General features: G+C 40.4%; 4 protein-coding genes across 4 annotated transcripts; 2 read left to right on the top strand and 2 right to left on the bottom strand.

The window, feature by feature from the left end:
- Positions 1–2,223: 2,223 nt before the first annotated feature.
- LOC124544923 (UMP-CMP kinase 2, mitochondrial-like) lies at positions 2,224–15,820 on the bottom strand. Its single transcript, XM_047123667.1, has 5 exons — positions 15,591–15,820; positions 15,396–15,519; positions 15,108–15,309; positions 14,022–14,264; positions 2,224–2,997 (listed from the first exon to the last, which is right to left on the bottom strand). The coding sequence occupies exons 1-5, from the start codon at positions 15,675–15,677 to the stop codon at positions 2,877–2,879; spliced, it is 777 nt and encodes a 258-aa protein (XP_046979623.1). The 5' UTR covers positions 15,678–15,820; the 3' UTR covers positions 2,224–2,876.
- A 1,518-nt stretch (positions 15,821–17,338) lies between these two features.
- Positions 17,339–20,971, top strand: LOC124545683. The gene is made up of 3 exons (XM_047124630.1): positions 17,339–17,363; positions 17,655–17,716; positions 19,226–20,971. Exons 1-3 carry the CDS (start codon positions 17,339–17,341, stop codon positions 19,814–19,816), a joined length of 678 nt encoding a protein of 225 aa, XP_046980586.1. The 3' UTR covers positions 19,817–20,971.
- Positions 20,972–69,814: 48,843 nt separating this feature from the next.
- On the bottom strand, positions 69,815–100,704 carry LOC124545991. Its single transcript, XM_047124960.1, has 6 exons — positions 100,421–100,704; positions 87,321–87,526; positions 87,012–87,141; positions 85,700–85,794; positions 83,467–83,703; positions 69,815–72,411 (listed from the first exon to the last, which is right to left on the bottom strand). Exons 2-6 carry the CDS (start codon positions 87,516–87,518, stop codon positions 72,304–72,306), a joined length of 768 nt encoding a protein of 255 aa, XP_046980916.1. The 5' UTR covers positions 87,519–87,526; positions 100,421–100,704; the 3' UTR covers positions 69,815–72,303.
- A 1,458-nt stretch (positions 100,705–102,162) lies between these two features.
- On the top strand, positions 102,163–138,543 carry LOC124545990. The gene is made up of 3 exons (XM_047124958.1): positions 102,163–103,002; positions 103,838–104,161; positions 137,475–138,543. The coding sequence occupies exons 1-3, from the start codon at positions 102,765–102,767 to the stop codon at positions 138,152–138,154; spliced, it is 1,242 nt and encodes a 413-aa protein (XP_046980914.1). The 5' UTR covers positions 102,163–102,764; the 3' UTR covers positions 138,155–138,543.
- Positions 138,544–144,179: the final 5,636 nt, after the last annotated feature.

Raw genomic sequence — 144,179 nt, 5'->3', positions numbered from 1 at the left:
ATCAAATCATGGCAGGCTTAATATAAGGGTAGTGACTGTATACACAGAAAGTGGGATGACATTTGATGCCTTATGCCTAAATAAGAACTGTCTTGAAAAGCTCTTTGAATGCTGTTCTTCAACAGAAAATGTCTATAGCTTCATTGGGCAATACAGAGAATACTAATAAGAATTAATAGAAATAATTGGGAAGTCACTTTGGTGACTCACATAACAACTTGGTTTGGACAGTACTGACACAAGGCATGTAGAGTAAACATACAGCTTTGTGACAGTGACATTCCCTACAAGAATAGGTCATAGTACAATAGTGATTAATGCATTTCTAGATGTTAGCTCCACAATAAGTGGTTATCTAACCACGGTGGTCGAACAGTAGCGTTTTTTAGAAGGGCAATTTCACAGCATCATAAATACTGCCTTGGTCCCATTATGAACCCAGTCTTCTTTTGCAAGGAAGCAGGAGCAACGACAGTGGAAACCAAGTGAAAATTTGCTGACAAGTATCTAGTGCTGGAAAGAGGAAGCATTATTTAATACAGAGGGCTGGCTCTAGTCAAGACTTAAAGACGCACTACAAGCAAAACGTCAAAATTCTTATGTCATCAAAAAGGTAAAAATCATGCACCATGCACAAACCTTCTGTCTATGTTGGTATTCCTACCAAGATACTGAAATCTGGTGCTAACTTGATAGCATCTGCCTTGAGTTACAACTTACCTCATCAAATGCCTAAAAAGTATTTCCCGAAATGTGTAGTAATAAGACTCATTTATAAAAGTGGTTTTCGCCACTAATCATTAACCCATCTGTCACCTTTCTGTGTTCCCAAAAAATTTGAGAAGGGAGCTTATACAAGAATACTGAAGCATTTTTCTGACTTACTTCTTTACAACCACTCATTTTGACACATGAAAGATTCTCTACCCAGAGAATGTATAACTCATTTCTGACAAAATAAACAGTAACAATTACTATTTTCTTTAAATTATATATTTCAGCCTTTAATCACACAAATGATATCATTACTGCCTTCGATTTACTACCAAATCATCATTGGTTACATAGTAATTCATCAACTGAAGAGGCCTGGAGAAATTCTCAACAATTACTTTGCTGGCATTTTTTGTGACCTTGCCATGGCCTTTGATTATGTAGATCATGACAGAAAATCTGGGATGGAACAACAATTTTAAATACAACAGGTTGCTATTCATTACATATTGTAGGCACTGGGTAGCAGACAGGCAAAGCTATTGGGCAGAGTCCTCCTTCAGATTTTGTTTCTGCATCTGGAAGTGGTCCCAACCAACAGCTTACAATATATTATGGTCTTCTTTCAGTGTGCCTGACTGCCACTAAATACCTCCCACATAGCGAGTAACAATCTATCTCCTTTCTTATTGTTACTAGGAGAGTAAGATGTTATAGTGTTGAAGGAGATCTTGCTTACATGAACGCCATCTCCAGAAGTAATTCTCATAATTATAAATGTGAGTAGATTAGCACTAGTCATAATTTGTTTTTAATAAACTTTCTAAAAGTAGTGTGCAGTGGCTGCTAATGCTTGTTAATACATAAACTGTGGTGTCACCGCCAGACACCACACTTGCTAGGTGGTAGCCTTTAAATCGGCCGCAGTCCATTAGTATACGTCAGACCCGCATGTCGCCAATATCAGTGATTGCAGACCGAGCGCCACCACACGGGAGGTCTAGTCTAGAGAGACTCCCTAGCACTCGCCCCAGTTGTACAGCCGACTTTGCTAGCGATGGTTCACTGTCTACATATGCTCTCATTTGCTGAGACGACAGTTTAGCATAGCCTTTAGCTACGTCATTTGCTACGACCTAGCAAGGCGCCATATTCAGTTACTGTTCTGAACAGATAATATTGTGAATCATGTACCGTCAAGAGTGACGTTCATCATTAATGGATTAAAGTTAATTATCAAACTAATTTCGTCTGCTTTCTGAATTCTAATTCCTTGTCATGTTCCAGACCTCACGTCAGTATAGTCCTTCCCTCCTCACGCCGGCCTGCGTGAGCTAAAACGTGTGCATTTCGGCCTCCTCTAGTAACACGGTGTTGGCTCTTCTGCCAACACAACATAAACTGACTCATTCTGTGCCGTTACAGTGTTTCCTCCATGATACAATTTATGAAAGATGAAGTGGAAAGGAATTAATAAAAAAGAAATGAGCCAGTTTTTAATGCATTTATTGCGAGTTAAAAATTGTAAATGTCTTATTTACAGCATTACACACTTTCTATGTGTAATCAGTTTTTGCCTGAGACACTTAAAAAGAGGACATGTAACATCTTTCATAAAACATTTTTATAGCTGAAATGAATATCTGACCCACCTGAAAGCAAATACTACATGTTGAATGACACAATTGAGCAGAGCAGAGAGAGAGAGAGAGAGAGAGAGAGAGAGAGAGGAAGAAAATAATGTGCTGCTGAGTGGGTTATGTTCAAATGTTGTCCATAATTGTTCTTTTTTTTTAACAACTGGATAACAGGTATCAAGTTAATTACAATTCAGAATTAATAAATAATTTACGGGTAAAAGTAACAATTCAATGAATACTACACACAAATTATTATGTTTTTCTGTGTACTGGGTTTACACTTCAGAAGTCTGAAAGCAATTTATTCTCACGAGCACACTATGTATACCTCTTCATCCAATATTTCTAAATTTTCCTTCCCTTTTTTACCACCTTTGTCACACTGTATTACCTTGTGAAATTCAACAATATTTTTTTTTTTAAACTAGAATCCTGTTGGATATCTTATTCTGCTCCTTTCGTGACTGAATTTTACCTCTGTTTTATACTGGATATTCAAATAAATGTCATCAGAAATATGTGCTATATCATCATTTTGGCCTTCATGAAATCTAGAATGTCACTTACAACCAGTTTTACAGGTTGATTAGAATTAATAACGGTCACAGCGGGTTCTGCCATTCTTAAATATGTCTCCTTCAACCTGGAAAATTGAAACATTTTTTTTTTAATTGGGAATTATGTCAATAAGTAATTAATATTTAATGGAAAAGGTATGGATATGAGCAAAACCAAGTTAAGAACAAATACTTAAATAATGAAAAAAAGACTAATCAGTCCAAACTCCAATTACATGCTGATCATCTACAACGAGCACACTGAAAAATATTTCATTTTTATTTATTTTGGTCCCAAGAATTTTATATTATACAATGAACAAAAGATTTAGGATGAGTCGTGTACACAGAAATATAAAAATGTGACTGAGAAAGTTTGCAAGGAACAATAATATACAACAAAAATTAAATTATGTAGCACAGTTCAAGAAACAACTACTACTACAATTAAGTAACACTGTAACATGAAAGTAATAAAGTCATAATATTAACAATAATTACAATTATGGCTGAGGTAGAATTAATACAAACTGAGGATATTCATCAATTGAATAAAAAGAGTATGTACATTAAATGTTCTTAGCTTATTCCTAAATACATGTTTTCACAAACTGATTGGGGTAATTTATTGTAGAGTACACTGCCTATATTCCTTACACCGACTAGATTCCTAGTCAGTCTTTGTCTCGTTAGGTCTCAAGCTAATGCAGGTTTTGTTAACAAAGATGACTGTATCTAATATATAAATGCAGGGAATAGGCAATATTTTTAATTTCTTGAATACTGGCTTGATGGAAGTTTATGGGGATATCTATGTCGTTATCCCCAAGAGCTGTTTCTACATCAAAAAACTTTCCCTTTTGTATCAGCCACTAGTGTTACACAATAACACAAATGAGACAATGCATTCACTCAACCACAGCTGAAAGCCACAGCGTGTGCGCTGTGTGTGTGTGTGTGTGTGTGTGTGCGCGCGCGCGCGTGTGTGTGTGGCGTGAGAAGAGAGCAGACATCCAAGAATACTTTAATCGATATGGTGAAAGAACTTACTTGACAGAGCTAGTCTGAACTAGGCAAAAGGTTTACTTGTTTGTCAAATTGAAAGTAGAAGTGTTGGAACATAGCTTTAGAGGATGGGGTTGAATTCTGTGTACAATAACCTTCAACTAAGGGTATGATGAGAGTTAGTCTCTACAACGTATGTGATGCCAAAGTTGTAGAGGAGCAATTTTTTTAGCACGGAACATGTAATGGCTGTCAAAAATGATGAGGGATGGACATCAATATCTAGAGAAGTAGCTTATTGAACTAAGCACTAGGGAAACATATTTTTGAAATATGTGTTAAAGTTATTAGGAAAGAAAAAAGGCTTTTCCCGGCACCTGCCCAGATCTCGAGAATATAATCATTGAATCTGAATTATGCAAAAGATGAACATACAAGGAGGAGGACAGAAAAGGTATTCACAAAAAAGCATACTACAACGTAAAACAGAAAAGCATTCTCTGTGCTACATGGATTACTTTTGTAAGTAATGAATGGTAACCACCTCAGAAAACACAGACAGTGTATGCTGAATGTAGTGTAGATAAACCTATGAAACCTAGATGCAGATGGTTCTTAATCACAGAGGGGAGTGAGGGGGGGGGGGGGGGGGGGGTGGTCGACTGGGTGGGGTAGTGCAGTAGTTAGCACACTGGACTCACATTCAGGACGACGATAGTTCAAACTCACGTACAACCATCCTGATTTGGGTTTTCTGTGATTTCCCTAAATCGCTTAAGGCAAATACTGAGATGGTTCCTTCAAAAGGGCACGGCCAATTTCTTTCTCCATCCTTCCCTTATTTAGTATGTAATGCCTGTTGGTCGGGCTTCATCCACAGTTCATTGAATATTCAATGAACTGAGAATGAAGCCCGACCAACAGGCATTGATCGAGAATGATAGTGCATTGAGAGTGGCTAGTTTCTAGCGGAAATCTAGATCTGTCAATTAAAAAAAATTAAAAAGGATGACTGGTAGCTGAAATCTATTATTTACAATTCAATATAACAGTCGCTGCATGCAACAGCCTTCTGAATGGAAGGTAAACAACGGTGACATTACCACCGTTGAAGCAAGAAATCAATTCCGCCAAGTTTAAGGAATGTTTAAGGGATGTATGTTAGAGAGAAAACCATCCACAGAAGATTGGAAAAATCCAATCTTCAATCAAGAAGACCTGCTACAGGCCCAGAACTCACCAGAAGCATCACACAGATCAACTATGTTTCACAAAGAAATATTGCGGCTGGAGAATACATCAGTGTCATTCACCGATATGCCACAATTTGACCTTCAATCACCTGACGGTAGAAGAGAGTTTGTGGAGCAGTCCTGGGGAAAAATATTGCCTTCACATACTCATTCAGGCTGCCTTTTCTGGTTTTCTCTCATGGTGAGGGAAGGAATCAGTGTGGCTGAAAAGATTTGGTCTTTGTGGAGCATGGGAGCCTTGCAGCACATCAGTATGTAGAGGAAATCTTTTTGGAACATGTTGTCCTTCGGCTATATTTACTGGTCATGATTTTCATCTAATGCAAGAAAATCCATGCTCACATGTTATGAGAACTGTGCGAGAGTTCTTGGATGAAGTGAGATGGTGTGGCTTGGTCTGCTTGAAACTCTAATCTGAATCCTACTGAGTACGTATAGGATCAGCTAGGGAAAAGAACATGTCAGCATTATTCAAAGATTCTATGGAACTTACAGCAAGCCCTCTTGAAAACAAGGTAGATGATTTCCCAAGAAGACACTGCCACATGAAACAGGAACATGCATGCATGGTTGGATGCTGTGATTGGTGCAAGAAGAGGTAGTACATGCTTTTGAAGATGCAAAGGAAGGTCTGTGAAGTTCAGAAAGCAGAGGTGCATGGCCTTAATGAACTTCCTCAAAAGTTGCTTGAAGTGTGAATCCATTCATCTTACTTCCACATGTCTGGCACAATTTGTTTTCCACTGCCAGTCAGCTAAATAAGGCTGTACCACAGAATAAAATTGTAGATTAGTGTCAGAAAAGTGACATGTTTAAAATAAAATTTTGTAAAGAAACATTCACACATTTTTTGTGGTCATTGTTTAAGTTGAACATTACCCAGTCAACATCAATCATAAATCATTTTGAATGATGGGCTTCAATTTCAAAAATATGTGAAATGAAAGAAGGGATGTAGTACTGTACATCTTAATGTGGAATACCATTTATTAACAAGCTCTTGACATGGTTAGTGAGAGGAACGTGCAGTTATAAAATGACAAGAACACTATCAACTATAACAAATGAATACATTATGGATATCAAGGACAGTGGAGCTGAGTAACTGTTCAAGGAATTGAAGGCCAGGTGGTAACTATTTAACAAAACCCAAAGAGTTCAAGCAGTAGAAGTGGATATAACTACAGTTACAGCATGCCAATGTGATCACAGCTACACATAACAAATGGCAACATGATGAGAGTAAAAGGATAGAATCACAAACGACAACAACTTTACTGTGGAAAAATTACTTTAGAACTTAGACAATATGAAATGCATCGGGTGAAATTTATATATTCATTAATATTCATTTGATTGTGACAAATAAGGTTTCATTGACTAACGCATATTAACGCTGACCTCTTTAGCTTCACAGAATGTACTTGTGATATGTGATGGCTGTAGTTGGACAAAGCCATTGAACAGAAGACTTAAATTAGAGACAGAAGTACAATATAGACTGTCACATAGTGGCATGCCATTCTTGGATCCCAGTATGAATAATTTGAAGATGCAACTGACTCATATTTACTTAGATAAGTTGATAATTAACTATGATACAATTGCATATCATCAGGTTACAATCAAAACCTCCCAAGGCTGAGTTTGGAGACTCTGGTGTTTTTGATGATTGAAGTTCATAATTTATTGACAAACAACCCTGTAAAATCTTCAAAGTCAGTGTATGAATGTAAGGACATCTATCAGACTTAATTGAAACCTTTATATCTCTGTACTATAGTACTGTGAAACCTTCAACATCCATGAACCTTAAAACCCGACATTGTGCTCCAATGTTGTGTTCTTTGTGAATTGTAGTGGGTATTTATGTTACAAAGGGAAATGGACAAATTCATGGTAAATATGGAAGGGATAGGTGTGTTTTCTGTAGGGTATAAAAGCTTTACAATAGCTATAACATTTTTATAATGTTTTTAATTGAACTAGTGACAAAAATAGTTATAGGTAAGGTTTGTTTGCAGTGAAATTACTATTACTTAATATTATAGCTTTATTTTAATTTGATATAGACTTTCTTTTACATAGGTTTGTCACTTTTTTTTCAGGCAAACTTTATGTCTACTTTCATAGCCAAAAACAAGGGCACAAGGAAATTAAATGACTGGATCATGATTTAAACCAGAACAAGTCTGAAGATGTTATGGCTGATTTAGAAATGAAATTAATGAAGCTCTTTGTGTAGTGTTAGTTGATAATGAAAACTGCAGTTCAGTTAATGGTACTAACTTATTGTCTCATATCATACCCACTGGTGTTATAAAACTGCATTCTGATGAAATTTTGCAAGAAAAATAATGTTGCAGGGTGATTAATGAAGCTCAAATTTCATATGCTATGGATGTAAGTTACACAGACGCATCATAAATTGATAAAGTAGGTAACAAAAGTGGTGATATTAATGTACCATGTGTTGGCCAAATAATTCCCGTGAAGAAGATGAAAACATGAACAATGAGACATATAAATCAAATAATGATCCAAGTTATCAAAATTCAGAAGAAAATGATATTTTGGGTGAAAAAGCAAGAAACCTTCAATAAAAAACAGAAAATGCAAACCTGACAAAAGCAAATGGAATACAGATGAGAAAAAAATGAAGAGAGAAAAGGGGTGTGTTTGCAAAGGAATGTGTCCAGAGGAAAATGGAAAATGTCTAGCAAGCCACAACAGGAAAGCTCATAAAATGGACAGTTACTTGTAATTGCAAACAAAGTGCAAGAGATACTAAATTAAATGTACAATATTTACAGAAGACAGATGAATCATAATTTCTGGTAAAATGTGGCTTGGTCACAGAGGACAACGTATGTTGCAAGGTTTGTAGACACTGTTCCCGCATTTTTAAATAAATAAAAAAAAGTTGAATTAGGTAGTATCATGCAGGTCAAATACTTTCGTTCATTACTGGGAGGATGGGGCTGTGCGCAATTATGTGGATGTACGGTTCTACATTAATATGTGAGATTTGTAATGCTTTCAGTATGGTAAGTTGCAATTTAGTGAACTGGTGGTTTACTGCAATTACAATTACATAGTATGTTGTATATATACTATTATATGTAGCATTTTAACCCATTGATCTTTTCTCTCTCTCTCTCTCTCTCTCTCTCTCTCTCTCTCTCTCTCTCTCTCTTTCTCTGCCATTAGGCCTCAAGAAGACCACAAAATGTTACAGAAACTCATTGCTTTACATAAAGAGAGTGCAACAATCCAAACAATGTAATAAAAATTTTTATATCTTCCAGTATCACAACAGTGCCACCAACACCACAACCACTACTACTGAAAAGACAACAAAAACAAAGTTTCAGGAATTTAATATAATAAGCCATTGATCTCTAGTGGCTCACAACAGAATAATTTGTTACTCCACTTATCTTTTTTGTCTGTATTAACAAAAAAAAAAAATGTTCAAATGTGTGTGAAATCTTATGGGACTTAACTGCTAAGGTCATCAGTCCCTAAGCTTACACACTACTTAACCTAAATTATCCAAAGGACAAACACACACACACCCATGCCCAAGGGAGGACTCAAACCTCCGCCGGGACCAGCCGCACAGTCCATGACTGCAGCGCCTTAGACCGCTCGGCTAATCCCACACGGCTCTGTATTAACACACAACTGCAAATTCATACAAAATGTCATACATAAGGTGTCACAGAAAATATTGCCATTGACTCATGCTGCATAATGTTAACAACACACTTAAATATCTCTCTCTCTCTTTTTGCCCACAGGCTTCATTGGTCGACAGCTAAGTCCCACCTCAGGTTTGTTCATTACAAACTTGAAGTGATACAGTAAAGATGGGTTCATGTACGTGCAATTGGTTGATACCCAGCATGTAGGGTCACAGTGTGCTATACAAGAGCGATACGATGTCATTATAAAGAGCCTCATCACTTTACATATGTGTGTTTGCACGTATGAACTAGAAGCCAGCACCTCTTGTGTTATGGTCGAGGTTATGAACAATGTGAGGTATGTCAAAATTCCTGATCAAGAGGAGAATCTGTTAAATCCAATTTCTGACACTGCAGTCTCTAACAGTTAGCATGTTGCACAACACCAAAAAATAAGTCAAATAACTGGTTTGTGAATCTTAATATACACAACAGGTCAAACCATATCATACATAAGAGATGCAGGTGCTGCAAAAAGTAGAATCTGGAAATTCCTACTTATGAATTTGCTACAGATGAGATAATATTGAGAACTGAGCTGAGGAAGAGGATGACTGAACAGAAAGAAGAGCATGAGTGGGGGGCATATTTCTGATAGTGGTGAAGAATGAATCCAAGAGGGCTTTGGGGAGGGGGGAATCAAAGGCCGTGCTCTGAGGACAACTGCTACATATGCAATTCAGTGAAGCAGATGTTGAGCGGGGCTAGGGGGAGGGGTGTGATCCAAATGACACAGGTTGTGAAGCAGGCATTGATGTTGACTACAATGTGCCCGTAGTGTGTTCCACCATTGAATAATCAACTCTACTATTGGCCACAATTTGGCACTGAACATTCACTCAGCTGGACAGCTGATTGGTACTCAAGCCCACGTAAAAGGACTGTGCAAAAGTTACTACAAAGCTGGTATATGACATGAATGACTTCATAGTTGGAATACCTATGACAAGATAGGATATGCTGTGATAGAACTGGAATTGGATAACTTGGGGGGGGGGGGGGGGGGGAGGGCAGGGGGGATGCACACAACTGATCTGCAACTGTGCGCTCCACGGGTGTGGAAATGTTTTTGGAGTAGTGTGGCACAAAGATGGACAAGGGCACTTTGTAGATTGGGCGAGTGACAAAGTACGACTTTACGGGAGAAGGGAAGGATTGTGGATTGGATGTTTTTCATTTCTGGACATTATAATAGGTAGATGAAGCCTTGACAAATGACGTGCTTATACTGTTCCAGACTGGACTGACACTGGGTAATGGGAGCGGGTGAGATTTGGGGAGATTTTGAGCTCCTCTGTCACCTTGCCTTCCCCCTTTGGAAGCGAGCGGAGGAGGTTCAGGCAATGTCCTTCTCTTCACAGAATCCCCAATGTTCACGTAAGATTCAAAATTTAATGAGTATTGGCATATGTGGCATAATGCACATATCATTTACTGTATACAATAAACATTTACATCATTTTGTTATTAGGGTAAACATTTATGGATCCCTGTGTAGCTTCCAGTGATATAGAATTAATACTCTCTCTGTGTATGCCAGTTAAACAAATAGCAAGAAAAGTGATCACTACACAAAAAAAAAGAAGCTGCTGCCTTCTACAGCTGTATTAATACCTGTTCTTTGTCTCCCATGGGTAACTTGCTTTGATATTTTTTCAAAGAAATAGCCCACAACATCTGTAAAACCACAGGGATTTTCACAGTAGGATACTACAGCATGTCCGCAAAGTCTCTCTGCACTAGTGAGCTCCACATCTCACCTTATGGGGCATGTAAGGTTAGCTGCATAAGCTACGGCCCAGGACTCACTGCTAATGGATGCAGTATGTTGAGAGATGGGAGTCAACATTATTACAATTAAAACAATGAAATTAGTTAATTATACTACTTACAATTAAATATTCTGTACTCACCAATATCACAGTAGGTGCTGGAAATGTTTTCCTCTTTCCTGAAGGTATAGTTCAACAGTTTAACATTTATTTGCAAACACTTTTATCAATGTTTCACATGTAATTGAATGCAGATAATCAATCATCACTGTCTTCAGTTCATCTTTGTCTTTGTTTATTTTGATACACCGATGTTTAGCAACATCCAAAAGAAAATAGTCACGTGGAGGCAGATCTGGTGGGGGGGGGGGGGGGGGGTTTACCTTTCATAATTATTCTGTCTCCAAAGATTACATCTAAAAGTCGTAGGGACTGGTGTGCCATATGGAAAGTAGCCTTGTCATCTTGGAAAAATTTATGATTGCTCTCAGTTTCATACAGTAGGGCAATTAATGGATAAATTATCTGGGAACATTAGGCATCAGAAGTGATAGTAGCATCAAAAAAGATCAGCCATATAATTCGCACTTGTGTGATGGCAACTCACACTCTGATTTTCTCCATTTGCAATGGTGTTGCTCTTACAGCACATGGATTTGAAGACAAAATTTGTGAATTTTGGGAATTAATGTATCCAGATAGGTGAACCAGGCCTCAACAGTGAAAAAGGCTTGATCTAAAACACCAGCTCTTTAGTGGTTAACAAATTGCTGAAACTATTCACAATACACTATTCGTTTCACATTGTCCCTACAACATTTGTTGCACAGCTGTAATTTTATACAGATACAACCCCAATTTTTTGATTATGGCCTTATGTGCCATCATATGAGAAACTTTAGCCTCTTGCGATAATCTCCTCACTGATTTTGTTTGACTCTGCAACATGATGTCCAAAATGTTGTCAAGATTCTGTTCTGTTAAAATTGTGGTGCATAATGAACTAAACCCTTTGTCTGGAATTTGCGAATTAAATCATGTACAGTGTAAAGAGGTGGGCATCCTGAAGCAGGAAAATGCAATCTAAATTGCCATCTCATGTGCTGAGTAAAGTTTCCTCCAGCACGGAAAACCTCTTCCACTAAAAATGCTCCCCCTGCAATAGTAAGCATTCTTATTGCGTTCAGTTGACACAAGAACAAGACAATGACACAACTAACTACATCTACATCTATACTCTGCGAGCCACCTTACGGTGTGTGGCGGAGGGTACTTATTGTACCACTATCTGATCCCCCCTTCCCTGTTCCATTCACGAATTGTGCGTGGGAAGAACGACTGCTTGTAAGTCTCCGTATTTGCTCTAATTTCTCGGATCTTTTCGTTGTGATCATTACGCGAGATATATGTGGGCGGTAGTAATATGTTGCCCATCTCTTCCCGGAATGTGCTCTCTCGTAACAGCTGCAAAACACATGCAACGCTACTATTCCTACTCCACCACCGCAGGTCCATGGAACATGTACAAGGAACTTGGCAACCTTATGCGCCCCGCAGGGTGAGACACACAAGACTTGCTGCTGCGGAGAGACATTGTAGATTCTTGGTATTTGCCCTGAAGCTCTACAATGAATACTTGACCTTACCATGTAGCTAACAGAAATGTTCTCTCCTTGAATCAAGATAATCAGATCAGTTGCAGGATGAGTGGCCCATGAAATATGTTTTTATTTATTTATTTTTTTTTTTAAGAGATTCTCATTTTCTTGCTTTATATTAGATGGAAATTTGTTGAGTACCTTTGCATCACCCTAGATAAGGAGGCATAGTAGACATGAACACTGTTTTTGTATTCAGCTGAAGCTGATTTTTACTGTGTGTTGTTTTGTAGGTCACATTTCAACTGAAATTATTTTTAATCCTGGTCATACTTTATCAGGAGTAAAGCTATAGGGAAGTGAGAGCAAGAATTCCAAGCCCTCTGAAGGGATCCATGCAGAAATATGCAGTTATCTACTTTGAACAATATTCTTGCCACCCTCCCCCCCTCTCCCTTAGTGAATAAATAATTCATTTGCTGCATTGCTCCAGAAGATAATTCCATAATACTACAAGGAGCAAAAGTATCTACGATAGGATACATCCCTGGTCTCACATGTCAACAAAGCTAAATACAAAACATGCTGACCTTCACTTCAAAATGTAAAATTCTTTGTGACACTAAAATTTATAATTCTGATTTTTTAAATACTTTGTATGACACTATGAATATCTGAAGGAGTTACATTTTGAAAATAATATTTACACATACAGGGAGAATGTATTTTATTCATAAGACAATAAATTATGGGCTACCTGTATATGCTGTGATGGCAAAATATTTTGAGTGAATCACCTTTTAAGTAAATTAGGATATTTAGCTACTATAGGAAATTCTGGGAAACTGTTCATATAATATCTGTGCAATATAAGCAGGAAAAGCATTCTCGATTAAGCTATTAGTCTTCGTTCAACTAGCAACAACTTACAGTGGTGTCCCACTAGGGTTCATCTCAAGACCCTTACTTCTTCCTGTGAATGCAAATAACCTTCCATCAGTGACATTACCAGATGCTCAGCTTGTTTCATTTATAGATTGTGTGAACATTGGTGAAAATCTCAAAGCACTTATAGTTTTCGAAGGAGCTATTAACGTAATATTTGTAGACACTACTAAGCTGTTTCTAAGCAATACATTGTCTTCAACCTTTGAAAAAACTGACATTACACAGATTAAAACATGCATAAAACCTGACAACACGTTGATTCAAGAAGTTGACAGCGCTAACTTTTGCAATTACAACTTTAGAATAAAATCAGTTGAGAGGAGCACACCACAGAACTAGACAGATTATGTAATAATTGAGAAGTTTATATACATATTGTTTATTTTCACTCCATAAAGTTGTACTTGGGATAACTCATCAAGCAAACTCTAAAGCTGCAAGGCAAGTAATGTGAATTATTTGTGTGATGAACTCACTAAAATACTACTGAGACCTATTCATTGAAAAGGGTATAGCTACTAACTATTTCTTACTGAAACTAATCATAAAGAACAGATAACTTTTTCAGACCAACAGCACAGTTCAACATTAAGAATAAGAAAAAATCTACATTAAGACTTGTAATCACTTACTTTGATCCTGCCCAATATTCAGGAACAGCTGTTTTCAATAACTTGCAGTGTGCAGTTTACGAGAAACACAAAGAATTTGTCAGTGGTCAAAGATTAGTGTAAGTTAGTAAGAGGAGCGGAGCAGTGCATAATTTATAAACTGAAACCACTTACAAAGCTCTGAACTCTGTACTTGATGCCATTTGCTCTTCCTCAGCCGTAATTTGTATCCTCTTAGAAAGTCTTTGTGATCGTACATGTTCCTTCACATCCAAATAGAAAATAACATCAGGGATGGGTTTGAGATCTTGTGGCCATTGATATACTGGATCTCCATGTGGAGGTAGCCCATCCTTACCTAATCCAGCTTCGTACATGTCTGTTGCAATTGTAAAAACTGCTGTACTATGATAGAACCTGACAACAAGAATAAAATAGTTTTTTTAAGTCTTAAGATGATTTATTTATTGCAACATTCCAGTATTTTTTTTTTTTTAATCAACATAAGTTAGCCTTCATAAACTGTTTCAAATCTCTGCCTCAAATGCTGTTTTCTCAGAGTTATATCATATCCTGTTACAATTTTGCTGGAAACAATTTATATTAAACCCCAGTTTCCAAGCAGTATAAACCAAAATACTTATTTAGTAACTTGATTAGTGTATCTGCCAATTTCTCTCATTGAAACATATTTTTATCCAGCTGCTACTGTCTGAAAGCATTCTCGAACTATTTTCAAAGTACCCGTAATTTCAATCCACAGTTCTTAAATGTGATATTACTACAGCCACATCAGTAACGTTCTCATCAACTCGAAGGTTAATTTGAACACCAGTGTGCTTCATTAGGCATTGTCATATTGGAGGTGGTTTTTGAACACCAGTATTTTATTAGGCACAGTCCTACGGGAGGTGGTGTGCTGTTGTCTGCCTCTGGCTTTTGAACTCATTTACTCATCCAGTACAGTCTAATGTGGGCCACGAACCAAGGTGGAACTTGGCATTTTGCACATTTACAAACACTGACATATGTGAAAGCAGTTGAACATAAAATCCTAGGTCTAATCAGATATCAAACATCTGCACTAAGTCTGGCATTCTACAAATGAGCCACAGTGAACTATCTCACGCATAAGTATATTGCAGTAAAAATGCTGTTAATGCATGGACTGATCTACAGGTACACAATGTGAAACAACCAATAATAAATAGTCCACCTACAACAGTTTACTAAGCAAATGTGCAGATAAATGGAACATACCTGTCTAGAATCACTGAACTGTATTTTAGTGTCTCTTCAATCTCTTTTGCTGCTACATAGTTTCCTAGGGAATAATACGCTCTGCGGAGAATGGGTGGATGTGTATCAAATTTAGCCCTCAGTGTCTGCAACACTGTAGGTGGTGTTTTACGCCTCACTCCATTAAGGGCTGTCGCAAGTTTCTTCGCTATCGTCGTTTTACCTACAAAAATTAACTTCATTATATATCAGTTTCGACCTGTTAGTGTATTAAAATCTACAATTTCAGTTCGGCAATGTCGTACGTACCTGATCCATCCAGACCTTCGAGTACGATAAAAGTCTTGTTTTGATACGAATCTGTCTTTTTGCTTCTCTGATAACAGGTATCGAACGTTGACAACAAATCTTTCACTTCTTGGAGAGTAGCAAACTGTAATAATATCTTTCACCTGTTAGATGTGAAACACCAATAAAAATAAGTGGAAAAAAGTTAGAACTAACCTCCTCTTTTCGTAGAACAGATAGAGTCGAATCAAGAGAACGATAAAGATGCTTGATTTTCTTCGCATCAATTTCAGCGTTTGCCATTCTGGACTGATTAAGCCACACAACTACAAATTAATGCCGCCGATAAGGCTAAAAGGAAGTATCAAGCACACCGTCTAATTCAATCACCTCAGGGCGAATTCACGTCAGTGACTTCGCAACTAAGCTCTGCGTGACGAAGTAACCTAGTACTTACCCGATCAAGCCTGACAACTGACAGTCAGCTAATCGTCACAGGCTATTCAACTTCTGCCACACTAAACACGCTGTCATTGTTCTTTCGTTCCACAGCCTGCCAAATCCCTCACGTTACTTCATACTTGATTCACTAAATCGTGCTATTACTAACCTGCTTCTAGTTACAGTTTCTGTAGAGCTGTGTTTCACAATAGGGGATTTGTCGGTCCGCCAGTGAAATTGAGTCAGTTTTAAATGTACATAATTTTCATGGTTCCGTTCAATACATTCTCTCTTCTTTTTATATTCTGTAAATGTTACAAAATTAATAAACATGTATTGTTCCCTCTCGCAGCGTGTCATCTATAATATGAGAGCCTGTTGATACTGAAATTTAATCTTGACCTTAAATAAAACGTACACTGAAGTTTTCATAATCTCATGTACGTTGTCACAGTCTTCACTCCACTACGAGTCCAAGTGTCTAGGTTGTTCACAGGACCTACAGTTTACGGTAATGGAGGACTGCACAAAAAATATTCTCAACAATATACCTCGCAACTAATTCATAGGAACGTTCTCTACAACCTACGAGAAGTTTTCATGAGTCGAGTGTTCGATTTCTTATTATGTTAACTGATCAACACTATAAGTTTCAGACTACAGAGGACTACGCAGATAGATTGATCCCAATCCCGTGTTTATTGCCGATGGCTGCATAAACGTCATGGACACGTATTTCCTTCATTAACCTTGAGCTGTCTTTGACCTTTAAGTAACTTCTCTCGAGATGTTCGTATCAAGATACACCAGTTTACGAACAGCTTTGTATATTTATGTAGCATTCGTTTCAGCAGATTGAATGTGCCACTAACACAAAGGCTTGTGATTATATTTCACAAACCTGGTGGTGTACAAGTATTTGTTAATGTATTACACTGGAGTGGAGAATCAGAAACAGCTGTTGGGCATTGTGATGTAAGCTAGTTAGCTGGACTCTGTTACTAGAGGACGATCTATGCAATAACATTGTTTATGTAGCTTTTGTCAGACCATGAAACATTTTGAAAATCGAGTGAACTGTTTCATGATGCCCTCAATAGTATTGAACTTGGAAATTTTCTTGCTACAGACGTTTCGGATGAAGAAATTGCTAGTGAAGTGGTAATTGTGTTGCAGGAATTCATGATTATTGATTATGAAGACTAATTTGGTACTGTACAGCAGTGTGTGTTTCGAATAGAAACTGCCTGTGCTGTCTGATTGCCACTAATGTTTTTATTGATAAATATTAAGCAAAGGAAACGGTCCCTGCTAATGACAGTGAGTTAAAAAAGTAAAGCAAACTGTGAAGGCACATTTTTATGGTGAGAACCATGGAGGTAAGAATAGAGGGAGACGCCGTGACGTCACAGCTGCGAAGCAATGTGAAGCCGAGGGTAGCCATCTCAGTCCGACCAAAACATTGCTGCTGTAGCTTGTGTGCATAGACTTGTCGCTCGCGTTTGGAAGGATTTTGCGCTATTATGGTGACTTGTGTGGTGTTCGGGTGTACGAATCGTTCTGATTGTGATGCGAAATCGAAGGGAATAACATTTCATGTGTAAGTTGTCTCGTTAAGTGTGATTTTACAACTTCATTGTGAATGAACGTGTGCTACATCGGTACTTGTACTATAACGTGTTTTTCTCCTGTATGATTTTAGATTTCCTAAAAATGAAAGTCGGAAAGCTCTGTGGGAGAATGCCGTGAGGAGGAAGAATTGGCATGCGTCTAAATGGAGCACTATATGTTCTCAGCATTTCTGAGAAGAGGACATATACCGAACTTCCCTTTCAACAGTAAGGGTCCGAGAAAATGCTGTACCATCAGTTTTCCCTACACACCCAAAACATTTGCAAAAGGTATGTTAATTCAAAGAATTAAAGTCTTAGTTTTCAAGTTCACGTATCAGTATAATACGTACATATCGTCGATAATCGAAGTGTTGAGTAACTCACTTTGTCTTCGTCATGTACCAAATTAAAAGCTAACACTACATTAACTGGCGTAAAGTATGGGCCTAAAGAGGACACTGTGTAGATTTGCCATTCTGTGTACCGTATTTCAGTAAATATTGGTGGTAATGAACAGTGTTTCCCAGTAGTGTAACGTTACTGAAATGTCCCAGAACGTATTACAAACAAGATGTATTTATGGGGCTTTGGAGGAAGGATATAGCTAACTTAGTTTTCAGTTTCTATTATCTAGCTCTAACTCCGAAAGTAATGGAATACACGTGTGAAGTAAATTATATCAGTTATGTGAATATTTAAGGCAGTAGTTTGTGAATATCTCACTTTGCTGGTCTACTGTGTTGTACAACATATTTATTGCACTGTCTTTGCTAGTCAATGGCAGTTATGTTTTAGGAGTAATTGATACAGTTCTAGTTTTACTTATATATGTTTATTTTGGGAGGATTCCTTCAGGTCATTTGAATACATTAATTTCACTTTCCACCTGATTAGGTCCTTACACATAGCTTTTGCCTAGGAATGATTCCATGCTGTATATAGAATTTAAGAGGGGAGGTGCTGGAACACTGAAGTGTTTCTGCAGCTACACAGTATGTTATAAAGAGATAATCTGTTTCTCCACATTGTCATGTAGAAACAAATTTATGAAACTCCTTTTTGATGAGCATCAGCCTCTGCACACAAGAGAATATTTGAGAAGAAAATTCAGGTTCGCTGTTTAGATTATGAGACTACTGAAGCTAACAAGTTTGTCTGGTATAATTATTTAGTGAAGTAACAGAAATTAACACTTGGGCTGTGTTAAATATAACTCTGTATTTGGGTTAAGCACAGCAAATGAACATTTCTTTTGTTTGATGCACTATTCATTGACATTCTCCATTGAAAGATATCATTGATTAAAAAGCTTTGGCAGTACCTTCTTGTTAACATTATCCACTACTGTGGAACATTGAATATGCACAAACCAATAATGCAAAATTAAATATAACACACAATTTTATATCATTAACTGTTGGACCAGTTGTATTGAGAACTTGTTAACTGACAGCACCCATAGCGATACAGTGTGATAGTTAAACAAGACACCCCAGCAGAAATATTTTACGTGTTCAAAGTTTATATTTTTTCAATAAGTGTGTATTAATTGTAGCTTCGCACATGGGAGGCATTTCAAGTTGTCTGCTGAACACAACAACGGTTTTTGTTAGAGTAATGAGTATTTTATGAACAAGATAAATAGCTGCTGGAAAAATAGAATTTATATTTCTGGAAAGGACTAAGAATAGGAGTAATTAGTAGGCTGTAACATGCTGTTCATGACAAAGACTGTAACACCTTCAACCATCTGTTAAAAACAGTTCTTAATGTTTTCCATCCGTTTATTTCATTTAGGGAGACAAGAAGAGAAAGCCACCATTGCGGAAGGAGAGCTCTTCCTTTCCATCTTCAGTTTTGGCTACCGTCAGCAGAGTGCAGGATGAAGAAGTTCCTGCTCTTGTTCCTGAGTACACTGCAGGACCACCAGAACGTAGTCAGACATCCTCTGAAAGTGAGGAACTGAAGACGAAGTGTGAACACCTCATAAGAAAAACTGATCAGTACAAAAAACAAATTAAAACTCTTCAGCAGTCTAAGCGACGACTTAAGAAGAAAGTGGCTAACGCTTCAGAACGGTGGCAGTTACTATGCATGGAAAATAGTGCAGCGACAACTGACGACGACCACGATTACTTTGCTACTGGAATTTATCTCTCTGAAGTGGCAGTCCATATTGTAGTATATACAGCTGGATTTGTGGTGCGTCACTTAGAGAAAACCTTAAAATGTGAACCATGTTTATCAGTGTTGAGAGGGGATGGTAGCCATGTTGCTTATTCTCTCATTCATAGAAAGAGTAGGGGATGGTTGGTTTTACCATCGAATGATGTTGTGACATCTATGTGTGTGTGCAGAAAAAGTGTTCAGGTGCTATACTACAGGTAATTCTAAAGTTCCTTTGAAAAATCAGTTTTCCAAATGTGTGTCTGAGGTGCTTAGTGAAATCATATTCAAGCCAGTGTTGTAAGGAATTAGCAGACCACATGAAAAATCAGCATCCCTTGGACAATCATATGATACTGCTGATTAAAGCAATTGCCACACGATACCTCCTGACACGGCAAAAACATGCAGCCAAGAGAATAAGTGATGCATTGCATGAAAATAAAATCAGGACAACCTATACAAAACTGGTACTCTTTAAAGGTCAGTAACTGATATTTGTACACAGAGGTCTAGTGTGTGAGGGATCTTGTATAAAGCACTCATTATATTGAGGCAAACTGGGAATGTGACCTTATTGTAATTAATAAATGATGCACATTCTTCCTTTTCTGTTATGTCTATGTTGTTATAACCAGCTACAAAATGTTTGTGATGTGTGTATCTTAAAACTATTAGTACTAGCATATTCACGATATCTATGAAAATTTGTTCCTGGTGTGTGATGGAGTCAGACAATTATAATTTTATGTGTGTGTGTAATACCTTCCAAATATATCTTCCTCAAACCAAAATTTGGAACTACATTATATGTAGAGTGTTTCCAAGTGATTAATACTCCACCATACCAGTATGCAGTACTAGTTCTGCAATAGCTTGTGATCTGTGTGCTTCCAAATGGGACATACATTTCTTTTTGAAATATTTAGCCATTGTTTGGCAGAGTATGCTGTAGTATGTTCTAGCCAGTGTTGTTAATTAAGTTTCCACGAGTGACAACTTGTTAATAAGAAATAGAATTGCCTCATTTTTGGCACATTGAAATACACTCCCATCATTGTGGTTTTTGCTTGTGTGTCATTACAAATTATATTTTTTTGTGATCTAGTCCAACAGTGGTTTACCCTCAAAAAATGAGAGATAGTGTTCGCAGGTGAGCGTTATTGGTTTTTCACTACTTCATTGGGCACTAAATTTTCTAGCAGTCTCTCCCCTAATCCATTGAAATGTAACCCATGTGTTGTACAGAAACTACAGCCCACAACATTTATATCTGTAGTAAGACATATTTTATAAATGATTGCATATTTTCTTATGTTTGTTTGCTTGACTACTTTCCTGGTTTATGCAAGACCACTGTGATAAATCATATGTGGAATGGTAAATAGTATTACATTTGTATCAGTCAAGAGACTGAGACATTTCTTTCATTCTCAACAAGTAATGATGTGGACTTTGTTACAATTTCATATAATATTTTTTTTACATAGAACTGTGTTATTTTTATATTCCACAATCTTGTGAAAAAGGCAGTTAACTGAAAAGTCACATTGTAATAATTTTTCTGTATACCTGTAACAAGCAGTTCAACAAAGTGGATAACAACAGATCAAGAAAAGTTTTTTTGCTGGAATAAAATTCTGAATATAGTACCTAATATTTATGCTTTATTTCATTACCAGTTCCCATACTTTTTATGAATGAATAAGGAATATATAGCCTATATTTTTATTAGGACAATGATTTCAAAAGCAAATCCTAGTTCAGTGTTAGTAAAACTTTGTCATTGGCAAGCAATGAAGCTTCGGCTTATTGATTGAGACATTCCACACTTCTCAAACTATGATGTAAAGTTTTGCTCCACGATCTGTCTCAATCCCTTCATCATTTCATTTTGTACCACTGTAAGTACCTGTCAGCTTGACAAGAAAGGCCTGCATTTAAAAGAATGAAAATTATAAAATATGGAATGACATAAACAAAGCTCAATGTAGAATGGTTTATGCCTAAGCTACCTAAAAACACTGGGACATTGTTGCACTGTTAATAAATCTCTTCCATACCAAAATAACAAATTGGAACCTAAGGTAAGTAAGCAATAAGTAGAACTCCTTACTAATATTAAAATGAGTCCCATAGCAGATGAAAATTGGAACACTGTTATACTGCCTTGGCTAACAGGCATGTCATTTAAGGCTGCTGCTGCAGTTGATTTGTTAGTTACTAAAAAAAGTGCTGTAGTCTCGTATTAGAGCTGCTGCATATCACTTAAGAGAAGAAATGTGGGTATGTATTGAAGTGTGTATGAACTGTATGGCAAAGTGTTTTGTTTTCTTCCTCAGGGTCAATGTTATCCAAACTGAAAGTACCTGTTTTGTGTATAACAAACACCTAATCTATATTTCTTGGGATTCTCTGCAGTTATATTCCACTTGACAACAGAATGAAGTTGTGCACAATGTGACAGGTTGTTGGCTAAACATTAACTCACATTGAGTTATTTTATCAGACTTATTTATCTGCTGCTTCATTGTTTAAATAATTAACAACAAAGACAGATCACTTGGTTACCTCTTCAGATATAGGTGGTGGTCAGAACCGCAATCAGTCTGTTACACATTAGTAAATGGCTGCTACAATACATCATTCTGAACTCAAACAACTGAAAAGTTTTGGTTTGTATGTCACGAAAATCGGAAAAGACGTCGTCACTTTTCGTAAATCCGGCATTGCTTCGTCCAATCAGATGATCGTAAGAATAAGTAAAGAAAGAACCCTAGTTTGTGATACACGTTGATTACTGAATTAACAAAATTGTATCGTTTACATTGAAGACTAGCCATCCGTAATATTACATTAAAAACTATTTTTAATCAGAAGAAACGCGGAATTTCGCCTTTACGAGATTTTATTTTAAATAAAAACTTTGAAACAACCAATCTGATGATGTTACATGCGTATATGGTGCAATTAGCGACTTTACTACACGCAGCGCTATAGCACACTGGCAATGTTTTGGTCAGAGTGTCATGGCAGCGAGCCACGCCCCCATGGCTTCAAAACGTAGTACGGCTGGGATACGTAGCGCCATCTCCCCTTATTCTTACCTCCATGGTGAGAACCATGACAAATTAAGTAACAGTATGTTTCTTTGATACAATTTGTAAACTTATAAATGTCTCAGAAGTGAGATTTTAAACTGTACATACAGCAACTGGACATTCTATATCACACTGTTCGAATAAATATACAGTATTTTTATTTATCCAGTTCGAATTTGATGAAATTTGGTGTACTTTACACAAATGAGAAGTTTAATATTTAGTATGAGAGTAGAAGATCGTTGCCGCAACATCGTTCTTTCCATAATTTTCTGGGTTGGCAAGATTAATATTCATTACGAAAATTTTGATTCTCATCCCTGTATCTTGGACAATTTACCGATATTAGCTTTCATTACTGCCTTATGCCATATTCTGCAGTGTACAGACTGCAACTACATTTTTCCATTTTTAAAATGAGAGCTGAAATGCAGATTAAAAAAAATCAGTAACACTACACGTAACACTACTATGTAAGCTTTTGCTGTGTACCACCAGAAGGTGGTATGGGCTGCAGACCCGTAAGACCTGTAAAACACGCACTCAGCCGAGCGCAACGGCTCACCTGACCGTTTTAAAGATTTAAGCCTAGTTTACACGACGACAGTGGGTTGTGCCACTTGTTGCGTGGAATGAGTTGTGCGCAAATGGTTTCACATTTGACTGTCGACACGGCAAAACCAGTATACACTTCAGTTTCGTTGTTTTGTGGGTTCCTGAGACGCGTCTGAAATGAAAGTTTCGGCAGGTGCACGTCGCACGAGTTGTGATGGAGTTAAAACTGCATAAAAAAATAAGAAAAGTGTTTCGATTCGTGACTGGATGAATTATATATGGTTCAAATGGCTCCAATGACTATGGGACTTAACATCTGAGGTCATTAGTCCCCTAGGCTTAGAACTAGTTAAACCTAATCAACCTAAGGACATCACACACATCCATGCCCGAGGCAGGATTCGAACCTGCGACCGTAGCAGCAGCGCGGTTCCAGACTGAAGCGCCTAGAACCACTCGGCCACAGCTGCTGGCTGAAGAAAAGACGTCAGCTCGGTTGCCCAGCATTCTTGCTGAAATAATTTGTAATGGAAGACCCAAGAAGTTCTTTTAATTATCTTAGAATGTCACCAGAACTGTTCATGTTTCTTCTAAATAGAGTTAATTTTGCGATAAGGAATAAAGATACTATAATGCATGAAGCACTTCGCCAGAACTGAAATAACATATCACATTGCGTGTATTACAATCGAGAATACTCGACATGCCATAAGACGCGGATTTACTTGGCGATGACACTTTCTCATTAACACTGATAATTATTAACATTAACAGCAATAATTATTAACGTTAACAGCAGTAATTATTCGAACAGGTTGCATTAAGAAGAGAATGGTTTGCAAACTACTGTCTTGAAGATTGATCTGTACAGTGGCAATACTTCAAACTTCAAACATGTGTGAATGGGGAGCATTGCTGCGACGTTTTAAATAGGTGAACATTGAATAAACACGCAGTTTCTCGATTGTGTAGCCTTTCCTCCCATCAACAATATTTCTTAAAAGAAAAAAAAAAAGTCGGCCAACTCGAATGATGGGCTTTTAGTCTTGTAGACGAGAACATTGCCACAGCTAGAATTACATTTGGTTGTATTTTTCTTAACTCATCAGTATATTTACTTCTAAGTCAATAAATTTTGCCCTGCAGTTAAGATATGTTCAAACTTTGTGTGTTCTGATTGCACGTGAAAGTCTCATGAGCAGCAATATATTACTTATTTTTGTAATCAACATCACTGAAATCCCACAAACACCTATGCAAAGCATAGATAGCTAAATAGCGAGCATTATTCTCCGTTCCTCACTGCATATTTCAATTTGTCTACACTCTACGAACACACATAACCTCAAAACTCATGCAACTAGTGGCGCCAAAGTTGGAACACGCCGAAAGTGTTTAGTTCCACCGACGATTTGCGCAAACGCGCGGCGTGCATGCGCAGTAGCCGGTAGCGCCGCTGCCTGCAGTCTAGTGTCGTGTTAACTATGCTTTACTGTCCATAGAGGCAACTGCCAAACACTACAGAGAACCTATGTCGAGTAATGCCCTATGAGCAGGAAGATGTGACGTCATCTGTTCCAACTCTGTAACATTTGTCGATGCGGCCGTTCTCGGCGGCCGTGGTTTCTTGAGTTCTGACGTCACGTCTTTCACTCAATCATCTCGTAGAAAATGTTCCTGTCCGAGTCTCAAAAAATAGGTTCGTTCAACTAACGACGAGAACCAGTCGTGATCATGCGAATGCGTTCGGGCAAGAGACATCAGTTCCCGTCGTTCCTGACTGGACGGAAGCTATTCGAGCAATGGCCAAATATAAAGGCCCACGTAAATGAGCAAACATTTTGTCAGACTTTACAGTGCTTACCAAATATTTGACTATGTACACTGCAGTTTGGCGTGATTTTCACGCATAGAGCGCGTTTGTGAGAAATTTTGATTGATGAAAAGTTTGACTGGATTGCGGACGTTGTTTGTGTCGATGATTCGTCGCATATGTTTGGTGAAAAATTGTTTTATTACAATTTATCTCACTGCATAGCGAGTTTCCACAACCATGAAAACTACGACCAGGGATAAAAATAAAATAGCACTGATGATTACCAAAAGGTTAGAGGTTTCATATCATTCCCGTCACGCAAGAATAGGTTACGAACAAATAAAATTCTCTCATTCTTCCAAGGTCGATGTGGTGCTACACCATGCCATCAAAAGTGTCCGGACACACCCAAAAACATACGTTTCTCGTATTAGGTGCATTGTGCTGCCACTTACTGCCAGGTACGCCATATCAGCGACCTCAGTAGTCACTAGACATCGTGAGAGAGCAGAATGGGACGCTCCACGGAACTCACTCACTTCGAACGTGGTCAGGTGATTGGGTCTCACTTGTGTCATAGGTTCGTATGCGAGAGTTCCACACTCCTAAACATCCCTAGGTTAACTGCTTCCGATGTGATAGTGAAGTGGAAACGTGATGGGAAACACAGCACATAAACATACAGGCTGACTTTGTCTGTTGACTGACAGAGGCAACCGGCAGTTGAAGAGGGTCATAATGCGTAGTACGCAGACGTCTATCCAGACCATCACAAAGAATTCCAAACTGCATCAGGATCCACTGCAAGTACTATCACAGTTAGGCGGGAGTTGAGAAAACATGGATTTCATGATCGAGCAGCTGCTCATAAGCCACACATCAAGCTGGTAAATGGCAAACGACGCCTCGCTTGGTGTAAGGAATGTAAATATTGGACGATTAAACAGTGGAAAAACATTGTGTGGAATGACCAATCACAGTAAACAACGTGGCGATCCGATGGCAGGGTAAGGGTATGGTGTGGCCGTGTTTTTCATGGAGCGGCTTGCACACCTTGTTGCACTATCATAACACAGGCCTACATTGATGTTTTAAGCACCTTCTAGCTTCCCACTGTTGAAGACCAATTCGTGGATGGTGATTGCATCTTTCAACACGATCGAGCACCTCTTCATAGTGCACGGCCTGTGGCGGAGTGGTTATACGACAATAACATCCCTGTAATGGACTGTCTTGCACAAAGTCGTCACCTGAATCCTATTTTTGGAACACCGATTTCGTGCCAGGCCTCACCGACCGACATCGATGCCTCTCCTCAGTGCAGCAGTCCGTGAAGAATGGGCTGCCATTCCCCAAGAAACCGTCGTGCACCTGACTGAATGTATGCCTGCGAAAGTGGAAGCTGTCATCAAGACTGAGAGTGGGCCAGCACCACATTGAATTCCGGCATTATACGAGGGTCGTTCAGAAAGTAACCTCCGGTTGATTTAAAAAAATACACCAAGTTAAATAAAAATATTTTAGTATATACATCTTACAACTACATCTTTGCACTATTTTTCTACATAGTCTCCATAGCGATTGAGGCACTTATAGTATCTCTTCACAAGCTTTGAAATTCCTTTTGCATAAAAATCACCCGCTTGTGCCTGGAGCCAGCCTGTGACCGGATCTTTGAGCTCTTCGTCATCATCAAACCGCTGTGACCCGAGCCATTTCTTCAAATGCATGAAGAGGTGATAATCACTTGGCGCCAGGTCTGGGCTGTAAGGTGGATGGTTGATAACGTCCCACTTGAAGGACTCAAGAAGGGCCGTTGTTCTGCGAGCAGAGTGAGGACGGGCGTTATCGTGCAAAGAAAACGATACCGGAAGTCAGCATACCACGGCGTTTGTTCTGTATAGCCCGTCGTAACTTTTTTATTGTTTCACAGTACACGTCTTGATTAATGGTCGTACCACTTTCCATGAATTCAACCAACACCCCTTTGGCATCCCAAAACACCGTTGCCATCAGTTTTCTGGCAGAAAAATCTTGCGAGGCTTTTCTTGGTTTGGTAGGCGAATTTGAATGTGCCCACATCTTTGATTGTTCTTTTGTCTCAGGGTTCACGTACTTAATCCAGGTTTCGTCACCGGTCACGATTCTGTTTAACAATGGTTCTCCATCGTCCTCATAACGTGACAGAAAGTCTAATGCAGAGGCCATTCCTTGAGTTTTGTGGTGGTCGGTAAGAATTTTGGGCACCCATCGTGCACAGAACTTACGGTAACCCAGTCTTGCTGTCACTATCTCGTACAAGAGAGTCTTAGAAATATGTGGAAAACCAGTAGACAACTCAGACATTGAGAAACGTCGATTTTCACGAACTTTTGCATCAACTGTCTGAACGAGTTCGTCAGTCACCAATGATGGTCTACCACTCCTCTCTTCATCATGAACGTTTTCTCGTCCACTTTCAAATAAACGTACCCATTCACGGACAACTCCTTCACTCATAACTCTTGGTCCGTACACGGCACAAAGCTCACGATGAATAGCTGCTGCAGAATATCCTTTGGCTGTAAAAAACCTTATGACAGCTCGCACTTCACATTTGGCGGGGTTTTCTATTGCAGCACACATTTCAAACTGCCACAAAAACTAAACTAGCGCAGGTACGACGTTCACTCGACCACAGCTTGATGCCGACTGACCTGTTGAGTGCGTGAACGCACAGATGGCGTCGCTACTCCCCCCACAACCCGCACTGTGACCAATCGGAGGTTACTTTCTGAACCGCCCTCGTAGATGGAGGGCGCCACGAACTTGTGAGTCATTTGCAGCCAGGTGTCCGGATACTTTTGATCACATAGTGTATATGTGCCTGCGTTGTGGTATTAAATGAAATGTCGTTACAGGACCAAGTAGAAGAGAATAAATTTTCCCATATTGTGTCTTCTTTTTCAATGTGAGGCGAAGTATCGTTTCCATGTCCATCTGCAGACAGTTGATTTTATCAATAGGTTCTGAGTGTTGTTGTTGTTGTGGTCTTCAGTCCTGAGACTGGTTTAATGCAGCTCTCCATGCTACCCTATCCTGTGCAAGCTTCATTTCCCAGTACTTACTGCAACCCACATCCTTCTGAATCTGCTTAGTGTATTCATCTCTTGGTCTCCCTCTACGATTTTTACCCTCCACGCTGCCCTCCAGTGCTAAATTTTTGATCCCTTGATGCCTCAGAACATGTCCCATCAACCGGTCCCTTCTTCTATTCAAGTTGTGCCACAAACTCCTCCCCTATTCTATTCAATACTTCATCATTAGTTGTGTGATCTACCCATCTAATCTTCAGCATTCTTCTGTAGCACCACATTTCGAAAGCTTCTATTCTCTTCTTGTCTAAACTATTTATTGTCCATGTTCCACTTCCATACATGGCTACACTCCATACAAGTACTTTCAGAAACGACTTCCTGACACTTAAATCTATACTCGATGTTAACAAATTTCTCTTCTTCAGAAACGCTTTCCTAGCCATTGCATGTCTACATTTTATATCTTCTCTACTTCGACCATCATCAGTTATTTTGCTCCCCAAATAGCAAAACTCCTTTACTACTTTAAGTGCCTCATTTCCTAATCTAATTCCCTCAGCATTACTCATTCTGAGTGCAATATTTCCATTAAAAGGTTTCCATGTCAATATTTCCCTCTCATTTTAAACAATTTCCTGGGCCAGCGTCTTGTTTTCTTCTTCTTTAAACACAGTTGTTAGAAATGATTAATCTGCATCTGTAGCCATTCCCACTAGTGACAATAAAACATAATTGTGTTATAGTAATGCTCGTTCCATACCTCATGAATACCATCTTTCGTAATGATGGAGGACGAGTCAGTGGTGTTATGCCATTTGCTGTACAGTACTGTATGTACATCAAAAACGTTTGCTTTAGATCTTAGATTAAATTGACACTATTTTCTTGATACGTGTAGGGGCTTGTTTGACACATCCGTGGCTAGATAAGAGCAAATTTGACAGACAGGTTTCCATTTTTACGAGGGTCTTAATAACTTTTAAAATTTTTATTGTTCATTCGAATGAAGTTGATGTGTGTTCTGAAGCTGCATCCAAACTGAGCTTGAAACAAGTTTTCGAAACACGTCTCCGGCTACTTCATGCGGACACCGTCTGAAAATCTTTTTCGAAACACGTTCCTTACAAGGGAACCTCCCCATCGCACCCCCCTCAGATTTAGTTATAAGTTGGTACAGTGGATAGGCCTTGAAAAATTTAACACAGATAAATCGAGAAAACAGGAAGAAGTTGTGAGGAACTATGAAAAAATAAGCAAAATACACAAACTGAGTAGTCCATGCGCAACATAGGCAACATCTAGGATAATATGAGTTCGGGAGCGCCGCGGTCCCGTGGTTAGCGTGAGCAGCTGCGGAATGCGAGGTCCTTGGTTCAAGTCTTCCCTCGAGTGAAAAGTTTAATTTTTTATTTTCAGACAATTATTATCTGTCCGTCCGTCCGTCCGATGCGAGGTAACTGCGCCGTAGTATGGGGACGTTACACCTAGACAAACATCGAAATTGTTGCATTCATTTGTTGCAGTTTATGTGACAAACTCTTACGTTTTCATCACTTTTTTGGGAGTGATTATCACATCCACAAGAAAACCTAAATCGGGCAAGGTAGAAGAATCTTTTTACCCATTCGCCAAGTGTACAAGTTACGTTGGTCGACAACATATTCCTGTCATGTGACGCACATGCCGTCACCAGTGTCGTAAAGAATATATCAGACGTGTTTTCCTGTGGAGAAATCGGTTGACCTATGACCTTGCGATCAAATGTTTTCGGTTCCCATTGGAGAGGCACGTCCTTTCGTCTACTAATCGCACGGTTTTGCGGTGCGGTCGCAAAACACAGACACTAAACATATTACAGTGAACAGAGGCGTCAATGAACGAACGGACGGATCATAACTTTGCGAAAATAAAGAAAGTAAACTTTTCACTCGTGGGAAGACTTGAACCAAATACCTCTCGTTCCGCAGCTGCTCACGCTAACCACGGGATCACGGCGCTACTGAGCCCACACACTCCTTGATGTTGCATATCTTGCGCATGGACTACTCAGTTCGTATATTTTGCTGATTTTTTTCATAGTTCCACACAACTTCTTCCTGTTTTCTCGATTGATCTGTGTTCAGTTTTTCAAGGCCTATCCACTGTGCCAACTTATAACTAAATCTGAGGGGGGGTGCGATGGGGAGGTTCCCTTGTTAGTAGTATCGATACACATCAAAGGACACATTGTTTCAGGCCAGCTGCCTCATGTCGCCGCTGCTGGTACGCACTGTGTCGTATGCTGTATAGTGTAGTTAGGATTTTTGTTTTGCTTTGGTGTATGTAGTTTTTCTGAAAAAAGAAATGCAGTGGAAGTGGAAGTAGACTGTCGGGTTGTTATTTTTGTAACAGGCTGAGGGCCACTTGTGGAATGTATGAAGCAAGCAATAAAAGAATAGCAATAAAACAAAAGATCTTCTACATTTGGTAGAATACTGACCAAGACAGCGTAGAAAATAAAATAAAGTCTGTTGGATACCTGAGTAAAATTACGAAAACTAGAGCTGTCTTCCATATTCAGTTTCCCTATAAACCAAGATTTTCCCACCAGTTCTTTTATAGTATGTTTTCGCTCACAAATGACGACGACTGAATACAAACAAGCAAATCTATTTCATACAGCTAATCCAATATTATCAAAAACCACGATAAATAAATAAATAAAGAACTAACGGCGACAACGCCTTCCATCTTGTTTGCGTGAACCTTCCAGCAGCACATATTACAGTTTTCCGTCTAGACATGAAGACAGATCAGAGGCGCAGACTTGAAAATATTTTTTTTTTTTTGGGGGGGGGGGGGCGGCAAGAATCATTTTATTAGGTACTACATTTGACAGATAACTTTGCGTTTCCATCTACATGTTCGACACTCTAAACTAGTCCTATTTGCAGATGACACGAATGTATTGATTGAAGGTGGAAATAGAAAGGCTCTTAGGCTGTATGCTGAAGTCACAAATGAAAAGATTTCAGAGTGGCTTGTGAAGAATAAGCTACTGATTAACCATTAAAAAAAAAAAAAAAGAAAAAACCGCCACTATACAATTCTACACATAGCAAAATTAAAAATCCATTAAAACCAAATATTTCTTTGGAAAACCAAAAAATTAAGTGTCACTGAAACAAAATTGCTCTGTTTACTTACAAGACAATCTGAAATGGAATTCCCACATCACATTCTTAAATTCTAAGCTATCTAAAATGACCTATGCAATGAGAATTATATGGAACAACACAAGTGCTGAAGGAGAGAGGTGTATTATGCACACATACTATCCCTTTTGAGTTATGACATCATATTCTTGCGAAATACCCCTCACAGCATAACAAATTTCAAGAAACAAAAAAGATTGTGAGGATAATGAAAAATGCAGTCTGCTGAAAATCATGCAAACTACGATTGGCTGGCGACTAGCCTCTACCCCTCGACTCGCAGCAACGTCAATCTCAATGTCATTTCAGTCGGAATATAGGTCAGTAGTGGTACAAAACAAATACATAAATAAAGTTGAAGAAACATATCTTAATTTTTGATGGCAAATGTACTCCTCCTCAGATCATTCCTGCATATGAACTCGTCACATATGGCATCAAGGTCGATTTTCATCGATTCATCTCGATGTGCGTTGAGAAGGGCAATGGCATTAAGACGATCCTGCCTCATTATAGAAAGAAGATACGATTTCACCCTCCGCAGACAAGAAAACGATCGCTCAGCGGTGCAGGACGTTACCGGAATCGTCAGCACTACACCTATGAATTTCACTAGTTCAGGCAGCAGGACAAACAGGTGGTTTTCCTGTTTTAGGTATTTCACTATATCACCCAACGGACTAATATTCGCAGAATCACTACTTTGGATAATCTCATGAAACATGCTTCGGTGGAAAAGCAAGCGTTCTTTGTCTATATCTGATTCGTAGAAAGATAAAATATGGAATGAATGTTTGTTATCACCAAGAAGAAGTTGTTCAATTTGATTTACAAACATGAATGATTGAGTTTTGAACCGTGATTTCAAGAAGCTGATGGATGTATCCATTGTTTAATAATACAATCTTCTATATTTGTCACATACTTCAGTGAATGTTTCTACAGATTAATTGATGGAGTCATCGTATTTCTTAGGGACTTTTCTTCTACGGGGTAATTTCAGGAGAATCAACATGGATATCTTGACATTTTGAAGTTACTTCACCCCAGAATGATTCAAAATTGTTTCTCATAAATTTAATAGAAGTTTATAAGAGTAGAAATCATCTTGTTGGCCTCCTCTATGTGTAGGGATTTCCTCCGTAGTGTTTTGTTTATGGTATCAATGTGACCAAACAGTTTTACCAAAAGTGATAATATGAAAAAGAAATCATATGTCTGCATATCAATCAAAAAGCCGTTTGCTTTGGCCCCAGTGTCTGAATTGTCATTTATTGAAACATTTAGAAAAAGTTCCTGAAGTCCTGTATAGTTGGACAAAACTAAAGACATTGCCAAGTATCTTACGGCCCACCTTGTAGGATAGAGTGGTTTCGAATTTGTAGAGGCATCTGCCTTCAGGTGAGCAAAAAGATCTAATCTTTTACGTGAATCTCTCACAATATGTATTAAGTCCTTCATAACATTCAATGCATTTCGACATTCTGGAACTGATTTCACAGTGTCTTGTAGTGTTAGATTTAAACAGTGTGCAAGGCAGTGCACAAACGTAGCTGAACCGTCGAAGCATTGGCCCCTACTATTAGATGTAGGCAAATCAAATCGTCTTAAAATGTCGATAATAATATCAAACAGAGCCTTAGCTGTGGTACTTTGTATTGAGTGTAGCCCTAAAAAATATTCTTCTATCTCTAGCGAAGCATCAACAAATCTTATACAGATACTAAATTGCTCTTTCGTGGCTATGTCTGTTGTTTCGCCTGCTATTATTGCAAAATACTCTGCATTCTTGATATCCTCCAATAATTTTCTAAGAAGTGTATGAGCTGGCCAAAATTTCGTTTTGCACATCATGGGATGTCCATTTGTAAATTTCGCGCTGTAGCCATATTAAAAGTAGCTGGTCATCTTCACATCGAAGGCGAAAAAAATTGTCAAAGTTAGTTGTTTCATCAGTATGCCCACGTATTGCAAGCCCCTGCACTGCTAAATACGGAGGGAAGATATGATTTTTAGTAAACAAGCTCGGTTTTCTTTCATTTGTGTCAGATTTTCTTTTTAAATCTGGCTAAATACATTGATATTCGATGTTAAGGATTTCATGTTCAGTACAGCTTCTCTGTGGCAGCCCGATGCTTCATGCGCTTTCAACTTTTCTACCCCTTTCTTCCAGTTCGAAAAACCAGTTTCCACGAAAGTTTTTTCCATTTTGTGAGAAAACTGAAAACGATTTTCTTCAAACCTTTGTCTGCAAATTTTGCAAAAAATAACATCTTTTACCTTATTGTAAACTGACAACTGCGTTGTTTTTTTTTTGGTAACAGTTTTTTGTCACTGCCACAGTTCCGTCACTATCTGTGTCTTTGTTGTCACACACAGCACCACTAACACTGGGTCTAGCTTCACCATCGCTAACACTTGCCACATTGTCACATTTATTCCTAATTATAAACTTGTCCATTTTAAACTGGACAGTAACGGACGAAAGATCAACAACTGAACCGAGTCACAGTAAGTCTATCTGAACACTGGCGATGCCCAGCTCCGGAATATTTACGTCCGCTGCCAACATTATCTGCGGCCTGCGTAACAGAACTGTGCGCCTAACAAAAAGTAGCCATGTAAAAATAGTGTTGATTATTGTCAGGGCCGGCTCTATGGAGGGGGAGGGGCGAACCGTGCCATCGCCCAGGATGGCAGATTTTTGGGGGCGGCAAATCCATCTTGCGTAAATGAAGGAATGTGAGAAAAAATTGGAAATACAAATTATTCATAAAATCAAGGGTCTTATTGAAAATTATCTATGGTACAGAAACAGTGTACTCCGATTTACAAAGAAACGTTTCCTCCAACAAAAATGGCTTAAAATGTATTGCACTGTAAACGTATCACTGACTGCTGCTTTGATCTTAAAGACATATTCACAACAAAGAGACGAATGAGTGTGATATGTGAAAATAAGGCGTCATTTATGAAATATATTGTGGCAAAAGTTGACTATGTCGAAAAAGGGGGGGGGGGGGGGCGGGGTTGACATATTCGCGCGGGACGGCAAAATCCCTGGAGCTGGTACTGTTTTGTGTGGTGTTGTACCTAGTGATTGTCAATAGAATTTACAAAAATGAATGAAGAGACTTTAACGTTACCTAGTCCTTCTAGCGATCATCATCAAATTCGGTGTCACTATTGCTCATTAGTTTCTTTTACAAGCTGCCAGCAGGCTGCTGTGGGAGGATGTGGAGCTCGTCCTAGCAGCCAAAGCGCTGCGAGCTCAGGGTGAGCTTTCGTTCCCCGCATATCGCCGTACCGTAAAAGCACAGTCTAGTGTGCGAATAGTACAGATGCAGGGGAAAAACCCTGTCACGACAGTTCGCCATATGCAGAGGTTGGTGGAGCAGCAGAAAGGAATATGCAATAGCTCGTAAAATCGGTAATTTTTTTCTTACATAATCATTACAAACTATTATGCAAAAATGAATGTGCAAGTTTTAACAAATTTCCCAGTAAAGGGTGAGGAAGGGGGAGAGAGCGATGACAAATGCATGTTTGAAAATTGGGGGGGGGGGGCACAAAGTACCTTGCCCCCCCTAAGTCGGCGCCACTGAGACAGACAATACTAAAACAATACAACAAATAGCGTTGCAGACGGCGTGAATACTTTGAGAAATGTTTGCTGGCAGAGTGGAGAAACTGAGAAAAGAAACTAAGTTGGAAAAAGATGCGAAACATTGCAGGGAACTATATTCCGACGAAACGCGGCTTGAGATTACTGTAATATTTTCTTTAGTGTGTTTTCAAGGGCACCATTCCGTGGACCAGTGTCTCGTTTTCTTCTTCTTCTTCTTCTTTAAACACAATACCGAAGTCACTGCCAGGGCTACCTCCTCTGCGTTTGTGGTCATTCTCACTACGGTCAAAGCAGTCACGAAGACGAATAGCGTCTGCCTCAAAATGAGATTAAACTGACAAACTTTGCACGTGTACGGCTTGTTAGACAAATCCGCGGCTATAAATTTGTCAAACGGGTTTGCTCGTTTACGGGCTCCTTAAATTGGCCTTGCACTTCTGATATTTTGGAGTTCTGTGGTTACGAATTGCTTCGTTATAAATTTATGTAGCACGAGAACAGAGAACGACTAGGGTCTAGAGCGAGACAACAAAAATGTTTGCAAGAATATAAGAGAAATTCCGTATCGAAATGAAAATTACAAAAGTAACGAAAGATGTCTCATATGACTCATAAACATGCTCGGAATTATAATACACTAGGCAAGTCAGAGGAAAGCTCGCATCTAAAGGAATACAAAAAAAGCCAAAAAAGTTCAGCGCTGAGCGAATGCGAGAGCTACGACAGCCTTTAAAAGGAAGTTAAAAATGGCTCAAAGTGATTCCGTAGCCCAAATGGACACAGTGGACATTTTTTATGTTTCGTGCTTTATCCTAAAAACATTTGAGGCAAATTTTTTAAATTCGGTATCTTTGGATTCATCAGTTTTCACACTACCAGAATCATTAAAGCAATTCTTTGTATCTTCAACATTTTGACCACCAGAAAAACAAGATGTCTGCGATCTGTCCACATTTTCCCATGGTGGGGCAAAAGTGGTCATTGACTGAAACGGCATGGGGTAAAAGTATGTTTCTGATATAAACAAAGCCAAGTTTCCGAAAAGTTTTATTTATCCCTTGATAAATGTGAAACATCAATATTAACCTAAAGAACTTTTTTTGCTTTTTTTTAAACAAATATTGTACTTTTCTAAATTAACATTAAACTGCAGCATCCTCCAGCACCTTTGTGACCCGGTTGCTTTCGCAGAAGGCAGGAGACAAATAACATCAGACTTCTCCACTATTGACTCAGCTGGAGCAAAAGGGAATACAAATCCAGATCCTCTTTTCCGCAGATAGGAAACATACATTTCGTCTTTTCCTACAGTATTCACAACTTGCCTAACGTAATATATAAAAGACTTCTTGCTGCGAAAACAAACCAAAACAAAATCACCAGGCCTCATTTCTTTATCATCTGTCAGCACTTGTAAGGTTTGGGCTCATCGTCGTCTCTTTTACAATATCCCCCACCCTCAGATTCCAGCATAGTGAATGAAAGGGTTTCTAAGGGACTTAACATCTCAAGTCATCAGTCCCCTAGAACTTAGAACTACTTAAACCTAACTAACCTGAGGACATCAAACACATCCATGCCTGAGGCAGGATTCGAACCTGCGACCATAGCTGTCGCGGTTCCAGACTGAAGCGCCTAGAACCGCTAGGCCACTGCGGCTGGTGGAGTACTAGTGTAAATTGCGGATTTCTTTTGCCTCGATTTTCATTCTCGCCTTGCGGCTTTTGGGAAAGGTCGACAATCTTCAAGAGCTGGAATTTCAGTTAGGACTGCACTCGAATTGGGAGGTGACGCATCACACAAACTTGCAGGTTCCACAGGAGAACGTGTGTCACAACTTGACATAGAGGCTGCTGGCTAGTCAGTTATTTACAATGGCCTAACATCATCTTCAGTGAATGCCAACCTATTAAGTGGCCACAATCCAGGCGCCTTGAAGCCAGATGCGATTTTTCTTTTTGGTAAATGAAAGTGGGAATGCTATCCCACAAAACATAGCGATCTCTGAAATAGTGACTGAGCGATCAGGATGCATTCTCATCCAGTCAGCCATTGCTATTCTTAGACATCCCTTAAATGGCCCAAACACAGTGATATCTAGTGGGTGCATCCTGTGGGAACAATGTGGAGGGAATGTCAGCTGAGTAATTCCACCATCGCTTTTCAAGTTTCATATCAGAGCACACTCCGCTGCAGAGCAAAAATCTCATTCTGGGAACATCCCCCAGGCTGTGGCTAAGCCATATCACATCATTTCATTTCTTTTTATTGTCTTCCTGTAAATCATTTACATGATGTAGCAATTGCCACAACAAAGTTATCATACAAGTACTACAAACATAATAATGGAATGTCACTTTCAAGGCATTTTTAAAAGTACAAGTTTAGTTATATAAATTAAAATATTTGGCAATAAATTTACACACTATCAAAGTACTCATCTACATCATAGAAAATTTTGCTTAAAAGGTAATTTTTAAGTTCAGTCTTAAATTTTACTTCATGTTTTATTTCCTCCATGTACAATGGCAGAGCATTGTAAAGTTTTATTCCAAAATAGCTTACATGCTTTTGGGTTTGTGTTGTTTTTACCCTTTCTACATACAAATTCTTATGACTTCTAGTATTCTAATTGTGGCAGTTCGCATTTGTACATAGATTGTTCATATGTGCTCTTGTAAACAGAATGCTTTTAAATATATACAGTGATGGTATTGTGAATATTTGTAGTTAATGATTAGTTAGTTAGTTAATTTAGTTAATGATGAAGCCTACATTCTTATGTCAAATATTTGTAGTTGTTTGATAAGAGGCCTACAGTGAGTTCTTGGAGAATTCTGTTAATGCTTCGTATAGCTCTTTTCTGCAATTTGAAGACACATTGGACTGAAAGTAAGCAAAATATGCTAATCTAGTACAGTCTGTGTTGCATACACTAGATAATCTCCTCAATGGAGAACATGCCGAATTGAGCCTGTGGGATAAATATTCCAGATTGTCTTTCCAGTTTAAGTTTTGATCAATGTGCATACCTAAAAACTTTGTGGATTGCACACTCTTTATCTCCTTATCAATTAATTTTAACTTGAGGTTTGTATCTCCTTATCAATTAATTTTAATTGGAGGTTCGTATATTGAGTTGCTTTGCCATACTGTATATAATTTGTTTTACTTAGATTGAGTGTTAACTCATTAGCATTAAACCATTGTTGTATACATTTCATGACTATGTCAGTTGTGGTGTTTAATGATTTTTTATCATAACTTATGATTATGTTCATGCCATCTGTGAACAACATTATTTTGGTAGAAATATTTGGATTTTTTTATGTCATTTATATCAATCAAGACTAATAAGGGACCAAGAACACTGCCCTGTGGGACGCTTAATTCCAATTTCTTTGGGGGTTGGGGTTGTTTTGGGGGAAGAGACCAAACAGCGAGGTCATCGGTCTCATTGGATTAGGGAAGGATGGGGAAGGAAGTCGGCCGTGCCCTTTGAAAGGAACCATCCCAGCATTTGCCTGGAGCGATTTAGGGAAATCACAGAAAACCTAAATCAGGATGGCCGGATGCGGGATTGAACCGTCGTCCTCCCGAATGAATTTCTTTGTATCTGAAACCCACTTGATTTTCTGATTTATATGTTCTGTGACGATTTCTACCACCTGAGTTCTATCTGAAGGGAAGATTCAAAAAATTGCCTCACATCTTCCCTTACGCCTATTGCCTCCATCTTGTTTAACAGAATTTGGTAATTTACTGCATCGAAAGCTTTAGAAAGACCTAAGTTAATTCCCACTACACATTTTTAATGTCGAGACTCCTGACAGTCTCTTCAGTATATGCATGGATATCTGATTCTGTGCTGTGGCCTGTGTGAAAGCCATGTTGATTTCAGTTCGGAAATTTGCAAGCATCTAAGTAATTTTATGAGTCTGGTTTTCATTAATTTCTCTAGGATTTTGGAAAATGATTGGAGAAGGGATATTGGTCTATAATTTTCTATCTTGTGTGGGTCACCATTTTTAAACAGAGGACTAACCTTAGAGATTTTCAACCTCTGAGGAAACACACCTTTGCTGAAAAACAAGCTGGCAATACGTACCAGGTGCTTTATAATTTGTTGGGTAACTTTTTTTTATTATTGACACAGGCACTTCATCCACACCTGCAGACATTTTTTATTTTAGACTCTTTATCACTTTTAATATTTCAGTATAATTTGTGGGAGTTAACAACACACTACTGTCTACTTTTGAAGCTGTTAATTTCTCATGTTTAGTAAAGTTTTTACTTAATGGCACATGTGCACTTAAAATGTAATTATTTATTTTATTTTCCAGAGTTTCATCTTTTTTAATTCAATATTTTTGAGTACTATTTCCTGATCCTTGAGGCCCTTACCTATTTCCCTTTTCACAATTTCCCAAGTAGTTCTTGATTTATTACCCAATTCTCTTATTACTTTATCATTACTTAATGATTTTGCTTTTGTAATTACTTTTCTATATATATTTTTTGTCGTTTGTTACATGTTCTTTAAACTTGGGGTCAGTACAACTTTTCAGTTTATAGTTAAGCATTTTCATGGTCCTGGAGGAATTTCTAATACCTTTTGTGATCCAGGAGTTAGCATGTAAATGCCCATATGAGTTTGTTTTGACAAGATTTTTTATGAAAACACATTTCAAAATTCAACATAAACAGGGAAGAAAAAACATTATGTGCAGCATTTGTGCTAGTTTGCAATAGTACTTCTGCCCATGATTGCTTAATCAGTGTATTTATAAAGTGACTGCAACTATTTGTGGAGAAGGTTCTTTTGTACATTTGAAATGAACTATTTTTCGCCACAGCGGCTATGGGAAATTTAAGGATGAGCGCATTGTGATCAGATATTCCTGGGTCAACATTTATTACATCTCTATCTATGGCACCTATATTTGTGAAAATATTGTCTATGAGACTTTTTGAAGAGTTTGTTACTCTTGTAGGGTTAGTTATATGCGGATGCAAGTGGAAGATCTGTAAAACATTCAGGAACTGACCTATGGATGCACCTTCAGTCAATAAGATGACATCTCCACTTATAATTATTGTTGATTTTTTATCATGTGATATATTGAGCAGTGCCTCTAACTTATTTCTGAAAATTTCAGGATCACCACATTGTGATCTGTACACTGACATTATTATTAATTTACTCTTTTGCATAATCAATTGTATTGCTGCAGCATCAAAATGTTTTTCTTCGCTCAAGGATTCAGTTAAAGTCATATTTTTAACCTTTACTCCAGGTTTTGCATAAATGCAAGCACCACCGTTTCTTGTTTCCTTCCTGCAATAATGACTTACTAATTTGTATAGCGAAATGCAAATATTTTCTAGTTCATAACTCCTGCACCAATGTTCTTGAATACAAATACAATCTACACTGGCTGCAATCTCAAGCTCAGGCTCATTATTTTTGTGGTGTCACCGCCAGACACCACACTTGCTAGGTGGTAGCCTTCAAACCGGCCGTGGTCCGTTAGTATATGTCGGACCCATGTGTCGCCACTATCAGTGATTGCAGACCGAGCACCGCCACACGGCAGGTCTAGTCTAGAGAGACTCCCTAGCACTCGCCCCAGTTGTACAGCCGTCTTTGCTAGCGATGGTTCACTGATTACAGACGTTCTCATTTGCAGAGACGACAGTTCAGCATAGCCTTCAGCTACGTCATTTGCTACGACCTAGCAAGGTGCCATATTCAGTTACTATTCTGAACAGATAATATTGTGAATCATGTATTGTCAAGAGCGACGTTCATCATTAATGGATTAAAGTTAAGTATCCAACTAATTACGTCCGCTTTCTGAATTCTGATCCCTTGTCATGTTCCAGACCTCTCGTCAGTATAATCCTTCCCTTCTCACGCCAGCCTGCGTGAGCTAAAACGCGTGCATTCCGGCCTCCTCTAGTAACACGGTGTTGGCTCTTCAGCCAACATAACAATTTTTAAATTATTAAAATTAGCTTGAGAGGAGTTCGTATTTATGCTTCCCAAAGTTACTGACTGTTTCTTGTTGAGGTTGGATACCAAATATCCTTAAGAATTGCCCGTTTCCTGCTCCTTGTATTTCTTACCCCCGGAGGTGCCATCATAATTGTTGTATCTGTTGTTGTAGCTGCTGTTTCAGTGGATGCTAGAGGTGTTTCTGAAGCTGATGTTTCTGTGGATGTTGAAGATGCTGCCAGTTTTGATGCTGAATCTGTTTTTGTTACTGATGTTCCAAATGATACTGGAACTTTGGCTGAGACTGTAGTTTCATTTAAAACTGGAACTACGGTTGGCACTGACATTACTGTGGATGTTGAAACTGCTTATGAAGTTGATAAACGATGCTTTGATGGTGTTGATTTTTCTTCTGTTGACTATGTCTGAGTTGCATTTTGTACCACTGGTCTTGCTTCTGTTCTTCTGATTGCTGGACTAGTCACAGGTGCTGTGCTTGATTTTGAACCTGGTGGAGAAGGTGGTACATCTGCTGCTGATGATAATGGTTCATATGCTTTTGATGATTTTGACACCACTGATGAGTTGGCTGCTGTACTGGACGACAATTCAGATTGTTTTACTTCTTCTAACGTTGAAGAATCTTCTGTTGTTACCAATGATTGTGGGACATCAGCTCTACCTATTTCCACTAATGTTGACACTGTAATAAGGTCGTTTTCAGACAGTGTGATAGTGTTACGTACTCCTTTTGACTCTTTACTAGTGTTCGATATTTCTGCTCTCATGGCTACTTTCCCTTTCATGTTTCTGTGAAGTCCATGTTCTGTAAAATGCTCTCTGCAATCACTATTTATCCTAGCATACGCAGCATTAGCGTAACCTTGACATATCTTGGCGAAAAGTATGTTGGCAGTAATAATCTCAGTATTCACGCAAGAGCTTTACATCAGATCATACCTATAAGGTTTACTGACAACAAAAAATTTCACTTCAGGCATTTTACAAATTACTTGATTTAAAACTGTAGCATCATGTTTAGTTTCATTGTGGTATATATCATTGGCCCCTCCAATTATTACACATGTGCTGCCATTTGTCATAGATACTTTACAGCTACTTAAAACTTCACACAGTGGCGCTCCTGGTTTGATTATCCCTGTTACCTTGAATTTTTGTTTTTGTTTTATTAGAACTCATAATTATGACTACATCTTTTCCATGGCTCTCTGCTAGAATAAGGATTTCATGTCTATTTTCAAACATGTGTTTTTTTTGTTCTGTTTACAAATAGTAGGGCTATTTGTTTTGCTTTGTAGGGGCAATTTGGCAATGATCATTGAACTGTCTGTGTGGATCACAGCACAATTCGATTGTTCTTTCTCCTCTGTGTTATTTTCAACCACACTAAACCTATTACTTAGTTTTAAAGTAAGCTCTGCTGTTTTTGGACATTTATTTATTTATTTTATTTATTTATTCGTGTTCCGTAGATCTGGTATACAACAGAATTGCATGGATATGGAACGAGTCACAATATAAATAACACAGTAGCCTACTTGTATATGCTAAGAAATGTAAATTGCAATTTGTGTAAAAGAAACAAAGTATGTTAATAGTTACGGGTTAAGCATTTTCTATGGTAAAACAGAGGTAATAAAAACAATAATGTAATAAATTACAATCTTCCATATTACAAACTATACATTAGCAGGAATTTGATAGTACCAATTGCCTGAACACGAATTCCCATACTGGTGTAACATGTATTAAGTTACAAAGTGGCAATAGCAAATATAACAAGTAAAGTATTACATCTAAGTTACAATGTTACATTAAAGAATTGATTAAGAGAGTAAAATGCTTTTTCCAGAAGATATTCCTTCAATTTACTCTTAAATTTTGGCATTTCACTGGTAAGATTTTTTATGTCGGATGGGAGTGTATTAAACACCTTTATACTTGAGTAGTATACTTCCTTTTGTATCAGACTCGTGCTGCTTATTTGACTCCTATTTGAGAACTGTTGAAGGCTAGATTTTGAGGAATTTCTCACACGTCTTACCAAGTTTTCAAGCGTTTTATCGTATTTTATAATATAATCGAGTTCTTTCCTAAGTTCATTCTGTACATTCACTTGCAAACCCGCACTGTGCATTTCATTGGCGTTGTTCCGCCCATTGCATTCCATACCACAGTCGCACTCATTTAGAACTTCCGATCATGAGAAAAAATGTGCATGACACCACATATGAGTGAACACGCAAATTCGTAATCCAATTTTATGGCATATAGTACACTTCACTGATGAAATATGATCACAAATTACAGAGTGATTTGAGACTATGTGTATACTCGACGCCATCTTTACTTACTACTTTACTTAATTTATATCTCCACAACTGCTAGTTCTGCAAGATTCACAGAAGAGATTCTGTGAAGTTTGGAAGGTAGGAGACAAGGTACTGGCCGAATTGAATCCGTGAGGACGGGTCGTGACTCGTACTTCGGTAGCTCAGATGGTAGAGCACTTGCCCGCAAAAGGCAAAGGTCCCGAGATTGAGTCTCACATGATACACAGTTTTAATCTCCCAGGAAGATTCATATCAGCACACACTCTGCTGCAGAGTGAAAACTCATTCTGGAAACATCCCCCAGGCTGAGGCTAAGCCATATCTCCACAATATCCTTTCTTCCAGGAGTTCTAGTTCTGCAAGGTTCGTAGAAGAGCTTCTGTAAAGTTTGGAAGGTAGGAGACAAGTTACTGGTAGAATTGAATTTGGGAGGACGGATCATGAGTCATCCTTGGGTAGCTCAGATGGGAGAGCACTTGCCCGTGTAAGGCAAAGGTCCCGAGTTTAAAAAAATGGCTCTGAGCACTATGCGACTTAACTTCTGAGGTCATCAGTCGCCTAGAAGTTAGAACTAATTAAACTAAACTGACCTAAGGACATCACACACATCCATGCCCGAGGCAGGATTCGAACCTGCGACCGTAGCGGTCGCTCGGTTCCAGACTGTAGTACCTAGAACCGCACGGCCACTCTGGCCGATGGTCCCGAGCTCAAGTCTCAGTCCGGCACACAGTTTTAATCTGCCAGGAAGTTTCATCTCTGGCCATATTGATAACATCAGTGCTGATGTGTCTTGCATGATTATCCAGAAGTATGAGTAGGTAATTGTCTTTTGAACAGCTATATACTTCAAAACTTCGAGGAACAATTCAGTTGTCATGTATCCTGATTTGTTGTCGAATCCAGTATTACTATTTGGTGCACCATCCAGAAATTTGTCTCTCATATGGACTTTTGGAAAAACAAACACTGGTGGTATGGCCATACCTGAGACTGAACAGGAAGCACACATGGGGACGTTTTCCCCTCTGTCTTGTGATGCTGCCGACTTGCTTCTTACCACATTCTGCAATAACTTTAGAAAGCTGCATTATGGCAGGAATGCCACATTCATCAAAGTTGGTTCAAGAATCATAAAAGAAGGTTGTATACATGGAAGAAGCCTGGAGATACTGATAGGTTTCAGATAGATTACATAATGGTAAGACAGAGATTTAGGAATCAGGTTTTAAATTGTAAGACATTTCCAGGGGCAGATGTGGACTCTGACCACAATCTATTGGTTATGAACTGTGGATTAAAACTGAAGAAACTGCAAAACGGTGGGAATTTAAGGAGATGGGACCTGGATAAACTGAAAGAACCAGAGGTTGTACAGAGTTTCAGGGAGAGCATAAGGGAACAATTGATAGGAATGGGGGAAAGAAATACAGTAGAAGAAGAATGGGTAGCTTTGAGAGATGAAGTAGTGAAGGCAGCAGAGGATCGAGTAGGTAAAAAGACGAGGGCTAATACAAATCCTTGGGTAACAGAAGAAATACTGAATTTAATTGATGAAAGGAGAAAATATAAAAATGCAGTAAGTGAAGCAGGCCAAAAGGAATACAAACGTCTCAAAAACAAGATCGACAGGAAGTGCAAAATGGCTAAGCAGGGATGGCTAGAGGACAAATGTAAGGATGTAGAGGGTTGTCTCACTAGGGGTAAGATAGATACTGCCTATAGGAAAATTAAAGAGACCTTTGGAGATAAGAGAACCACTTGTATGAATATCAAGAGCTCAGATGGAAACCCAGTTCTAAGCAAAGAAGGGAAAGCAGAGGGAGTATACAGAGGGCCTACACAAGGGTAATGTACTTGAGGATAATATCGTGGAAATGGAAGAGGATGTACATGAAGATGAAATGGGAGATACGATACTGCGTGAAGTTTGACAGAGCACTGAGTCGAAACAAGGCCCCGGGAGTAGACAACATTCCATTAGAACTACTGACGGCCTTGGGAGAGCCAGTCCTGACAAAACTCTACCATCTGGTGAGCAAGATGTATGAGACAGGCGAAATACCCTCAGACTTCAAGAAGAATGTAATAATTCCAATCCCAAAGAAAGATGGTGCTGGCAGATGTGAAAATTACCGAACAATCAGTTTAATAAGTCACGGATGCAAAATACTAACGCGTATTCTCTACAGACGAATGGAAAAACAGGTAGAAGCTGACCTCGGGGAAGAGCAGTTTGGATTCCGTAGAAATGTTGGAACACGTGAGGCAATACTGTCCCTACGACTTATCTTAGAAGCTAGATTAAGGAAAGGCAAACCTACGTTTCTAGCATTCGTAGACTTAGAGAAAGCTTTTGACAAAGTTGACTGGAATACTCTCTTTCAAATTCCGAAGGTGGCAGGAGTAAAATACAGGGAGCGAAAGGCTATTTACAATTTGTACAGAAACCAGATGGCAGTTATAAGAGTTGAGGGGCACGAAAGGGAAGCAGTGGTTGGGAAGGGAGTGAGACAGGGTTGTAGCCTATCGCTGATGTTATTCAATCTGTATATTGAGCAAGCAGTGAAGGAAACAAAAGAAAAAATTCGGAGAAGGTATTAAAATCCATGGAGATGACAATGTAATTCTGTCAGAGACAGCAAAGGACTTGGAAGAGCAGTAGAACGGAATGGACAGTGTCTTGAAAGGAGGATATAAGATGAACACCAACAAAAGCAAAATGAGGATGATGGAATGTAGTCGAATTACGTCGGGTGATGCTGAGGGAATTAGATTAGGAAATGAGACACTTAAAGTAGTAAAGGAGTTTTGCTATTTGGGGAGCAAAATAACTGGTGATGGTCGAAGTAGAGAGGATATAAAATGTAGACTGGCAATGGCAAGGAAAGCGTTTCTGAAGAAGAGAAATTTGTTAACATCGAGTATTGATTTAAGTGTCAGGAAGTCGTTTCTGAAAGTATTTGTATGGAGCATAGCCATGTATGGAAGTGAGATATGGACGATAACTAGTTTGGACAAGAAGAGAATAGAAGCTTTCGAAATGTGGTGCTACAGAAGAATGCTGAAGATTAGATGGGTAAATCATATAACTAATGAGGAGGTATTGAATAGGATTGGGGAGAAGAAAAGTTTGTGGCACAAATTAACTAGAAGAAGGGATCGGTTGGTAGGACATGTTCTGAGGCATCAAGGGATCACCAGTTTAGTATTGGAGGGCAGCGTGAAGGGTAAAAATCGTAGAGAGAGACCAAGAGATGAATACACTAAACAGATTCAGAAGGATGTAGGTTGCAGTAGGTACTGGGAGATGAAGAAGCTTGCGCAGGATAGAGTAGCATGGAGAGCTGCATCAAACCAGTCTCAGGACTGAAGACCACAACAACAACTACAACATTATCCTATCTAGAGTGAACTTAAATTTGTCCATAAATTGTCAAAGAAATGTTAACATTTACTTTGTTAAATGCTGCATTCGTTGCGAAGCTCATATTTTGAAGTGTACGAAGTGATAGCTTCTGTTGCCTATGTAAAAATCCATACAATCAGTGCTTTTCTGCCACACACCTTACATCACAGCTCATAGGGTAATTTCTTTTTTGCAGTTTTTTAGCATACATATAACCCAGTTCATGTGCTTGGTTGTACGTCAGTCCCTAATGTAAATTCGATGACTTCATGAAGTAATGAGCTAGTAATTTATCTTCAGGATCTGTAAAGACATTGCAAACTCTGTATTTGGATTCTGTCATATTAAGTGTTTGGATTACTTCATTTGAATTTCCAGTCACTTCACATGGATATGAAAAAAGCAGTAGTCAGCCACAATGTGGGAATAGAAAAGGATTTTTGCAGTTACACAACTGTATCTGTTATTTGTCTAAGACAGTTGATTTAGAAAGAACAATAGACTTATTATATGGTGGCATAGTTGTTTGGAAACTCACCTGGATGGATCTGAATGCTTTCTTATTTCTTATCAGTGGTGATGCGTTTCTGTAGCATAGACTCGTTTAATGCAAATTTCTCTGCAGTTCATCGAATATTCCCTGTTTTGAACAAAACTTCTATTACTGCTTTCTAAACTTTTCTTCATCAACGTTAGCACTGTCGGCTTTACAGATATGTTCCCTCACAATCTACAATATAGATAATTTACTAAAATCATTTATAAACATAAAATTATTAAACTAAAAGTTGGCATCTGTTCTAAATCAGGACTGGGGTAACAGTGGACGCTGTCCACACATGCCCCTCTTCAAGTGTCCACACTTGCCCCAATGGGTCATTTTTGGATATGAAATCAAAGTGTAGCAAATGTGTCGTATTTAGATGAAACATTATGCAAGAAAAATTTTGGGAAATCTTTATAAATTTATAAAGGAGAACTGATAATATGTTCAGTACTAACCTTTTGGAGTAATCTTGAAATTTGTTTATGACAAAAACCGAATAGAAAGGACAAAAATCGAATTTTCACTTCTCTAGCTTGCAACAATAACCAGACTGGCACCAAATTTTGTTTGATTGTTAACTACATGCTACAGAACTACCAACATGGCATACAAAAGTTCCAAAGATTATTTCACTGAAATAATTCTGTGTCCACTCTGGCCCCCGTCCACACTAGCCCCACTCTCTCTTACTTACAGGGGACACCAACAGTCCAAATTTGTGATTTATCTATTCTGTATCCATTATACTACTCTGTGTAACCATTTTATTAAAGACACTGATAATTAAATTACTCAATACTATGTAACATTTTTTATGATTTTATCTGGGCGTTTTCATGAAAAATCTATGGGATTGACCCAAACTGTGCACACAGTTTATTTTTTTTAATAATTTGAGACAGTGATCACGCCACGTGTGTTTTCAGTTTCTTAATGCGTTTATTTTACTATTTTTTTCAGGTATGGACTTCTCACTTGAGACATGGTAGCAGCTGTTCATAAGTATAAAATTGTGAACTTCACAAAACGAGAAAATATATTCTATGACTATAATATACAAACAGATACATGTGTGTAGCACCTCATTGGGACATGAAATAAAACGACCACATAGGCTCGGTCGTTGGTACAGTAGGTGGCAGATTTGGTTTATTGGTAGAATACTGGAGAAATGCAACCAATCTACAATGCAGTTTGCTTACAACTCACTTGTGCAATCCATTCTAGAAGATTGCTCAATTGTGTGGAATCCGTATCAAATAGGATTAACACGGGATGTTGTACCAGGTGATCAAAATTTGAAAACTTAATAAACCATGGAATAATGTAGATAGAGAGGTAAAAATTGACACACATGCTTGGAATGACATGGGGTTTTATTACAACCAAACAAAAAACAAAGTTCACAAAATGTCCGGCAGATGGCGCATGGCGCATGACAATCGTGTATAAAAGGAGCTGTAATGAGAGAGAGAAAACAGATGCGTCAGCAGTCGCAGCATGTTGATGTTACCTGAAAAGGTGCTTTTAGTGAAGCTGTATTATCAGAATGGGGAATGTGCTAGTTCAGCGTTACGATCCTATCGCCATAGGAAGGGGATTCGAACGGGTAAAGGTCCATTGACAAATGCAACTGTGGCTAGAATGATATCGAAGTTCGAAGCTACAGGTTGTTTAGACGATAGATCCCATAGTGCCCGTCGAGCACAAGGCATAATGCTGCTGAGACAGTTCAGGAAGAAATGCAAACTGTAGCGGGTTCGTCTATGCACAGGGAAGTCAGCGCTCCTGCAGTCGCACGTCACACCAGCATTCCATACACTACTGTTTGGTGGGCACTTAGGCGCACCCTCCGATGCTATCCGTGCAAAATCCATCGGCATCATGAACTGTTACCTGGCGATTTAGCGAAGCGGAGGGCATTTGCGGTGTGGGCGTTTCAAAAGACGGCGGAAGATGACAATTGTTTGAGTAATGTGTTGTGGACCGACGAAGCTCATCTCACGCTCCAAGGGTCTGTCAACGCCCACAACTGCAGAATTTGGGCTACCGAAAATCCTAGAACTGTCGTGGAAACTCCATTACACAACGAGAAAGTCACGGTACGGGTTGGATTTATCACATCTACCGTTATCGGGTCTTTTTTCTTCGAGTAAATACGTGATTCTGGTTTTGTAACTGCTACCGTGACGGGTGAGAGGTACGCCGATATGTTACAGAATCGCATCATCTCCAGCCTGGCTGATAAACACCTGCTGGAACATACGATGTTTATGCAGGATGGCGCTCCGCCCAATATTGCTAGACGCGTGAAAGATCTCTTGCGCGCGTCGTTTAGTGATGATCGTATGCTCAGCCGCCACTTTCGTCGTGCTTGGTCTCCCACGTCCCCAGACTTCAGTCCGTGCGATTATTGACTTTGGGGTTAACCGAAGTCGCAAGTGTCTCGTGATCGACCGACATCTCTAGGGATGCTGAAAGACAACATCTGACACTAATGCCTCACCATAACTTCGGACATGCTTTACAGTGCTGTTCACAACATTATTCCTCGACTACAGCTATTGTTGGGGAATGATGATGGACATATTGAGCATTCCCTGTAAAGAACATCATCTTTGCTTTGTCTTACTTTGTTATGCTAATTATTGCTATTCTGATCAGATGAAGCGCCATCTGTCGGACATTTTGTGAACTTTGTTTTTTGTTTGGTTCTAATAAAACCTTATGTCATTCCAAGCATATGCGTCAATTTGTACCTCTCTATCTATATTATTCCATGATTTATACAGTTTTCAAATTTATACTGACTTTTTGATCACCCAGTATACTGAGAAGGGCAGCATGAGTGGGCACAGGTTTGTTTGATCCGTGAGAGAATGTCACAGAGATACTAAAGGGACTGAACTGGAACATTCTTGAAGATGGATGTTAACTACCCCATGAAAGTCTATTAACAAGGTATCAAGAACCAGCTGTAAATGATGACTCCAGGAATGTACTGCAACCCAGAATGTATTACACATATAGGGACTGTGAGGACAAGATTAGAATAACTACAGCATGCACAAAGGCATTCAAACACTCATTCTTTTCGCACTCCATATGTAAACAGAACGGGAAGAAATCTTAATAACTGGTACAATGGGATGTACCCTCTGCTATGTGCTTCACGGTGATTTTCAGGGTAAAGACATAAATGTAGATGTAGACCCATACTAACAAGTCTGTTGAAATTATCAATTGCCCTTAACAATGCCCTTCTGTTCCTGTTCAGAATGTTACTGTGAGGGTCATACCATAGCTGGCTGTCAGTTACCCTTGATCACAACTATCCAACACAACATTAACTAGTTATTGCAATCAAATCTTATTACTACCCTCTTTGATTGAGAAACGAAGTTTAAAAGATTTGCTGTGAGGGTCATATACTCTGTCAGAACTGCTGGCTTGTATGTTCAGCAAGGTTAGTCATTACACACAGTCCTCAGAGTTTTTCAATGCAGAATTCACGAAAGAGTAAGATCTGGAACTTTACTCCACTTTTTTTGTATATAGCCACTGCTCTTTTCCTCATATCACACCTACTGTAATGCGATACTACCTCATATCCATCTAGGTGCGTCTGTTAAATTTCTATGACTTTCAAGTGATACTTTGTTATATACAGTACATCTGTAGGAGTGCTTTTAAATTTTTCAGTTTCCTGTAGTGATACAGAAGGCCTATTTTTCTTAGTAACATGCTTAATATGTTTTGACAGAAACATCAAACTGTAATATGATTGTAGCCTTTGTGCTGCTCAAGAATTCATTTTCATTTCTGCAATAGTTGTTGCAACTGTGTCTATAGCTACTTGACAGAACATTTGCCTCCAAAAAGTATTAGTGTAAATCAAAGGAATTGGACTGAGAGTGCCCAGGAAGACACTGTATGCTTCTGGCAATTTGATGCGCAAGTAGCCTCTGAATGGCAACATTCTGATTTAGAAGGCTTCAATGTTAACCAATTTTGTGGTCGAGCCCATATATTATTGCTGTATACTGCAATTTGAAATTGTGCTAACTATTATTGTGTTACTGTCAAACCATCTTCAGATTTCTATAATATTTCCTCTTTTTCCAATACTATGTAGTGGTAACAAAAATCACTGCATCTTCATAAATGCCCAACACCTTCCCACAGGAATTTCCATTCCTGATGATTCCGAGAGGTGTGGCTTCATGCATAAAAGTTCGAGACAAGTACCACATACTTTAGGTCAGGGGTCTTCAAACTTTTTAGTCCGCGGGCTACATTGAGTCCTCCACGAAGTCACACGGGGCCAAGATCTACTAGTGGGATTAAAGCACCCTAGCACTCCATGATCACCGTAATTTAAGGCTAAAGTAGGGTGTCCATTCGTCCCGTTTTTCTCGGGACAGTCCCGTTTTGTACCAAAATGTCCCGCTGTCCCCAAAGTTTTTTGGGGACGCTCAAATGTCCCGTTTTTTATGATTCCGCTTGCGTAAAGTACTGCTTGTTAGACTTGCTATTAACTGCGTAATTATTTACGCTAGGAAGCGTGTGATGGTTTTCAGCATACCCCAAACATGTACTGAACTGTCAAAAATCGCAAGTAATTTTAAACGCACTATAGGTTACGAATAACAACGAAGATTCTTCTAAATCGATCCACTGAATCCGTCCTTTCGGTCCAGAGATACTCTACACCACTGATACTTGCGCTCTGGCTTTCGTCACCACATTGTTAATGATTTACACTGAGCAATCACCGTTTCATTACGCCTAAACGAAAGTGTAATTTTAACAGCAATATAAAAAGCGAGTTTCCTTATATCACTGGTAGTGGAGAAACTGTAGAATGTACGTTGTGCAGATCAAAATTTGCTATTGGTCATGGTGGAAGGTCTGACATTGTGAATCACATTAAGACGAAGAAACATCGCATGAGTGATCAAACGAAAAGAGCAAATAAATGCGTGAGTGACTACTATGTAAACTTAAAATCAGTAACAGAAATGGATAGGCAGTTGGCAGCACAAGAAGCTACGTTTGCATACCACAGTGCGATGCATAACCATACCTTTAAGTCAATGGACTGTATTACAGCAGTTGGTAAAAAACCTTTCAATGCTAAATTCACGTGTGGACACACAAAATGTAATGCAATCATTTCAAATGTTATTGCACCACATGCAGCTCAACAGGTTTTAAATTAACTGAAAAGTGCTCGATTCATTTCTGTAATGATTGATACATTGAATCATCTGGATTTGAAGTTGGTTCCTCTCCTTATCAGGTATTTTCACCCTGAAAATGTCATCATGGTGAAAGTGCTCGAAATGGTTAATTTAGCTGGAGAAATTTCAGATTTACTTCAGAATTGTGCTGGAGGTTTTAAAGAAATATGATATTGAGGGAAAGGTGATTGCAGTTTCTGCATATAACACTAACACCAATTTTGGTGGTAAGCAGAGGAAAGGAAAAACAATTTGTTCTATAAACTGCAACAAAACACAGTGAATAACATAGTAGGTGTTGGCTGTCCAGCACATGTGGTGCACAATTCCTTACAAACTGGCTCACATTGCCTACCCATTGACTGCCAGTTAATTGTAAACAAAATCTATCAGCATTTCCACATATATACAGTAAGTGTTAAATCTCTGAAGTCATTCTGTAAGTTTACTGAAACTGAATACAAAACTGTATTTGGGCACAGCAAGACAAGGTGGGTATCTCTGCTACCAGCATTGGAAAGAATTGTAGTGATATTTCCTGCTTTGAAATCATATTTCATTTCCCTTGATAAGTGTACTGTTATCCTTAAACAATTCTTTGATAACCCTGTGTCTATTGTTCTTCTACATTTTCTTGTTAGCCAGCTAAATCCTTTCTCCACAACAATTAAATGTGTTTGAGGAACAAGAAATCACAATAGTGGAAGTTTATCAAGAAATAAACAAATTATTGGGCAAATTACAATGTAGAAAACCTAAAAGATTTCTCACATCCTTTGTGCATGAGACTCTAAGAAAGCTGGAAGAAGAGGGTGAAATTACTGTAGAACAATGTCATATTTATGTTGACATCTTCTATGACTCTTGCATTGAGTATATTAAAGAATGGTGTTTACCATTTCTCACACCTTTTAAAGCATTTGAGTGGGTTAATACAGAAAAGGAGCAGCTACAGTGGAAGGATATTCAGGACTTGTGTTTTTGTTCAAAGTATTGTACCGAATTTTCCTGTTAATGAAGACAAACTGTTCGATGAATTTTCACATGCACAGAACATCATAAAACGTGAAGGAGACAAAGAACGTGTTAGTGCAACGTGGTGTAAAATATTTGCTTCTTTCAATAGTAAAAACATTAACATGAAAAACATGATTCATTTGGTGGAGTTCTGTCTGGCATTTCCTGGGTCAAATGCTGCTGTGGAACGTGTGTTTTCCTTAGTGAACTCTTTGTGGTCAGATGAAAAAAAAAAAAAAAAAACAGAATGAAAGTTGAAACAGTGAGGGCCTTGCTCACTGTCAAAACACACTTTGATGGTGTATCATGTACCGACTTTTATGATACAATTTCAAACGAAAATGCACTTCTTGATAAAGTACATAAAAGTGGAGAGTACGGCGATAGTGTGGCAGAATAATTGTAAAAAGTGATTTGGGACCATCTGAGTGCACGTTGTAAAGGTAAACTTGTATGTGTATCAAATTTAGTCAATACAATATTTATGTCCCGTTTTTTTCTTCATTGTCCCAGGTTTTTCTGTAATTTATTTTAAATGTCCCCTTTTTCAATGAAAAAGAAATGGACACCCTAGGCTAAAGGAAAGATGAAGTCGCAAAAATCTAAGGTTGTGGGAATAGCTAGCACTGAAAAGAACTACGATTTTTATTTAATTACATAATTTTGATTGGTGGACGTACCTCACCGAAATTCTGGCGTATTTTATCACTGAACATTCTTCACGAAAGCGTCCTGCAAACTCAACACTATTGCTGCAAGACGTAACAGAGGTAGAGTATGTCAACGCATTGTTATTTCAAACGGTGCAACAATAAGTTTAGGTATGTAGTCTTGTAGCGAGAAGCAGAGCCAGAGCATATATTTGACAGTTCTGTTGCGTGATTGTGTCTATGTTGCGAGTGTCTCACGAGTTTTTTAGTGTTTTATGCGCTGTACTAGTAGGTGACACGACGAAGTGTGGGACAATTCAAAGTTTGAATTTGAAGAGACAAGGAAAATCTAAAAACCGAAATACGTATAGCACGACTTGAGTATTTTTTCACTGTACTTCTTAGTGCAACTACAGTGTAATTGTGAGTACTTAATTTAATAATTAAAGTACCTTAAAAATAAATTCATTGCATTTTGTTTAGGCAGACTACTCCCTAGTTTTATTAGTATTAAATTGCAATTAGTATTAAATAGCACAATTTTTTTTCAGGTTACAGTCTTTGTGAAGTTCTGTACAAATATGGAAAAGAAACGAAAGGTTGACAGTGAATGTAGAATTTTTAAAGAGCAGTGGGGATGTCAATATTTCGTGGTGGAGTCAAGCAACAAACCAATGTGTATTATTTGCAATGAAGCAATATCAGTCTTCAAAGAATACAATATAAAACGTCATTATGAGACTAAGCAGTTTCAGGATTACTCCAAGTTTAGAGGATGCGAACGATTAGAAATGTATGAGTCTCTGAAACGGCAGCTAAATCCCAGCAGTCGCTGTTTAAGAAAGTAAATACTGAGCAACATGCAGCAACTCGTGCTAGTTTTCGTGCGGCTCATTTAGTAGCGAAACAGTGTAAGCCATATACTGACGGTGAAGTAATTAAGAACTGCATTATTGCAACACCAGAAGAAATGTGTCCAGATAAAGTTAATGTACTTAAAAACATCAGTTTGTCGGCAAACACTGTGGCTCGAAGAATAGATGACATTGCACAAAATATATCAGCACAACTGCGTGACAAAAATCAAGACTTAGACTTGTTCTCTTTGGCTGTGGATGAGTCAACAGATATATCAGATACTGCTCAAGTACTACTTTTTATTCGAAGGATTGACAAATATTATGAAGTATGTGAAGAGCTCCTTAATGTTCACAGTATTCATTGGACGACCACTGGCGAAGATATTTTTAAAGGAGTTGAAAGGGCAGTTCAGAAAAACAATCTTCAGTGGAAGAAATTAAAATGTATTACAACTGATGGAGGCAAAAACATGTGTGGGAAAAATAAAGGTGTTGTTGCTCTCCTTTCTAAGGCCATAGAAAATGACGGTGGCTCAAAACCGTTAGTAGTGCATTGTATTATTCACCTTTGTGTGGAAAACATTTAGATATGTCAGAAGTTTTAAAGCCAGTTATTTCAGTTGTTAATTATATCAGATCCCATGCACTCAGTCATCGCCAGTTCCCCGAGTTTCTTGACGATATTGAGGAAAGCGACTTGCCATATTATACTGCAGAGCCCGGTAAAGTTCTGACCCATTTTTTTGAACTCCGAACAGTAACAATTTTTTTTGAACGAAAGGAATCGCCCTCTGGCTGAGTTACGGAACGGTGAGTAGTTATGGAAGCTAGCATTTTATAGACTTAAGTAAACATATGAATTACCTTAATTTAAAATTGCAAGGTGAAAACCAGCTTCTGTCTGATTTATACACGCATGTTAAGTCCTTTCGACAAAAGACTGCTTTGTTTCAATCTCAGTTGAACAAAATATGCTTCACGCATTTTAATACATGCCAAACATTGTCAGCAAACTGAGATTCCGTTTATTTATTTATTTATTTTAGTCCTTCAAATCCTATATGTATAGAATATATACAAAGATATTGGACATGGTTAGGTATTTACAAGATAAAATACAGTTTGTATTGCAATCCTAAGGACTAGATATTGAAGTAATTTAGCAAAGATTCATACATACAACAAACATTACAGGCAATATACAAAGTAGAATATTAATAATGCATCTTTATTTTTGTTGTTTGGCTTTTATATATTCTGTCAGACTGTAAAAGCTATGATCAATTAAATATGCCTTTACTTCAGCCTTAAAACTACAGAGTTTACCTATTGATTTAATATGGTTGGGTAGATTATTGAAAATCTTTATCCCAGTATGTTTCCTGTAACTTTCGCAATTGAAGCTTTGGGCGCTTTAAAAATTAATTTTGAATCACGTTTTTCAGATATCGATGCAAATTCAAACGATATCAAGATATTTCAAAATCCCTTTGACGTTGATATAGAAGCGTTACCAGCAGAACTTCAGTTTGAAATTATTGATTTTCAATGTAGCGACTTTTTTTAAAGAAATTGTGTGAAAAAACTTTCTCCAAAATTAAACATGCGAAAAGTATTTACAGATCAAAATTAAGTGATGAGCATTTGAAGTCGCTGATGATTATCTCTACCAGTAAACTTGATCCACAACTGGAGGTAATTATGAAAGGAAAGTTACAGCTACATGAAAGTCACTAATTATCACTAAGATGTTAAATTTCTTTACATGAATACTTTAACACTGTGAGTTTGCAAGATATAAATTAATTACAGTTATTTTTATACATCAGTTACAACTAAAATATCCAATATCGTTATGTGCACCAGGTATTGTATTTTCTTTAAATTGCCTTTAAATAAAAATATTTTATACGATTTACTTGCTATGTGTATTTTACAACCTAATCACAAGAAAGTGAAACCTCGCTTAAGAAGCATCTTCCATAATGATTGATTACTAAGGCTAGTCGCCGAAGTGGCGTCCATTTGAAAGACTTGCACCAGACTCGTAAGTAGAATAAAAATGCAAAGAAATTTTTTCGCCAAACTAGTCTGTCAACCGTTCTTTCTTTTTTTTCACTATCGCACGGTGAATGATCTGTCTTTTAATTGCGGATAGCCACAAGTTTAATCATGACCTTCCGCTTTGTGAAGATAGAGCTCCGACAATGTCGCGGTTTATTGGTTGCGATAGGCCTCGAAATTCAATTGTTGGCAGTATAGGTACCACCTCAAATATTTGGCGGGCCGGATACGGGGGATGTCCGGCCAGCTAACGCGGATCGGTTTGCCGGCCCTCGCGGGCCGGTTTCGGCCCGCGGGCCGTAGTTTGAAGACACCTCTTATAGACAGAGAAGAGAAAGTAGGTGAAGATGTGATGGGAGATATGATACTGGAGAAGAATTTGACAGAACATTGAAATATGTAAGGGAAAACAAGGCTCCTAGAGCAGACAAAATTCCTTCCGAATTATTGAGATCCTTGGAAGATGCATCAGTGTAATAAGTCTTGGCTGAAAAATATTGACACAAATTATCTACAGAAGACTGGAAAAACTGGTAGAGGCTGAACACTGGAAGATCACTTTGGACCTGAAGATGTTTAGGAACACACAAGGTAATACTGACTCTACAACCTGTCTGAGAAGATACATCAAATAAAGTTAAACCTATGTTTATAACATTTGTAGATGTATAAAAAAAAGCTTTTGACAATGTTGTCAAATTTTGAAGGGCTATATCGACATACTCTGCAAATCACACTTAAGTGCCTGGTAGAGGGTTCATCAAGCTACCTTCGCAATAATTCTCTATTATTTCAATCTCGAAAAGTGCGCGGAAAAAACCAATACCTACATTTTTCTGTGCAAGCTGTGATTTCCTTATTTTATTATGATGATCATTTCTCCCTATGTAGATTGGCATCAACAAAATATTTTTGCATTCGGAGGACAAAGTTGGCAATTGAAATTTAGCAAGAAGATTCTGCTGCAACAAAAAACACCTTTGTCTTAATGATGTTCACCCCAAATCCTTTATTATGTCAGTGACACTGACTTCGCGATAATAAAACATGCTGCTCTCCTTTGAACTTTCTCAATGAACTCCATTAATTCTTGCTGGTAAGGATCCCACGCCATGTAGCAGTACTCCAAATGAGGACGGACAAGCGTAATGTAAGCAGTCTGTTACATTTTCTAAATGTTCTGCCAATAAAATGCAATCTTTGTTTTGCCTTACCCACAGCATTTTCTGTGTGTTCTTTCCAATTTAAGTTGTTTGTAATTGTAATTTGTAGGTATTTAGTTTAATTTATGGCCTTTAGATTTGATTGATCTATCTTGTAACCAAAGTTTAACCGAATCCTTTAAGCACTCGTGGATGATGTCGCACTTCTCATTATTTAGGATCACTTGCCAATTTTCACATCATACAGATCTCGTTTCTAAACCATTTCGCAATTTGGTTTGATCTTCTGATGACTTTACTAGATGATAAATGACAGCATTATCTGCAAACAACTTAAAACAACTGCTCAGAATGTCTTCGAAGTCGTTTATATAGGCAAGGAACGGGTGAGAGCCTATAACACTACCTTGGGTAACACCAGAAATCATTTCTGTTTTAATCGATAATTTACCATCAATTACTACAAACTGTCACACCTCTAACAGGAACTCACAAAAATCCAGTCACATAACTGAGACAATATTCCATATGCACGCAATTTCACTGTAAGCCGCGTGTGTGGTACAATGTTGAAAGCCTTCTGGAAATCTAGAAATACAGAGTCAATTTGAAATCGCTTGTCAATAGCAGTAAACACTTTGCGTGTGTAGAGATAGACGTGTTTCACAAGAACAATGTTTTCCAAATCCGTGTTGATTTTGTGTCAACAGACCGTTCTCTTCAAGGTTTTTCATAATGTTTGAACTCGATATATGTTCCCAGATCCTGCTACGTATCAACATTAATGATATGGACCTGTAATTTAGTGGATTATTCCTATTACCTTTCTTGAATATTGGTGTTAACTGAGTAAGTTTCCAGTCGTTGGGTACAGATCTTTTGTTGGGTGTTTGGTTGTCTATGACTAGTAAGTATGGAGCTATTGCATCAGCATACTCTGAAATAAACCTAACTGGTATACAGCCCAGGCCAGAAGAGTTGCTTTTATTAAGTGATTTAGGTTTCTTCATTATTCTGAGAATATCTACTTGTAAGTTACAGGTTGGTTGGTTTGGGGTTTAAAGGGACCAAACTACCGTGTCATCAGTCCCTTTATCCACACTGAAACAAGACTCAAGTTAAAACAATTCCCAAAAGGAGTAGGGGAAAGGAAAAGGGCGAAAAACTAACAGGGAGCCACATGGAAAGAAAAACCAAAAGAAGCTAACCAAAAGGGGAAAATTAACACTAAAAGGAAAAGTAGTGAAATGTATTAAAATAATATAGCAGGTGGCCGAGGCTGGCTGTTCACAAGTATAAAAAAAGGATGACCCAGTCACTCTGTGATACACTAAAATCTCCAGCTCAAAAGAGAAGGCGAGATGAACACACATAGGGACAAGAAGAATAACAAGGCAAACAAACAGCAAGTAATGATAAAACAAAAATGGCTGACTATAAAAAGAGCTACAGACATTTCAGCTGAGGAAACACTAGGTATGGAGAGAAAATCAATAAGACCCACATGGTTTGATGAAGAGTGTAAGAGAGTGACTGAAGAAAAGAACACTGCATACCAAAAGACATTACAGGAGAACTGCACAAGAAGCTTGTTGGAGGATTATTGAGAGAAGAGGAGGATCGAAAAGATGACACATCGCCGAAAGAAAAGGGAATGACTAAGGCTGAAATAGAATGTATGGAATTGTCCAACAAGAAGAATGAAACAAGGAAGTTCTTTATAAAAGTAAATAATGCTAGAAGACAGTTTGCTCCAAAAACCAGCTTGATTAGGGATGAAGAAGGAAACATAGTAAGTGAGAGTAAACAGGCTCTGGAAAGATGGCAAAGATACTTTTAATGACCTGCTGAATCGAGAGATAGAGCAAGCAGAGGATATCTATAATGACTGTGAGCAAGGATTGGATGATGAACAGCCACTGGATGGTCCAGGGTTAGAGGACGTTAAAAAAACTTTAAGGAAACAGAAGAATAACACGGCTCCCGGCATTGATAGCATTCCTGCAGAGTTGCTAAAAATGTGGAGGAGCAACATTAGAGAAGTCTCTGTTTGAACTTATCACTCTCATATGGGAACAGGAAAGGATACCAGATGAACGGAATGAAGGAATATTATGTCCCATACATAAAAAGGGTAACCAAATGGAGTGTAGAAACCACCGTGGAATCACCCTCCTGACCCTGGGGTACGAGATGTTACCTAATATTATTTTTGATCGGCTGCTCACACAGGTAGATAAAGAAATTGGAATATACCAAAGTGGATTTCAACGAGGAAGGTCAACAATAGACCAGATTTTCAACATGTGCCATATTTTGGAGAAAACTGTTGAATATAGAACTGGAACACATCACCTCTTTATTGACTTTAAGGCTGCATATGACAGAATCAACAGAAACTAGTTGTTTCATGCCTTGCAGGAGATGGGAATACATGGAAAACTCCTGAGAATGGTTAAAATGATAATGTCTTATATAAGAAGTTGCATTCGAGTTCGAGAAAATTACTCAGACCCCTGGAAAATAAAAAATGGGCTACATAAAGGATATGCATTAGCATGTTTATTATTTAATGTAGCACTCGAGAAGGTGATTAGGGAAGCAGGCCTACAGACCAGGGACACTATCTTTTACAAGTCAGATTTTAGCATATGGAGATGACGTAGACATCATAGCACGGATAGTACCAGCACTGAAAGAAGCTTTTACAGCTTTAAGCCAAGCAAGTAAGAATATGGGACTTATGATAAACGAAGATAAAACTAAATCCTTCTTGTGGGAAGGAATATCAACCCAATATACTGTCAACTTTGAGAGTGAATGGATACACATTTGAAAGAGTTGATAGCTTCAAGTATATTGGTTCCACAGTCACTTTCTTTAATGACATCTTAACTGAAATTAAGAGTAGGCTAATATCAGCAAATAAGGCATATTTCACCTTAAGCAATTTATTCCGGTCAAGACTCCTCAGCTACCCAACAAAATTCAGTATTTATAAAACCCTTGTTAGACCAGTTCTCACTTATGCTTCGGAAACATGGCCCTTGATGGATTTGAAAGGAAAGTTTTTGGGAGAATAATTGGCCCTGTGTATGAGAGAAAACAATGGAGAAAAAGGTACAATGCAGAATTTTACACTATATATGCCAATGCTCCTGTAACAGAAATCATACAATCAGGAAGGATAAGATGAGGAGGTCATGTGGCAAGAATTGAGGAGTCTGGTGATAAAGAAGGTTCTCTTTGGTAATCTGGAAAGACAAAGATGACTGGATGGAGTGGAAGAAGACCTACGGAAGCTCAGATGCAGAAACTGTAGGAGGGAATTGTGATCGTGATGGATGGCGGAAGCTCGTTGGGAAGGCCAAGGTTCATCCTGGACTGTAGTGCCACAGAAGAAGAAGAAGAAGGTTTTCCAAACCTGTGTTGACTATGTGTCAACAGTCTGTTCTCTTTGAGGTTTCTCATAATATTTGAACACGATATATATGTTCCCAGATCCTGCTAAGTATCGATGTTAATGATACGGGCCTGTAATTTAGTGGATTATTCCTACTACCTTTCTTGAATATTGATGTTAACTGAGCAAATTTCCAGTCTTTGGGTACAGCTCTTTGGTTGAGTGATTGGTTGTCTATAATTGTTAAGTATGGACCTATTGCATCAGCATACTCTGAAATGAACCTAACTGGTATACAGCCCGGTGCTTTTATTAAGTGATTTAGGTTGCTTCACTATTCTGAGAATATCTACTTGTAAGTTACAGGTTGGATGGTTTGGGTTATAAAGGGACCAAACTACAATGTCATCAGTCCATTTTTACTCATACAAAGAAGACTCAAGTTAAAACAATTCCCAAAAGGAGTAGGGGAAAGGAAAAGGGCGAAAAACTAACAGGGAACCACATGGAAAGATGAAGCGAAAGAAGCTAACTAAAAGGGGAAAACATACACTAAAAGGAAAAGTAGTGGAAGGTATCAAAATAATATAGCAGGTGGCTGAGGCTGGCTCATCACAAGAATAAAGAAGGATGAGCCAGCCACTCTGCAATGACCTAAAATATCCAGCCTAAAAGGGAACGCGAGATGAACACGAATAGGGACAAGAAGAATAACAAGGCAAAGAAACAGCAAAGAAAGAGTAAGGAAGTGATAAAATCAAGGGAGAGTGGAGTCCTGGGAGAGAAGGCCAGGTTCCCATCCTTAGATTGAGTGATAAAAGCTCCCCATACAAATAAAACAACACTAGACAATGAGGCATTGTTGTCAAACACCAGAGGCAGGATGATGGGAAGGTTAAAAGTCCACTGCGGAGCGGTTAAAATAGGGCAATTCAACAAGATGTGGACAAAAATCATATGTGAGCTACAGCGACACCGAGGTGGGTCCTTGTGATGGAGGTGACCATGTGTTAGCCAAATATGGCTGATGCGGAGCCGCAAAGGATGAGTCCCAGCGAGTGGCTTGCTTGGATGACCGCCATTCATTCGTTGCCTCCTTGATAACACATAGTTTATTTGGTGCACTGAGGGTGTGCTATTCAGTATCCCAGATCGCGAAAACTTTGCAGTGGAAGACTGATCTTTGATCAGTCTCCAGCATGCCAATCTCCAGATTGGTTTACTTGTAGCCTATTTGGCCAGGCGGTCAGCAAGTTCATTGCCCAGGATCCCGACATGTCCTGGGGTCCAAATGAAGGTCACTGGTCCACTGTTGCCGAGGACTTAGAGAGACTCCTGGATAGCCAGTACCAAAGGACGGCGAGGGAAGCCTGGTTGAGGGATGACGAAGGACTCGCCAGCGCAGGAGCAGATATGCTCAAGAGCATGATAGATGGCTACCAACTGTGCACTGAAAACACTGCAGCCAGCCAGCAAGGAGCACTGTTTAGTATGTCCAACATGAGCTGAAGCAAAACCAACAAGATTGTTGACCATTGATCCATCGGTCTAGACTATTTCTGAGCCCTGGAACTTACCGAGAATAGAGAAAAATTGCTGGCAGAGGGCCTCAGGTGGAACTGAGCCTTTTGGGTGTTGCGATAGATCCAAACGAAGTTGTGACCAAAGCATGGACCATCGAGGTGTATGTAAGTGGACCCGCAGGTGAGGTGGTAGTGGGAAAGTGTCAAGTTCAGTGAGAAGTGGGCGGACACAAACTGCAAGGGTATGTCCTGTTCTGGGCCACCACTGCGGGGGATGGATTGCCATTTTAGGAAAAAGGAGATGAATTGGGGTGGTGAGCCGAACTATGAATGTGGGTGGTGTAATTTGCAAGCAGTAGTTTCTGCCAGAGCGCTGCAATGGAGGAACACCAGCTTCCACGAGGAGGCTATTCACTGGGCTCATTCGAAAAGCTCCCAAAGCAAGCCAAACTCCACAGTGGTGGATAGGGTCTAGCAGCTGCAGCACGGAGGACGATGCTGAACCATACAGTAGGCTCCCATAGTCAATATGGGACTGCACGAGAGCCTTGTACAGCTGCAGCAGTGTTGGGAAATCAGCACCCCTGTTGGTGTGGCTCAGACATCAAATACTATTAAGATGCCGCCAGCACTTTTCCTTAAGCTGACAAAGATGAGGAAAACCAAGTTAACTGGGCATCGAAGACCAGTCCCAAAATGTGGTAAGTCTCCACTACAAGTAGTTGGTCATCAAGATAAAGTTCTGGATGGGGGTTGACATTACGACGACGATAAGTGCGTGATGCAAGTCTTGGCAGCTGAAAACTAAAAGCCATGAGTGAAGGCTACGTCTGTGCCTTTCCTATGGCTCCCTGCAACAGGCCTTCAGCTGCACCAATAGAAGAGGAGCAGAAGGAAATATAAAAATAATCAGCCTATAGGAGGGAAGATACTGAGGACCCTACTGCTAGTGCAAGACTGTTAACAGCAATTAAAAAGAGTGGGTCACTCAGGACAGAGTCCTGTGGGACCCCATTCTCTTGGATAAGGAGCAAACTGTAGGAAGCACTGAAGGAAACTCGGAAAGTGTGGAGCAACAAGAAGTTCCATATAAAAATTGAGAGCAGACTCCAGAGCCCCACTCATGCCGATTAGTGAGGATGTGGTGTCACGAAGTGGTATCATAGGCATTTGCTGGATCAGAAAGGATGACAATATGGTGTAGTCACTGGGAAAAGACTGATTGAATGGCAGACTCCAGGAGGGCCAAGTTGTCAGTGGTGGAACGTCCTAGGCAAAAACTCGGACGGAGCCAGAAGGCACCAAGACTCTAGGAGCCAACACAACCAATGGCTCACCATACATTCAAGCAGCTTGCACAGAATGTTGGTGAGGCTGATAGGACGATAGCTATCCACATCTAGCGGGTTAGCACTGCAACGATGATACTTTCCCACCATTGCAACGGGAATTTTTCATTACTCCAGATGAGATTGAAGACAGCAAGGCGATGGCACTGCTAATCCGCTGACAGATGCTTAATCATTTGGAATGGATATGGTCTGGGCCAGGGGATGTGTCAGGACAGTCAGCAAGAGCACTGAGAAATTCTCACTCACTGAAGGGAACATTACATGGCTCAGGCTGACGTGGAGCAAATGATAAGTGTTGTCGTTCTACCTGTTGTTTGAGGAGATGAAAGGGATGCCCTTTCTCAGACGCAGAGGTGCGAGCATATTGCTTGGCAAGCTCTGCGATTACGTCTGGATCAGAGGACACAGTTCCATGCGTGGAAATTCCAGGTACACATGCAGAGGTCTGATAGCAGTAAAGTCATTGGAGCTTAATCCGAACCTGGGCTGGAGTGGTTCACGTTCCAATGGTGGAGACGTATCGTTCCCAACACTCCTGCTACCGTTGTGTGACAAGTAGGTGGACCTAGGCATGGAGCTGTTTGAAGGCAATGAAGTTCTCCAGGGATGGGTGGTGCTTATGAAGTTGGAGGGCCCACCTATGGTCTCGAATGGCCGCAGCGATTTCCCGTGACCACCAAGGCACTGACTTCTGCCGCAGGCAACGTGAGGAACAAGGGATTGCTGATTCAGCTGTGGCAACAATGATAGTAGTGACGCTGTGGATCACTTTGTCAATGTTGCCATGCAACGGAGATTCAACGGTGGTAGCAGTGGTGAAAGCAGGCCATCAGCCTTCGTAAGAGCCCATCTGCCATCTGTGCAAGCATCCAGATGAGTGACACTGGGGGAAGGGCAGGAACAGCAGAAAGTGGTCACTACCACACAAATCATCGTGAGCTCTTCAGTGGATATATGGGAGAAGGCCGGGACTGCAGATCAAGAGATCAATGGCCGAGTATGTGTCATGTGCCACACTGAAATGTGTGGGGGCTCTTGTATTGAGAAGGCAAAGGTCAAGCTGAGATAGTAGGTCCTGGACATCTTTACCACGGCCAGTAATGTTCGTTCCGCCCCATAGCGTTACGGGCAAAAATCACCCAGAAGTATAAAAGGTAGGCAGAGTTGGGAAAATATTGCAGCCAATGCATGGTGCGGCGCTTCACCATCTGGATGGAGGCAGATGCTATAGATGGTAGTTTGCTATGTTGTCCTCACCTCGACACCCATAGCTTCTAAAAGTGTTTGGAGGGTCACAGGTTCGCTAGACAGATAAAGGACATAGATAAAAACGCCACATGAAAGTCTGTCACAGTCCATACGGTTTTTGCAGTACCCCCGATAGCCACGAAACGCAGGGGTCCGCATAGCGGGAAACCAGGTTTCCTGAAGGGCAATGCTGAAAGCAGATGTAACACATAAAGAGTTGTGGTAACTCAGTCAGGTGGGAGAAAAAACTGCCGCAATTCCATTAGAGAAGGATGCTTCCTATCGTCTGGGAAGACACGAAGTAACGAAGAGGGAATATTATGCCTCAGGGTCACCTACCGCCACCGGTTGAGTGTTCGCAGCCAGTACCATTGCATCCATGGTGTCGGCTAGATCTAGAACCTCATGGGATGCCAGAATCTCTACTTTGTCCTCAGATGCAGAACTATTAGGGAGTGGTGGTGTGGGCGCCACCAGTCTCCCATTTCCTAACGGACTTCTTCTTTGCTTGTTTGCCCTCTCGCCGTTCCTTAGGGGCTTGCTGGGATGGCTTCTTGTAAAGTAGCTTCAGGGACAGAGGAAGACCGTGAAGCCCTTCGACCAGCATCTAGTGGCTCTTTCAGCCATTGGCTGGTGTCCACTTGACCACAGGAGGGGGACTGTGGAAGGTAGACTCCTTCCACATGAGAGGAGCCGGAGGAGGCTCAATTCTTAATTTGAATTCTGGAATATTTACTTCAGTTTCTTTGGTAAAGGAATTTTGGAGGGCTGTGTTTAGTAACTGCTTTGGCAGCACTGTCGTCAATATTATTTCCATTGCTATCACACAGAGAAGGCATCGATTGTGTCTTGCTGCTAACATACTTCACATATGACCAGACTCTCTCTGGATTTTTTGCCAGGTTTCAACACAAAGTTTTGCCTTTGAAACTATTATACTCACACTGAAATCTGTGCTAAATTTCAAGCTTCTGTGAAAGATAGCACATCTTGGAGATTTTGGTTCGTTTAAATTTGGCATACTTTTTTAGTTGTTTCTGCAACTGTGTTCTGACCTACTTTGCGTACCAAAGGAGATTAGCTCCATCATCTGTTAATTTATTTGTTATAAATCTCTCAATTGCTGTTGATACTATTTCTTTGAATTCAAGCCACATCTGGTCTACACTTACATTACTAATTTGATGGGAGTGAAGATTGTCTCTCAGGAACGTGTCAAGTGAATTTTTATCTGCTTTTTTGTATAATTATTTTTCGTTTATCTTTGGAAGATGTGGGAGTTACAGTATTCAGTCTCACAATGACAACTGTGTGTTCACTAATCCCAGTATCTGTTTTGATGCTCATTGTTAGCTCAGGATTATTTGTTGCTAAGACATAGTGTGCTTTCACAACCGTTAACTATTCACATGGGCTCATGAATTAGATGCTTGAAATAATTTTCAGATAATGCATTTAGCACAATTTGGTATGACATTTTAGGAATAGCTCCGGATTTAAACCTGTAGCAGGTATAAAATAAAGGGAGTGAAAGGATATTTACAACTTGTACAGAAACCAGACCGCAGTTATGAGTATCGACAGATATACAATGGAAGCAGTAGCTGAGGAGGCAATGAGATAGTGCTGCCACTTATCCCCTATGTAATTCAATGTGTACTTTGAGCAAGCTGTGAAGGAAATGAAAGAGAAATTTGAAAAAGAGAGAAATAAAAGCTTTAAGGTCATCTGATGATACTGTAATTCTGTCAAAGATGGCAACATGGAAGGGTAGTGGAATGGAATGGGCAGTGCCTTGAAAAGAGATTTTAAGATGAATAGCATAAAAAGTAAAATATGGGTATTGGAATACGATCATATTAAATCAGGTGACACTGAGGGAATTAGTTTAGGGAGTGAGACACTAAAAGTAAACAATGAGTTTTGCTATTTGGGCTGAAAACTAACTGACAATGGTACATAAGAGTCGATATAAAACACAGCCTGACAATAATAAGTCAGTCATTATTTAAAAAAAGAGGAATTTGTTAAATCTAATATCAATTTAAGTGTTAGGAAGTCTTTTCTGGAGGTATTTGCTGGAGTGTAACCTTATATGGTAGAGAAACATACACAGAAAGCAGTTCAGACAAGAGGAGAATAGTAGCTTTTGAAATGTGGTACTACAGACAAATGCAGAAGATTATATTGTTAGGTTGAGATGGTGCTGTATCAAATTGGGGCAAATTGAAAATTATAGCACAACTTGACTAAAAGAAGGCATCAGTTGATAGGACATATCTTTAAACAATTACTGTTATCGATTATATTCTCACCAACACAACACTGTGTCAGGCAATTACAATGTCACAGCTTCGTGATCTCTGAAGTTGGCAGCAATCTGAAACAGAACAGCCAACAAAAACTTTTCAGGATGAGGCCAACATCCAACTTATCGCACCTTAACTATTGCTAGTCTATTGTGGGCTCATAACATGCTAATCTTTGACTCATAACATGCTGATCTGTGAAGGTTACCAAGTAATAAGTTCAGTAGACAAATGGTCTGAGGTGTTGCCCCACAATGTCAGTATTGGTTTCTGAACAAAAAAGTTTTGATGATCACTGGCATACGTACACCATGATTTCTTTTGGTTCTACAAACCTGCAGATAGTTTTCTTAACAAATTTTGGCATTTTTTAAACATTTCTCACATAGTAGTCTACGAGTGCACATAGGTGTTGACAGTCTGATAAAGAATGAAACTGTATGTTAAAATTCCAGCCCGCTTCCAAGTTCCAAGCATAAGTGAATGTTCCAAAATATCTTCTGACCCTAATTTCTCAAAAAATTTGAACTCATTGTATTCAGTACCTCAAACTGTTCTACTAATCAGCAAGTGGTGGGAAAACCAGATTAACTGGTCAACAGCACACTGATGAAATTACTGCATTGATCAGAGGTAGATAACAGTTTTGCATGACATATGGAGTGTGGGTAGATAATCTTTGAGACTAGATATATCTGGAAGTCCCAAGTGGACAACTTGTCTTTCCAATGTGCAATGTGAAAGTGTGACCACCCATCATACTATGAATCTGAAAGAGTACAAACAGGCGATCAAACTAAACTTTCATCTATTACTGAAGGCATACAGAAATAGTTGAGTGTGTCATCCTGCCATGATGGCACAGAGCAATGAGTGGCCAGAATACAATATTCCATCTCACTTGTTCAGGAAAAATGACTGAGAAACCATTTTCAGTTGTCAAGCATCCAAATTCAAGTTTCCCATGACTGCTGACTGTAAATATTCTTACAGTTTGATTATATAAGAACATTACTAGTAGAATTTGTACACTAATGCCAGTAATCTTAAGTTTTGTCTGGAAAATGAATGTTTAAAATTTTAAACTGGTCGTTTCGTAAATTCTACTGTGCAAGTACGATGGTTTACTGCATACTGCATGGCTTATGTGTCAGCTGGAAGAGAGAATGTCGCATCACCACATATTCCCCTGTTTGAATGCAACAGTTAATTTTCATCCTCAAGTTTACACTGCAGCTGATTTATTGCTACAGTGCACATTGTTCAGAAAACACACCACAGTAAAAAAGAAAACTTGAAATCTACTGAAACTACTTCTCTTGAAATCTCATGCTGTGTTGCATCATTCAGCTGCCATGACTACAGTTGTCTCTTGGTTATCTTAAATGCCAGTACACTCAAAACCCCAGTGAGAATCAAGTCAGCTGTATTAGGGGTCCACAAACAATGAGACAGAAACTTCCTGGCTGATTAAAACTGTGTGCCGACTGAAACTCGAACTCGGGACCTTTGCCTTTTGTGGGTAAGTGCTCTATCATCTGTGCTACCAAAGCACGACCCACGTTCCATCCTCACAGCTTTACTTCCGCCAGTACCTTACCTCATTCACTTTTCATTGATTCCTAAGATTCTTTGATTAGTTCTTTAGCTTCAGATATTTCAAGTATTGAAAGGAAAACAGTTGGCATAATCACGTTATACAAAACTCAAATTCATTAAAATATTTATTGTAACCTGTATAATCAAAAAATATTTAAGAAATATAATAAAAAGTTGGACGGATTTGCAAGCTCATGATATACACAAATGTGATATAACACATCAATATTTTACTGGACATGTAAACTTGTCACTTAGATATACTCTGACCAGTCATAATAATGAACTAGTTAAAAAATAGGGACATAGTAGCACATAAAACACAATAAAAAGTGCAGATTCTCCAGTTCAAGAAAAACATACAGATTCAAACAATGCTATACAGTTATTGTGCCAGCTACATGACTGACATGACAATTACTTTAAATGCTGCACAGCAAATAACTCCACATGACCTTTTACACACAACAATATTATTTGTTACATGTTCCATCCCCAATTATTATGAAATAACCAAGAATACTGATGATAACTAAATAGACTGTACTAAAAAACTCTGTTTTAATACTGAAATGAATCTTTTGGTACCTCACAATATAATATTTATTAAAATAGAAGGAGCTCCTCATAGCAGGAAGTAAAGATTAATACTCTTCCACAACAACAACAAATTTTTTTTTCTTTCTTTAATACTGCCAAAGTTCACACAGCTACCTTTCCAAGTTTCTGGGTTCTGCTGCCAGATTAGTTGTCACTTTTCTTCTATGATACTTCCTGACAGATGAACATTGCGTGCCAGATTCAAATTCTAACACAGAACAGTGCCTTTAGCAAGCAATGCTCTTACTGACAGCCATCCAGGCACAACTCACAACATTACTTCTGCCAGTAAGTTGTGAGGGTGAATCACAAGTTGTGCCTGGACAGCTGTTCTGGGTTCGGGACCCAGGCTGGCACACAGTTTTCATTCAGTGGGATGTGTCAAAACAAACTGAAATGTTCGTCCTTCCATGATATTCTGACAACCTCTCTAGTTGTCTTCATGAGGTGTCATGTGCAGAGTTCAATGCTTGCCATCTGGACTCTAACAAAACTGTGGACAGCACACATTGCACACCACTCTAGTGATATTTACAAGCACTGTCAAAGAATAAAAATCTTACAGAATTTAAGGCCAACTCAAAGGCTGCAATCGACACCTGACAAAGACATTTAGGGAGGTTGTCAAAATCTTGCTGAAGGAGAATGATAACATTAACTCTGTTGCAAAGCCAGGAACTTGGAAATCATTAATTATAGTGCAAAAGTTTAAATTCTGTAATATACCACATTTTTACTGATTGGACTGAAATTAGTATAAATGCACGAAGTCTCTGTATCGACAAATCAGTATACAAGTAGATGGCATTGCTGACCAGTATTTGACACCGTGAGGCACTATTATATGTGCACCAAAAATGCAAATTTAAAAATAGAAACAATAATGTCTAGTTTTCAGAACTGCTAGTACTTCCTCAAGAAGAAAAGAGGAATACCTTGGACGCTGACGAGAAAGAGGTGCAGGTTACACAGCCCCCAAACTGGGACATCTGTCAAAGCTACATGCTCCTCCTTCCAACCTTCCCCAAGCTACCAGTCTTTTCTCCCATAGAAAAGGACAACAGTTCTGGTGGCTAAATGTTATTTTTACTTCCTACATTCAAATTTATGTATCAGCAGTATTTGAACTTTCCCATCTTAAGCGTAAGTATTGGTCAGTCGTTCTGTCTGCCTGCAATTTAACAGTTTTTTCAAGCGAACTTTCCTTTTGATCCAATTAATCTCACTTTTATAGTATCTATCAAAAATATACACTGTCCAGCTACAGTGAAGCTATAAGTGACTTATAGACAAGTCAACTCTCACTTTTAAAATCACTGTTTGTATGTGAAATATATGAATAATCTGTGAACACAGTTTTTCTTATGACAATGAACTGTTCGACGGCAATAGAGAAGACAATAACATTTCTAGTATCATACTGTAAAGTGAAGACTCGCAATCACGATACATTCTTCCAAAACACGAATGAGATTCAAGAACAGGGTCTTTTTCTTTGCGAGTATACATACATTACAATGCTGTCAAATTAAGTACTTCTCACAGAGGAAAAGAATCTCATGACAACGGGTGAAATACAAATAATATTCTTATGATTCTTTAACACTTAATCAGTTGAGATTTGAATTAATCCACTTGAATAAACAGAAACATTAAAGCCTGCCTTTTTTTAACTGAATTCATAGACAAAATCTTTCAAGTGCATTTGTGGTTTACAGCTGCACATATTTTATGACAAGTAGCGCAAAATACTGGCATGACACCAAAAACTGCACTTATTCTTCAAAACTGATGGGTAAATATGACCAAGTTAAGTTCTAAATGCAAAAATCTTAAACTACTGACAAATGGCATCACGCAAAAAATAATATTTGTAAAAATAATGTTTGTTTATTAACAGCACTCATCAGGTGTAAATTATTTCTAGAAAAGTGGGACCATCCACACTGCTAATTTCAATTCTTTGTCATTTTATGTCAAGTCCTGTCTACACATTTCAAAATCCTGTTGCAGGAGCTGTTGAGACTGTGCTATGGGGTGTTGTTGGTCGAGATCCTGCTATGGAGTGGGTAGTAGACGCATTCAAAGATGTCATTGTGCCCATCTAGAAAAAGAAAACGAAACATTTTTCAGCCATAGTACAATTACATTTGCATTTACAACAAATATCACAATAAAATTAAGGTATTATTTTTCACACTTGCACACAAAACAGTGCATAAAAACATCCATGCGGAATAGTGCAAAATTGAAGACGAGATTAAATGCAGCTGGCTATTGTTACATGCACCAACCCTTGAATTTTCTGCATACACAAAAAGCATCATTACAGGCTATAAATGTGTACAGAATATTAAAAACCAATTTATTTTTTAGTATGACACCAGTAGGAAGTGAAACATCTGTCACAAAAATATGCCTCAGTCCTCGGCTTAAATACCAAATACTAGATGTCACCATCAAAGCAAAATGAAGGTGTGAAAGGCCAGATAATATAATAATTTCTTAAACATTTGGAATATCCTACACTTCTGACTATACGCTATAACATCTCTGGAAATGCATCATAGCTACTAGTATTTGCTTGATTGTTGTGCTGATCAACAATTATACCAAACCTTACACATTTCAAACAGACAGACTTTAAATGCATACCAAGTTAATTACACCAGTGGAGAACATACTGACCTAACTTGGTGAACTATTTCTGATCAAATATCACGAAACTTGTGGCATACTTTAGCTACCAGCTACTTACTGCACAATAGGAAAATTTCTATATCTAAAAAAACTAATTACACAGCTACAGAAATGTGTTTAGCTAACAGACTTACTTTTCAAGTGCCCTAAAAGATAGTACCCAAAACTGTTCGAAAGCATAATGATTCCATCCATTTGTGTTCTTTCAGCTGAAAAAGCTGTAGGTAGTAGCTGTACAAAATGCATTGATAGATCATAAGGAAATACTGCAGTATAAATGGACAATGAAAATTGTAGCAGAACCACATTGAAATAATCTCTGTGCAACCCATTGAGAGCATTGCAAGTTTCATATTACTGCCTGAATAGTATTTGCACAAGATAATGTCTGTAGAAACCTGCTGCAATTTTTGTTTTAGCAGCATATATTTACAGATATTGTGAACACATGGTCACATCACACTGTGATATTGCGTGAGACATTGACATATGCAAGTGCATTTGAAATTGAAATTTTGATATTTTGAAAATGGTTCTCCTTCTTCTTCGCTTTCCTTGGCTGTTCCTGTTTCTATGGAGTCAGCATTGTTATATGAGGTTTGACAAATTTTAATGACAGTTTGAAACCAGATGCCAATTCTGATGCCACCACTCCTTCGGGATGGAATTTGTGTACCGTACCTCATCTGTCTGCATTTAGGATAGATCTCTTGCTGAAGTGTCAGAACATTTTCTAAATGTTTGTGTAGTGTGTATCTGAGGTGGGACATGAGTACCAGCCCGATATTTACCTAGCTGGATGCGGGAAACTACCTAAAAATCATATACAGGCTGGTCAGCTCATCAACCCTCATTATTAATACATGAGGTTGATTCAATTGGATGCAGGTTTGCCTACCTGAATCCCAGAATGGTGCAATAATATGTTCGTCTATCCAGGTGAGAATATGTGTATTTCGAGAATGTTTGTATTACAAAAGAAAAAAGAAAGTTGTACATGAAGTATCTATTATATCACATGTAAGGTCTCTATTTTCCTGATTTTGCAGCTGCGGACCCAAAAAAAAAAGGAGCAAACTGAGCGTTAACTTGGCAATTGTGATGGTATGTTTAGGAGCATAACTTCTGCTTAACCATGCAATCAAACTTGAAATTATTAGTCACTGAGCCCATAATAAAGAGCTATCGGTAACGGTACACTTTTTTATGTTGTGGAAATAGGCTGTCTTATTGGAGATTAATTTGCCATGTGTTACCTAAAGTCAGTTTAGCAGTGATCTTTTATTTCTTTGTGTATGGTCACCCCTTGACGGTGAGAGAGTGACCAAACACTGTTCAACTGACCTGTCAAAATGCCAGGAAACTGATTTTATTGCATGCTGTAATAATTTATACCACAGGTTGGCACATCACAATAGTACAAACAGTAATTCAATTCTCAAACTTCTCTCATAATAATCGTAAAATAATGAACTGGAATTTTATTAAGCTCTGTTCATAAAACACACATATTAATATGGAAAAGAGAACAGACAACTGAAAATTTCTCTGTTGGTTTCTCTGGATAAACAGAACATGCATTGCAGATTTCATGTAGTCACTTAAGAATAACAAGTGCTCCCACAGTTTATGCAGTTCATTGATGAACTCTACGACACATGCCAAGCTGTATGCCTTGGTGCTGTAACTATGAAGCAGCCATGAAAAGCAGATGTGCAAAGATGGTGGCATTTTTTGATGTGAAATCAAGATATGTAGGACTTATAAGTGACTGTCAAACAACCATAACAATATAAATAAAAAAGTTTCATCCCAAGTAGAGCACATCTCCTCACTCCAAAATACACTAATCACACTTTTCTCACCAAAGGATGTAGCACTGCAAGGCCATTGGTAGACTGGTGATGAGATGTATCAGCGACATCACTCAATGGTTCAAATTATTTTGCTACAATGTGAATGCTTTCATTAATTCAACAAATACATCTTCCGTCCCGTCTTTCACAGAATTCCATTTTGTAAGTATAATGTTGACTTTGAATTTTGAAATGGCAACAGAGAGAATACAAGAAGAATAACAAATGATTAACATTTAATATCCATTGTAGCAAGCAGAAGAAATTTTGCTTGAAATGGACCACAGCTGAAATCCCAAAATATTCATTTTGAAATAAACAATCAGATGCAACTAACTAGAATGTTAGTCAAGGAGCTAAATTGTGTGGCTGTCACTAGAAGCATTCATTAACGTAAATCTTTTTTAAGTGTGGAAAGAGACAACTAGTAATATCTTTCACTACATTATCTGACACCACACCAACCTCATTATACTGCTGCAGTGTAATCTGGAGGCTAACACAGTGCATTGACTTTACACAAGAACAACCATTTCAGTAACTCCTGGGAACTCTAATTTGAGCAACATTCTATCTGTTACCATCTAAGAGCTGCTTTGTTAATCAGTATTTCATTTGTTGTCATTTTTTGGTCTACCGATCTGTACTTATTTCCCCCCTTCCCAATTCTGAGCTAGCTGACCACATTTTCAGAGCTGATTATAGGTTTTCAGGTTTCTTTGATATACATGTTGCATCTCAGTGTCAAAATCAGCAAGTCGTCACCTCATTCTGTTACTCTTAGCATCCGCTTCAACCCATCAGATATCAACATTTATTGAGATTATAGGTGAATTATGCTATTTTATTGATTTGTTATTTTCCTTCCTACTCAAGTGCCATCCAATATAGATTGACTTGCAAATTGGTATTCTTTTACACATACGAAGCATCTAGTGATCTGTACCCTGTATTGTAGGGATTCTATTAACGCAAAACTGTCATCACTTTAGCTGTGAATTTGGGGATTCCAAATACATGTGGTGGCGTAAAATTTTACTGAAAAGTTAATTTTTGTGGGGATAATCATGCGCACTGTTGAACAAATAGAGGTCATTACTGAAATGTGGTTAATGCCATTCCAATTTCACAGGTGACATTGTACTCAGTTCCTCTACAGAAAGCGACAAATTGATACAGCATGTACCTCCAATCTCCAGGAACTTGAACTTTTCAGCACTTACACATACTACAAATAAATCAACTTTCCGGACCTTTCCATCCAAGTTTGCAGCCATTTTCTGGAGATATGCTTCAATTTCTCATGTTATGATATTTTCACCTGTAAAATCTGTGTCTGTTAAGTGATATGTTTCATCTGGAATGCTAAAGTTAAATTTGGTCACTGTTCTTGGCATAATAATCTCCGTAGCAACGAAAACCAAGAAGCACGATAAAGAACTATAACTTTTCCCTAATAGTAAAGAAGTTACAGTTGACATATGCAGTCTTTATACAAGTACTGGAGTTGAAGTATACACATCTAATGACATCAATAATGATAAAGTGCCGCATGCCATGGAATTTTAATCCCCACCATGGATGTCAAAGACTCCTAGAGGTCTCTGCACCATCGCACCATTAGCTGTGGTGGCGCGCGCCTCCTGGCCCGCATGTAGTGTGTGGGCACCACAGTGGAACACGTGGTTCCAGCAGCCAATAGCGGCGCTCCTGATAGAGTACTTAAGTGCCTGCCTCTCGTTCAGCCAGCCAGTCTAACCTTGCGTACGTCTCTGGACACATCGCCTCACCTTAGACAGCTTATTTACTTTCTTGTTCTGTGTTACGGGTGGACGTGGTTGTTAGGTTTTCTAGTAACTCCATTGTTTTGATCTTGTTGTTGTTCGTTCTGTCCTTCGTTGGTCGTGTCAGTCCTCTTCCATTGTGTTGTTGTTTGTGGGCCGCTCCGCGGGTCCTGCCGCATTTTCCGTCACTTCAACCCCCCCGACCATTCCAGTCGGCATTACAACATTTTGGCGACGAGGTAAACGGCGGTCATTGTTGGTATGGAGGCGAAGTTGGCCTACCTGCTGGAGCAACAGCAGCAGCTCATGCAGAAGCAGCAGCTCCAGTTAGACATCTTACAAAAGTCGCTGCAGTTGCTAACGGACAAAGTCGATGCTCGCGACACGTTACCACAACAGCTTCAGAGTCCTCGGGTGTCCAATGCTTTCCCGCGTCCGCCGTCATTTCCACCCTTTAATGACGCTAAAGAGGACTGGGAAACCTACTTACATTGGCTGAAACAACATTCCATGGCTTTTCAGGTCTTGGACGACTCCTTGCAGCGGTCGCTGTTTTGTCTTGGGCCTCCCCGGACACGTTCTTTGTTCTCCACAAGTTGGCACCATTGTCCAATCCTGTGGCTCTCTCTTTCCAGGAGATCTGCCTTTTGTTGACAAACTATTATTCCCAATGCTACCATGTTGTCGCCTCTCGGCTGGAGTTCCAATAGTACCATAAACAGCCTGGTCAATCGTATCGTTCCTGGGTCACGGACTTGCAGGGTCTCAGCCGTCGATGCAATTTTACGTGCACCAATCAGCAGTGTAAGGCTTTATATGCGGACTCCCTGATCCGGGATGTAGTGGTTCAGCTGGCTCCTGATCCTGAGGTCTGTACTGTGGCACTGAAACTTGAAAACCCCTCCTTGGAAGAGATTCTCCGCATTGCCCACTCCTTTGAAATTGCTCAAGCAGCTAACGAGCTGCTTATGACGTGAGCACAGGTGGCGGCGATCGCGGCGGGTTCCACCCTCGCAGCAGCGACATGGCCCGGCCGACAGAGGCCAACGCCATCGGGACTCCTCGTTGTTCTACATCTCTATGGCATCGGCGGCTTTGGTCGCCCCTTGTCGCCGGTCCACTTCCATCTTGCCCACAGTGCTTTACTGCCCATTCGCGGGCTGACTGTCCCCACCGCTGGAAAACGTGGATGCTGTGTAACAAGGAGGGCCACATCCGATCGGTTTGTCGTAGTTGTTCGACTCGCTCTTTCCAGCCCCTCCTGGGTCTCAAGATACAGTCCATGCTCTGCAATCGGTCGTCCCACAGGATGACAGTGCGGAAGCTTTTCCTCACACTCTGCATTTTCACTGAGGATGTCAGTTTTCAGGACAACACAGGGGCCACCGTCTCCCTTATTAATATGGCGACATATACCCGGCTGGGCTCTCCTGCATTTCGCCTTCCTCTTGCCATCTGGTCACCTACGGAGACGGTTCCATTCTCCTACGTGGACAGTTCATCATCTAGGCGACATACAAGCGTGTTCCCCGGCTCCTTACCCTCTTTGTCATCGACCATCGATCGGCTTCGAATATTTTTGGCCTGGATGCGTTTCAGCTGTTTGGCTTTTCAATTTCCGACGAAGTTAAGGTCGTTTCCATGGCTGTTCCCTTTCAGGACTTGGAAGATCTGTGCTCCGCTTTTGCGTCGTTGTTTGCATCAGATCTCGGATGTGCTTCCAGCGTTCAGGCGCACATCACCCTGCAGTCGGATGCACAGCCTCGCTTTTTCCGGGCCCAGCCCCTTCCAGTGGCCTTACGGCCAGTGGTCAAGCAGGAACCTGATCGGATCCAGGCCGCTGGCATGCTGGAGCCTGTAACTTACAGTGCATGGGCAACATCACTGGTGGTCATACGGAAACCCAATGGGTCTCTTCGGCTGTGTGGGGACTTCGGCACTACAGTCAATGCTCAGTCCCTCGTTGACACTTACCCGAAGACCTTCTTGTGAAGCTTGCCAGGGGAGAGTATTTTTCCAAGATCAACCTGACTGAGGCATACCACGTTGCCCTTGGATGCCGAATCTCAGAACATCTTGGTTCTCAACACGTCTTTCGGATTGTATAAGTACAAGCGCCTTCCCTTTGGTGTCTCTTCGGCGCTGGCCATTTTCCAGTGATTCCTGGAGCAGCTTACACAGCCTATCCCTGCCTGTGTGAATTATCTGGATGACATCTTGGTCACCGGGCGTTCCCGCCAGGAACATTTCCAAACCCTAAGCGCCTTATTTCACGCTCTACAGTCTGCTGGTTCATGCTGTTGGCTGGGCAAGTGCTGTTTTTTTCAACTGGAAGTGGAATAGTTAGGCCACTGGCTTAGCAAAGATGGCATTCGCCCTTCGGGTAATAATGTCGTGGCCATTGAGGCCCTTCCTCGTCCCAAGGACTTATCTGAACTCCAGGTGTTTTTGGGCAAAGTGACTTATTACTTAAAGTTCTTGCCCCAAGCTGCCTCCGTTGCTCAATCCCTCAATCACTTGCATCTCAAAGGGGTACCTATTGATTGGACTCCTGCCTGTGACCACTCTTTTCTCTGTTTAAAGGCAATGCTGAAGTCCGCCCCTTGCCTTACTCCCTTTTCCCCTGACCGCCCCTTGGTTATGGCAGCTGATGTGTCGGCATACGACATTGGGGCTGTCCTTGCCACCAGGATGCTGATGGCTCTGAACAGCCTATCGCTTATGCCTCTAAGAAACTGACCCCAGCACAACGGAACTACTCCCAGATTGAAAAGGAGGCTCTGGCGATCATGTTCGCTATCCAAAAATTTCACACCTATCTGTTTGGGGCAAAGTTCAGCCTCCTGACAGACCATAAACCCTTGGTCACACTTTTCGGAGCCTACTGTCACCTTCCAGCGTGGACGGCTTAACGTCTCCAGCGCAGGGCATTGTTTTTACGTAATTACGCTTACACCATCCAGTATAAGCCCACCGCCCACCATGCTAACGCGAACACTTTGTCATGTCTCCCAACAGGCCCCAATCCTGCCTTTGACCAAGAGGAGGTCCTCTTCTTTCACACTGATTCCGCCCGCCGGGATGGTCTGCCTCTTATGGCTGCTCACATTGCTGCGGCTACCCGCCGCGACCCTATCTTTCAGCAGGTTCTCAACTACGTGGTCCACGGGTGGCCATCCTATGTTACTCATTGGATGCAGTCCGATTTCAGCCCATGGGGGCACCTGTCCCACAGGCTCTCTGTGGTCAATGATGTCCTTCTGTTGGCCACAGAGTCGGATGCCCATTGGGTGGTTGGTTTGTTACACCGCAGTCACTGGGGTACGTCCCGTATTAAAGTTTTGGCTCGCCGGCATATGTATTGGCCTGGCATCGATAGTAATATTGAGTGCCTGGTCCGTGGGTGCACTGTTTGTGCGTGTCACCAGGCAAGCCCCCCCCCCCCCCCCCCCAGTCATTTGCACCCTGGCCTGTGCCTCGCCGGCCCTGGGATCACATCCATATCGATTTTGCGGGCCCGTTTTTGGGGTCCGTGTGGTTACTCATTGTTGATGCCTACTCTAAATACCCATACGTTGTCCGCATGGCATCCACCACCAAGGAGGCTACACTAACATCCCTGGCCCAGGTTCTCGCCATTGAGGGCCTGCCACATAAGTTGGTCTCCGATAATGGTCCCCAATTCACGGTCTCCTCCTTCCATGACTTCTGTCAGGCCAACAGTATCAAACATATCCGTAGCCCCCCTTTCAACCATTTGTCCAATGGCGCGGTGGACAGCACTTTTAAACACCAGTTGACTAAGGTGGTCAACACATCTCCAACCACGTCGGCCCTCACCCTGTTTTTGAGCACCTATCGCACTACACTAATTCACGGACGCAGTCCGGCAGAGCTCTTTCATGGGCAACAGCCGCGGACCCTGCTCCATTTGCTGATGCCATCCTCCTCCTCCCCCCTCGCAGCAGTATGCCCCTGGCACGGCCATGTGGGCCCACGAGTACGGGCGCAAGGTGGGTTGGACACCCGTCACGGTCGTCGTGGCCCATGTGCGGCGTGTGATGTCGGTGCAGATGTCAAAAGGGTTAGAGTGCCGCCATCATAATCAGTTCCGCCCGCATTTCCCCACGGGACTCGCGCTGCCGCCTCTTTCCCTACCTCCATCAGGTACGGACGTGGTCCTCGAGTCATTGTCCCTGCCCCCGATTGCCGTCTCCCCGCGAGCCTGCCGCTGGCCCTCTCCGCCTCCGGGTGGATCGACTGCTCCTCCCCCCCCCCCCCCCCCCAGACTCTGGACCGGTTGTCATATATACCTCAGGCGTCCCTTCCTCCCCGCCAATAGCGGTTGATGAGCCTGGCTCCTCTTCCCACTGCCGCCCATATTGGCACAGTCCGGGGCGCTTCCGCCCCTATGCGCAAGTTTTAGGGGGGAGGGATCTGGTACCGCGCGCCGCGGAATTTGAATCCCCACCAGATGTCATGGATGTCAAAGACCCCTAGAGGTCTCTGCACCATCGCGCCTTAAGCTGTGGTGGTGTGCGCCTCCTGGCCCGCATTTAGTGTGAGGGCGCCACAGTGGAACACGTGGTTCTGGCGGCCAATAGTGGCACCCCCCGACAGAGTACTTAAGCGCCTGCCTCTCGCTCAGCCAGCCAGTCTAACCTTGCGTAAGTCTCTGAACACATCGCCTCGCCTTAGACACCTTATTTACTTTCTTATTCTGTGTTAGGAGTGGACGTGGTTGTTAGGTTTTCTTGTGACTCCGTTGTTTCGATCTTGTTGTTCGTTCTGTCCTTTGTTGGTCGTGTGCGTCCTCTTCCATCGTGTTATTGTTCGCGGGCTGCTCCGCGGATCCCGCCGCGTTTTCCGTCACTTCAACCCCGCAACCATTCTGGTCGCTGTTACAACGTATGCCATAACATGTAACGATTGGATGCAACCCATAAACACATATTCTGCCTGTGATTCCAAGTCAAGAAAACATTAAGCCAATAACGTAAAACAATGAGTGTCATTTTCAGATGAAATATATGATTTTAGAAAAGGCTTCCAGTAATGGAAAAAAGAAACACAACAAATAAGGAAAAGTGCGAAAGGTTGGCTGGACTTCAGTCTGCATAATAATGACAGTAAACATCAAGTATAACAAATTGAGGTTTTCATTTTCATAAATGGTGTTGTCAAATATATTGTAAATGTTCAACAACATTATGAAATAGCCATTATGTGCAACCCATTACCAATACCCTCATTTTGTAAGCAAAATGAATGCGAAGGACAAATACTAGCAACGTATATTAAGCAAGGGGAGTGTCAACTTGCCAATTACCGAAACAGAAATGACAGTGAGCAAAGTTGACAAATGTACATCTTTAAAAATATTCAGGGTGAACCAGAACTTCATTGGCAAAATTTCAGAGTTCATTCAGGGATACCTTCAAGGTATTTTGGCATAAGGGACCCACTCTCTCCAGCGTCTCGTTACAGAGAAATAATGTAATTATGATTTATTTGTTTTTTTACTGTAGTCAACTTTGTTCCCATGAAAAGATATCACAAAAGTGATAAAAGCTGGAATACACTACATTTAGAAGGTACCACACAAAACATAGAGTAGTGCAACATCCCCAGCAAAAATTTAATCCTATGATACATTGGCAGCAGGAATGGCTTAGTGTTGTGTCATTGTTTCATTGCATTCAGTGAAGTCACATATGAAGTGCAAATCACCGAACTCAGTAAACTTATCCATACTGCTGTGTATCACTGTCAGTGCATAACTAACTGCCAGAAACAACACAAGACGCAACTGAGCAGTACTGAATGCAAGATTAAGGACGAAATCTAAAGTGGGCATTACTACTGTCAACAGCAAGTACAAGGAATGAAACAAGTTCGCTTCCAAACCAAACATACAGTGCTTAACATTCTCATATGCACAGTTCTGCACTATTTGCAGTACAATACAGATACAAAGCTAACTGGGGCAAGAAACCAAACAAAACGCAATAACTCTGTAACAGGCCCCTCATACCACACTACTCAGAAGATGTGCCTCAACGTGTTTGTCGGTTCTGTTCCGATTCATCCTGCTCACGAATTTTCTAAATATTTTTTCATCGATTTGAAGACTGGGAATAAGAAAAAAAAAAAGACATGCACACATTCTTACAGAGAAGTAATTGCTGAAAGATATCTTGTGCTGTGTGTGTTCTCCTGCACAGTTTATACTGACTTCCCTTCCCTCAAGCATTTGAGCACATGCCCTTTCCAGCTCCTGTTTTAATCTTGAAGAAAGAATTTAAGTAAAATTTGAAAGTTTAAGATTTAACAACACTTTTGAAATTGTGTTTCTCTCCTGCTCCATTAGTACCTATTTGGGCAAATATTTTCTCACAAATATTTATTCTTATTTGAAAGAAAAGGTACTACATCAAATAACTTTTGTACCTTAAGTAATTTCAATGGTCACTGAAAGAAAAGTAAGCCAAAATCTTGAAACACTTTCATATATCGTACTACATAAAAAGCAATTACCAAAAAATATGATCTAAATAATTTATAAACGATAAACCACAAAAACAACTGCCACTGCTAACTGCATTAACTGAGTGCAGCCAAAAGAAGTAATCAACGATATGCAATACTTGTTTATAAACTAAATGCCAAAAAATAATATATATACATACACTCACTCTGCAAAAATGAATAGCACAATTGCAGAAAGCGCTGTTTTACTATTTACATCATGCAAACAAGTGTAACTAGACTATGCTAACTATGGGTATAAAAGTAGCCACACATGATTTTCACACTTACTCTTAAATGTGCCAGATCTTCTAGCTTCGTCAAATCACAAAGTTCCAGGTACAGAGAATATACCAAGAGAAAGCCATACACATTAGCAGCCGAAAACATAATCCACAAAAAGCACATGGCAATATTGTACGAAAATATCATGTCATTCACAATAGATGCAAATACGAAGGCAAATAATCGGAACAGTGTAAATGCTGCAAAGCAATAAATCCATGGTACCATCTTCTTCTCATATTCCTGCAACAAACAACAGAATGACTTGTGAAACAACAGAATGATAGCCCACAATGAATGGTGTCATATCACAGATAACACTCTTCAACATGGATGTTAAAATGTGCAAACAGTTCAAAAACTGCATGTTATGTAACAAGCAATAGAAAGGTACATGTTGGATAGAAAAATAAACAGATGGATAAAGGGCAGGAGTTGAGGATGTGATAGTGACTACTACAAAACCAAAGTTGAGACAAAGTGATCATATAGTGATGATGGAAAATGGACTGACAACAAAGAAACAAGCAGGGCAAAACTGCATGCAAAAAGCAAAAGATTATCACACATTACAAAAGTTACCAATAATTACTTTTCTTTCCAAATGATAGCATTAGCACTGACACAATGTGGTGGGGGCTACAGTTTGTGGAACATATGTAAGAGCAACATCTTCCTCATACAGTTCACCCCCTGCACACACAATTTCTACTTTGCACCATGCATTTAACACAGTAAAATCGAGACATACACATAACATGTGCTTTAATATCTCATGAAGGTGCCTTCTCCAAGATGTACATAGTTCCCACAACAGACCAGAAATTGCATCATTATTCACTTCACACCAATAAACTAATGGACAGCAAAACAACAGTTAACTATGTAAAGGGTACTACACTGCTGCAAGAACTATATTATTATTATTATTATTATTATTATTATTATTAGAGTTAGTAAAACATCTACAACAAATTAATATCATTTATCTTTTGTCAAAGAAAATTAGTTTCATTTTAGTTAGATGCTGACAATGATGATGGGGGTTGGGAGGAGTACTAGCGAACATTTGATTACACCAATGGCACATGGTCTCAGAAAGGTTCGAACCACTGTTCTAAACAGAGTTCATTATCACAGACTGTATCAACCAGCATCATTTATCCCAATATGTAAGCTTCAGGCTATTTAAAAGTTCAAAACGCCATCCAAATAATCACATTACATCTGTCAACAAAGGAAAATAATAATAATAATAATAATAATAATAATAATAATAAGGCTTGGAGAACTATTTGGTGTTTTTCCTTCATATAACCTAAAAAGCCACAAAACCTGAAAGAAAAATTTTACAGCACTTTTGTTCATATTCCACCACATAATATCAGCAATATACTGTTATACTGCTGAGGCATGGATTATTAATGATAAATAACCATGCCATTTTTTAAAAAAATCATGTTTTCCCCTGCTGTTGTTCCTAACTTAATATTGGTACTGGCTTGTACTGTGTCAATCTTCTTGACAACAACAGAATGTCTGGGATATCTTTTAGTTTTTAGAAGCTCCACAACAGCACAACCTTGGAGAACCGTTCTTTTAATTCGACTTATCTACTTCATATTGGTATACACACACAATGTCACATTTCAAGGGCTAATACAACCCCAAAGCAAGGAAATTCAATAGATTAATGACAAGAAATAAATTTCGAGAAGATAAATGTTCAGTCCTACATGCAACAAGCTGAAATGCCAACTCAATATATTCACTATAATTTCCTGTGACTAGAATATTTATGAGTGTGCCTTATCTTTCCTTTCTATTTTAAGATATTAAATGTCCTTTTCTCTCACTATTTATGATGTTGAGCACTTTAGCACATTTTTTTATGATCATGTTTACATTATAAAAGCATAAAATTCTCCCTTTCCATTTTCCATCATTCAGCATAGCCTTATGTTTCATATCTTTCATCTAAATTACACACTGTAAATTATACTGCATATAGAAGAGTTATGATTATTAATTGTAGGGAGTGAAATGAATGCAATACTGTGTAAATATGAAATAATCCAATATAATATACAATCCTCTTCATCGAGCACAGAACAGAAATACTTCTTAAACTATTTAAACAAATAATAGTTTTTCAAGACAAGATAACAACAGAATGACAACCATATATTGCTGCTTAACATTTGGAACTTCATAATTACAAATAATAAGTTCAAGTCACCTTTCGAAGAGCAATAATAAGCATGATGCTTGTCACGAATAAAGCCATTCCTCCAATTAATGAAAACAATGCAAACACAACAAGTGCGTTTCGAACTGGAAAAAAAATCAAACAGTGATTAGAAAAATTTGGTCTCTGAAATTTTTATTGATATAAAAACACAGTATTTGCTTAAAATAAAATAAAAAAAGAAAACCATGTGAATGAACTTAACAATTCTCAAAATGAATGAAACATTTCAAGACAACATAGTAATTAAGGAGCACAATACCATTCTATCTCTATATGTTTTACTACTGTGAGTCTTAACAAATAGTATTATTAGAAACATCATTAATTACTCTACTGAAAGTAACAATACCACAGCCTAATTACAATTACTTGATAACTGATTTGTGCCACATGCTCTTACAATGCTGACACAACTGTCAGCTGCACTTAGGTTAAGGTGTGAGAAAAGAAAGTGGGCTGCCAAAACGGGCATATCAAGTCATACCCACTATGTCACAATAGTAACTCGTACTGCTAGCAGACTTAACATGTACACACTATTCAAACACAGCAAACTAACTGACACTTTGTTGTGGCACACAGACAACTGTGCACAATTTGCTCAGGACACTAAGAGTTCTGACCAGAGGAACTCAGATTTGAGGTATGAAGTTTCAACTAACAAGTAACTGTAATCAGAGTATGGAAATATTGTGGCATTAGACATACACAAAACTGGTTCAAATAATTAACTATTATTTTTTATATCACAGAATAGTGTTTATCATTATTAATTTCAACTGTTGTGCAACAAGCTGAAATATATTGTTTATGTTTCATGTTCGACAGCATCCTAAAGTATACCGATACATGCAGCAGAAGAACGTCCTTCAATAACAAATGATCATAATTTCACACTGGAATGAAATATTATGATCTACTGTCAGCTTTTTGTGTGACAAACATACCATACAAATTTCACTGTTGGCAGTCCGTTCCCACCTGTGAGTGAGACATACTCACAATCAGTATCACCTACTGCAACAATGCAGATGGTTTAACTCATTTGAACATGGGACCAAATCAATTTCACAGGAAGTTGGACCTAGTGGTCAAGTTAAGTTTATGTAAACGATACCACATCCTTCATTAGAGTTTTGTCTTATTGCAGTGTCTCCAATTGGTGAGTATAGCTTCTCTTTTTGTCTTCTTATTTTGTTACCAATATTTGCCTCATTTATGGAAACCTATAGCTTTACACGCATCACAGCTGCAGAATAATAAGATTTTGGAAGTTACCATGTGACTAGTTGAATCTTACCATGCAAACTGCCAACATAAACAAATTCAAAGCTGATAATGTAATATCCGTAATGAGTCGAGCCAGGAGTTGCCATTGCAAGGCAGTAAATATCAAATACAGCCGTGCTGATTGTAAACAGACTGAGAACCTGTGGAATTAAAATTAATCAGATGTCAATAATAATAAACTTGTCTTATACTAGTAAACCTTATGCAGTACTTCACAAGTTGTGACAAAGACTATAGTTTCACATCAACATTATTGAAAAACACATGCATAGTAACACAAATTCTAAGTGTGACCCCAACAATTAAAGTACACACTTACCAGTGAATAAACAGCTACCACAAGAGCTCCTCTTTGTAAATCAAGGATAATGGCATCTTGTAATATTGGTTTCTGATACCATGGTGTTTTTAATGATCGAAGTGACCGAGAAGATTTTAAACCTGCAGAGGACCTGTTTGTCATATGAGAATAGACAGATGGTGTCCCCATACTTGGGGTCTTCCGTCCATAGTTCATTGTGGAACCTGCAACAAGCAGCTCATGTTTTGATATATTAAATTAAAAGATACATTATCAGTGTGTGTAATGCAATGCTCAAAGAATATATTAGACAGAAAAATTATTTCTAGACAGTATAGTACACACAAATTTGAATGAAGGGAAGACATGCACATTCAAAAACTAGCCAAAGAGTTGAACAACAGACTAGTGAGTCTCTGCTGTAATTAGTAAGTTATATGTACCATACATCACACTTACGGTAGATGCTATGATGTCTCATACAAACATGAATTACATCCGCCGGCCGTTGTGGCCGAGCGGTTCTAGGCACTTCAGTCCGGAACCGCACTGCTGCTGCGGTCGCAGGTTCGAATCCTGCCTCGGGCATGGATGTGTGTGATGTCATTAGGTTATTTAGGTTTAAGTAGTTTCCAAGTCTAGCGGACTGATGACCTCAGATGTTAAGTCCCATAGTGCTTAGAGCCATTTGAACCATTTTTGAATTACATACAATTATGAAACACTATATGTGTATGGATACATTTTGGCAATTTGTAAGTTCACAAACCACTATTTATTGCTAGTCAAGAACTACTTTATAGAAAGGGTTGCAAAACAGAAAATAGTGTAACCTGCATTTAAATCATTACTGCAATCTGAGGAAATGTTACAGATTGTACTGGAGTGGAAATGAAGGAAGAAAAAAGGGAGTGGTGGTTGTGAGGGATAGTGTGAAAGAAGAGGTACAGAGGATAAGCAACTGAATAATGAAGATCAGAATAAGAACAAAGAGAAGAAATATGAAGATGGTTCAGGTTCAGGTGTAAGCCCCTCACGTGGGCTGCTCATCTCAAGAGAAAGAGTTTAAGGAAGAACTACAAAAGCAATTGAATGGATACGAGGTAATAGTCATGAGTGGCTAGAACATGCACATATGTAAAGAAAGATAAGAGAACGAAAATGTATTGGGAGCAGAAGGATGGGAAAAGTAGAAATGGAAAGAGATTGCTGGAATTTTGCATGAGAAATGGCTTTGTGGTAGGTAACTTCTGGTTTCAGAAGAAAGAGAGCCACAAAATAATGTGGTATGGCAGGAATCTAGTGCATAAATCTTTGGTGGATTACATGCTCTCTGACTGGGAAACAAAGAGGAATTAACAGATATAAAGGTACTACTATCTGCGGCAATGGATAATGACCACTGGCTTCTTATGATGGGCAATGAGACTCGTGACAGAATGGAAGACAGAGAACCAGGAAATGAGAATTAGCATATGAAAACTGAACAAAAAGGAAGTCAAGAAAGAATAACAAGATATTATAAGGAAAAGTTACCAAAGTATGCACAAAAAACAGGAGAAGAGGAATTGGGACAATTTAAAAGTGCTATAGTAGAAGCTGCAGTAGGTGTATGTGTACAGACAAATCACAGAAAATGGTGGAAGGAGACACTATGGTGGAATAAAAGTGTCAAGGAGTTAGTGGGAATGGAGAACAAGGCCTTCAGACTATGGTTCCAAGAAAAGACTGAATGAGCAAAATTCGAAAGTGACTGACGAGAGAAGCAACTGGATGGAAGAATGAACAAATATTATGCAGGAAGAGAGCAGAGGAAATAAGAAAGTACTACATGGAATTGTCAAAAGTAAGAGGAGAGGTTTGAGAGAGGATGCAATAATGACAGAAACGGGGAAAGAAGTTAATAACAAAGAGATACTGAATATGGTGTGGGAGGAGTACTGTGAGCATTTGATAAATCTAAATCTGAATGGACTTTGAGATGAAGATGACAGACTAAAGGAGATAGAAGCAAAAACTCTAGGGGTGGGGTTGGGGGGGAGGGGGGGCGCAGGTGAATGGACTAGGAGATAAGGATGATAGACTGAAGGAGGTAGAATTAAAAACTCTGGGAGGGAGGCAAGGGGGAAGGGGGTGGGGGTGGGGGGAGGACTGTCATGGAAAGAAATGGAAATGGCACTGGACAAGATTGAAAGCAGGAAAGGCACAGGTATGGGCAAAGTAAATGTCAAAATGGTGAAGACAGCAGGGGAAATTGGGAAAGAGCGGCCATATCGAATGATGAGGATGGTGTGAAGTGAGACGAAGGCACCAAAAGATTGGAAGAGGGCACAAATTGCCCCTATATTCAGACAGGGAGTAGGAAGGACTGCAGAAACTGCAGGCGAGTCACACTGGTACTGCAATGTGCCAAGATACACTATGTGATAAAAAGTATCCGGACACCTGGCTGAAAATGACTCACAAGTTTGTGGCGCCCTCCATCGCTAATGCTGTAATTCAATATGGTGTCAGCCCTCCCTTAGCCTTGGTGACAGCTTCCACTCTCGCAGGCATACGTTCAGTCAGGTGCTGGAGGGTTTCTTGGGGAATGACAGCCCATTCTTCACGGAGTGCTGCACAGTGAAGCCTGGCACCAAGTTGGTGTTCCAAAACATCCCAAAGGTGTTCTATAGGATTCAGGTCAGGACTCTGCGCAGGCCAGTCCATTACAGTGATGTTATTGCCATATAACCATTCTGCCACAGAACAGATGCTCGATCATGTTGAAAGATGCAGTAGCCATCCCCGAATTGCTCTTCAACAGTGGGAAGCAAGAAGGCCTTAAAACATCCATGTAGGCCTGTCCTGTGATAGTGCCATGCAAAACAACATGGGGTGCAAGCCCCCTCCACGAAAAACGCAACCACACCATAACATCACCGCCTCCGAACTTAACTATTGGCACTACACACGCTGGCAGATGATGTTCACCGGGCATTCGCCATACCCACGCCCTGTCATCGGATCACTGCATTGTGTACCTAGATTCGTCACTCTATACAACATTTTTCCACTGTTCAACTGTCCGACATTTACGCTCCTTACACCGAGGTGTCGTTTGGCATTTACCGCCGTGATGTGTGGCTTATGAGCAGCCGCTCAATGAAATCCAAGTTTTCTCACCTCCCGCCTAGCTGTCATAGTACTTGCAGTGGATCCTGATGCAGTTTGGAATTCCTGTGTGCTGGTCTGGATGGCTTATTACACATTACGACCCCTTCAATTGTCGGCGGTCTCTGTCAGTCAACAGACGAGGTCGGCCTGTACGCTTTTGTGCTGTACATGTCCTTTCAAGTTTCCACTTCACAATCACATTGGAAAAAGTGGATCTAGGGATGTTTAGGAGGGTGGAAATCTCGCATACAGACGAATGACACAAGTGACACCTAATCACCTGATGACGTTCGAAGTCTGTGAGTTCTGTGGAGTCTCCCATTCTGCTCTCTCATGATGTCTAATGACTACTGAGGTTACTAATATGGAGTACCTGCAGTAGGTGGCAGCACAACGCACCTAATATGAAAAATGCATGTTTTTGGGGCTGTCCAGATACTTTTGATTACATAGCACGTATGAAAAGATCCTGGAGAGCAGAAGCCAAACAAGAGCCAAGAACAACTTGAGAGAGGAACAGACCTGCAAGGTCAAATTTTGACCCCTTATTTGCAGTGAGGCAGCTCCACGAGCACCACAATGAATTGGGGAAAGAACTTGTGATGGGCTTCCTCAATCTAGAAAAGGCATAGGAAATGCTAGAAAAAAAGGGAGTAGAAAAAGAGACAACAAGCAAAGTGGAAGAATTGTAGTGTGGAAGGCCGAGTGTGTGAAAGTGGAAAATAGAAGGACGAATTAGTACCAGAAACTAGCAGTGTGAAGCAGGGCATTGCATTGTCACTCTCCTCTTCATCATGGTCGTGGTTGAGATAATGACTAAGGAGGCAGAAAAAAATGGAGAAGACAAGATGAAAGCAATAGTGTTCGGGGATGACTTGACGATATGGGGAAACATGGAGGAGGAGATTCAGGAACAGCTGGGTGCTTGGGAAGAAACTGGGAGTAAGGAATGAAATTTAATGTAAACAAATGTGAGATCATAGTTGCAACTACAAAGGAAGATAAGGATTGGAGATGAACAACTGAGGGAGGTGGAAAGTGTCAAATGCTTGGGAAGAGTAACAGAGGAAAATGGGAGATATCAAATTTGTTTCTTCAAATGGAACTGTGTGATTTTTTTCCCATAACAGTAGTTTTGATTATTTCTGCTATTCTCTTATACATTTGATGGTGACGTTCTCCATACATTAGTACAATGTTAGACAATTTTTATTTAGAGACAAAAAATCTTTTACAGATTAATAATGACTACACACAAAAAACTACTTTACAATTAAACTGACTTTGACATATATCACAATTCACTTCAGCTAGTTAACTTTGATTCACTGTCCTCTTTCTCAACCACAGAGGGCCAATACACAATTAATCATGCATCTCTATCTTGGCGAGACATTTTATTGTTAAGATAGGCATAAAATAACAGGTGGTGTGTCATTCAACCCGTCACAAGAACATCATGAAAACTTAATACATTTTCATCCCCGTAATTTCTTTCAAGACCTCAAGAAGGAAGATTAAGGTTTAATGTCTTGTCAACAATGGCCCCATTACAGATGGAGCACAAGATAAGGTTTGGGGAAGTATGAGTAAGGATAGTGGCTGTGTCTTTTTCAAAGGAAACATACCAGAATTTGTGTTATGCAATTTACAGAAACAATGGAACCCCTCAATTTATATGGCTGAGCGGTGACTATTAACAGCCACCATCATAAATGCGAGGTCCAATGTACTACAACACCTCGCCACTTCAGTTGGTCCCAGGGCTCCAGACCTATGAAGTACTTATATTGCCTGAAGTTTAAAGAGCAGTCTCCCTATGAAAATGGAGCTGATCTAACACAGCGTACTTCACTTGAAGGAATCTTTCCCTCTGCACCAGAGTGTGCACCGATATGAAACTTTCTGTGAGATCAAACTGTACGCTGGACTGGGATTTGAACCCAGAACCTTGCCTTTCACAGGCAATGCTGTTACCAATTGAGTTATCCAGGCACAACACACGAGTTGCCTTATAAGCTCTCCTGCATACCTTGCTGGAATAGCACCCTTGGAACAAAGAGACTGTGAAGAAATGCCTCAGCCAAAGCCAAGATGATTGTTCCCAAATTGAATACTTCATTCTGCGGTGCTCCGACATACATTCAGTCTGATAGATTTGCACATAGATGTGAACCAACACTTTACAGAAAACCTCAGCTTGCTAAAATGTGTGTTTCAGAATCATATAGCCAGCACTGGAAAAGACTCAAATTGTCCAAGTGACTGTGTTAATTACAATTTTGTAAATGGTGGGCATGCCAAGAAATCACGTGGAACAATACTAAATGCTTCCTCTGAGGACAAGTTAAAACTGATACACAAAGAAAGCAGACCTTCATGGCAGATACTTCTGTTTTTGGTGATGTTTGTTTTACTGGCATTAGGCCATGATCCAAGGCATATTTCTCTGGATAATGTTTCACCTTCTTATGTTGGGGCCATAACACGCCACAAAGCAGTTAAAATTTCAAATAAGCTCAGCAAGTTGAACTGCTCAAATGTATCCATGGAATGCTTAGCTCATGACGTTCGCAGACTGCTCCCAAAGATTGTGGAATAGCACTGACGTGTTATGGAGCTTTATTTACTAGTAACACTCACAACTTGTCTAATTTCAATACTTCTACTTTTCTGCTAAGGTTGTTCCTGTGTTTTTGACTTACTATCGTCTCTCTGTACACCATGGCATAGAAAAATACTCTGTCAACGAGACAAATAGGGCACTACACCCTACAAGATATGCAGCTTCTAATGAAAAAGGACCAACTAAGGGGAAAGTTTTCCTCCCATCCATAAAAATGGTCACAGGTTGCATCAGCAGAATACTCAGAACACATGTACTGAGAAGATGTTTAACCAACAACAAAGGTATGTGAATACTTAAACAATGTAAAGGACTACACCTGTTGCTTGCCACAGCAGGATTATATAAAATCCCTTGCAGATGCAGTCAAGTGTACAGAGGAACTACAAAAATAAGCATTAACACCCATCTTGAAGAACACAATAATAACTGTCATCTGGGCAACACATATACTGGCAGTAGCAAATCTTGCACTGGAACCAGGAAACCACTAAATTCTTTTTCTGATAACACGGTTTTATCAAGATCTAATCAGTATTATACTAGCATGTACAAAGAGGCCACACATTTAAAAACACAAAAACAGCTTTAACAGAAAAGTAGAAGGATTGAAATTGGGTAAGTAAAGCTTCATAACACATGTTAGTCTGCAATTTTAGGCAGTGGTCTCATATCATCATGAACCAAGCGTTATGTGGATACATACTAAAACTTAGGCTTGTTGACACTGTAACTGCTTTCTGGGTTGTCACAGTCTCTCACGATGTCTCCAGTGTTGGAAGACAAAATGTTAGGCAGAGTATTACACCTTGCACCACGGCCTAATGCCCATAAAACATATCTCACAAAAAATGCAGATAAACAAAACAGACTTGACCTTTTCATGTATGTCCACACTGAAACTGGTGTCGGTGGCCACAAGACAGTTGTAGCAGCAATTATTGCTGAATAAAAATGTTCAACTACATCTAAATACATACAGTGCATGGTGAGGGGTACCCTGTACCATTACTTGTCATTTTGTTTCCTGTTGCACTTGCAAATAGAGCTGGGGTAAAATGACTGTCTATAAATCTCCATATGAGTCCTAACTTTTCTTATATTACCTCCAAGGTCCTAATGGAAATTGTACACTGGCAGCAACAGAATCTTACTGTAGACAGCTTCACATGTCCAAGCAAACTAAACAAAAGCAAGTAGAAAGACTTAAATCTTCAATGGATCATATAAAGGGGCAGGAGTGTCGCACAAGAACGAGCCGAAAATGTTTTAACGCTATGCAGGAGCATGAAGAGAACAGCTATGCAAGTTGACCAAACTCTGGATACATATGTACTTATTAAAACAGATTATCATTTAACATCCTGTCAACATCCAGGTCATTAGAGATGGAGCACAAGATCAGAATATTTCAAGGATGAGGATGGAAATCAGTTGTACCCTTCCAAAGGAATTATTCTGACATTTGCCTGAACCAACTACGAGAAACCACTGAAAACCTAAGTCTTGATGCCCAGACAATGATTTGAACTGATGCCTTCCCGAATGCAAGTCTAGTGTGCTAACCACTGTGCCATTTTCCTCCTCAGTATATCAGAACAATTCATGGAGGAAGGAACTCTAAATGGTATACAGCCACTGCAAAGAAGCAGCAACTACTACACAGTAGGTGTAAAATAAAGCATGTGGGTACACACAGAAAGGTACTGAATGAAATGCATTTGGTGGTTCAAAGAACAATGCCTGGAACCTTTAACTATTACTGTGGCTGGATCGTATAAAAAGACCCCTTGCAAAATCAAAAGAAACTGAAGTCTTACGTGAAGACTATCACTGACATCAAAGTGAAAGTCCAGACATTCAAATATGACAGAGGAACCAAAATGAGGGATAACAAAGCAAATGCAGAGGAGGAGAAAGGAGGAAGAGGAGGAGGAGATTAGTGTTTAACAACCCATCAACAATGAGGTCATTAGAGATGGAGCACAAGCTCGGATTAGGGAAGGATGGGAAAGGAAATAGGCTGTGCCCTTTAAAAGAACTGTACTGGCATTTGCCTGAAGTGATTTAAGGAAATCACAGAAAACCTAAATCTGGATGGCTGGCTGTGGTTTTGAACAGTCATTCTCCCAAACGCAAATGCAGAACTCAATTTTCTAATGTTCCTTTACAAAGGCTGTTGCACTATCTACATCTACATAGCTGCCATTCATCACACCAACTGGAAACTTTGTTTAAGTCCTCTTGTATCTTCCTACAATCACTCAACTTTGACACCTTACTGTACACCATGGCATGATCAGCAAACAACCGCAGTCTGCTGTCCTTCCTGTCCGCCAAATCATTTATGTACATAGAGAGCAACAGAGGTCCTATCACACTTCCCTGGTGCACTCCTGACAATACCCTTGTCTCTGATGAACACTCACCATTGCGGACAACATACTGGGTTCTATTATTTAAGAAGTCTCCGAGCCACCCACATATCTGTGAACTTATTGCATATGCTTGTACCTTCGTTAAAAACCTGCATGGGGCAGCGTGATAAATGCTTTCTGGAAATCTAGAAATATGGAATATGCCTTCATCCAAAGTTCTCATTATATCATGAGAAAAAAAGGGTAAGCTGAGTTTTGCATGAACGACGCTTTCTAAAACCATGCTGATTCGTGGACACAAGCTGCTTAGCCTCAGGAAATTTTATTATACCAGAATGAAATTTTCACTCTGCAGTGGAGTGTGCACTGATATGAAACTTCCTGGTAGATTAAAACTGTGTGCCGGATAAAGACACAAACTCAGGACCTTTGCCTTTCGAGGGCAACAGCTCTACTGACTTGAGTTACGCAGGCACAACTCACGACCTGTCCTAACAGCTTCAGTCTGCCAGTATCTCATCTCCTACCTTCCAAACTTCACAGAAGCTCTCCTGCAAACATCGCAGAACTACTAGAAGCAAGAATATTCTGGCAGAATTGAAGTTGTGAGGATGGGTCATTAATTGTGCTCGCATAGCTCAGTCGGCAGAAGACTTGCCTGCCAAAGGCAAAGGCCCCAAGCTCAAGTTACGGTCTGGCACACAGTTTTAATCTGCCACAAAGTTTCACATCAGCGCACACTCCACTGCAGAGTGAAAATTTCATTCTGGAAACATCCCCAGGCTGTGGCTGAGCCATGTCTCCACAATATCCTTTCCTCCAGGGGTGCTAGTTCCGTAAATCGCAGGAGAGCTTCTGTGAAGTTTGGAAGGAAGGAGATGAAGTATTGGCAGAATTGAAGGTGTGAGGACAGGTTTTGAGTCATGCTTGGGTAGCTCAGCCAGTAGAGCACTTGCCCGGGAAAGCCGAAGGTCCCAAGTTCGAGACTCAGTCTGGCACACAATTTTAATCTGCCAGGAAGTTTCAAGTTTATTATATTCAAACTGAGAATGTGATCACGGATTCTGTAGCAAAGAGAAGTTAGGGATATTGGTCTGTAATTTTGTGATTCCATTCTTTTGCCTGCACTGTTTTCCTTGGGACTTTGTGCTGGGTGAGAGATTAACGATAACTGCAAGCTAGATAAGGGGCCAAAGTTGTAGAGTATTCTTTGTAAAATTAAACAGAGATCCCACCCAGATCTGGTGATTTATTTGTTTTCAAATCTTCAAGTTGCTTCTCCATGCCAGGTATGCTTACTTCTATGCTATCCACATGGGAGTCTGTCCGATGGTTAAAAGACGGTATGTTTGTATGATTCTCCAGTGTGAACAATTTCTTGAATGTGAAATTTAAAACTTTGGCTTTTGTTTTGCAACCTTCAACTGGCACACCAGACTGGCCAACAAGGGACTGAATGGAAGCCTTAGATCCACTTAGAGATTTTACATACAACCAGAATTTTCTTGGGTTCTCTGCTAGATATTTTGCTAAGGTGTGATGGTGGCAGTTTTTGTATGCTTCGTGCATAGATCTTTTCACAAATGCACGAATCTCTACTAACATTCACTTGTCATTGTTTGTGTGTCCCTTTTTGAACCTAGAGTGCAATAGCCTTTGCTTCCTCAGCGTCTTACGAATTTCGTTATTAAACCATGGTGGGTCTTTTCGGTCCTTTATTCACTTACTAGGCACATAACTATCAAGACTACTATTTACAATCTGCTTAAGCTTTGCCAATAATTCCTTTACATCCAACTCACTGGCACTAAGTGATGCCAATTTACTGTATAAGTAAGATGTTAACAACTGCTTATCTGCTCTACCTAGCAGAAACACTCTACTAGCCTTCTTGACTGATTTATTAATTTTTGTAATCATAGTTGTTATAATGACATCACGATCACTAAGCCCAGATTCTATACTGACATTGTAGATAAGGACGGGCCTATTTGTAGCTACAAGTTCTAAGATATTTCCATAGTGTGTGGGCTCCCAACCTAGCTGTCAAGACAATTTTCAGAAAACGTATTCAAAAATATTTTGCACGACTGTCTGTCTGTAACCCCCGCAATGAACCCATAAACATCCCAGGCTATACTCAGCAGGTTAAAGTTGCCTCCAACTAGTATTGCATGATCTGTATTTGTGCGATATTGACCACAAACTTTCTTTGAATAACTCTAGAACTGCCACAGCAGAATCAGGTTGTCGGTAAAAACATCCAACAATTAACTCAGCTTCATCTACATCTGTTATTCGCTACAGACAACTTCATTGTCACACTGAACAACCTCAATAGAGACAATATTTTTGTCAACTGCAATAAAAACTCCCCCTACTATGGCCTCTAATCCGTCTTTCCAATATACATTCCATGACTTGCTAAATATCTTAGAGCTTTCCACTTCGGATTTCAGCCAGTTCTCAGTCCCATGAATAATTTGAGCACAAAGACTTTCCTGGAGGGCAATAAATTAGGTAATTTTATTACAAATAGTATGATAGTTTAGTGATGAAACTGTGACAGCCATAGTGTCTTTATTCTGAATGCTGTTTGACTTCTCTTGCTGTGAATCGAGTGGCGAGTGTTCATCAGAGCATCTCTTATTACCGCATAGCCTAAAAAACCCCTCATTTGCACTCCATAAATACTCTGTTACCCAACTGGCTGCTTCCTTTATGTAGAGCACTCCTGACCTATCAAGGGGAGTCCTACAAATCCCCACATGATGATACAGGTCAGGAAACCTGCAGCCCTGATCTCCCCAGAGTCAACAAAGCCTTTGATTGAGACCCTCCACTTGACTCCAAACCAAAGCACGCTGATCAACTCTGGGAACGGTGTTAAAAATTGCGAACTCTGCTTGCACCCCTCGAGCGAGGCCAGCATGTTCGATAGCCACCAGCAAGGTTGCCTCCAAATATCGGATAGCCCCCCCCTAGCTCCGGCAGACATACCGAGCAATCCAGCCCCAAATGCTATCTGGCTAAGGTGCTGCATAACGCGCTTAGCATTGGAACTCCCAATAACTAGTGAACTCCTCTCCCCATGTGTCTGCTTGGACCCTGCTGAAGGAGCGGCCACCTGTCTACTCACAGGATGAATGGGCAAGGCCAGGAGGCCAGCCTCCACATTGGGCCTCCGCCTCGAGTGACGCGAACGCATTACTACCCACCACTCATCCTGCTGTGAGGGCGGATCCACTGCGTCATGTACAATATGTGGTGCCTTGGAGGCAGAGCCCACAGATAAAACAAGTGACATCTGAGGTGTCCCAAGCGACATGTCAGATTCTCCACCACCGCTACACCCCGAGACAGCAGCTTGTAGGTGACTGACCACTGCCAATAGCATGTTCAGCTGTTTGCGAACTGCAGCCAGCTGCTCTTGTGTGTGCACATAGCATGCACACATCCTATCCATTTGAGCAAAACTAACTGAAGTAGTGGACTATAAAAGCAGACAATCCTCGATATGCGACTTGCTAACCTCCTGATGTGTCAACAATAGACATGATGTATTAAAGAACTGTGTAGTGAGCTGTTCAGTGAGTAACTGTTTCACTAAGGATTAAATGAATTTACACTTACAAAAACAAGATTAATCCTCTTAAATAGAGAAATGCACACAAAATTTAATAAATGTGCTACATGGAAAACAAAGGAAAGGATGAACACTTAACCTGTCGCTCTGTACATGCACTCGTATCACTGTCAAGAGCTGGAGCCTGACAGGCTGGCTTACTAAATGAATGGACAGTTGCTTTCAAAACGAAACTAATGCGCTACAGACTGAATGAATTTACATTTACAAAAATGCAAGATTAACCCTCTTAGAGAAACACCCACAAAATTTAATACCTATAGTATGTGGAAAACACAGAAAAGGATAAACATTTAACTTGCTGCTCTGAAGACGCACTTGTATCACAGCAGAGAGCTGGAATCAGACGGGACTATGTCCAGACGTCCTCATAAAGTATTCTGCTATGAAAAATAACCAAAAGCTGGACATTGTCAACTCTAGGAGCCTTCTATCAATACCATCTGACAACAAAATAAAGATGAAGTCTCCACAAACAATGACTGTCCACATACATCTTGGTAAGTAGGCCTAAGTGCGTTTACGTAGCTTAGGATTTTCATGCTGATGAACTGTAAACTGTCAGTATTATAAGCTTGGGTGTTTCCAGATCCACTATTGTGGCACAGCATTCAAACAGCTGCTTAACATAGCATTCATTAACCTGAAGGTTCAGGAGGCTAGTATGTGATGGGACTGCTCCCACCCGCCTCAAATTAAAAACACTGTTGGGGACGACAGACCAATTTGTAGCGTAGCCAAAGGTCTGTGTTAGGTCGGAAGGTGCCAATCTGGTTGACAGTTGGAGAAGTTACTGAATCTGAAATACGGTTGTGGTAAGCTATTAATCTGTAGTGTAGCACAATATCTACATTCATGCCATATTTAACACATTTTTCTCATTTATAAAAACTAAAACTACAAGGTAGATTCAGTAAACCTTTGTTAGATAATGGACTAGCCTCTACGTATTTTGTTGTATATTATGTACATATATCACACATAAACTACAAGAAACAGAAGATTGGGAGGGCACCATGTAACACTTTCTTTCCTTAGCATACAAGGCCAATCCACTTTTTTCTTAGTTGGTTATTAGGTTGTATTCTTATTCTTAAATGGGCTATAACTGAGGGCACACATAGGAGTGAAAATTGTCAGTTAATAGTATCTGCCGGCAATAAATGACAACAGGGATACAGCACAAAAATATGAATAATGCACAAAATTTGGATTGTAGATTAATCAACTAAATGACAACAAATAAATTATTCGAAACAAGTTTCACTCATTGCTCAGTGTTTAAACTACAACTTGGACCATAAATACTTACGTTAGTTGTTTGCAAATGAGCCTGCACTCAACCAAACGTCAATACAATGCCTAATTCAGAAAACCAAATAAACAATCCAATCCAGTAAATGATTAGCCACTGAAGAACATTTAGCCAATTTAAATCATAAAGTGAATTATCTGGTGAATGTTGCCACTGGACAAGCAAAGCGACTAAAAAGAAAATTGCACTGCGCACTGTGTTTATTGATTGCGAAAATAATTGCGGTTATGAAGAACAACAACACGCCCATAAGTCCAAAGATATACGTTCCACAATTAAAGACATTAGCGTCTCGCTATCTCTGGAATAAAAAATAAATTCCTTCATGTTCATAGACCATAGATGTTATTTACGTTCTATGTCCATGTTCCTCGCGCAGTCTAATCTCTACAGAACGGGTGATCACTAAGCTTTAAGGCCCGTCCACACGCAACGATCTGTCTGCGCAAATGTCTGTGGACATCACATCTGCGCAGACAGATCGTTGCGTGTGGACAGAAGATTTGCACCAACCTGAGGTGTGTGCAAACCTGGAAGTTGGAGTTGGAGGTTTGAGCGAAACCTCTCAAATCTGTGGGTTCAAACCACATCTGCGCAGACAAGTTGGAGCGTGTGGACAGGGGATCGCTGCAAATCTGGCGCGAAACAGCTGTTTGCTCAGTCTAGTGTTTGTATTTATGCGCACAGGGCATTAAAATGACCAATACTCGTCAGTGTTCTCGAGAGTTTGTAAGTGAATTCATTGAAATATATAGAAACCACCCTCGTTTGTGGAAGATTAAAAATAAAGAATATAGTGACCGAGACAAAAAGACAGCAGCATACAATGCTCTAATTGAAAAATTGCGGGCAGTTGACGCCTCGGCAAACAGAGAAACAGTAATAAAAAAAAAAAAAAATTCGTTGCGGACTGTTTACCGAAAAGAGTTATCCAAAGATCAGAAATCTAGAAGATCTGGTGTAGGAGTAGATCAAGTATACCAGCTTATGGTATTTTGATCTGCTTGGCTTTCTTAATGATCAAGAAACGCCAAGACCAAGCAGGAGTATTACCTGTAACTTGACAGACTTAATTTACTTGACTTGCCTTCATGAACTCATCCTTCAGGACAGCGTAAATAGCTTCACATGTGTTGGGTATTATTTCATTCAACGCTTATTTCGATGTTCCTGTTGAAAATTCCAAATCCTTGTAGATCCTTCCTATTGCTAGGAATCTTAATGTTACCGCCAGCCGTTCATGAGGAGAAATTGCCCTTCCCATACAAGTATTTTTTCTCATAATATGAGAGGTTACAATCTTTAAGAGACAATTATAAGTTTCGACATCCATCCGCAAATAATTTCGTCAGTCGTTAGGTTCGCCCTGCAACTCTCGCAGCAAATTTACGTGAGAAAACTGCTTTCGCTTTAGCAGCCACTGTCTACACCATTTTGACCGCTTTCTCTGTTTCCTACGGTTGGTCTGAATGTTTTTTGCAACACAAGTTGCGAACACAGACCACATCATAACTTCCTCCATTTCCATATTTCAAAATAACTGAATTAAATTTTTGACGTTTACGGGGAGCGTAGTCGCTTGCCTCTGATATTTCTTTTCTACACTGACAGATGGCGGGCGAGTAGTAGATTGGGGTTTGTGTCGTGTGAACACACCACATTTGCAGCGATCTTTTGCATGTACAGACATCTGCGCCGATGTCTGCGCAGACAGATCGTTGCGTGTGGACCGGGCTTTACATGCGTCATATCTTCCGAAACACGAAAACTGAGTTTCGGAAACCGTTCTGTCGTGTTTACACGTGAAGGTCTGCATCAGAGTTGCTAGCCCAGGTAAATATGGTGCCTGGAAAACAGCTGATACAGTTTATGATTTCGTCACTACAATCGCTATTTATCTGAAATTAGACGAGGTGTAAACAGCTCCAGTGTAATATTTCTTCTTATCTTTCACTCCATGTTTATTAGCTGGAAATTTTGAAAAAAAAAAAAAAAAGCAAGACAAACCTGACAGCCCAAGCACTTTTTAAAGCCGGTTGTGTTTACATGGTATCGAAAATCGATTGCGGAAATGGAAAACCGGCAACCAGAAGCGGGTTTCCAGAATCGATTTCAAAATGTTTTTCCTTACCACCCAGAAGCGGTTTTGGGAAATCGGTTTACGAAATCCGATTTTTGGAGCCCTACATAAATGGGGGTGAAAGTCTGTTCACGACAGACTGGGTACGTGTCTGATTGGATAAAATTGCGTTTGATGGCGTCTCTTTCTTCAGCCAATCACGATCGCAGCGGAGTCTTCGCGTGAAGCAGCGAAGATATGTGGGTGGATTGTTGTTGAGATATGATGGCAGATTCAAATTTGTGTATATTGTGTGGCAGAAAATTTACAGCTAGAAAGAATTTGTTTGCACACTATAGAGGGGTACATAAATTACAGCCACATACGAGGGCTACGATTCGATGTCCCAAGGAAGGCTGCAGGTTTTCCTGTAACTTTTTGGCTAATTTGAGAATACATGTAGAGGAAGAGCACAATACTCTGATGGTGAAAGAAGTACTTCTGTTCGAATCACCGGAAGGTAAGTTTTCTCTTGCATACACAACTTTGTATTGTAATTAGTTTGCAACTCAGTGTAGTGAAATTGTTGTGCGGAGTATTTGCAAGTTGATAGTCGTAATCAACTTTTAAATTTTGTTCATATTTGCCACGCTGTTGGCTGAAAGAGTTAGTAAACTTTTATAAAGTGTGTCAATGTTGAGAAAATTATGTATTGGCTTTATTGGTTTTGGCAGTCTAGCCATTACCAGTAGTCTGTAAAAGTCGCATGACCGATAGCTGCGTTGAAACATGCTGGGAGTCTTCATTTGATTGCGGCTCCTAATGTATTGACTTTATGTTATTGACAGAATCATTCCCGTTCAGAGTTATATGTTGACGTGTTAATGGTGAATGCTTTTAGGGTAGTTGTGTTATCTTTCAGAACCATTCACAGTTTGATGTGCAGTTAATCTGTTATTTAGCATGCCCATTGGTATTGATAAGGAGATATGTTAATAAGCAACCAAGTGTCATTAACTGACATGGAAACTGATCTTACTCCAACCAAATGTAGTTACACTAACATTTGCTTTCAGAAACATTTCAGCAGACACTGGTAGAGCTATGTGAGTTCAGTAACAGTTTGGTATCCGTAATTTGGCTATCGGATTGTACAATCCATCTATGAATGTTGATTTCCGTATGTGAAATATGATTTACAGTGATTAAAACCATACTTACAGAGCTTAAAATAACATTAACTCTAGTCTCTTTCGAGTAAACTATAGCCTTTAATACCACCTATTGACTTTGACTAATGACATTATAAGGTATGAGAGACTCCTGTTAACCTCTTTGTGTTATGGTTGTTTCAGAGTTTCAGGAGTGGAAGGCCAAAGAAGAGAAGGAAACCAAAAGCAGCTTTGTACAACACTGTGGTGCTAAGCGTACAAAAGGTGGCACTGAAAGGATCACTTTTGTTTGTCACAGAAGTGGGAAGTTTCAGTCTTCATCCACAGGCAAAAGGTTGCTGAAATCACAAGGCAGTATCAAGTTAGGAAGCCACTGTACTGCTGCTATTGAGCTCCACAGAGAAGAAAGTGGCGATTGTACTGTTGTTTATTTCAAAACGCACTTTGGCCATGAACAGCATATAGGCTTACTGCAGCTTAGTAGATCTGATAGGGAAGCCATTGCATGTAAGTTTTGAATTAACTTTATAAAATAGTCTGTATATAAGTGGGAAGATTGGAGTGCTCATGTGGCTGTAGACAAGTCAGTTTGAATGAGTCTACTATGAAATCAGTAAAGAAGTTGTGGGTAATTGTGTGTGGGGAGCTGTGGTTTCAGGTGGAAGAGAAATCTGAAGTTGTTTTCAAGTTCCTGAGTAACTACTAAGTGTTTTCTTGTTAGGTTGTATTAAGATGTATGCAAATTTATAGTGATAGTTTTCTTTACTTGGTGGTGAGCACAGGTTCTGGGCTATTTAGTAATTGTTATGCATGCACTGAGTGACCAGTAAAACATTATTTCAGAAAGTTTTCACATTTATATTGAAAAATACTCAAGAAAGGGTCAACGGAGGCGTCCGATCCACTGTGTCATCGTAGCTCTGTGTGTTTTGGTATCATCAGTTGTAATTGTCCTATATAGGTCTAGGGAAGTGTCAGATTCCAATGTGCTGTTGCTCAATGAGTTTAAAGATTGTCAGTTGTAGTTGACCTATAAAGGTCATGGGAAGTGTCAGAGTCCAATTTTTGTTGTTTTCGGTGTTTGTTTTGTGGTATTGATAGTTGCGGTCCGAGTATAATTATTGGGTGTTGGTTTTTATTTTGTGGTATCGACAATTGCGGTTGAGTTATGTAGGTGAAGGGAAGTGACTGATTCCCTTGGATATTTTGGGTGTATGTGGGAATTTTGTGTTGTTTTTTATGTCATCATTTTGTGTGGTTTGGGGTTGTGGTGTGTGTCTTTACATGTTTATATTTAGTTTGTCCCCACCCAAAACCCCCCAGTTTCCCATGCTGATCCTGTTAGTTTGATTATATTTTTGGAGGGAGATCTGTTTGTTGTTTTTATATGTATTTTTGTGTTTGTTGTCGTTTTTATGTAATTACATCAGAGGCGCCATATTGGAGACATTGAGAGTGGTCGTTTCCGCCATATTGGAGATGTCATGGGTGGAATCAGACGCTTCTGTAATCCCATGGGCCCAAGTGCATGTGCGAAAGTAATGTTTTATAAATGTTAAAATCAAAATCGTGCACAGAAATCTAGAGGTAGTTTGGAAGTTACACGTGTGCCGATCATTCACTTTTTGCGATTGATTATTCATGTGTGCAGGCTAATGATATTTATTTCTCACTCAAAGGTAAATATGAGTGGTACTGCCCCAACTGGACTTCTGGGTGGTTGAAAAGTTGATAGTGCATAAAAATACAGGGTTTTTATAAATGAATGTCGGTTTTAACACTTTATAATATTTATTATATTAAACTTACAGTTATAGATTATATGTCAAATGAAAGAGCAACTCAGTTTCATCTTATAAATGTTCAATGTGAGCATCATTTGTCACACGGCACACATCTAGTCTATAGTCGAGTTCTTCCCAAAGGTTAAGTGTGTCTTCAGTGTTTGTAGCAACAGCAGCTTTAATCCGGTTTCTTAATTCAGGGAGGTGTGCTTGTAGAGGAGGCATGTACACACGATCCTTGATGAAGCCCCCAAAGGAAAAAATCACATGGCGCTAGGTCGGGTGATCGTGGAGGCCATGCAAAGCAAGCCCTGTCATTGGGTCCCTTGCGGCCTATCCAGCGCTTGGGTACAGTGGAGTTCAATCACGTAGTTCGCTATGCCAGTAAGATGTCGCACCATCTTCCTGGAAAATGAAGTTCTCAGGCTCATCTTCTTCCAACTGAGGCAAGAGCCATTGCTGTAGTGTATCAAGGTAAGAAGTACCAGTTACAGTATGTTCACCAAAAAAGAAAGGCTCATAAACTTTCAGCTGGGAATCAAGCGGATTGCGGCGGATACATTGCATGCTGCGCATGGGCACTGGTGCCAAACACAACTGTTTGAGTTGCTCATTCTTTTGACATATCATTTATAATTGTAAGTTTAATGTAATAAATACACTCCTGGAAATTGAAATAAGAACACCGTGAATTCATTGTCCCAGGAAGGGGAAACTTTATTGACACATTCCTGGGGTCAGATACATCACATGATCACACTGACAGAACCACAGGCACATACACAGGCAACAGAGCATGCACAATGTCGGCACTAGTACAGTGTATATCCACCTTTCGCAGCAATGCAGGCTGCTATTCTCCCATGGAGACGATCGTAGAGATGCTGGATGTAGTCCTGTGGAACGGCTTGCCATGCCATTTCCACCTGGCGCCTCAGTTGGACCAGCGTTCGTGCTGGACGTGCAGACCGTGTGAGACGACGCTTCATCCAGTCCCAAACATGCTCAATGGGGGACAGATCCGGAGATCTTGCTGGCCAGGGTAGTTGACTTACACCTTCTAGAGCACGTTGGGTGCACGGGATACATGCGGACGTGCATTGTCCTGTTGGAACAGCAAGTTCCCTTGCCGGTCTAGGAATGGTAGAACGATGGGTTCGATGACGGTTTGGATGTACCGTGCACTATTCAGTGTCCCCTCGACGATCACCAGTGGTGTACGGCCAGTGTAGGAGATCGCTCCCCACACCATGATGCCGGGTGTTGGCCCTGTGTGCCTCGGTCGTATGCAGTCCTGATTGTGGCGCTCACCTGCGCGGCGCCAAACACGCATACGACCATCATTGGCACCAAGGCAGAAGCGACTCTCATCGCTGAAGACGACACGTCTCCATTTGTCCCTCCATTCACGCCTGTCGCGACACCACTGGAGGCGGGCTGCACGATGTTGGGGCGTGAGCGGAATACGGCCTAACGGTGTGCGGGACCGTAGCCCAGCTTCATGGAGACGGCTGCGAATGGTCCTCGCCGATACCCCAGGAGCAACAGTGTCCCTAATTTGCTGGGAAGTGGCGGTGCGGTCCCCTACGGCACTGCGTAGGATCCTACGGTCTTGGCGTGCATCCGTGCGTCGCTGCAGTCCGGTCCCAGGTCGACGGGCACGTGCACCTTCCGCCGACCACTGGCGACAACATCGATGTACTGTGGAGACCTCACGCCCCACGTGTTGAGCAATTCGGCGGTACGTCCACCCGGCCTCCCGCATGCCCACTATACGCCCTCGCTCAAAGTCCGTCAACTGCACATACGGTTCACGTCCACGCTGTCGCGGCATGCTGCCAGTGTTAAAGGCTGCGATGGAGCTCCGTATGCCATGGCAAACTGGCTGACACTGACGGCGGCGGTGCACAAATGCTGTGCAGCTAGCGCCATTTGACGGCCAACACCGCGGTTCCTGGTGTGTCCGCTGTGCCGTGCGTGTGATCATTGCTTGTACAGCCCTCTCGCAGTGTCCGGAGCAAGTATGGTGGGTCTGACACACCAGTGTCAATGTGTTCTTTTTTCCATTTCCAGGAGTGTATTATGAAGCATTAAAACCCCAATATTCATTTATAAACACCTGTAGTTAGGCAGAGAAATTTGATTGTGGGATGATTCTTGGAAGCAGAGAAAAAAAATAGGCACATTCCTGAACTATACTTTTCATGGCTAATATGAATTATCCCCATATAACGGACACAAATACGGCAGCAGAAGCTGTTACACCCTTGGAAAAAGTCTTTTGAATACTCAGGACTCACATAGTGGCCTTACTTAGATCATCAATGACAAATAAATTAGATAAATGCAAGTCGGTAGACGACTACTGCGATCAAATAATAACAACAACTGCATTTAAGTTAAATGAAATGAAATCTCTGGTAAGTGAAGAGTAGATAGGAACTTTGCTCCTGGCTGAATTAACTGATCATTGTGAGCCTATGATCATGGCACTTGAAAGCAGTGGCACATGTATCACGGGAGATTCTATGATGTTAAACTGTTGCACGGAAAGTATATGTGGTATTTTTCTAATATCACTAAAAGTTGAGTGAATTTAAAAAAAATTAAGCATTAAATGTTGACCTTGATTTTCATGTGAATTGACGGTGGAAAAATGATCGTCATGAACTACATGTTAATGTAACGGGTCCCCAAAAGGAGGTAAATATGTAAATAGCAAAAACATTGACTTAAACTGGTTGTAGTAAGAGAGAAGGTGTTGTGTAATCAAACCTATCATAGCAGAAGGAAGAACCGATGCAGTGTCAGGCAAATATTTACAACCATTAAGCTGTAAGAGGTTGATCTGCAGGACCCTTGCTGACCATAAACACCAAAGTGGTGCAGCAAGGTTACAGACTGGGGACTGTGAACTGAGGGCCAATCAGGTGATAGAACTGGAACAGCAGGAATATAAATGCCTTTTTCTGTGATGATGGCATCACGCTCTCTGAATTTCTTACTTACAGATACTACTGTCCTATGACATGTAGGAGAATGGGGAAAAGGGGGAGGTTAAATATATGGGGAACTATGAAAGGATAGGAAAGTGGGGGGGGGGGGCTAAAGAGGAAATGGTGGGATGTGAAGGTCATGTAAGACAGAGGGTAATGTTATAACAAAGGAAAGGGAAACTTGTGCTGTTACAGGAAAATTTTGAACTTGGTGCCGTAAGTGTTGAAAGGGAGGGGGGAATTGATTTTAATAAGGAAATAGGGTAAGAAGGAAGAGAGGGGGGGGGGGGTGATAATGGGGGATTTCATTTTAGGAAGAAGTTAGATAACATAGTATCATAAAAAGTTTGATTTTTAGTAATCATGTGCACTCTTTGAGGTGCTTGATCTCAAAATTTAACAGAATTTTGGCACATTTAAGAAATGCTGTAGGAGAGGGAGCATTTTTTTGTATCTCAAAGAAATTCTGAAATTGATCGCATGTACTCCCATAAAGAAAAGTTTCATCTTGTCGTATATGATGCATATTTTTCTCTTGTTTATGAGCTTGACCACTCTGAACTAGACAAATTTATGAAAGCTATTACCTCCCTCATACAGGAAATCAGCATACCTGTTAAAGATTGGCAATTTTAAAAGATCTCCCAGCTAAAGAAAACACACTGTGCATCAGGTTATGGTCTAAATCAGAGCCATAAATACCAAGGGTTTTCTCATTTGCATAAAGAGTGGTCAACCTCAGCTCTATTCAGTTTGGTACTACAGTGCGATCTGCTTAACAAAGGTCTAAAACTGTTTCCAGTGATCATAGCACAGTAGTATCTGTAAGTAAGAAACTCGGAGAACATGATGCCATCATCACATAAAAAGGCAACACAGCTGTTGCCGTGTATAGGGCTGATTATATTAGCAAAAGTTTACTTTTTTTTATGAGAATGCCACCCACTCCATTGATCATGATCAAACACAGATTTATGTTATGGAGATACAAACTTGCATTTGTGACTATATTAATATAATTTCCCTTGATAACCACTACAAACAAAAAGTTGTGAATCCAAGGATCCCAAACTTTTGCTCCCAGATTACAACCCTCAAGGAACATTTTCTAAATTATTCCATTGTTAACTGTAGAGACAGCCCTCCTGAATCTGTTGCTAATTCATATTAAAAATGTTTAAAGAATTTTATATCTTTGAAACCTCCTACTATATCCTTAACTGGAAAGTATTAGATGAGCAACTACAAGGGAATTTTTTTCCATCCTCTTCTTATTTGGCTTCCCTCGACATAATAAAATCTATATACGAATGTTCCCATTCAAGCAATGGACATCTAATTTTGACAACATGTCCAAAAATGGCAAAGGAAAGGGACCGATGACCATAGCAGTCTGGTCCCTTTAATCCCACAAACCAACCAACCTGGCAAAGTAAATCCAGATGATATTGATGAGCTTCTCTCTCTCTCTCTCTCTCTCTCTCTCTCCCCTCTCTGCCTCATTACCTCAGACAGTGATTTTTCTTTCAATAGCGGGATGTACGAGGGTTATTCCAAAAGTAAGGTCCGGTTATAAAAAAAAATCAAAACTAAAATGTTTTTTCAAAACAATTGTTTTATTTACATTCCTTACATCTTTATCTATTTTTCTACATAACTTCCATACTTATTTAAACATTTGTCACATCGTTCAACAAGCTTTTGAATGCCCATGTTATAGAAATCGGCCGCCTGTGACGATAACCAGTCCTTAACTGCTTCTTTCACTTCATCATCTGTGTCGAAGCGCTTGCCGCCGAGAAACTCCTTTAAGTAACGGAACAGGTGGAAATCACTTGGCGCCAGGTCCGGACTGTAAGGAGGATGGTCCATCTGTTCCCATCCAAATTTCTTGATCAGAGCTTGCGTTTCATTTGCAGTGTGGGGTCTGGCATTGTCATGTAACAACAAGATTCCAGACGACAAAAGACCACGTCGCTTATTCTGGATTGCACGTCGAAGTTTAGTCAGGGTAGCGCAGTAGGCGGCTTTATTAATCGTTGCTCCTCTCTCCATAAAGTCGACTAACAATACTCCACGTCTATTCCAGAACACAGTCGCCATAACCTTACGTGTTGAGATTGTCTGCTTTGCCTTGACCTTGACTGGCGATGACGTGTGACGCCATTGCATTGACTGACGTTTAGACTCTGGAGTGATGTGAGAAACCCATGTCTCATCCCCTGTGACAACATTGTCTAAAAGACTGTCACCTTCCTTATGATATCGCTCCAAAAAATCAAGAGCAAAAGCCATTCTTTTCATTCGTTGGGGCTCAGTAAGCAGCCTGGGAACCCAACGGGCACACAATTTGTGAAACTTCAAATGTTCAGACACAATTCTGTACAAAGTTGTTCTACTCACATTCGGAAAATGCATGTCTACGTCTGTAATAGTGAATCGGCGATCTTCACGAATTTTTTTGTCAACCGCATTGACCAAATCGTCTGAAATCACTGATGGTCGGCCACACCGTGGTTCATCGTGCACATTATCCCGTCCTTCATTAAAAGCTCGCACCCACTTGCGCACTTTACTGTCGCTCATTATGTTAGGACCGTACACTTCAGTAATCTGCCGATGGATTTCCGCCGCTGAATTGTTTCTTGCAGACAAAAACCGTATCACTGCCCTTACTTCACAATCGGCGGGCTGATCAATTGTCTTAAACATTGTAAAGTGACACTGTGAACTACACTCAGCAACAGTAACAAAGCGAATGGCGGCGTTTGACGCGCAAGGCTTGCCGGGAGTCGGCGCGCATGCGTGTTTTGTCATTGGCGCCAAATTTCAATAGTTACGGCGAATCGGACCTTACTTTTGGAATAACCCTCGTATAAACAAGTAGACAGCATTGCAATGGGCAACTGCCTCGTGAGATGTTTAGCAGACATATTTCTTAACGCCATTGAAAACTGTTATTTTGTGCAAGTCTCCGCCTTTTGCAAGAAAAACCTTTTTTGTTGCAGATATATGGGTGACATTTTATTATAATGAATGCATCCATGGATGATGTACACCTCATAGACATCGGGGCTAACACTTGCTTTCTCCAATAGTTATGTAATGTTTGGGACTTATAGAAACTCCACAGCCATTGTCGTCATCATCATCCACTCGACATCCTGCCATTTATTTATTTATTTTTCTCTTCCAAAATAAGCTGCTTTTCTTGTATCGTTGACTGTTTATGTGACAGCCCCTTAGATTCAGAAACTGTTGAACAGAGCATGCTAACCTGACACATTGCTAGAACCAGTGGATACCATTCTAGTCTGTAGACCAAACATACAATAACAAAATTTCTCCTCAGTCCGTCTATGTCTCCTTACCATCACATGAAGGTAGCTATCACAGCAAACAATTGTTGAAAGACACACATTTCAGCTCCAGGATCTACAAAATCATGTGCTACAGGGCTCAATATTGCACATTGTCCAAACTGGAAGAGCCCGACTCGAGTTCAACAACACCTTTTAACTAGGAAGGATGCCATCAAAACAGTTCAGTCACTTCCAGTCATCTCAGGAGGACCAGCCTCCTCTAGATAAGCTGCAAATCTTCCACTATACTAAAAATAAAAAAAATAAAATAAAAAAAAACACTTTCACTTTTGGAAGAATTCGAGATTTCCAAGTTTGTAAGATAGTCTGCAGAGTACTGTCTCAATCAACAAAGTACTATGGTATTTCTTTCCAAAGTGAAATCTTTCTGCCCTGTTCCACTACCATCCCTTTCCCTCTTATCCTATTTCTTTATTAAACAAATTTCTTCCCTCTGTGTCTTTCCTTTCAACATTTATGGCACCTTTTTTCCAACTCTTTCCAGGTCAAGATATTCCTCTACCAGCACACCAAGTTTCTCTTTATCATAACATTACCCTCTGTCTTACATGAATACCTTGTCCTATTCTTTCATATTAATGCATAAGAGTCTCCATTTATTTGACCTCCCCGCTTTTCCCTCCTCCCTTTCTGATCACCTCCTCTGCATTCCCACTGCTCCAGTGCCGCCAGCTAGCTGGCCGGCAACTCACGCAGTCTGTAATTTCGCTGCACCTGTTCTATTGTTTACAGTTGGCGAGCCCCCCCTGCGGGTTTGGGGGTTAGAATAGGCCCGCGGTATTCCTGCCTGTCGTAAGAGGCGACTAAAAGGAGTCTCAAACGTTTCGGCCTTATGTGATGGTCCCCTGTCGGGTTTGACCTCCATATCTCAAATTTTTTCCGAAGAGCGAGCCGATTGGGGAAGGGCGCCTTACTTGGTGGATTGTGTCCGTGTTGTGTTGAGAACTTTCGCCATCTTATTCGTCGTTGCATTGCAGTCTTGCCCGCTCTCCATCTCTTGGGCATCGATGCGCCCCTGCGTGCACTTTCTGCCAAGCACTGTGCAGGGCCATTTTCTGCACTGACGACGCCCATGGACCACATGTCACCTAACATCCAGCACGGTAGCCAGTCCGTTGTGGTAGGGCCGCCATGTACCCTCTTGGTTGTAGCCCCCTGACAACACAGGGATCGCTCTACTGATGCCTGCGCCGTTCACTCCCCACGTATGCCAAGGAGTAGATGCCCATCTCCCTGGGGCATCAGGACTCCCGGCAATGGCCATCCTGCCAGGTGGCTATTGCTGTGGCTGGGTGGCGCCCGTGGGGAGGGCCCTTGGTCGGAGTAGGTGGCATCAGGGCGGATGACCCGCAATGAAGCGTGGTACATCATCTCTCGCTGGCGGCCAGCCGCCAGCAGTCTCTAAGCGTTCTCGGGCTCAATTTAATGCTCAGAAGTACGATCCGAAAACGTTCCCCTCCCTGGCCACGCCGTGGGAAGAGCGTAAGTCTCAGGATGGAGGTAACAGTTATTCGCCCCGATTCTTAGTTTGAACGAGAGCTGATGGGGAGTCTTTTCTCTCCACAAAGCCTCAGTTCTTCGTCGAGCATTTAGGGGACAAGTTTGGGGAGGTGGAGGGCTTGTCTAAAATGCGCTCTGGGTCAGTACTGATACAAACGGCATCCTCCGCCCAGTCCCGCAGGTTACTTGCTTGTGACAAGTTGGGGGATGTTAACGTTTCTATTACACCACATAAGAGTTTAAATATGGTCCAGGGTGTTATTTTCCATAGGGATCTCCTTTTGCATTCTGATGACGAGCTGCGCGCCAACTTAGAACGTAGAGGTGTTCATTTCGTCCGGCGCGTTCATCGGGGTCCGAGGGACAATCAGGTTGCTACCGGTGCCTTCATCTTGGCCTTCGAGGGTGATACGTTACCGGAAAAGGTCAAGGTGATGGTCTACCGATGTGACGTCAAGCCCTATATCCCTCCCCCGATGCGGTGCTTCAAGTGCTGGAAGTTCGGCCATATGTCTTCCCGCTGCACTTCCAGCCTCACGTGTCGCGATTGCGGACGCCCACCTCATCCCGATACTCCCTGTGCCCCGCCTCCCATCTGCGTCAACTGCGGGGAGCACCATTCACCTTGCTCGCCTGACTGCAAAGTCTTTCAGAAAGAGCGCAAAATCATGGAATATAAGACCCTGGACCGGCTGACCTATACTGAGGCCAAACAGAAATATGACAGACTCCATCCTGTGAGAATGACATCTTCTTATGCAGCTGCTACAACAACTGTGCTAGCTCCATCAGTTTCGAGACTTCCAGCCAGCTCGATAAGCAGTAAGACTCCTCCTGCCCCCTTGCCCGTGGGGGGCTCTACCCAACAGGTTGCTCCTGCACCACCTACCTCAGGAGCAACCTCCTCCCACCCGTCGGGGACGTCCGTCCCCGCTTCTCAGCCGGAGAAGCGTCTAACTTCTTCGACTTCTCTCGCTCGTAAGAGTTCCCTTGGGACCCTCCCCTCCCAGGGTTCCACCAGCGGGAAGTATGACGGCCATCAGTGGCATAAGTCCTCACCAGCGGCCGGGCGTAGGGCTTCACGTTCCTCCTCTGTCCCGGAGACTGAATCGGTGAAGCCTTCCCAGCCGGTGAAACCCAAGGTTCAGCGAGAGAAGTCCAAGAGAAAGACCTCTAAGGCCAAAGAACTTGCGGTGGCACCAACCCCACCGCACCTTTCGCGCTCTGCGTCTGAGGATGAAGTCGAGATTCTAGCGTCCGCTGAGGACCTTGATCTCGCTGGTCCCTCAGACGCCATGGATGCCTCTCGTACGGGTACTGAATCGGTGGCAGTGAGTGAACAAGCGGCGTAAATTGCCTTCCCAGTCCTTTCACGCCTTTCTCAGCCATGGACAATACCATCCTCCAGTGGAACTGCGGCGGTTTTTTCCACCATTTAGCTGAGCTCCGCCAACTTCTCAGCCTTCGCCCTTTCTTCTGCATTGCCCTCCAGGAAACTTGGTTTCCAGCGATGCGAACCCCCGCCCTCCGTGGCTATCGGGGTTATTACAAGAACCGAGCAGCTTATGAAAGGGTGTCTGGTGGCGTCTGCATATATGTCCTTCACACTCTGCACAGCGAGTCTGTCCCTCTCCAGACGCCTTTAGAGGCTGTCGCTGTACGCGTATGGACGCCACAGGCTATTACCGTCTGCAGTCTTTACATTCCACCGGATGGTGATGTCTCGCAGCATGTCCTGGCTGCACTGGTCGCCCAATTGCCGCCGCCTTTCTTGCTATTGGGCAACTTCAACGCCCATAACCCTCTGTGGGGTGGGTCAGTGGCCACAGGTCGAGGCGCCATCGTTGAACATTTGTTGTCGCAGCTCGATCTCTCGCTGTTAAATGATGGCGCCTTCACACACTTCAGTGTGGCGCATGGCACCTACTCCGCCATTGACCTTTCCATCTGTAGCCCTAGCCTCTTACCGTCTGTCCAATGGAGTGTGCATGACGACCTGTGTGGTAGTGACCACTTTCCGCTCTTTTTGTCACTACCACAGCGTCACTCTTCTGGGCGCCCTAGCAGATGGGCTATGAATAAGGCTGACTGGGATTTGTTCTCCTCCACTGCCGCTTTTGAGCCTCTCTCTACTGATGACATTGATGCGGTGGTTCAATCTGTCACCACCGGCATCGTTACTGCCGCCGAATCTGCCATTCCCCGTTCTTCTGGGTCCGCTCGGCGGAAGGCTGTGCCTTGGTGGTCGCCTGAGATCGCTGAAGCGATTAAAGATCGCCAGCGGGCGCTCCAGCGTCACAAGCGACATCCCTCCATAGACCACCTTATCGCCTTCAAACGGCTGCGTGCGCGGGCCCGCCTCCTTATCCGCCAAGGCAAGAAGGAGTGCTGGGAGCGGTATGTGTCCACCATTGGCCTCCATGTCACTCCCTCACAGGTCTGGGCCAAGATTCGACGCGTCTACGGCTATCGGACCCCTGCCAGCGTCCCTGCGCTCTCACTGAATGGAGCCGTTTGTACCGACTCCGACGTCATTGCAAATCGCTTAGCAGAGCATTTTGCTATGAGTTCCGCTTCTGCGAATTACCCCCAGGCCTTCCGCTCCATTAAAGAGCGGCTGGAACGTCGGAGCCTTTCGTTTCGCAGCAACCACCCGGAATCTTACAATGCTCCATTCAGTGAGTGGGAATTTCGCAGCGCCCTAGCTGCTTGCCCTGATACCGCTCCTGGGCCAGATGGCATCCACTGTCAGATGCTGAAACACCTTTCAGTGGACTGCCAGCGGCGCCTTCTCGATCTTTACAACCGTCTTTGGGTCGAGGGGGAGTTTCCGTCGCAATGGCGGGAAGGCATTGTCATCCCCGTTTTGAAACCTGGGAAGACCCCTCTGGAGGTGGACAGCTACCGTCCCATTAGCCTCACCAACGTTCTTTGTAAGTTGCTTGAATGGATGGTGAGCCGGCGCTTGCATTGGGTACTGGAGTCTTGGGGCCTTCTGGCTCCGTCTCAGGGTGGGTTCCGTAAAGGCCGCTCCGCCACCGACAATCTGGTGAGTCTGGAGTCGGCCATCCGTACTGCTTTTGCCCGCCGTCAGCACCTGGTCGCTGTCTTTTTCGACATGCGGAAGGCGTACGATACGACATGGCGTCATCACATTCTTTCTACGCTTCATGGATGGGGTCTTCGGGGTCCTCTGCCGATTTTTATCCGCAATTTTCTGTCGTGTCGTACCTTCCGCGTGCAAGTCGCGGCCTTGTATAGTTCCTCCCACGTCCAGGAGAGCGGTGTGCCACAGGGCTCTGTTTTAAGTGTCTGTCTGTTTTTAATAGCCATTAACGGGCTTGCTGCGGCCGTGGGAAATTCTGTCTCCGCTTCCCTGTATGCTGACGACTTCTGCCTTTATTACAGCTCTACTGGCATTGCAGCTGTTGAACGTCAGCTACAGGGCGCTATCCGTAAGGCGCAGTCTTGGGCTGTAGCGCATGGGTTTCAGTTTTCGGCAACCAAGACCTGCGTTATGCATTTCTGCCGGCGCCGAACAGTCCATCCTGAGCCGCGGCTTTATCTTGCCGACGAACTCCTTGCTGTGGTGGAGACCCACAGGTTTTTGGGGGTGGTTTTCGATGCCCGGTTGACTTGGCTGCCTCATATCCGGCAGCTGAAACAGACGTGTTGGCGGCATCTAAACGCTCTGAGATGCTTGAGCAACACCCGCTGGGGCGCCGACCGCTCTACACTGTTGCGGCTCTACCAGGCGTTAATCCAGTCCCGTCTGGATTATGGGAGCCTGGCTTATGGCTCAGCATCCCCATCTGCGTTACGGGTGCTGGACCCGATTCTCCACAGCGGGATACACCTTGCCACTGGTGCTTTCCGCACCAGCCCTGTGGACAGCGTACTGGTGGAGGCAGGTGTACCTCCACTGCGGTTCCGACGCCAACGTTTGCTGGCCGCTTATGCTGCCCATGTTCTCAGCTCGCCCGGGCATCCAAACTATCACCTCCTGTTCCCGCTGTCGGTCGTCCGTATGCCAGAACGTCGGCCCCGGTCTGGTTGTACAATAGCGGTCCGCGTCAAAGAGCTTCTCTCTGGGCTCCAGGGTTTCACTGTTCCACCTCCTTTCCGGGCTACTTTGCATACACCCCCATGGTGTGTTCGTCGCCCTAGCCTTCGGCTCGACTTGGCACAGGGCCCTAAGGACTCATTCCCTCCAGAGGCCTTCCGCCGCCGCTTTTATTCCATCCTGGCCACGTATCAGGGCTCTGGTGTTGTTTACACTGACGGTTCGATGGTTGCTGGTCGTGCCAGATATGCGCTCACTCTAGGGGACCTTTCCGAACAACGTTCCTTGCCGGATGGCTGCAGCGTTTACACTGCTGAACTGGTCGCCATCTTTCGTGCCCTAGAGTATATCCGCTCCTCCTCAGGTGAGTCCTTCGTTATCTGTAGCGATTCCCTGAGCGGTTTACGAGCTCTCGACCAGTGTTTCCCTCGTTCTCGTTTGGTGATGGCTATCCACGAGTCTCTGCATACTCTCGCCTGTTGCGGCCGCTCTGTGGTCTTTGTGTGGACTCCCGGTCATGTCGGTATCCCGGGTAACGAACATGTTGACCGCCTGGCGAAAGAGGCCACCAGTAAGCCATCTCTGGACGTTGGCCTCCCAGAGACTGATTTGCGGGCAGTCTTCCGCCGCAAAATCTTGGCGCTATGGGACGATGAATGGCGCGAACTGCCAATGCGCAATAAACTCCGTGCTGTCAAGGAGACGACGGCTGTGTGGCGGTCATCCCTGCGAGCCACTCGCAGGGACTCAGTAGTTCTTTGCCGGCTCCGCATTGGCCACTCCCGGCTGACACACAGTTATTTACTGCGCCGGGAGGACCCTCCTCTATGTCGCTGTGGAGCAGCTTTGACAGTGGCCCACATTTTGCTGGCCTGCCCCCTTTTAGCTGTGGTCAGGCAGACATTTGCGCCGCCTGCTACGCTCCCTGCCCTTTTAACAGACGACTCCACTATGGCTGACTTAGTTTTACGTTTTATTCGGGCAGGGGGATTTTATCATTTACTCTGAGTGTTTCTGTTTTATTTTATTGTTTTGTGTTGATTCTGGCTCTTGGCCTATGGTTTTACACTGATTTTTTAATGTGTTTCTAAGTGGTTGGCCTTTCCTTTTTTATGTCTATGGTCGGCCAACCACCGTCACACTCTGTGTGGTTTTAGTTTGTTTTGTCTTGTCTTTGTCTCAGTATCTCTTGTTCTGTATCGTCTGTGATCTCTTATGTTCCTTGTTTTTATTCTCTGTGGGTGTTCTTTGTCTTTGGAAAAAGGGACCGATGACCATGGCAGTCTGGTCCCTTTAATCCCCCAAACCAACCAACCAACAGTTGGCGAGCGCACTGCAGTTCCACCTCTTTCATTTTAATGGTTGTAAATGTGTACCACCACTGCACTGGCTCTTCCTTCTGCTGTGGTTCGTTTAATTATGTGACAGCTCTTTCTAATTACGTTTATATAAGATCCCCCCCCCCCCCCCCACACACACACACAAAACTCATTATACTTAGTGTTTTTGCTATTTATCTTTTTAACTGTACTTAAGGTTTTCCAGTATTAACTCATAGTTAAAGACAGGTGTTTCCACCACTATTTTATATGACAGCCAGGTCCCATACTTAACTCTTTCCACTTTCAACCAAGTAAGTTTTTAAAGTTTTATTAAATTCACTCACGTTTTAGCGATATTAGATCAGCTGCTGGCTAGTTCCATGTGCTTGAGCTGTAATTGTTTCTATATTATTCCAGTATGGGGCTGCACTAACCACGGGAACTGTGTAATTTGAATTAATAAGACAATCACATAATTGCAGCAGAGACTGTTCACCCATTTGAGTAATTTATCTACTGTTGCTGTATCTGTGATAATGGAATGGGATGAGTTATTTTCACTTTATCGGAAGAGTACTCATTTGCAGTCATTAAGTGAGCTTTTATGTAAAATACACTCTTATAAACAATGATTGAGAAGTGCTTAATTTATGAGAGATTGGACTGGTAAATGTGCCATGAAACCTTGGTGTAGGCACTTGATGATGAATTAATGAATGACCAGAAAGTTACTGAACTTCTGATCATTAACTGCCTTCCTTGTAGGCTGCATAAATCTCTTCCATTAAGGAATTACTGGTAGTTGCAGAGTGGCCTGTGTTAGGTGGAGCTGCTTATCACACGTACACAACATCTTGTGAGACGGGTGTCAGTAGGTCCAGTGGAATATGATTGATCATATTTAAATCTAGAATAGTAATCTGCTATAATGCATTGTTTGTCTTAGCATTGAAATACCTGAAGTTCTATAACATTTAGGTGACCTACTTGTTTTGCAGTGGGAGCCAATTTCAGCCTCTAAGCATCTTCAGATGTTGGGAAAGCTTAGGCCGGGGTGATGTATAATTTAATATCCTCAAGCTGTGAAAAGTATTCCACCCATTGATAGTGGAGACAATAAAATAGACATTGTTGAATACATATTGACCACATGTTACACTTGACAGGCTCCTCAGTATGGTAGACAGTTGACAGCTCCAGCTGTCAAGCTTTTTTACCTAATAGCTCATCAACAACTGCAAATAAATACTCAATTAACCAAAAATAACTCCACTCTATGAACACGAGCTCAGTGAAGTTATTTTATCTATTCATATGAGAGAACTGGACAGGATATGCTGGGGATGTACAATCTGTATGTAAACTGAAAAGCAAGCAGTACTCATGGTGGAGGAAGTTGCCTTTCCTAGAAGAATGCTAAAACTGTCATGCAATGTGACTAAATTTCCCTCTAGCCTTGTAGAATAGTGTGCAAAGATGTCATTAACTTGTATTATTAGTAACTCATATCTGTGTCACCAAGGCAACTCCCTCTACCCTTTTTGCTGCTCGGTGACTTTAATGCACATCAACCCCTCTGGTGCTCTCCCAGAAGCCCTCTTTGCTGACCGTCTCAATCAACTTAACCTCATCTGCCTTAATGCGGGAGCACCCACATTCCTTTTAGACTCCATGCACTCCTATTCCCATTTAGACCTCTCCTTCTGCACTGCCCAGCTTGCCCATCGTCTCGAGTGGTCCATTCTCTCTGACACATACTCAGGCAACCGTTTCCCATGTGCTATCTGTTTGCTGACACCTACCTCAAGTACATGCACACTCAAACAGCAGCTTTACTCCGACCTGGCGACCTTTGACGAACAACTTTTACACAGTTGTGATGACCAGGTACAATATCTTGCAAACATTATTCTTCCTGCCACAGAACGTTCCATGCCTCACCCTTCCTCTTTACCGCACAGTGTCCTGGTCCCTTGGTGGAATGAAGCGTGGCGTGATGCAATTTGCATGCGGGCACGTGCTCGCTGCATTGTTAACAATCAGCCTACGATGGCAAACTGCATTTGTTATTAACAGTTGCATGCACAGTGTTGTCGCGTTCATAGGGATAGCAGAAAAGCTAGCTGGATTTCATTTACTATTTCTTTCAACAGTTCCATTCCCTCTTCTGTCGTGTGGGCCAACCTCTGACAGCTCTGTGGGGCTAAGGTCCATCCTCCAATTTCCAGCCTGATCATAGCAGATGATGTCATAGTGAATCCTACTGCTATCTCGCCACTATTTTGCAGAGATTTTGAGCTCCACCCATTATCACACAGCCTTCCTCCATTACAAATGGGTGTGGGAGCCCGGACGATACCCTTATCTTCTCAGAATCGCGAGTGCTACAATGCTGCCTTTACTATGAGGGAGCTAGATCATACTTTCACTTCATTCCGATCCTCCACCCCAGGGCTGGACAGTGCTCACATTCAGGTGTTGCAGCACCTTTCTCTTGTGGGTAAGCACTTTCTCCTTCATATGTACATTCACATATGGGCAGAGGGCATGTTTCCAGAGATGCTGGCGTGAAGCCCTTGTCGTACCCCTACCTAAGCCCAGTAAGAATAAAAACCATCCTTCTAGTTATCACCCCATTTCTCTCACCAGCTGTGTTTGCAAGGTGATGGAACACATGATTCATGCCTGGCTGGTACGGTGGCTTGAGTTTTGCAATTTACTAACCACTGCACAATGTGATTTTGAGCGCGCCACTCTGCAGTTGACCATGTCACTTTGTCAACCTGTGTCATGAACGGTTTTATGCCGAAATACCAGGCTGTGGTCATGTTTTTTGGGGGAGTGGTATCCTCCGTACTCTCTACAAGTGGGGCTTTCATGGCCGCATGCCCCATTTCCGACAGGAATTTTTAAAACAGTTTTGAAGGTATGTGTGGGTTTTGCCTTTCTGACACCTTTATCCAGGAAAACGGTATGCCTGAGGGTTCCATCCTGAGCATCATCCTCTTTACTATTGCCATTAACCCTATTATGATCTGTCACTCGCCGGGCATCTCTGGCTCCTTTTTCGTTGACGATTTTGCTATCTATTGCAGTTCTCCAGCGACTTGGCTCCTTGAATGGCGTCTTCAGCGTTATCTTGATCATCTTTACTCATGGAGCATTGACAGTGGCTTTTGCTTTTCCACTGACGAAACAGTTTGTTTGAATTTCTGGCAGTGCAGTGGGTTTCTTCCACAGTGCTTACATCATGGGCCTTTTTCTCTTCTGTTCATTGAAACTACGAAATTTCTGGGGCTCACGCTTGATAGGAAACTTTCTTGGTGCTCCCATGTGTCTTACCTGGCCGTCCACTGTACACAATTCCTCAATGTCTCAAGTATCCTCAGCGGTACTTCCTGGGAAGCAGATCGAACCACCTTCCTTCGTTTGTACCAGTCCTTGTCTGTTCAAAACTAGATTATGGGTGTTTGGTTTGTGCAACTACACATCCATCCTTCTTACGCTGTCTCAGTACTATCCACATCGTGGCATCCATTTGGCCACTGGTGCCTTTTACACTAGCCCGGTTGAGAGTCTGCATGTAGAAGCCGCTCTGCATGTAGAAGCCGCTGAAATACTGCTGTCATACCGTCGTGATTTTCTCGTGAGCAGAAATGCATGCCGTTTGTCTGCCATGCCTGGCCACTACTGCTTCTCCCCTTCCTAGCGCTCCCTTCACCTTGGAAGTCAGTGCTGCCACCGGTTCTTGCCCCTAGCCTAGCAACTGCTGATCAGAGGGAGGAAGGAGTGGTTTGTTTGAATCTGATTGTCAGAGACTGTAAATGCAGCAGCTGGAGACAGCGGTCATATGTGCATCAGTTGTGTGTGGGTGATTGAGTGAGTGTTTGTGTGCTCTTGTTTTCTGACAAAGAGTGGCCAAAAATTTAGATGAGAGTGTGTGATTGTCTTCTGTACTTGCCCATCTGTGGCTCAGTAACCATCATTACAGTGAGTTGCTACCTATCCTCATTATTATTGATTCTCTGAGTATTCGTACAAGCTATCTGTTGCATGGATTTATTACCGCGGTCTCATTTTATCAACATGCTGTCTGTGACTTGTGAATAGCTGGCCACATGAGTGGACTTCTGTGATGGGCCAAAACCACAGGCCATTGCTGTGGGTATCTTTAACAGATTGGGCTTGCCAATCTGAAGCCCACTGTTTCCCACTAATGTGCAGGCCCTGCTCACCGAATCTACTCTCACCAATCTGCCTGCAGGCCGGGTCTGTTTGTGTGTGGTGTAATGTGCAGATTTTCTTGATTTATCTATGAACCCAGGAATGCGGGCGATGTATTTCAGGAATTGCGACCATCTCACCACAAGTACATTGTACAGTGCAGTGTTTTATAGACATTTGATTTATTCTGGTAGATTTTGGCATTTTGAAGGTAGTATATATATTAGAAAGTATGGGCGATAAGAAGAAGAAATTGTGGCAGTCATTGGCAGTTTGTGCACTTTGTACTCTTATATTTCTCAAAAGAAAAATCAGAGCATATCTGTAAAATAATAGACCTAATACAGTGGGTGATAACCGACAACAACGAACATAGTAGAACCAACATTTTATTGGGGTCACCCATAATACTAGTTTACGCAACTCCTCTCTGCCTTATATACTTCTTTCAAGAGGCCTCTGTTTTTCTTAGAGCGTTGCTGAAATCAGTGAAAGCACTTTAAATCTGTCTCACAACGCCAACGAAATGTGTGTTTTTATCACCAGATGTTTTGGTTTATTGAAATAAAATAACATCACTCGTAATGAAACACACATACCATTTGGCTTTCTGTCTGCATCTAAAAACAGTTCATTGCAAAAGATGTTGATGTTAGTACTTAAGATTTTTGCTCACATCAGGAAAGGTCATCTGCTTGCAAGTTTGTTTATATATTTCCTTGCTTGGCACTATTTCTGTAGCGTAGCTTCGAAGGTGGATTTAAAATACATTCAGTTACTACAAAGCAGCTACAAGCAATATGGTCATGCAAACATAGAACCTTTTTTTTCTGAAACTTCATGTCAGATTTTGTAGCTTCATTTTTATGGCAACACTGTGGCCCACAGTCAGAGTACTGTCTACAAATTTTTGAACCATCCCTATGTAGACCCTATTTTTTACTTTCTTGTGTATGTAATGTTCGTGTGTCAGTTTTCACAAACAATGTATTTCATGGTACAATTGTATGTTTTTTGTTGCGGTTGTTGGTCCAGACCCTTCATTATGTTTGTAGCAATTAAAACTTGCTGTCTCTTGAAAACCACTCACTCAGAATTGGTGACTTTTGAACAACAGCTACATTTCTCTTGTTTCCTGTTAAAAATTTACTTCGTTTGGCAAAACAATGGAATTTGCACAATGTCACCATACCAACATCCTAATGCACCTGCAGTTACAGAGTCGTGAAACAGTGGTTAACAAGGAAATGTGGTCAATTCAGATCAAAAGTTTTGAATAATCACATTTTTTGTATAAAAAGAAACACATAATTTCTTATCTTGTTGCGAAGCCACGCTAATTCTCATTTCAGTGGCTATCGAATACTTTAAAAAATTACAACATTCCATTACATAAGTCTAGATACTTGTACAATGTGGTAGGAAAGAAAATTCCACATGCTTATCATGCAGAAAAATACTAAAATATTTCTGTGTTATCATTTGCCAAAATCTCATTTCGATAACTCAGATCATTTGTGAGGCATGAGGGATGCTGTGAATACAATATTCCCGCATTCTGCAGGTATAGTCTTGAGGTCAGGCGAGCACAAACACACAGGCAGGGGCTGCAGGTATCAAGGAATCCACTGGAAATAACCGTAGCTCGTTGGGGAAATAAATTTTTTCTGTGGCATCTTGCTTTTGAAGGTGCACCAGCTTTCCATTGTTGCAGGAGTGTTGTCAACAAACAGCTTTCTGTCCTCAGTCATGTGGTAACTCTCACCAAGTTCTGTTAGTATATCATGGTGAAACCAAGCAGTGTGAAATACAGTGTTAAATGGCTAAATGACTTGCGGTTTGAGGGCAACGAGGCCCACAAGACATCAGAATTGCAAGTGTTTTGCACAATATGCAGCAATTCTTTCGCTCTCAGCAACATTGGAAAGATGGCTGTAATCAACCATGTAGAAGGAGCTATGCATTCAAAGGCAGTTGAAGCAGTTAAGAAGATAGCGGGCATTCATCTTTTTCTTCAGTTCTCGGTAAGTGAAGTGCTGTGACTGTTAAGTGATGCATAGACATCATCTCACTGACCTTAATGGGATTTTATTTTCAGGGACTGCATTGTTTTTTTATCCTGCTGTTTTAGTGATGTGTTAGGCAATTAAAAGTTTATACCCGTAATGTTTTAAAATGTAAGTGAGGAGAATGAGAACATCAGGCGAGCTGGGAAACTTTGCCAACAGAGTGACGCTCAAAAGTGACTGACAGACTTTGGCCTTTTTGGCATACCCTCGTGCAGCTCAATGCAACCTATCTTTGGCGTTCATGTTTTTTTTTTCAGTTAAAGGGGGGGGGGGGGGGGCTGACGGCTCAGCACAAGGTACACTTCACCATTCATCTTTCTCAATGTTTGTTCTTCTTGCTTCCTCTTTGGACAAGGGAGTTGATTTCATTAACCCCTTCTTCAGTGTGTGTGTATTCTAAAACCAGACAACTGCTGTTCTGTTGATAGTACATACCTGAGTACCTGACTTAGGCGGAAGACTCCAGATTTTCTGCTTTTTCTCCCACCTCAGAGTTATTCCATTATTTCTCCCAATTTTTGGCTAATGATCGTAAAGCCAAAAATGGTTGTTTTGAAAACTCATCATTTTGATATTTGGCCAATTGTGAATACTTTTTTGCTTATTAGTCTTTTTAATCAATGTCCTTCTGAGTTTGAAGAAATCGGGAAGTCGCATGCAACATGTTATGTACTTTTCTCTTTCCTGCGCATTTTGTAGAATGTGTGCTCATATTGCTCAGTTTTGTGCTCCTGTGCCAGTGCTGCTAGTGGTTTTCCCACTAAACCTGATGGTTTTAAGAACCTTCTAGTGGTGAGTGAGTGGGTATTATGGTAGATTTTAAACATATGAGAGTGCTTTTACGGTAAAATAATGTGTAAAAATCACTTGATCCATTCAACATACAGAAAATAGCACTGTTTAATTTATTTACACCTACTAGCTCTTGAATTTATACAGCCTAAACATTTATAATACAGTGTTCTGTCTTTGTTCCTGTGTTGTTATGCAGTCTAGTATTAACGAATCTGCAACTGTAAGCCTTGTGCATAGCTATAGTGCCAGTGTTAGTGTGATGTTTTTTACATCACTGGATATTGTTGTTGTGCTAAACATGGGTACAGTAAAGACACAATATGCCCAGAAATGTCACACTGAATAGTAAAAAATTGAAAGTACTACGAATACCTGATAAATCTAATATCAACAGCAAAGCAATGCATTAAGCAGATTATTGTTCTATATTGTAAATGTTATCAGCCTCATTTCACCAGATATATTTACACGTACCTTTAAAAATAAACTGTTCCTGTGTGCATAGTAAGTAGAAGAGAAAGTGTGCCGACTGCCAGCGCATTAACACAGGTAACTTACGACAGGTGGCATGCCCACAAACTATGAGCAGCACTGCCACCTGAGACTTAAGTAGATGTGATTTTGCCTTATCAGGAGGTGTGTGCTGGTTGTGTCTTGTGTTTATTTTGTGAATTTGTTTAAAGTGTTGTGAGTGACTGTTGCAGAGTTGAAGGCTGCTTATTTATTAATCTATATATTTTCGTCATTGGTCTCATTATTTAATTTGTATGACACCTGAGGGGTAATATAATGAAAAGTACATGTGTATTTGAATCAAGTTTCAATTTATATTTTCCATGTCTGTACGACAAATAACATCCTACAACGTGTGATGTCGGGAGCACATCCGACAAGTAATTCTACATTAATCTGGCACACAGTGACTTATATTACTGATTGCGAATAACATCATTCGCATCATTATTTCTTGAGGTTTCACTTGGGCTTTCCAAGCCTGTCCCTCATCATTCAAAATTTAATTACAAATAGTAAATAGTCAAATAACATAAGAAATTCACTAAAGTTTCATGAAAATGCATGTGAGTGTTTTTCATTATGTTACCTCTCAAATGACATATAAATTAAATAATGAGACCAGTGATGAAGAAATAAACATTAAATAGTAAGTACCAGCTGGATTAGAACTGTCGCCTCATCCATGACGACCTTGCCAAGCGGAACACTAACCACAATTAATTCATCCGTCCAGCAAGTTTGTACAGATAACATGATATACGTAAAAGATGCATAAAATTTCTCTTGCAATTTTCTCAAATTTTTAGAGTAGTGCACCTTACTACTTTCACATTATGATGCTTTAATGGCCTACTAAGGGTGTACAATGTCTGAAGTAAATCCAAGATGCCAACATTGTGCCCTCCCCTTTTAAGTAAGAAACAGAAAATTGTAGTAGACACTAAGATAAACAAAAGATAGTTGGGAAACAATAAGGGAATATGGTACGATAATGAGTTTCTTCTGGACAGTGTGCTCTTAAAAATTAAGTCACCCAAAGAACACAGACATTACTGACTGTTGCCACTTCCTTCTGAAATACATCTACAAAATTTAGTAAAGGGTCTCAAATGCTCATATAGAATCCATACGCATGCTGTGGAATCAATTCAGAATTATTTTTGGGAAGGATGAGATGAAAATGAATGCTTAGGTGTGCCGATTTTTGATGTAGTTAAGCTCCACGAAGAACTGCATTTTGATAGCACTTTGTTCAAAGTTGATGGGTCGGTCAATGTAGGGGCATATACTCCAGAACACTGTAAGAATAAACTTGCAAATCATGCTCTGGTGTTTATATTTGTACCTCTACTGCATTACTGGATCCATCCTGTTGCTGTGTATGCTAGACCCAAAGCAACTCCTCATGACGTCATCTCACATATATTAGATTCAAGTAATTATCCAGCAAGAGCAAGCCGAAACAACAATTATTGGATTCACTGCTGATGACGATGAACCGAATAAAAAGGTGTGCCAGTCCTAGGAATTAGAGCATAAAAAATAAAGTTACCTGCTCTTTATAAAATCTAGCAGATTAAACGAGAAGAATTTAGGCATTTTCAGATGCTATTTGTGTAATAAAATGCGCAAAGAATAATTTTTTTGATAAATCCAAGGTACTTTTCAATGATGAGATAATCAACTACAATTTTTATGGATGTGTTTGTGAACAAGATAATACCCCAGAATTCACAGGACAAAGTTTGCCACAAGGTAACTTTCAAACACTTTGATCCGTTGCCATTTCAATGAATGAAATTATTATTAGTTCCACAGTTATTCAGTAACTCAACAGCCAATGGAATAAAATTCTTCAAGGAAATTGAAGGGGCAGGATTCAAAGGCAGTGAATCAACGGAATCATTCACTACATGTATGAACAACTTAGTGGACACACTTAACTCTGTTTCCTAAGGATACTTTGTACAACAGCTTGGAGGCTCACAAAACATTAATGAAACTGAAAAGCATTCCCATCAATAGAATTAACAGCTTTGCTTCCAAAAGAACTCTCCAGTCTCCAAGAGCAACAATTGAAAAAATCTTACGAATATCTGAATTCTTGTGGAAAAGAGGTTTCGGCTGTGTCCTGACAGCAAAATTTAATCAGGATCCACTTGAACGTCATTTCGGTATCGTAAGATCTCCAAGTTGTAATGATCATCTGTCAATAAAAGACTTCCTGGGCTTGCACATGTTACAGCATGTATACATTCCTGCTAAACTTTCATATCTTTTGGTGGAAACTGAACATAAATGCGAATTTTCCCTGACATCATATATAAGCCAGATGTGGACATTAGCTAGAGAATTGCGGCAGAAGAACAGAGGCACAGTTCTAGAACTGGAAGACATAATTAAAAACACGGCGTGTGTTCAACATAACTTGACACACGTTTAACGTAATCTACAACACATGCAGGAGATTCCTGGAAGCTCCTTGGCCAAAGATTGTTTAGTTTATCATTAGACATGTTATGTGGTGCATCAAGCAAGAAGATTCACAAAATGCCCTAGGTGTTTGCCTTCTAAATAAGAATTTGTTTAACATGCCACTCTTCTTACTGATGTCTATTAGAGATTATGGATCTTCTACAGGAAAGATGCCCATCGAGAGGCGTCTTCAGTGTTCTTATCCAGGTGGAAAAAATCATCGCAGTACAACTCCAAGAGGACAGTTTATTCCTGTCTTAAAATCATCCAATGTATCAACAACAGTGGTACGGCCTAAAAATGCAGGTGAAAAATAGTGCATTTCAACTTGTTTGTTAACTTTGTGGCAATATCCATTTGTTGCAACTCAGCCAGCCTGTTAAGGCTTTCATCAAATAAGATTACAAAAGGAACGTCCTCTTCAAGATATTCGAGAGTATTTTTCCTAAAGTGCGGAACTACTCATCAACAATACTGTACATTGTCTTGGTCCACCAAAGCTACGTCTTACTAGCTACACTATCATTAGGAAACGACTGGAAACAAAGCAGCCTGCAAAGTCTGTAATATTTCCACTCTTGTATCATCAGCCTGACTCAGGTACTTTGAAATACAACTGTTAGTTGATGCAGCGTTTGTGGCAGTGGTGGAAGTGAGGTTGGGCTGCAATAGCTGGGATGTTGACAAACCGACCATCAACTGCAAGCTTCTGAGTTCACCAGTTACTATGATCTTATCAAGCGTCAACAGAGCATCTCCATTATGCCCAGTTGTCTTGCCATATGGCGGAGTGTGATCTGGAAGTACTAGCACCCTGAAAACAATCCAGTGCCTAAATAAGGTGATGACATGACTGTTGTGATACTATGTACCTGTCAATTTCTAAAATCCAAACATCAGGAGATGCAGTTTTTAAAAAATCAGGAGGTACGAATGATCAAAACTCACAGCTCACAGTTCTGAGACAAATGATCTGAGCCTTTCCTCGTGATGTCAAAAACCTATATGATGGCTATAAAAATACTGGAACTAACCAAAGCATCAATTCCATACCTGTTATTTGTAGCATATTTCAACTGTGGTATGAGGTCAGTGCAGTTAATCGGCAAATTGTAAATGAGGTAAATAATGATGTAAATAATTCTAACACCAACATTCTAACACTTAACATTTTCTCGGTAATTCGAAAAATCTGTTTTTACACCGTGTAATACACAAATGTCACATCAGCAAAGGCAAGATATCTTTCTCGTGTGAAAAGTGGCAATTGACCCTAAATAAAGGAAAGTATGAGGTCATCCACACGAGTACTATAAGAAAGCCATCAAATTTCGGTTAGAAGATAAGTTGCACGAATCTCAAGGCTGTTAATTTAGCTAAATATCTAGGAATTACAATTACGAACTATTTTAATTGAAAAGACCATTTAGATAATGTGTGATTGGGGGGGCGGGGGGGGGGGGCAAACCAAACACAGCACTTTGTTGGCAGAACACTTAGAAGATGCAGCAAATCCACTAGAGACTGGCTACTGCTGCATGGTATGGGACTCTTACCAGATAGGATTGATGGAGGACATTGAAAAAGTCCAAAGAAGGCAGCTCATTTTGTATAGATTTAGTGTTCATTTTTCCTGTGCACTATTCAAGGCCGAACGGTAAAAAAATAATCTGAAAATGGTGCCATGAATCCTCTGCCAGGCATCTAAGTGTGAATTGCATGTTAGTCATGTAGACAAAAATTACAAAATGTAAACAATGGATCTTTCCTTGACATAGCAATGCACGGAAATAGTTGCAATATTGCCCCAGGGAAACAGAATGAAAATGAAACTTCCTGGCAGATTAAAACTGTGTGCCGGACTGAGACTCGAACTCGGGACCTTTGCCTTTCGCGGGCAAGTGCTCTACCAACTGAGCTACCCAAGCACGACTCATGCCCCGTCCTCACAGCTTTACTTCTGCCAGTACCTCGTCTCCTACCTTCCAAACTTTACACAAGCTCTCCTGCGAACCTTGCAGAAATAGCACTTCTGAAAGAAAGGATATTGCGGAGATGTTTGAGATCAGCTGATTTCAAAAATCAAATTATTGCACTGTATGCAGCACTGTAATATATTATTGTTATTTCTAAAAATTTGATCACGTTAATGTCTGTTGATATCTTGCCGCAAATTTTCTGCAAAATAGGGCCTTAGTACATGTTTTATAATTCCACTACACTTTGTTCTATGTATCTTAACTTTTCTAGCAACATCATTGTCTGAATTTACTCACATGCAACTCATTTAAGTGGTCATATATGATTGCTCAATGGCAAAAAATGGAAGGGAACCTTTAGTTTGATTCACGTCTAAAGATTCTTTCATGGCTCTGAAAGGTATTTTCGTTTAGGGGGCTGCAGCTATCTTGTGTTTTTTGTCCCACTATGGCTTGTAAGTTGGCATAAGATGCTTACAAAGCACTACAACAAAATCCGCAAGATGCTCTTGTGTCATTCCCAAAAATTCTTTCTAACCAGTTTGCAATTTTACTATCACATAACACCTAGGTGAGCTGCTTCTGTTGTAGAGAGAGACAGTTTAAGCATCTGGGCTCCTACAGATGTTCAGAGAGCTGAGGGCAGGGTGATGCTTCTTCTTTAAAAATGAGTAACTCACATTGTAAAAAGTATTCCAGCCAATGTTAGTGGAGACAATGAAATCAACATTGTTGAATGTGTATTGACAGCATGTTACACGTGTGACAGGCTCTCCATTGTGGTAGATGGTTGACAGCTCCAGCTGTTGAACTTATTTTATACATTAGCTCTCTTAACAACTGCAAATAAACACTCAGTTAACTGAAAATAACTCCACTATATAAACAAGAGCTCCTTGAGGTTAGTTTGTTTATTCACAGGAGAGAACTGGACAGGAAATGCGAGGAGGTATACTTATGTGCAAAATTAAAGATGATCAGCACTTGTGGGGGGGGGGGGGGGGGGAACTTCCCATTCATGGATGAGCGCTACATCTACCATAAAGGGCGACTAAAAATCAATTTCTCCTCCAGCAGTCTAGAACAGAGTGCAGAGACTTACATAGATTTTGTTCATATGCATTTCTTGTGTTAGTATTACTAGTAACTCGTGTATGCTCCATTTATTGTTAACGCGCTGTGTGAAATATACAGGGTGAAGAGTATTTAAACAGACAAACTCTGGGAGGTTGCAGGGGACATCAAAACTAATATTTTTCCCTAATGTCATTTTTCCTATGAGGATTACTTAAATCGGTGGAGACTGTATTATGCTCTTCAGTTGTTAGAGGCCATATTACGATCTTCAGTTGTTAGATGGCGTATTACACTCTTCAGTTGTAGGCAGCTGCTGTCCACCAGTGTAGTAGCGCATTGTCTCTGTTTAGTAATACAGCGTGTATACAACCCGGGAGATCCGGGAAAAACCCGGGAATTTTTTCATCCGGGAGAAAACCGGGAAAAACCTGGGAATTCTTTTGGAATTCTGGGAATTTTTTATTGTTTTAGTTTTCAGTTAAATTTTTGGAATTTTGACTGGTAAGAACCAAAACTCTAACTAAGAATAGTACTGTATCCCGCGGAAATATGGAAGCGTCCGATCCCGCCCGTCTGCTTTGACCCATGACGTCACAAATATGGCGGAAACAAAAACACACACACACACTTTCCACAAGAAGCCTAATGACACTAACGGGACAAGCGCGGGAAATGGGGTGTTTTGGGTGGGGGGCAAACTAAATATAAACAAATTTAGACGCCTTGCGTAGCTACAACGTGTAAGTGAAGACAGCCATGCATGAATACCCACCCACCTCCCCAGGGGTCGTAACCCCTGCAACCCATAGAAGATAAAGATGCTTCAGTAGCTGATTAGTGTTTTTTGTCTTTAAAAAAAAAAAATCTCACGGGATAGAACGAACAGATCAGAAAGATAAATATAATAAACTAAAACAGAAATTGGAGGAAACAGATAATTAAAATAAGTAATAAGCGTTTTTAAATTTAAAAAAAAATCTCACGAGATAGAACGAACAGATCAGAAAAGTAAATAAAATAAGATAAAACAGAACTGGAGACAGCCACACTCAAACCAAACTCCGCGCCGTCATGACCTCACACACGACAACACCCTTACGTCACGGGTCAAAGCCGACGCGTGGGATCGGATGCTTCTGTCGACCCGTATCCTGCTTCTGCAGAATACAAAAAGTGAATGAGAGGGGGCGGAGGGGGGGGGGGGGGGGGAACGAAAATAAAACTTAAGTCGCAAAGGAAATGCGCTGTATACAACAAAACACAGTGATCATACAAGCCTCTGCCAACAGTAAAGTTTGTCAAAGTGTTTAGGAAGACTGTGCAATGCTTCTTAACAAAAAAATTGCCTCCAATGAGTGTGACGTGACAGCTGTTTACATTAGATTCGTTTTAATGCAAGATCTTTTAATGTTTTACACGTACGAACATACGGCCTTCCTGCGTCATCGTAGCTGCGCAAGTGCAGTGACACCTGTTATCTGGCGCTCTCTGGCAACTGCTGAACTGAACCTATTTCTAACAGGTCACAGGAAAATATTGCGAATGGTGGTTTGAAAAGCGTTACTTCGAAAGTTAATTTCCTTTTATGCAAGATGAACTATGTGCAACAATGTACGACGAATTTCTTAAATCACAGAGCGTTTGACTCTCATTTAAAAATCAACTCTTTGGGGACGACCATCTAGAAGAATTTCTATCCCAGAAGATCAGACATTTACGTCGTTATTAAAAATTTTACTGGCACATTTATGTGATGTATCTTAAAGTGTAACACGCGGAAAAGAGATCAACATTATATGTGGAAGCTTAGCTTCTCTTGCGGCTTATTAATCTCCGAGATCAATATTATATGTGAAAGCTTTGCTTTTATTGTAGCAACAATATGTATATTAATTTAAACCATTAACTTTCCTTATTTGTGTGTTTGCGCTACTTAAAAGTGATGTTGCTATTGGCTGACTACATCATGTGTCCTATGCTGTCATCAGCTGGCAAGATCACGTGACATGATCTGTGACTGACTTACGAAAGCGTGTCGCAATCTCGATTTCAATGCTTCGGAAAGTAACATGCGGTGTTTGGTGGAATTCAAATTTATACTTTCGTAACACGAAAATATGCAGCGTACATGTTGCTGCACATCAAAGATCTTTCCGAAACGTGTTTTTTCCCCGAGTTTCATCTTCTGAAATGCCAGATAATTCTACGTCAGTGTATAAAACCATAAACAATCAAAATATTGATAAGTTTTACAGTGCCAAGGAAAAGTATACTGTCACTTAACACGGAAAAAGTGTATTTTCAACCGGGAAATCTGGGAATATTTTTTCCTTGTCCATGTATACACCCTGTAATAGAGCGAGACACCTGGAGTGAGTACACTGATATAGTTGGTGTGTACTACATAGCGCACCACAACGGACGAGGTGCACAGCGGGTTTATTAACAACAATATCCTAATTGCCGTATCCCGCATCATACGACCTTTGCTGCTGTGTACCAATGTCTGCGTGGGACCTGGTCATTTAGCAGATTACCTGGACAGGGATGCCGTCGCACGGTAAGGACACTGCAATTTGAGGAAGTTGTCTTGCAGCATGTGGAGCGGGGTCCTTCAGTCAGCACTTGTGCAATTGCACGTAACATGGGGACGAATCAGACGAATGTAAGAACAGTCCTTTGAGAGCAATTGTTACATCCATTTCACTTATAGTGGGTCCACAACTTGGAACCAGTTGATTATCGACCCAGAGCACAGTTTTAGCAGTGGTACCTGGAACAGTGTGAAATGCATCCTACATTTCCATCCTCTGTGTTGTTTACCGATGAAATAACGTTTGGACATGATGGAGTCTTCAACATGCACAATTCGCATGTGTGAAGTGAGGATAACCCACATGCCACAGTTACTAGTGCTCATCAAGTGCAGTTCTTCGTTAATGTGTGGGTCGGTGGTGTTGGGGACTGCTTAATTGGGCTGTATCTGCTACCTAGGCCATTAAATGGCAGGCACTATTACAATTTTCTCACCAGAGCATTGCCAGAATTGCTAGAAGACTTCCCTCTCTCTACAAGACAACGCATGTGGTTCCAACATGATGGGGTGCCGGCACATTTCAGTCGTCGTGTTCATCGATTCCTGGAATGACGGTTCCCAGAAACGTGGATTGGCAGAGTTGGTCCTGTACCACGGCCTGCGCGATCCCCAGATATGTCCTCTCTGGACTTGACGTTTTTGTGTGGGGGTGAGATGCGCAACCTTGTTCACTCAACCCCTGTTGCATCAGAAGACGATCTGGTTGCCCGGATAGTAGCAGCAGCAGGAACAATTCAGGATACTCCTGGGGTTTTTGCCTGTGTCAGACAGAACATAATCCGACAGTGTAACCTTTGTTTACGTGTCAATGGAGGCATTTTTGAAAATCTACTGTAATTGAAATTGGGTCGTGTTAATGTGTTATCTCTTGGTCATAAAAAAATGGAAAAGTGTTTGTTGGTTTAATTAATTTGCTGCCAGAGAAATCTTCCTCTACCGGTTTAAATACTCCTATTAGGAAAAAATGACATTAGGGAAAAATAATTGTTTTGATGTCCTCTACAACCTCCCAGAGTTTGTCATTTTAAATACTTTTCACCCTGTAGACGGCTCCTTGCGTGTATGCACACTGCATTGCCACTGATTCATAAGGCGTATTGGGGAGGATCTGTATAATGTATAACTTTGTGGAACATCCTGTAGTTGATTCTTGTGATGATATGGGATAGCAGGGGTGATCATCAGCTTGTCCTTCAGTTTGCAGTCCTACGAATAAGGTGACCTAACTTTGCTCATGCTTCTACCCTCCATCCCCACCCCTCCATGCTGTTGCACCCTCAGAACACAGTAAACAATAAGTTTTATACCACTGAAACATTAATTTTAATAATCTGCAATTTTTCCATCCGCTGCAAAGCAGAAACTATTGGCCCTAGAGAAAAAATTAATAGAATCTTCTTTATAGGAAAGTTAATGTAGTTTAATTCTGCATTGGGAAATATTTTGCTACATGCTGTGGTTTGAGTTATTCAAGAGAAACATTGAAATAAGTGACCATTGACCCCCCCCCCCCCCCCCCACACACACACACACACACACACACACACACACACACACACACACACACATATTCCCACCTCCAATTCTGTAGAAAAATTTGCGACTACAGGTATTTTTTCGCCTATTCGATCTTTTTTGTCTTCAGTGACTGGACTAAACATTGCCAAACCCAAAACAAGTAGCAAATGGTGGAGAAAATCCAAGAACTGACTCAGATTGAAACTGAGACACTTTGGACAGCACTCCAGAATGCAACCACTGTGCCACCAAAATGATTTTCTGCTGTTGAACTTGGTATATTTAACATTCTGTGCAAAAATTTTGAATTTCCCTTTCTAACTATGCTGCTATAAACTAATCACATTAATTAAAAGTTGTCTCCACAAATTGTTATGAGATACACTATTTGCACTCATTTCCTATGAAGCCGAACTTCCCATAACTTACCCTTACAATCTGAAAAAAATATTTTGAGCTTCAGCAATGGGGAATGGTGTATTCACATATTTACTTAATATCTTCCTCACTTAACAACTTTTTTATTATTTATTTTTTTAACTCATATTTTTGCAAAGCAGAAACACAGTTTTGTAATGTCGGTAGGTTGTGAACTGTATTTGACTAGATTTGTGAAATTTCGGCAGTCAAAATGACCCTAGTTCTCAACAATGTAATCCGAGATTAACATTTATACAACAGGTTTGAAAGTTTATTTTCTGTGTTAAACTAAGGTGCACTGCATAATACAATCGGTATATTGCTCCAGTCTAATGTAATTTTGATATACTCCATCCAGTACATCGCAGCATTATGTTTTGGCCCTGTATATCATCCCAAGCCATATGGAACTTTTCATATATTCACAGACTACCGATGTCCTGTCCTCTTCTGTTACACAAATGTAAAGTAAAAATTTGATGCAAGTAACCTAACACTCCATTCATATAGGTCAGTTCTTCAGTTGTTAGTCACTTTTAACTGTTGTTTAAAGCTGTCATTCATTATGTTTAAATTAAGCCAAATGTGTCTGTTTTCATTGTCTTTGCTTCACTGAAATTTAAGAGTCCCTACATTTAGTACCTGTGATACGCTATATTAACAGTTCAGGCCATTTCTGTCACTCAGAATAAACAGTGAAATATCAGAATAGTTTGTAATATTTCAGAGCAGAGAATATGACACACAAATTATTAAGATTTGTGATCTGTTTAATTTAAAGAACAGTCAGTAAACATAGGCCTGTGACAAGTGTTAAGTGCCATGGTAATTCATGTGTTGTACCATTAAAAGGATAATTGAGAATCTTAAGTTTGAAAATCCTTATTTACTCCTTTCTTATTTTTGACTGAGCCTAATGGCATAAAGGTTTTAGGAACTTGATAATGGGATTGTGTTTTTTAAATTAGTCAGGTGTCTGAGCAACTAATGTCATATTCTCCATCATTATATTGTGATACAGTTGTACTAAGGCTTCACAACACATTAGTATTTGTTTTGCATGATGGGTTTGTATTTGGATTAATAGTTAAAATTTGTTGCAGGTCAAATTGCTAAGGGCGTGCATTTCGAAAAAATTTTGGATGATGTGAAGAACTCCATCCATTCCGGAGAACCGGAGAGGCTGCACCTTATTACTCGCCGCGACCTCCACAACATAAAGAGAGATTTTGGCATTGGTGGCACTCGGCAACAGGACATTGATGAAGTGAGTGGACAAAATGAAAAACTGGACACAAATTCTTCTCAGTTGAGGAGACTGGAGTATAAATTACAGCTTTTGAGACGCCGTATCAGCTCAGGTATGATGTCCAGGGAAACAAAGTGTAAAGTGGAGAAGGAAGTCGATCGTTTGCTTTCACTTACTCAATTGGACTTCAGCAGGGAAGTTCCGCATTCCCACAATAGTAAAAAATTGAAAGTGCTACGAATACCTGATAAGTCTAATATCAACAGCGAAGTTCCGCATTCCCCCAAATATGAAAAGTTGAAAGTGTTACAGACATCAGATAAGTCCAACATCCATAGGAAAGTTCCACACTGCCCCAACAAAGAAAAGCTGGAAGTCCTACCAATACCTATCAAACCTAAGCCCTTTCCAAGGAGCATTTTTGTGGTTCCGGCCCATATTGAGAAGCCAAATAGTGTAATTGTGAAGGGGCAACCAAATAGTGAAGTTAAGACTGTGCATGTTGGTTTTGATCACACATACTGTCAGAGCTAGTTTGTGTGTGTGTGTGTGTGTGTGTGTGTGTGTGTGTGTGTGTGTGTGTGTGTGTTTCGTATAGTTTATTGCCTACTGGAAACATGCCATTTAAAAAATAGAGCAATGTCTCTGGCTTGGTACATCTGTGGTGATATGGAAACCCAAGTGTTGTTAACCCTCTATTGCATGACTTTTTTTTTATGGATCCAATTTCAGTGAAAACCATATCTGGGGGTAGGGTCTGACACACAAAGTACTGTGTAACAAGTAAAACATAGAAATTTTGATTTATTCAATATTTTATGATTGATTGTTGCCATATGGCAACACCATGCTTATGTCAACACACTTTTCAGAAGACTCTCAACACTGTTATTTACATATATGTGTAAAATTACTTAGGAAAGATACACAAATGTGCTTCTATGTACATTTATGAATATTTTTTGGTGAAAAACTGTTACTTTTCTGTTTTAAAAAATATATATATTTTGTCATATTGTTCAAGTTTGATAACTCATTTCATCACTCAGAGTGAAATTTTACAGTTCTTATTTGCAGTGAAATATAAATGCACCTCGCATTTCAAACACTTCACTTTAACAATTCCATTGCAAGATGGAGCTTTATACCTTCCTTTGATATCTATAATAAGCAAAAGTCCTATGCCACCTAGTCCCATATCTTTTTCAGGCAGTGCAGCTGTTGGTCCTTTCTTCTTCTTTGCTGTGTAGGCTCTCTCAATGGAATTACTTACAGGTCTTCCTTGCCTTCTTGCCTCACTTTTTCCACGGCACAACCAACTCTATCTATGGCCTTCTTGAACTCCGCTAAAGTGAGTGTGCTTTTTCAATGCATTCCACTTGATAGTTTACTTCTTCTGTAAAGAAACCAAGCATTCACTACCATCGGGTCTAGAATATGAAAAAATATTCTGTGGTACCATTTTTTGGCATGTATCTGGATCCTATACAATGCTAGAAGTGAATCCACATTATCTGATTATACTCTACTACTGCCCTGGGGCAAGGCACCTCGACTGACTTCTTCAACTTCTTGTCAAATCTTTCTACTTCAATCATTGGATTTGCTCCCACAAAATTGCTGAGTAATGTCACAAATCTGTTGTCATGCCACTTCTTTGCAGCAGAATACTGCATATTTCCTATGGAACACTGCCTTCATCCGTTGCATTTCTTCCAGGTCTCTTCATTTTCTTGTCAGATTTGAACTCACATCCTTTTAGACGATTGGAACAAACAGTGCCTAGGCTGTAGATTCCTCTTTCAGCCAGTTTCACTTGCACATCTACAGAACCAGATGTCAAAAAAAATTTACAATTTTTGTGTTCAGGTATTACACTAGCTAGCCTTAGCACAACATTTCAGCTGGCTCCTGTATCAGGAAGATGTTCATTTTGGTTAGTTCTGCCAGTATACAGTTCAAAGTTGTATACTAAACCATTCACATCAGGTAGTACAAACATTTTGTAGCCCTATTTCTTTGGTTTTTTTGGATTGTACTGTTTCATTGAATGATGCCCTTTGAATGGCATAATCTGCTCGTCAAGGCTGAATTTTTCCAGTTTCAGTAGCACTTTACACTAAGAAAGCGTATGGTCAATAAGGCTCTCCTTTAGGTATTGTTCTCAAATTATTAGCAAAATGTATGTCACTTTTTATTTGCTCAAAGTGAGTTATACGCATTCTGTCAGCAACAATGGGAGCTCTAGTCTCAGGACACACATGTTTAGGCCTTTGTTTTTTGAAGCACTATTTTCTTCTGCTGCTACAATGTCGTTTTGATGTAGCACATTGTTTTCGTCATGTTCTTCCTCTTCTTGTTCCTTTTCCTCTTACTCTTGTTCTCCTTCACTGTCATAGTCTCAGAAATGGCTATAGCCGAAGTTCCATGAGGAATATCATGTCCAGCACTTTCATCCTCTGAATCATCTGCAAATTCTTCTTCACTGTTGGTGTTGCCCAATTTTGAATCGTCACTTTCTTCAGGAATATTCCTAATTGCCGCTGAATGTCTGCCACTGTAGAAGCATGAAGCTGGAATTGATGCCATGCCTACAAAATAAAAATAATTAACAGCATTGTACTGAATCTGCCCATGTTGAAAAAGGTTATGTTTACATTGGCAAGATAATAGTACTCACATATTGCAACAAACTGAAAATATTGAGTAATTATTTATTATTCAGTTAAAGAGGCATTGAAACATTATCTGTGCTATCATTAAGCATCATTTTACATACCTTAAAAATATAATTTTTTTAGGTGTGATCTAAATGGCAGAAATAATTTACTTTTTCTGCTGTTGTAGCATGTGTTTACGTATAGGACCTCCAGCAACGACTATAGACCATCAGCATTTTCTGCCAATATAACACCGCTAAACACAGTCTACCTTGACTCAGTCAGACTGTGTATTGCCATAAGGCAATGCCATGCATATACAAGCAGTTTCCGTAACATTATACATAAATTTATAGTTCGTTGCCATAAGGCAACACCGTGCAGTAGAGGGTTAATAAAGGAAACAAATTATTCCTGTTATTTTTACATATGGTGTAAGAGCTTTAATTTGATTATTTTTATATATGAATTGGAGTGTGTCCCTTGCAGCAAGTGATGGAAAGTTTGTGTGGTCATAATTCCTTTAATAGAGGGAAGACCAGTGTAATTTAGTATGGGATCAGTCTTCCTAGTTTTTTATTTTTGTTTATTTTTTTATTATAAAAAAGCTATGTATCGTGGTTTTCCCAGGTAGTAACCAGAGGCATTTTTGTAAGGTCAGTTAAAATTTATTTGTAGCTCATTGTTTATCCTAACAATGCCAAATGGGTGTGATAAGTTCTGGTCAGCTTGTGTATAAATGTACAAAAAACTGAGTGCAAAAAGTTTTATTTCATGTGTAACTGAGTTGTAAATAAGAAGAGCAGATTGTAAAACTGAATGTCAAAGTGACTGAAGTGATTAATAGTCTGTTAATGTACCCTGAGAGAAAGAAAACATGTCATAAAAATAACGTGTAATTTGTAATAAAATGAATAATTTAAAAATAAAAATGTGAAACTTTCCAGAAATATTTCACCTTTTCCTTTCTCAACCTTATTTTTGCTTTACCGGGGAATAAGTAAAACCATGGTTGGTTAAATTAACATTTATTTATTTATTGTTTTCATTTGTTAATTTTTTTGTGAGATGTGAAAATGTAAACTTTTGAACATTCAGTGAATAAAAAGGTATGCAGTATATCTTCATCATGCCTGCATGGAGTGCTTAGGTAAGTATTGGCTTTAATTGTTATTCCACTTAACAATTTTACATTTTCCAAGATATGTAGAACTATGGACACTCTTCTTGTGAAAGCAATAAAATACACTGATCTGCCAGAACATTATGACCACCTTCATAACAGTTGGTATGTCCACTTTTGTCACGGATAACAGTGGTAACGCATTGTAGTATGGAAGCAGAAGCAGAGGCCACCCCACATCTGCACATGCAAGTCAGCTAATTCCTGTAAATTCTGGAGGGAAGGAGGGGAGGGCGGGGGGAAGGCGATGAGCTCCTGACACCATACTCAATCGCGTCCCAGATGTGTTCGATTGGGCGAGTTGGGTGGGGGGCAAGCACATCGATTGGAACTCACCACTGTGTTCCTCAAACCACTCAATCACTCTTGTGGCCTTGTGACATGGTGCATTATTGTGCTGAAAATGCCACTGCCTTTAGGAAACATGATCATCATGAAGAGGTGTGTGTAGTCTGCTATCAGTGTACAATAGTCCTCGGACATCCTGGTACCTTGCACAACCTCCTCTGGATCCAGGAATGCCCATGTGAATGTTCTTCTGAGCGTAATGGAGCTATTGCCAACTTGCATCCGTCCCACAGTACAGTTGTCAAGGAGCTGTTCCCCTGGAAGACAGATTCGTCTTACCCATCAACGTGATAAAGAAGGTATTGGGATTCATCAGACCATGCAGTGCTCAACCACTGTGCCGATGTCCACTGCTGATGGTCATGTGCCCATTTCAGTCATAGTTGCCAATGTAGTGGTGTTAACATTGGCAAATGCATGGTTCTGGCAAATGCATGGTTCGCTGGCTGTGGGGGGCCATCGTTAGGAATGTTTAGTGCAGTGTTTGTTCACACATACTTTTAATCTTCCCATCATTAAACTAGTGTTAGCCACCACAGTTTACTGCCTGACATGTTTTACCAGTCTGCCCAGCCTAGGATGTCTGACATCTGTAATAATGGCTGACCACCCAATCCAACATCATCATCTGGACATGTTTTCACCATGTGTTGAAGACACTCACTACAGCACTCCTCGAACACCTGATAAGTCATGCAGCTCCCGAAAAGCTCATGCCGAGCCTCCAGGTCATCACAGTTTGCTCTCGATCAAATTCAGATACCCACACACCTTTCCCATTCTACACATGGGCAGCATGTACACTGACAGTATATGTGCCATGCACTTGTTTGCTAGCAGTCATTCCTCGTCAGTTGACACAGCTGTTGCCTGGACGGGTTTATATTGATACAACATCAATGGTATTAATGTTCTGGCTGATCAGTGTATGTTACTTATTTCATTCTTGTTACATTAGTTGTAGTTATTGTAAAAACTTGGATTTGAAGCTACAGAAAAATGAAATGAAATTTTAAATAATTTAGGAGTAAAGGAGATAATTCACTAAAGTGTAGAAGCATTGAGTCTTAAACTTTGAGAACTGCTCAATTATTATAGTTATTTAATCATTAGGATGCAGAACTTGGCACTTGCATTGTGCTGTGTGCTGATACTGTAATGAAATAATGTTGCTGTGGCTGTCAGAAATTATGCTTTTGGACATTTTTAAACAATCATTGGTACCACAAATTTTCCTTTCACAGTATAAAGCGGTAGAAGTTTACTCATGTAGCACCTGCTATGGTCTGGGCCCTGTCCTGCCAAGCAGATTCACTGCCCATTTTTTAATCTTTTGTGTGTGTTAACTGTCAGCAATTTTAATAAAAATAATAATTATTATGTTTAAGATTATATTGGCATGGTAGAGTACGATTTTTTAAGTATTGCCAATAAAAGATCATTGACATAAAACTGCAGGAACTTTGGAACACAGTGTAGTAGTAGCATCACGACTGAATTCTTCAAGTCTCTTCTGGTGTTAAAAATTATCAATTTGCTACTCCACCCACTCCCTTGCACTGCTGCCCATGATCTGATTTTATGCGCATAACTAAAAATTAGTGCCACCATATTGTCAACAGAGATTTATTTGCTTTACAGGGCGTGGTTGTGAAGTTCCATTTTTTGTTAACAAAACCTGTCGAAAATGTTGTACTTTCATACCAAATGATGTAGATTACTTAACTGTTTAACCGGGACACAGTCAACCAGTACTAGTTGCAGATTATGTATGTACTGCTTTCCAGGGGCAACAATAATTTGATTTTGAATAATTCGTGTAATTAAGTAAATCAAACAAATTAAAATGCCCTTATAATCTACTCATTAAGAGCTATTATCTTCAGTTAAAGGTTTGACACAGTATGGCAAGTATCACAGTCAGAAACCTTGTATTTCTTGTGGCACCTTAGCTCAAGAAACTCAAATCATCGACACTATATTAAAAAATGGAAAATCCAGGATGGAATGTAACGATATTATGAAAACGAGAGTTGCTACTCACCATATAGCGGAGATGCCGAGTCGCAGATACACAACAAAAAGACTATCACAAATAATACTTTTGGCCAGTAAGGCCTTTGTTGTTTCCTCTTGCTTTCAACTGTTCACAGTACCAGCACAATAAGGCCATGTTTGGCTGATGTTACAAGGCCACATGGGTCAATTATCTGGATTATTGCCTCCATATAGAGTCTAGCTCTACCAAAACTATGGTTTGGTGGTTTTGGTACAGTACATAAATGATGTAGTGAGTGGTAAGATTACTGGTAGTGCTGGTGAGTTATCAGCTCCTAGTTTCTCTTTTACACGTACATTTATGTTTCTT

The sequence above is a fragment of the Schistocerca americana genome, chromosome 8, assembly GCF_021461395.2.
Source record: "Schistocerca americana isolate TAMUIC-IGC-003095 chromosome 8, iqSchAmer2.1, whole genome shotgun sequence".
In the NCBI taxonomy this organism is placed as follows: Eukaryota; Metazoa; Arthropoda; class Insecta; order Orthoptera; family Acrididae; genus Schistocerca; species Schistocerca americana.
The sequence above is the reverse complement of the archived record's forward strand: the minus strand, read 5'-3'. Positions and strand labels throughout refer to the sequence as shown.

Excerpts from the sequence above, each read along its gene's own strand:
- LOC124545991 (XM_047124960.1), bottom strand. The coding sequence starts at position 87,518 with ATGAACTATGGACGGAAGACCCCAAGTATGGGGACACCATCTGTCTAT. Across the intron at positions 87,142-87,320 it reads TGGTAGCTGTTTATTCACTG|GTTCTCAGTCTGTTTACAAT; the intron begins GTAAGTGTGTAC and ends TTAATTCCACAG. Across the intron at positions 83,704-85,699 it reads TTATTATTGCTCTTCGAAAG|GAATATGAGAAGAAGATGGT; the intron begins GTGACTTGAACT and ends TGTTTGTTGCAG.
- LOC124544923 (XM_047123667.1), bottom strand. The coding sequence starts at position 15,677 with ATGGCAAACGCTGAAATTGATGCGAAGAAAATCAAGCATCTTTATCGT. Across the intron at positions 14,265-15,107 it reads AGTTCAGTGATTCTAGACAG|GTTCTATCATAGTACAGCAG; the intron begins GTATGTTCCATT and ends TCTTGTTGTCAG. Across the intron at positions 2,998-14,021 it reads AGTACAGAGTTCAGAGCTTT|GTTGAAGGAGACATATTTAA; the intron begins GTAAGTGGTTTC and ends TCAATTTTCCAG.
- LOC124545990 (XM_047124958.1), top strand. The coding sequence starts at position 102,765 with ATGATGGCAGATTCAAATTTGTGTATATTGTGTGGCAGAAAATTTACA. Across the intron at positions 103,003-103,837 it reads TCTGTTCGAATCACCGGAAG|AGTTTCAGGAGTGGAAGGCC; the intron begins GTAAGTTTTCTC and ends TGGTTGTTTCAG. Across the intron at positions 104,162-137,474 it reads TGATAGGGAAGCCATTGCAT|GTCAAATTGCTAAGGGCGTG; the intron begins GTAAGTTTTGAA and ends AATTTGTTGCAG.
- LOC124545683 (XM_047124630.1), top strand. The coding sequence starts at position 17,339 with ATGGTGACTTGTGTGGTGTTCGGGT. Across the intron at positions 17,364-17,654 it reads GACTTGTGTGGTGTTCGGGT|TAAGGGTCCGAGAAAATGCT; the intron begins GTACGAATCGTT and ends CCCTTTCAACAG. Across the intron at positions 17,717-19,225 it reads ACCCAAAACATTTGCAAAAG|GGAGACAAGAAGAGAAAGCC; the intron begins GTATGTTAATTC and ends TATTTCATTTAG.